The sequence below is a fragment of the Drosophila bipectinata genome, chromosome 3R (assembly GCF_030179905.1).
Source record: "Drosophila bipectinata strain 14024-0381.07 chromosome 3R, DbipHiC1v2, whole genome shotgun sequence".
Classification (NCBI taxonomy): Eukaryota; Metazoa; Arthropoda; class Insecta; order Diptera; family Drosophilidae; genus Drosophila; species Drosophila bipectinata.
In genome coordinates this window covers 25478036-25602570 of record NC_091739.1, presented here as the reverse complement: position 1 = coordinate 25602570, position 124535 = coordinate 25478036, and the positions used below count along the sequence as shown (strand labels likewise).

At 42.2% G+C, this 124535-nt stretch overlaps 18 protein-coding genes and 4 non-coding genes across 28 annotated transcripts; 9 read left to right on the top strand and 13 right to left on the bottom strand.

Moving 5' to 3' along the window:
- The first annotated feature begins 3575 nt into the window (after window positions 1-3575).
- On the top strand, window positions 3576-5432 carry Calr (calreticulin). The gene is made up of 4 exons (XM_017236577.3): window positions 3576-3752; window positions 3821-3925; window positions 4129-4601; window positions 4755-5432. The coding sequence occupies exons 1-4, from the start codon at window positions 3665-3667 to the stop codon at window positions 5304-5306; spliced, it is 1218 nt and encodes a 405-aa protein (XP_017092066.1). The 5' UTR covers window positions 3576-3664; the 3' UTR covers window positions 5307-5432.
- A 308-nt stretch (window positions 5433-5740) lies between these two features.
- LOC108122082 (thiamine transporter 2-like) lies at window positions 5741-7924 on the bottom strand. Its single transcript, XM_017236574.3, has 5 exons — window positions 7225-7924; window positions 6819-7120; window positions 6421-6749; window positions 6126-6367; window positions 5741-6064 (listed from the first exon to the last, which is right to left on the bottom strand). Exons 1-5 carry the CDS (start codon window positions 7431-7433, stop codon window positions 5806-5808), a joined length of 1341 nt encoding a protein of 446 aa, XP_017092063.2. The 5' UTR covers window positions 7434-7924; the 3' UTR covers window positions 5741-5805.
- Window positions 7925-8006: 82 nt separating this feature from the next.
- Window positions 8007-9847, bottom strand: LOC108122081 (thiamine transporter 1-like). The gene is made up of 5 exons (XM_017236573.3): window positions 9613-9847; window positions 9101-9402; window positions 8692-9035; window positions 8388-8629; window positions 8007-8337 (listed from the first exon to the last, which is right to left on the bottom strand). The coding sequence occupies exons 1-5, from the start codon at window positions 9819-9821 to the stop codon at window positions 8076-8078; spliced, it is 1359 nt and encodes a 452-aa protein (XP_017092062.2). The 5' UTR covers window positions 9822-9847; the 3' UTR covers window positions 8007-8075.
- Window positions 9848-9973: 126 nt separating this feature from the next.
- On the bottom strand, window positions 9974-12479 carry LOC108122083 (thiamine transporter 1). The gene is made up of 5 exons (XM_017236576.3): window positions 11719-12479; window positions 11577-11659; window positions 11188-11489; window positions 10563-11124; window positions 9974-10502 (listed from the first exon to the last, which is right to left on the bottom strand). Exons 1-5 carry the CDS (start codon window positions 11842-11844, stop codon window positions 10241-10243), a joined length of 1335 nt encoding a protein of 444 aa, XP_017092065.2. The 5' UTR covers window positions 11845-12479; the 3' UTR covers window positions 9974-10240.
- Window positions 12480-12938: 459 nt separating this feature from the next.
- SelR (methionine sulfoxide reductase SelR) lies at window positions 12939-18532 on the bottom strand. 6 transcript variants are annotated; one of them, XM_017236660.3, is made up of 4 exons: window positions 18347-18532; window positions 16429-16596; window positions 16158-16322; window positions 12939-13562 (listed from the first exon to the last, which is right to left on the bottom strand). In XM_017236660.3, exons 2-4 carry the CDS (start codon window positions 16538-16540, stop codon window positions 13339-13341), a joined length of 501 nt encoding a protein of 166 aa, XP_017092149.2. In that variant the 5' UTR covers window positions 16541-16596; window positions 18347-18532; the 3' UTR covers window positions 12939-13338. The 6 variants fall into 6 exon arrangements, with proteins under 6 accessions (XP_017092149.2, XP_017092145.2, XP_017092147.2 ...); XM_017236656.3 differs by lacking the exon at window positions 18347-18532 and adding an exon at window positions 17738-17902; XM_017236658.3 differs by lacking the exon at window positions 18347-18532 and adding an exon at window positions 17738-17889 and having other exon boundaries at window positions 12939-13529.
- A 155-nt stretch (window positions 18533-18687) lies between these two features.
- Window positions 18688-20621, top strand: Tsp86D (Tetraspanin 86D). Its single transcript, XM_070282244.1, has 3 exons — window positions 18688-18816; window positions 18871-19604; window positions 19710-20621. Exons 2-3 carry the CDS (start codon window positions 19055-19057, stop codon window positions 20030-20032), a joined length of 873 nt encoding a protein of 290 aa, XP_070138345.1. The 5' UTR covers window positions 18688-18816; window positions 18871-19054; the 3' UTR covers window positions 20033-20621.
- LOC108121807 (uncharacterized) lies at window positions 20295-25270 on the top strand. Of its 2 annotated transcripts, none has more exons than XM_070282242.1 (3): window positions 20295-20377; window positions 22925-23392; window positions 23604-25270. In XM_070282242.1, the coding sequence occupies exons 2-3, from the start codon at window positions 23246-23248 to the stop codon at window positions 24723-24725; spliced, it is 1269 nt and encodes a 422-aa protein (XP_070138343.1). In that variant the 5' UTR covers window positions 20295-20377; window positions 22925-23245; the 3' UTR covers window positions 24726-25270. The 2 variants fall into 2 exon arrangements, with proteins under 2 accessions (XP_070138343.1, XP_017091590.2); XM_017236101.3 differs by having other exon boundaries at window positions 20345-20377; window positions 22943-23392.
- Fdh (alcohol dehydrogenase class-3 Fdh) lies at window positions 20882-22597 on the bottom strand. The gene is made up of 4 exons (XM_017236083.3): window positions 22287-22597; window positions 22142-22231; window positions 21614-22075; window positions 20882-21538 (listed from the first exon to the last, which is right to left on the bottom strand). The coding sequence occupies exons 1-4, from the start codon at window positions 22305-22307 to the stop codon at window positions 20972-20974; spliced, it is 1140 nt and encodes a 379-aa protein (XP_017091572.1). The 5' UTR covers window positions 22308-22597; the 3' UTR covers window positions 20882-20971.
- Window positions 25271-26510: 1240 nt separating the features above from the next.
- On the top strand, window positions 26511-28377 carry Sodh2 (Sorbitol dehydrogenase 2). The gene is made up of 6 exons (XM_017236641.3): window positions 26511-26664; window positions 26727-26760; window positions 27174-27643; window positions 27706-27924; window positions 27990-28111; window positions 28168-28377. Exons 1-6 carry the CDS (start codon window positions 26611-26613, stop codon window positions 28349-28351), a joined length of 1083 nt encoding a protein of 360 aa, XP_017092130.1. The 5' UTR covers window positions 26511-26610; the 3' UTR covers window positions 28352-28377.
- Window positions 28378-28514: 137 nt separating this feature from the next.
- Fad2 lies at window positions 28515-29715 on the bottom strand. Its single transcript, XM_017236642.3, has one exon. The coding sequence runs from the start codon at window positions 29708-29710 to the stop codon at window positions 28643-28645; it is 1068 nt and encodes a 355-aa protein (XP_017092131.2). The 5' UTR covers window positions 29711-29715; the 3' UTR covers window positions 28515-28642.
- Window positions 29716-30343: 628 nt separating this feature from the next.
- On the bottom strand, window positions 30344-31252 carry LOC108122191 (uncharacterized). The gene has a single exon (XM_017236742.3). The coding sequence runs from the start codon at window positions 31202-31204 to the stop codon at window positions 30353-30355; it is 852 nt and encodes a 283-aa protein (XP_017092231.2). The 5' UTR covers window positions 31205-31252; the 3' UTR covers window positions 30344-30352.
- A 135-nt stretch (window positions 31253-31387) lies between these two features.
- Window positions 31388-34144, bottom strand: Tpc1 (Thiamine pyrophosphate carrier protein 1). The gene is made up of 3 exons (XM_017236740.3): window positions 33813-34144; window positions 33430-33730; window positions 31388-33012 (listed from the first exon to the last, which is right to left on the bottom strand). Exon 3 carries the CDS (start codon window positions 32909-32911, stop codon window positions 31904-31906), a length of 1008 nt encoding a protein of 335 aa, XP_017092229.1. The 5' UTR covers window positions 32912-33012; window positions 33430-33730; window positions 33813-34144; the 3' UTR covers window positions 31388-31903.
- A 2076-nt stretch (window positions 34145-36220) lies between these two features.
- Window positions 36221-37768, top strand: LOC108121759 (alpha-amylase 2-like). Its single transcript, XM_043211888.2, has one exon. It carries the CDS (start codon window positions 36251-36253, stop codon window positions 37733-37735), a length of 1485 nt encoding a protein of 494 aa, XP_043067823.1. The 5' UTR covers window positions 36221-36250; the 3' UTR covers window positions 37736-37768.
- Window positions 37769-38515: 747 nt separating this feature from the next.
- LOC108122228 (arrestin domain-containing protein 17) lies at window positions 38516-43249 on the bottom strand. The gene is made up of 4 exons (XM_017236791.3): window positions 42974-43249; window positions 41753-42120; window positions 39102-39636; window positions 38516-39042 (listed from the first exon to the last, which is right to left on the bottom strand). Exons 1-4 carry the CDS (start codon window positions 43086-43088, stop codon window positions 38633-38635), a joined length of 1428 nt encoding a protein of 475 aa, XP_017092280.2. The 5' UTR covers window positions 43089-43249; the 3' UTR covers window positions 38516-38632.
- Window positions 40093-41648, top strand: LOC122321658 (alpha-amylase 2). The gene has a single exon (XM_043212500.2). It carries the CDS (start codon window positions 40113-40115, stop codon window positions 41595-41597), a length of 1485 nt encoding a protein of 494 aa, XP_043068435.1. The 5' UTR covers window positions 40093-40112; the 3' UTR covers window positions 41598-41648.
- A 339-nt stretch (window positions 43250-43588) lies between the features above and the next one.
- Window positions 43589-46649, top strand: Arl8 (ADP-ribosylation factor-like protein 8). The gene is made up of 4 exons (XM_017236806.3): window positions 43589-43818; window positions 44966-45120; window positions 45192-45353; window positions 45426-46649. The coding sequence occupies exons 1-4, from the start codon at window positions 43696-43698 to the stop codon at window positions 45544-45546; spliced, it is 561 nt and encodes a 186-aa protein (XP_017092295.1). The 5' UTR covers window positions 43589-43695; the 3' UTR covers window positions 45547-46649.
- Window positions 46650-57266: 10617 nt separating this feature from the next.
- Window positions 57267-57340, bottom strand: TRNAN-GUU (transfer RNA asparagine (anticodon GUU)). Its single transcript has one exon. It is a non-coding gene; the product is annotated as a tRNA-Asn (tRNA).
- A 371-nt stretch (window positions 57341-57711) lies between these two features.
- TRNAR-ACG (transfer RNA arginine (anticodon ACG)) lies at window positions 57712-57784 on the top strand. The gene has a single exon. It is a non-coding gene; the product is annotated as a tRNA-Arg (tRNA).
- Window positions 57785-57960: 176 nt separating this feature from the next.
- TRNAR-ACG (transfer RNA arginine (anticodon ACG)) lies at window positions 57961-58033 on the top strand. Its single transcript has one exon. It is a non-coding gene; the product is annotated as a tRNA-Arg (tRNA).
- Window positions 58034-58203: 170 nt separating this feature from the next.
- Window positions 58204-58276, bottom strand: TRNAR-ACG (transfer RNA arginine (anticodon ACG)). The gene has a single exon. It is a non-coding gene; the product is annotated as a tRNA-Arg (tRNA).
- Window positions 58277-59268: 992 nt separating this feature from the next.
- Window positions 59269-97328, bottom strand: grn (GATA binding protein grain). The gene is made up of 10 exons (XM_017236499.3): window positions 97049-97328; window positions 95205-95710; window positions 85114-85400; window positions 84250-85021; window positions 78434-78579; window positions 71258-71401; window positions 67616-67802; window positions 67341-67528; window positions 65415-67142; window positions 59269-59422 (listed from the first exon to the last, which is right to left on the bottom strand). Exons 2-9 carry the CDS (start codon window positions 95536-95538, stop codon window positions 67116-67118), a joined length of 2085 nt encoding a protein of 694 aa, XP_017091988.2. The 5' UTR covers window positions 95539-95710; window positions 97049-97328; the 3' UTR covers window positions 59269-59422; window positions 65415-67115.
- A 23967-nt stretch (window positions 97329-121295) lies between these two features.
- On the bottom strand, window positions 121296-121971 carry CheA84a (Chemosensory protein A 84a). The gene is made up of 2 exons (XM_017236202.2): window positions 121918-121971; window positions 121296-121863 (listed from the first exon to the last, which is right to left on the bottom strand). Exons 1-2 carry the CDS (start codon window positions 121966-121968, stop codon window positions 121369-121371), a joined length of 546 nt encoding a protein of 181 aa, XP_017091691.2. The 5' UTR covers window positions 121969-121971; the 3' UTR covers window positions 121296-121368.
- Window positions 121972-124535: the final 2564 nt, after the last annotated feature.

The window sequence follows — 124535 nt, the reverse complement described above, 5'->3', positions numbered from 1 at the left end:
CGAACGGGCTAAAAATTAGCTTTCTCGTGGTATACCGTGCATAATGGCGCATCCTCTTTAAAAAAAGGCAAACATAGATAATGGCGGCTGCCGTGTTGTGCAGCGTCAAAACCCGGGAAAATGATAATGGCCAGTATTGGCAAACCAGGTCCCGAAAATTTCGGGACTTGATTTCTAAAAATCTGTGGGAAGGATTTTAATGGCACTGGTACCATTCGAACGGGCTAAAAATTAGCTTTCTCGTGGTATACCGTGCATAATGGCGCATCCTCTTTAAAAAAAGGCAAACATAGATAATGGCGGCTGCCGTGTTGTGCAGCGTGCAAACACGGAAAAATGATAATGGCCAGTATTGGCAAACCAGGTCCCGAAAATTTCGGGACTTGATTTCTAAAAATCTGTGGGAAGGATTTTAATGGCACTGGTACCATTCGAACGGGCTAAAAATTAGCTTTCTCGTGGTATACCGTGCATAATGGCGCATCCTCTTTAAAAAAAGGCAAACATAGATAATGGCGGCTGCCGTGTTGTGCAGCGTGCAAACACGGAAAAATGATAATGGCCAGTATTGGCAAACCAGGTCCCGAAAATTTCGGGACTTGATTTCTAAAAATCTGTGGGAAGGATTTTAATGGCACTGGTACCATTCGAACGGGCTAAAAATTAGCTTTCTCGTGGTATACCGTGCATAATGGCGCATCCTCTTTAAAAAAAGGCAAACATAGATAATGGCGGCTGCCGTGTTGTGCAGCGTCAAAACCCGGGAAAATGATAATGGCCAGTATTGGCAAACCAGGTCCCGAAAATTTCGGGACTTGATTTCTAAAAATCTGTGGGAAGGATTTTAATGGCACTGGTACCATTCGAACGGGCTAAAAATTAGCTTTCTCGTGGTATACCGTGCATAATGGCGCATCCTCTTTAAAAAAAGGCAAACATAGATAATGGCGGCTGCCGTGTTGTGCAGCGTGCAAACACGGAAAAATGATAATGGCCAGTATTGGCAAACCAGGTCCCGAAAATTTCGGGACTTGATTTCTAAAAATCTGTGGGAAGGATTTTAATGGCACTGGTACCATTCGAACGGGCTAAAAATTAGCTTTCTCGTGGTATACCGTGCATAATGGCGCATCCTCTTTAAAAAAAGGCAAACATAGATAATGGCGGCTGCCGTGTTGTGCAGCGTGCAAACACGGAAAAATGATAATGGCCAGTATTGGCAAACCAGGTCCCGAAAATTTCGGGACTTGATTTCTAAAAATCTGTGGGAAGGATTTTAATGGCACTGGTACCATTCGAACGGGCTAAAAATTAGCTTTCTCGTGGTATACCGTGCATAATGGCGCATCCTCTTTAAAAAAAGGCAAACATAGATAATGGCGGCTGCCGTGTTGTGCAGCGTGCAAACACGGAAAAATGATAATGGCCAGTATTGGCAAACCAGGTCCCGAAAATTTCGGGACTTGATTTCTAAAAATCTGTGGGAAGGATTTTAATGGCACTGGTACCATTCGAACGGGCTAAAAATTAGCTTTCTCGTGGTATACCGTGCATAATGGCGCATCCTCTTTAAAAAAAGGCAAACATAGATAATGGCGGCTGCCGTGTTGTGCAGCGTCAAAACCCGGGAAAATGATAATGGCCAGTATTGGCAAACCAGGTCCCGAAAATTTCGGGACTTGATTTCTAAAAATCTGTGGGAAGGATTTTAATGGCACTGGTACCATTCGAACGGGCTAAAAATTAGCTTTCTCGTGGTATACCGTGCATAATGGCGCATCCTCTTTAAAAAAAGGCAAACATAGATAATGGCGGCTGCCGTGTTGTGCAGCGTGCAAACACGGAAAAATGATAATGGCCAGTATTGGCAAACCAGGTCCCGAAAATTTCGGGACTTGATTTCTAAAAATCTGTGGGAAGGATTTTAATGGCACTGGTACCATTCGAACGGGCTAAAAATTAGCTTTCTCGTGGTATACCGTGCATAATGGCGCATCCTCTTTAAAAAAAGGCAAACATAGATAATGGCGGCTGCCGTGTTGTGCAGCGTGCAAACACGGAAAAATGATAATGGCCAGTATTGGCAAACCAGGTCCCGAAAATTTCGGGACTTGATTTCTAAAAATCTGTGGGAAGGATTTTAATGGCACTGGTACCATTCGAACGGGCTAAAAATTAGCTTTCTCGTGGTATACCGTGCATAATGGCGCATCCTCTTTAAAAAAAGCTAGGGGGGCATTCAAATTCCATAACGGCTAGCGCCGTGTTAGGCAGCGCAGAAATATGTGATGCTGTTAATGGCCAGTGTTGGTGAATCAGGGTCTGAAATTTTCGGGACTTGATTTCTTTAAATCTGTGGGAGCGATTTAAATAAAAGTTGTCTTTTAATGTTCTGTATAAAATAAGCTTTTCAACGGTATACCGTGCATAATGGCGCATCCTCTGTGAAGGACTTAATAAGTCTAACAGAGCCATATAGTATTTTTAAACTAGTTCAATGAACTTTTTGCGGACTGGTTCCGGTTCACTGGTTGGCGCTCCTCTTATTAGTTCAAATTATATGGGAAACTGTAATTCGATTTTCTCAAAATCTGTGGGAACGATTTGTATGATTTTTGGTCCATATATACTTGAAAAGGTCCTACATCGACTCCACTACCGTGCATATTGGCGCATCCTCTTGGAGCTTCACAATTTTAAAAACAATTTTTTGGGGTCATTTTTGTATGGGCTGTTAGCCGGGTTGGTCCACTTTTAGTCGATTTGCTGCAAAACGTAGGGAACGATTTTAATGAAATTTTCAGGGCATATTCTCAAAAGAACGGGCTATAAGCTGGTGTATCGCGCTTATTGGCGCATCCTCTTATTTCTGAGATAATGCTCAATACAGTGTAGGGGCAATTTTTCAACCCCATTTTTAAGCTACTTAAAGAGTGAAGAACCCGCTCAAAGTAAGAAAAAACAATAGTTTATTCAATTCTTAACAATTCTATTGTTTATTTGATTAAATTTAGTGGCTAAATACGGAAATAATTGAAAAACAAAATATTCGTTGCTGTGTTCCAATTCCACCGTTCCACTTCGACGCTAACTGAGCGACGCTAATTTGACGTACATCTTTTTCCGTTACAATTTTTAAAATAAGTGTGAATTATTTTTTTTATAAATTAATAAAGAGATTTTTCATTACAAGCTGTATGGGAATATAAATTTGTGGAGTTTAATTCAAGAATCTGCTTCACAAAGCTTTCTTTATGTTTTTGTTGTGGAATGATATTCATTCAAACTTTGGCGGCATTTCCAGTTCCAGTTTACTCCAGCTGTGAAACACTATTTCGTTTCATGCTTTGCAACACTAATCATACAGAAAAAACAACACCGCTCCCTGAAAAAACGTTCGATAATTCCAGGGCTGTAACGATTTTTTGGTAAAATCAACCCTGATCGGAGTCAAAAACCTACGTAGACAAAACTGATTGGTCCACATGTGGCCAATGAAAACGTTCCAGCGAGGCAAATTGTAAGATTTGTCATCCCACTTTAACACAGGCGTTTCAAGTGCAATAAATAAATAGCACCTTTCTTGCCGGCATTTACCCGTTTAACTTTAACCGAAGTGGGAAGCAAGTAGTTTCATTCCGGAAAATAAAGTGGGAGCGTTCACATGATGTGGTGCAAAACGGGAATTCTACTACTGGCAACAGTCGGTTTAATAAGTGCCGATGTCTACCTCAAGGAAAACTTCGATAATGGTAAATAAACTGCGGCTAATTCAGGTTCCCGGACGCCATGTGATTTCCTTGCGTTTTTTTCTACACAGAAAACTGGGAGGATAACTGGGTATACAGCAAACATCCTGGCAAGGAGTTTGGCAAGTTCGTCCTGACTCCAGGCACCTTCTACAACGATGCTGAGGCTGACAAAGGTATGCGTCATTCTATAAATTCGGTTTTTGGTTTTTTTTTTCCTTTTTTTTTATTTTTTTTTTGGCTATTTTCTACATTTCCATACTCTCACTATGTAAAAAGTGGTTATCTACATGGAAATGTAGAAAGAAACCACTACGTGTACACTTTGAGTAGCCATAGTAATGTATACATTTTTTTTTCTTTCGTTCGGGCAACGCAGGTATCCAGACTTCTCAGGACGCCCGCTTCTATGCTGTGAGCAGGAAATTCGACGGATTCTCCAACGAGGATAAGCCCCTCGTGGTACAGTTCTCCGTGAAGCATGAACAGAACATCGACTGCGGTGGCGGCTATGTTAAACTGTTCGACTGCTCTCTGGACCAGACTGACATGCACGGCGAGTCGCCCTACGAGATCATGTTCGGTCCCGATATCTGCGGCCCCGGCACCAAGAAGGTCCACGTCATTTTCAGCTACAAGGGCAAAAACCACTTAATCAGCAAAGATATTCGCTGCAAAGATGACGTGTACACCCACTTCTACACGCTCATTGTCCGTCCGGATAACACCTACGAGGTGCTCATTGACAACGAGAAGGTTGAGTCTGGCAACTTGGAGGACGACTGGGACTTCCTGGCCCCCAAGAAGATCAAGGACCCCAACGCCAAGAAGCCCGAGGACTGGGATGACAAGGTGAGATACACGTTTTAAATGCAATGCAAAGTGAAAAACCCGAAAATTTCCTACGGTGGCTTACCGCTTTGTTTATTTACCAAAAAGCCGGTTTATCAAATACAAATTACTTACCTTATTTGTTTGTATATCTAATCTAATTATCAAAAATAGGCCACCATTCCCGACCCCGATGATAAGAAGCCCGAAGACTGGGACAAGCCAGAGCACATCCCCGACCCCGATGCCACCAAGCCTGAGGACTGGGACGATGAGATGGACGGCGAGTGGGAGCCCCCAATGATCGACAACCCCGAATACAAGGGCGAATGGCAGCCTAAGCAGCTGGACAACCCCAACTACAAGGGCGCCTGGGAGCATCCCGAGATCGCTAATCCCGAGTATGTGGCTGACGACAAACTGTACCTGCGCAAGGAGATCTGCACTCTGGGCTTCGATCTGTGGCAGGTTAAGTCCGGCACCATCTTCGACAATGTCCTGATCACGGACGACATTGAGCTGGCTGCCAAGGTGGTGTCTGATGTCAAGGACACCCAGGCTGGCGAAAAGAAGATGAAGGAGGCTCAGGATGAGGTCCAGCGGAAGAAGGATGAGGAGGAGGCGAAAAAGAACGCCGATAAGGACGATGAGGATGAGGATGACGATGATGAGGAGAAGGATGAATCTAAACAAGACAAAGATCAAAGCGACCACGACGAATTGTAAGGGCGTTTAGGAGAAAATGCGTCAAAAAATATTCGGTATTTTTTGTGTGTTAGTAGCTGCTTCGATATTGTAAGCAAACTGAATCCACAATTACAATTTGTAAGACTTATAATTTATAAACATAAACCAGTGTGTTTTCATTTCAATTTGTGGCGGGAATATATTCATGAAAGGTAATTTAGTCAATCTACAGATTTTGTAGTAAAACTACAATGCAAAAAGGGGAAACTTATGTATGTATGTATGTACTAATGGAAAACTGTTGAATGGGACCATGAATTCCACACTTAAAAATGTAATCGATTAGAGCTTATCTCTGTTGTTAATCCCTGACCCCGAGTCTAATGAGCTTTCGCTGTTAAACGGAATTCTAAACTCTCTAATTCTTAGAAAAACAATCAGGTTTTATTTAGAACCATAGATTGGAAAAACCATATATTTTTAGACTTTATTATAATATTCTAGGAATTTTATAACATAAAGTCTTAATGTTATAATATTAATTTACTTGAATAGGCTTTGGCCTTTTGCAGAATGACCACAAATATTGGAGTGAAACAAAAAGAAAATAAACTAAGCCTATAACTACAAAATAGAAGGCATAGACGGTAAACTGTTCGAACACATTAAGATTGAGGTTGGCATTCTCCGAGACAACCACAAAGGTCAGGATGCATTGCAGGAGTAGGCCCAAAAAGGTGTTGAAGCCAAAGACCAAGGCAAAGCTGTCCTCGAGCAAGCTGCTAGCCAACTCCGAGCTGAAATTACATGAAGAATAATTATTATTGAATAAAACTATAATAAAATAGAGGGCTCTACCTGGCTACAGTTATGGTAAAGGCAAATAGCCCTCCATAAAGGGTATATCCCAGATAGGATAGGTATATGTTATTGGTCCAGCAAGATAGCAACACACATCCGCCTTGAAGGATGGACAGAAACGCCATGGACAATAGACTAAGCTTGGTACTCAGACGTCCTGCATGGAAGTATCCTGCGAGAAGTGCAAAGACAGCACTTAGAAGAGTTAGCGCAGCATCCACGGCTCCATTCCAAACAATCTGTTAAAGAGTCAGACATTTAAATTTATTTAAATGACAATTATTAAGTTTACCGTTGGCTCATTTTCAAAAGATTTCCAAAGTACTTGCATGTACGTAGAGATTTGCAAAAATCCCGCCAAGCTTATGGCATACCATAAGCTCCATTGTATCACCAGGGAGTTGGTGTAGGCAGCGCGGAAATGCGCCCAGAGGAGCTGCAAGGCCTGGGTACTCCCTTTTGGGGTGATAGGTTCAGGTTCGCTTGTCAGATTAGAGCCCTTCTCTAGGCTCCCCACTTCTGTCTTGGACACTCCCTCAATGGCTTCTGTTTTGTTGTGGAAGTACAAGCTCTTCTCCACCTTGGGCAACCACAATGCCCAAAGCAAAGCCACAACTTGTGCTGAGAAAATATAATTTTAGTAAGTCTTAAGAAAAATATATTAATAAAGAATTTTTTTTAATTACGCACAGCTCACGGTAATGTAGTAGAGCTGTCGGAAGTTCATCCACTCCATTCCAATGAGTAGCTGCGCTAGCAGTCCGGCCACAAGCTTTCCCACAAACATGGCAGCTCGGGTGTGTGAGGTTACCCGGGGATAGTACTGCTTGTCCACTTTCGCGTAGATATACGCATAGTAGGCCACCTCGGCCGCTTGATAGAAGCCATAGAGCACCTCCACCGACTGCAATCCACCCAGAGTGGAAGTCCAGAGCAGAGTGCTCCAGATAAATATACCTGTGATAGCATTGGCTATGATTACGGGCTTATATCTGTCGGTTAATAAAATGCAATAACGTTATTAAAGAGTTGTAGAATAAAAAAAAGCTTTTTAATTTGTTGATAAGCTAAAAATGACATTTCTTTTTTAACTCACCTGAGCAAGTCTGTTAGCAGAAAGACAAAGATGAGAAGTGCCAGGTAGGAGTATGTTCCCACAGGGTAAACCAAACGATTGACTTCGTCCTGAGTAACGTGATACCACTCCCCCATAAGGATCTCAGCATGGTAAGGCTCCGAGGGTCGGAGCTCCCGCAGGAATCCGAATATGCAGAGGACACACGAGATCTTCAGCCAAGACTCCATGCCGCCACGGTTGTCAGTTAAATTCTAATCGCGTACTTACTATACGGTACCCGCCAGGGCTTGAACGGGGAGAGCTTCGGCCAACTATTAAAATAATTGCACATTCTTCCAAGGGGTTAGACCAGTGAATAGAGATTTAGCTTCGACGCTTGTAATCAGCTCGGCACTTTTCGAAATTTACGTCGGGGAACGGAACAAAGGGAATGGTGTGTGATCCGGGGAAGTTTCCGCTTACCTGTGCCGAGCATGTTCACGATCTTGATTGAGCTGCTCTATGGTGTCGGCGAGGTTCCCACTCCATGCTGGCCATTCGAATTATCAACTAATTAGACTATTAACGCGCCACTTAAGTGGATCTTGCAGCGAAAAAAGCTCTGCTATTTCAAATCTATAAACGTATCGTATCTCAACTGATTATTAAAATACAGTCGCTGATTGACTAACTATATTTAACCATGGCGGGACTCCACCCATAAAAACAATCGTATTTATTACAAGCCATTTGATTGGACGAGTTAGCCCTTGTGAAATAAACTCATTCAAGTTTGAAAAGATTCATTATTATTTAGATTGAACAATGTATATATTCCACTCTGTGTAACAACCTTAATATTCATTAAAATCTATACTTTCTACGGAGAATTATGCTTCTGATTTCGATTGTTTTTTACCCTTCAAGCATGTTAAGGCACCTCGTAACGAAATCGCTACGAGATATACAAATCCTAGAACTATATAATAGAATGCATACACGGAGTACTGTTGAGAAACACTGAGATTCAAGCCTATGGTTTCCGATATAACCACAAGAGTCAAGATGCACTGCAGGAGGAGGGCCACAAAGGTGTTGAAGCCAAAGATCAATGCAAAACTGTCCTCTTCCAAACTGCTTGCCAACTCGGAGCTGCAATTTTAAATTAATTTAATTATTAAACAAAAAAAGGAATGACCTACCTAGCCATAGTAATAGCAAAAGCAAATATGGCGCCGTAAAGCACAAAACCAATGTAGGACCAATATATGTTCTTTGGCCAGCATGTTAGGAGTACACAACAGCCCTCCAAAATCGACAACAACGCCATTCCAATTAAACTGGTCTTGGGCTTAAAACGTCCAGCATGAAGATATCCGGCCAGAATTGCAAAAACAGCACTTAAGAAAGTTAATGCGGCGTCTACAGCTCCGTTCCAAATGGTCTGTTTTAATATAAGAAGTAATTATTTCTTTCTTTCAATACAAAATTGATGAATGTACTTACAACTGGCTTGTCATCAAAAGAGTTCCATGCCACTTGCATATAGGTGGTGATCTGCTGATAGCCAGCATAGTTAACAGCATACCAGAGACTCCATTGTACCACCAACGGATTTGTGTAGGCACTTCGAAAATGAAGCCAAATTAGTTCCAAGGCCTGGTTGATTTTCTTTGAAAAAGGTATATTTTTACTTTCTGAATTCAGTTCTTTTCTAGGCTCAGAAGCATTTTCCAAGCCATTTGCATCTGACTTGATATTTCCTTGGATAGCCTCGATCTTGTTGTGGAAGTACAAGCTTTTTTCCACTCTGGGCAGGAAGAAAGCCCATATAAATGCTAGAACTTGAGCTGTAAAGGGTACAATAGGTCATTATCACTTTGTGGAGTCGTGGAGTACTTATAGAAATACATACGACTTAGGGTGATATAAAAGAGTTCCTGGAGGTTCATCCATTTCATTCCTATAACAAGTTGCGATAGAAACCCGGCAACTAGTTTTCCCACGAAAGTGGCCGCTCTGGTATGTGAAGTTACCTTCGGATAGTATTGCTTCTCCACCTTGGCGTAGATAAACGAATAGTAGGCCACCTCAGTAGCTGAATAAAAGCCATAGAGCACTTCCGTGCCCTGTAAGACAGGAAGGGTGGTGGTAAAGATCCATGCGGTCCAGATAACGACTCCAGCGGCAGCGTTGGCAATAATTAATGGCTTATATCTGTGGAGCAGAAGCGATGTTAACTTGTTCCATTATTTTCCTGATAACTAGTAATTAATTAACGATTTTTGGAGACACGTAAGCCCAATCGGTTGGAACATCTTATGTATGAAGAACTTTATTGCTTTTATCTTATGTATGAAGAACTTCATATAACAGAAACTTCTTTAAGGAAGTACTTAATAGGTGGCCAAGGGTAAACATCCTCACCTTAGAAAATCCGTTATGAGAAATACAACGATTAGTAGCGCCAACTGGGAGTAGCAGCCGACTGGGTAGACAAAACGGTTCACTTCGTCGGCGGTGAATTGATACCATTCGCTCACCAGGATTTCAGCGTGGTATGGCTCTGACGGTCGCATTTCCCGCAGGAAACCGAATACGCAGAGCACGCAAGATATTTTTAGCCAAGACTTCATTCCGTACAAGACAATTAGATTCTGCCCTTATTCAATGTACCAGCCTAAAATATTAGTATCTTTACATAAAGCCTTATCTTAAATCTGTAGAGTTAAGGGCATAAAGAGACATACACGTTTTAGCTATATAAATTATCAGATAATGAAGAAGATTTTGGTCTATACAAGCTGGGTATCTTTATTCAGCTACATTTCGTACTGATTGTGCGCTCTATAAATGGAACATATCTACAAGATTACTTAAAACTCGTCAACAGATTTCAGATTAATAAAATCGTTAAAACTTTTCCGGGAAACTAATCAATATTTTCGGGAATACTATCTTATAATTTCAGCGATAGGAACACCATTTCATTGAGTCCATTAGAACTTGATCCAGCCAAAAGGCATAGTTAAGTACAGGTTAAATGCATCTGCAATTATTCCAACGAGTTCTCCAGCTTTTCGCTGGTTGTGCCGGGGAACCAGATGTACTCCACCAAAACCGATATCAGGTACAGCACTCCCACAGCAATGAAGTAAAAGGCATATGCCGTGTATTGTCCCACCGGCGAAAGTTCAAAGCCGGTTTCCGTAACAAAGATCATTGTCAAGAGAGATTGGAAAGTGAGGGCCACCAGAGTATTGAAGCCGAAGATCAATCCGAAGCTTTCCTCCTGAAGGTTTCGAGCCACTTCGGCACTGAAATAAGATAAAAGGAACATTAAGATAGGTATAATTTGATTAGACTGTTAAATATACCTTGCTACAGTAATGGTGAAGCCATAGAGAGCACCAAATAAAATGAACCCGACATAAGACCAGTATATGTTTTCTGTCCAGCAGCAGAGTAACACGCAGCCACCCTCCACGGCGGACAAAAAGGCCAGAATTAGTAGAGAAGTGCGTGGATTGAGACGTCCTGTATGAAGGTAACCAGCTGCCAAGGCACACAATGCGGCCAGGGCAGTTAGAACAGCATCTACCGCTCCGTTCCAGGCCATCTCAGGCTCGGGTTCAATGGTTTTCCACAGAACCTGAACGTAGTAGGTAACTTGTAAGTAGCCGGCCAATCCGATGGCATACCACAAGCTCCACTGAATCACGCGTCCATTGGTATAGGCGCTGCGAAAATGCTGCCACAGAAGTGCCAATGCACTGGGCTGCTTGGTGGCACTTTCCCGGGGCTGATCAGACACTTCCAGGTTGCTCTCTCCGGGCAGCTGAGTCTGCTGCTCTGTCACGGGCACCTGCTCGCGATGGAAGTAAAGGCTCTTATCCACTCTTGGTAGACTGAAAGCCCACAGCATAGCTATGATTTGGGCTGTAGAAAAATGAAATCTTATTAATTTCAAGAATCAAATAATTATTGTTTGGGCTAACTAACTTGCCAGAGTAATGTAGTTGAGCTGCTTGTAGTCCATCAGGTCCCAGTAGAGCATGAGCTGGGAGGTGATTCCAGAAATCAATTTCCCTGCAAACATGGCAGCCCGCGTGTGGGAGGTAACCTTGGGATAGTACTTTTTGTCTACTTTGGCGTAGATGTACGTATAGTATGCCACCTCAGCAGCCATGTAGGTGCCATAGAAGAACTCCAGAATCTGCAGGGAGATCAGACTAGTGGTCCAGATGAGCATACTCCATATAATCACACCGGTGGCTCCAATGGTGATGATCAGCGGCTTGTATCTAGTAAATAAAATATGTTATTAAATTGTGCTTTTCAGAAATATTCTCTTAAAAGATCTTCTCTTTAACTGTTACTGATTAAATTACCTTAAAAAATCTGTTATTAAGAAAACAAAAACCAGCTGCACCAGGTACGAATATGTTCCCACAGGATAGACATCGTGGGTGAGCTGAAAAAACAAATTAATTTAAAAAGAAATTCAAGGCCAGATGTAAAACTTTAAGTAACCTGGTTCTCTGTAATATTCCGCCATGGTCCAAGAAGGTACTCCGTGACATAGGGCTCCGATGGCCGGATTTCTCTGACGCATCCGAAGACGCACAGCAAGCAGGAGATCTTCAACCACTCCCTCATGGCGGCGGGATGAACGAAATTGTATAACGGTCAGATGCCGTCAGCTGGAGTTATGCATCTGGGCTAGAGAAACTCAACAAATCACTGGTCACCTGGATTCAGGAACTATCTGGTGTATCAGGCCATGGTCGTCTCTGGCTCAATCTTATCTCTGGATCCAAAAATACGTATCACTTTGAAGTGCCCTCGTTATATTTACACAGAAATCGCTGCCTTAACGATTGTTAGATAATTGCGAATTTATTATGCGGCAATTGCAGACAAACCGGCCGGCTATACGTCCACCTTATGAATGTCGTATATAAACAAAAAGCACTCTAATCGCTTTCAAAGCACACAGGTGTTTCGGATTGGCGGGTCTTCGGACACCCTACCACGTGTATTTTTTGTGGGAGAATGATCGCAACAACCTTTAAATGTGCCCGTTATCGATTTGTCGCAAACTAAACACTTAAGTTCTAATAAAAATTTCAGTTCCAAACACGGCGAGGCAATTATAATCAATTGACATCCGTGACTTGAATAAATTCGATTTCATATTGTGGCCGGCAGTTACGTCACAGCCACGGCAACAACAACGGTGTTGCAGCATCTGTTGGTGCGATTTTTCGATAGGTGGCAACTCGGCTCAGCTGTTCTCACCTGACTGTTATCAACGCTTATTTGAATGAGATATTCTACCTTATTTTATATAACCTGGGAGGTTTATAAATATGGAAATATCTTTTTTACCATAAAACTAAACCGTTTAAATTCCTATTTTTTTAATTTCAAAAATTTCATTCTTCATTTCATTATTGTTTCATCATTGTAAAGAATAAGGTGTATTTAAATTTTTATTTTTCGTAATTAATTATATCATAAAAAATTATATTTCTCTCAAGCAATGGCAAAAAACTTATCGCTACAATAACTCAAAAACTTTCTTATGGCAACACTGCGTATGAGTAATATTAAGCTTAGTATTTATAGCGATTTAAATTTCAATAACTTAAAAATAAAGTTAAAAAATTTATATTTATGTTTTATAACGAATTAATTGAATAACAACTAAAAATCCACCACTTACACCATGTAAGTAACCAAAAAACAGGTTGTTCGTTGTAAAAAATACACGTTTATTTAGCGCGCTCACTTTATAATTAGTAATGTTTCGAATGTGGTACAGAGTATTTGATTGTGTATGTATGTATAACAAAGATTTTGGATGGGAGAACGTTAGCTATTTACACAAACAGAAGACACACGTCGGGCATATCCCGGAAATGAGGCCTACGCTTCCCTAATATATGTAGAAACAGACGGAGACTGACTGACTGACTGACGACTACAAGCTAAAATTGGCCACACTTGCGGAAAGTTAGAAAATACACGTAAAAAAACGTTCTTAACAGCAACATTGAGGTTAGACTCTTCGGTTACGCTTTATCCATTCTCTCTCTGGTGATTGTTCTGTAGCGGCTTCCGGCTTCCAACTTCCGGTGGACCGTGGTCTCATTGCTGGGCAATGGGCGCCGAGGTGGCTACAGGAGGACTGGATGTGGAAGGATCCTTCTCCGCCGTTACAAACTCAATGGAGGCGGAATTGATGCAGTAGCGCTTGCGCGTCGGCTTGGGTCCATCCTCGAAAACGTGTCCCATGTGAGCGGAGCAGCGGGCGCAACGGACCTCCGTGCGTATGCGTTCTGGTTGTGCGATTAGTAGTAAAATATTGCCCCCTTTTTATTTGTATTTTGCCATTTGTGGGATTAATTGTAGCGCAGTTTTGTTTGACATTATTACAATAATTTATCGTTTGTTTCGTTTCGCATTTTCAAGGTTAATTCGAAAGGTTTTTGTTGAAAAAGAAAATAACAGAAAACGGATTGCAAAATGGGTGTGAAATGGGGGACAGAGCGAAGAAATAGCGAATGAATCGGCAAATAATATGAGAGTGCAGCAAGGTGGGTTGGCAGGTGACAGGTGGATCAAAAGAGGGAGAGAAGAGTGAGTACCAGGTGCAGCAGAGTAAACAATAAAGAAACAGTTGACAAGTGAAATGAAATCACATAAATTAACCGAAAACATATGACGAATCAGAAATCGAATAAATACAATAATATTTTTGTTAATTAAGCATTTTATGAGACCGTGTATCGAGTGTTACAATTTCAGCAATGGGTTGGTAAGTGTTGTGGGCGTGATGTGGTTTTTGTATTTTTGTTAGCAAAACAAACCCCCAAAGAACGATTACAGGCGTACATTTAGTTTTTGATTTTGTTTTGGTTGGGAAGCGAGTTAAAAAAAGAGAAATAGAAAATATATGAAAATACACATTATTCAGTTTGCTTGAGACACTCTATAAAGTCTATGTTTAAAATGTAAAAGCATTGCAGTAATGTATGTTATTTAAAAACAATCGGGCATGAGTAAGAAGCAAAAAATAAGTAAAAATAAATAAAGAACACCAACAAATCATACATATGCGGAAATAGATAAAAATAAAAACGCTACACAGAAAAATATGCACACACACTTACAAATAATGGCCCTGGCCCAAAAATATAACCAAACTATGACCTTGGTTCATGAACTTAATGAGATGTGAAATAAGCTAATGATGTCGCAAATTCAAAAGAATCAGAATAGTCGGGTAAAAGAAGTAGAAGACACTCAACCAAGAAAATCAAAAAAAGCCAAAAACCCTTTTCCATAATCCATCGGTAGCCTTTCACAAACGAAGATCCTTCTTATCGTCCTAGAAAACACATTATACAAGTTTTTCAACGAGAGTCCAATTAAATTATAGTTAACCCTATACATTTCAACTACTCAACAACGTTTTTTCTCATAATACTTTGCTTTTGGCAAACATTTTCAATAACCTCTTATAAAATTTCTATGTAGCTTTTCGATAACACGTAATTTTGATCAAGTGGGTTAACATCTGTCCTTATAATAAATGGATTGAAACCGAAAAACAGTGACAGAATACAGATAAAATATATATTCAAATAAATTAAAAGGATCTTGACTGATCTACAACAATAATCTCTCACTCCCTGTTCCAAAATACATATTCGAGCAACTGTCATGTACAAGCTTTGTCATTTTTGATTAACATTTTGAATAATAAACTGCTATAAAATATAGTAATATCCTTTTGCATCTGAAGCTCTTCATAGATCTGACAACAAAACTATATACTTTCAAAATCTTTCATCGTTTTCATCAGGAAAAAGTATTTCTCAGGTCTATATAAGGCTTTTCCTCCACCGCTATGTTACGTCGGGGTGCTCAGGCAGATCGGTCTTATTTTTTAGAAGAGGCTGTTGGGGGGTCCGTTTTCGATGGCGCCGCACTCTTCACAAAGTCGATGGACGCAGAGTTGATGCAGAAGCGGCGGTGCTTGGGCGGGGGTCCGTCGTCGAAGACGTGCCCCATGTGGGCGGAGCACCGGGAGCAGCGCACCTCCGTACGCACCATGCCTAGCGTTTTCGAAATGACTACTGTTGATTTAATCGTGTTTATAGTGATACTCGTGTGGGAGGAGTGTCGAAATTTAATTCAATTTTTGTTTTTTTGTTAAGAAAAAAGAGATATTTTGAGAGTAAGGAGGGGATAGAAGAGGTGGATAAGAGAACACAATACTTGGTTAGGAATTAATTTTAGTCGCTTCATCTCGCTTAGTTGCACATTCAGGTAGGAACACTCACTATTCACAATTAAGGCCACAAGGCTAGGTAATAACAATAACTGAACAGCATCTCCAACGGCACAACTACAGTGAACTCTGGCTAGCAGGCACCATATGTACAATAACTCTATTTCAGCTTCTAGTTTAAAATTATTCTCAAGACAAAAATCAAGCAAAAACAAATAAGAACACAAGACAACATAAAAAGCACAGCACTGGGACACACATTTTGCAATAACTATCTTTTTATGAAGTTTTATTTTTATTAAAATCTAAATCAACTAACCAATTTTTTATTTATTTATCAAGTAAAAATTAATGCCTGTATTTAGTAAACTTTTTAACTCAATGGTTGAACTTTATGGGTAACTAAGTCAACAATTTTAATCAAATCTAATATTTGCTAATCGTATTAATATATGATGGCACATATTTACATCTTTGTTCAGACAGGACTTTAATATCTCTCAATGACAACGCAAATATACATTCTTAACTTTTTTTTGTGTGCGGCAACGAAACAGCAACTCATATAAACAAAATGAAACTCAAAATAATTTGCAAATAACAGCTAATAGTGCCGAACAATGTCTAGACATTTTATCTAGAAGATAACTGGCTTTCAAGATCTACGCACCTGGTATACTGGCGTCGCGGTGCAGAGTGACCTTTCCCTTGTCCAGGACGTCATTGAATGCCGGCCAGCCGCAGCCCGAATCGTACTTGGTGTCCGAGCTGAACAGGTCCTGATGGCACACGATGCACTGATACACGCCCTTCTCGTAGTGCTTGTTGTAGCAACCTAATGGGTAGTAAAAATAATGAATTTTGTACTTTCTGATTTGTTTTAAGCTTGTAACTAAAGGCTCTTAAGTTAAAGCTCATTAATATTAGAGTGTGGGGCAAACCTGTAAAGGGGCGTTCGGTGCCCGCCTCCTGGGTAACCTGATACTGCAGCGGGGTCAGGCGCTTGCGGAGCTCCTCCTTGTTCACTGTAACCTTTTCGCTCTTGTTCTCCATCCTCGTTGCTTTTCCGGAATCCCTGTTGGTTGGGTTTTCGTTGTCTTGACGTGAATCTGCAATTTGAGACTTTAGTATTTGGTTTGCGGTTGAGTTATGTGAATTTTTTTTGTAACCGCCCAGCTCACCGCCAGTTGGGTAATTGAGATATTTTTGTGGAAGATGTGGTTTGTCGTCAAAGACGACTTCGCGCGCAATCTCTTACTTATCAGTGGCAGTTTCACCTAATCCTTGGGTGCTTATAATTTTCTAATATAAAAACAACATTGTTACCTTGATCCGATAAGCCTATAAGCTATGACTAGCTGAAATTATTTTCAAACTCACAAATCATGTTGCTTTGGTAAATAGGTTTGAGCTCATAAAGTCATAAACGAAATGGAAATTGCTTTCGACTATCTGCCCTGGTCCTACCGCTAAAAATGGTTTATTTTTGGTATCAAATCATAGATTATGAAATAATACCTTTGGTCTAGGATTACTCTTCTTTATATGCAGAGAGTAGCGTTTTTTGGAGTTGTGTGTGCCTATAAATTTGTATACAAACATTAAAGCTAATTGGGGAAGGTGTAAACAGATTTGTTAAGTGCAGTCGAAGATGCACACAGCAACAAATGGAGTGGAGAAACGCAAACGCCCTGGCTAAAAATACTTTACTAGGCGGCGGCAATAAAACGAAGTGGCGCCCAAAGTAAACACACACACACACACCCGGTATAGTAATAGGGGGAGGGATAGTCAGTCACCTTTTGTTTTGGCTGCTCTATTCGAGTGCAACAATAGAAAAACCACCGAAGTGTGTCGCGGGCAATTAAAGACAATGAATTAATTTCGAGAAAAGGCGAAAATAAAATCACATTGACTGTCTGAAAATAGACTCTGGGGGGAATTGCGTTCATTAAGAATTCAAACGGCAATTTGAACTAGAAATTGTGTCTAAAATTAGAAGTTTGCCAATCGATTGATGATGATGGGAGCTCAACAAATGGAACTATGGCATAGAACCATTGTGTTTTCGATGAAAGCGGGGCACACCCACAGGTGGAGCTTACTACTTTGAATGTCTTCTATAGGTATGAAAGGATATCGTCACCAAAAGGAAACTATGTTAGCTGCAACTGATGAAATTTCACCTTCATAGTTGAAATAGCATCAATTTTTAGTCCCCCTATTTTTAGTTCACCTGGCTTCACTCACCTGCGAAGTGGCGGGCAGCTGGAAAAGACGCAGCACAATTGGCGGCGGCAAGTGCGAAATTTCGAGTGCGCCGCAGTGCGTGGCGAGAAAGTGAAAACATTTTATATTTTGCTTTATTCGGCCAAATGCAAGGTGACAACTGCACTTGGCACTGGCGGCTGTTTGATTATTTAATCACCCAACGAGGCGGACAGCACAGCACAGGGGCGGAAAACTCGGATGAACACGGGCAGAGCGGATGAAAGTCAATGTTTTGCCTCTGCGCCCACGCAAACTAATATTTATGCAATGCTCTCCACTTCCGCCTTTTGCTTGCATTTATCCGTTCTATTTTAAATTGCTGTGTTTTGCTAACCAAAACGATGGGTTGTCAGTTGGCCACTTTGGGCGTGTGTGTGTCGGTTTGTTGCAGGGAGAAAGCGGAAAAAGCACTAGAGAGAAAGCAAAGCCATGGAAGCTCAATTGCACGCTCATTAAATGAAAATTCCCAGACGCTCAGAATTCTTTGCATCTGGAGAGCTCCAATGTCAGCCAACACACACAGGTATAGTTTTTCTCACACTATCCAATCAGTCGCATGTCCTTGGGCTTGCCTGGAAAACTACTCACCTGCTCGAAAAGCGCCCGAAATGGTGCTACGCCTGTCGTGCTTCTATTTTTGGCCTTTTGTTTATGCGGTCTGTGGCAAAGCGTGCTGCTAGCGAAAAAACACAAACGCGCGTCGCAATGTTACGCAGCGGAGGAAAATGGAAAATTAAAAACCTAGTCTATCCCCATACAAAAAATAACAGCAAATCAGCTGTGAAACAATCGATGGCAATATGCCTATCGATAACTAAATTTATCGATTTTAATTAAAATCGTAAAAAACGTGTTTATAGAACATGACAACTTTTAAATATGTATATATTTAGGTTTTCTAATCAATGAATAATATTTAATTTTGGACCATTAAGTATGTAAACAAACATCGATATAACAATTTTTATGTACTCGATACATTCCATCTATCGTGAGGGGTTGACTCATCTCTACTGGCAACGACGAACGACTTTGTTATTCTTTTGTCCATATAAATTGTTTGTGAACATTAAAAAAATGCAAAGAAAAGTATATAACTGACGTATTTCCAGATAAATAGAACTTGCCACTGCCGGAGAACTTGCCTGGAGTTCCGCCACCAAAGCAGGCTGCTGTGGAAAGACCACCATCGAAGAGGGCGTCAACAAAAAAATAGCAGTGGGGGGTGGATTCCATAAAAAAAAAGAAAACTACTACAACAGGAGATAAAGATTTATCATAAGACTTGAGATTATCATGAGCAACCACAGATATCACAATGGCGGGAGCTACATGCATCCTCGTATGTCCTACCCGCATCACTTCACCTATGTCTCGTCCTGCGTGAAATACATGATCTTTCTACTAAACTTCCTATTTTGGCTGTTTGGAGGACTTCTCTTGGCCACCGGCGTTTACGCTTTTATGGATAAGCTGAAGGATGGAAACGGTTGGGTTCGTGTGGACACAGTGTACGATGTCATTTTTAATATCTCGTTGGTGATGATCATCGCCGGGATTGTGGTCTTTGTGGTTAGTTTTGCTGGATGTTTGGGAGCCCTGCGCGAGAACACCTGCCTGCTAAAGTTTTACTCAATGTGCCTGCTGATGTTCTTCATCATGGAGATGACGCTGGCTATCATATGCTTCGTGTTCCCGCAGTACATGAATTCCTTCTTGGAGTACCAGTTTACGGATAAAATAATCCACTCGTATCGCGACGACTCTGACCTGCAGAACTTTATTGACTTTGCCCAGCAGGAGTTCAAGTGCTGTGGACTTAGTAATGCTGGATACCAAGATTGGAGTAAGTATTTTTGGTAACATTGACATATATTAAGAGTCGAATTTGGGAACTCCCGCAATAGAGTCGTCAGAACAGAAATTAACATAATTTTCTTTATACCACCAGGCAAGAATGAGTACTTTAACTGTTCCTCCCCGTCAGTTGAAAAGTGTGGAGTCCCATATAGCTGCTGCATCAACGCTACCGATATCAGTTCGGGATTAGTAAATATCATGTGCGGCTACGGCGTGCAGGAGCACTCAGTGGCTGCCGCTAGCAAACGCATCTGGACAAGCGGCTGCATTGAGATTGTACGGGTTTGGGTGGAGCGAAACCTTTATGTGATTGCGGGCGTGGCCCTAGGCATCGCTCTACTTCAGCTGTTCGTCATTTATCTGGCCAAGACACTTGAGGGCCAGATCGACCTGCAGAAATCGCGCTGGTCGTGAGTGCCATACCACAATCCGTACTTGTACGGATATCCGCCGTGCGAAGACGACCCATACTATAACACGCGAATGTGAATCTGGTCCTGACCGTGCTCAAATAGCTTCGAATCCAACTCTAATCCAAGCCCTAGTTCAATCCATAGACCTGGCTTTCTATGACTCTCTAAGTTGTGTTCTTCACTTTCCGAAAAGTCTTTAAGAAGTATTTTTTACTCTTTAGCCTAAGGTCCCGTATTTATATCAATATGTAATCACAAAGTAGAAATTATGTGTGTTTTATATGTCAATGTGATTCTAATTCACAAAAACACAACACAATCGAACAAATTTAAACGTTTTAATCACGTATGTATGCAATATTGTACTATTTAAAAAACTTGTATATAAGTTAGCCACTTCCATAAGAATTATGCATTTAAAATGAGAATTATATTTAAAAGACGAAACCAAAACTGCATGTAACTTTGATCAAAAAACAAAAAAAAAGCAGCAAACATACTAGACTTATTAGGAATTTTAAGTGTATGTGCGTCTGTGTGCAAATCCTTGTTGTAGCGTGTATTCAAATACAGATATATTATACTATATTGATGGTCATGGCCTTTTCTTTTTCATTCTCCTCGAGGATGTCCGGTTTTGGGGCTGACCCTGTTTTTTTTTATAGCTCACTCGTAATCTAAAGTTGCGAAATAGTATTAACAAAAACAAAAAATAACTAGATTCTAGAACAATTACAGTTTCTTGAACTTTGAGTTTGATAACCTTAATAGACCACGCAGATAAGAAAATCCAAAGAATGCTGGGATCGACTGCCAGAAAGTGAGCCCCCCAGTTGAGATAACTGTTACGTACCAAAATACACTGAATGTTTATTAAACCATATAATAGCAAGCTTCTTACAAAGATGTGGAAAGAAATCAATAATAAATGCCAACTTCTTTAGTACTTGATAATGGACCGGATGCTTTCGCCCTTGTGCATAAGGTCGAAGGCCTCGTTGATCTGCGACAGCGGCAGTTCGTGGGTAATAAATTCGTCCACCAGCAAGTCCTTTTTCAAATAATCCTCCACCAGCTTGGGTACATCTGAAACGGAGCGCCAGCCTCCGAAAGCAGAGCCCTTCCATACGCGGCCCACAACCAGCTGGAAGGGGCGGGTGCTGATCTCCTGACCAGCTCCAGCTACGCCAATTACCACCGAGGTTCCCCAGCCCTTGTGAGTGGCCTCCAGAGCAGCCCTCATGGTGTTCACATTGCCAATGCATTCAAAGGTGTAGTCGAATCCACCATCTGTTAGGTCGATTAGGTAGTTCTGGATCGCTCCCTTGTCGGCGACGTCTTTAGGATTTACAAAGTCGGTGAAACCAAACTTCTTTGCCAGCTCGAACTTTGAGGGGTTGATGTCAATGCCATAGATCTTGCCGGCTCCGGCCTTTTTGCAGCCGAGTCCGACGGCGAGGCCAACAGCTCCCAATCCCCAAACAGCGCAAGTACTACCAGGTTCCACCTAGAATGCAAAAAAAATCGTTGTTTATTGATAGAGTTATATTTCAGGCATTAAAAACGTCTTTATATTGCTTACCTTGGCGGTGTTAAGGGCAGCGCCGTATCCGGTAGAAATGCCACATCCCAGCAAGCACACCTTTTCCAGGGGCGCCTTCTCGTTAATCTTCGTCAGCGAAATATCGGCCACCACAGTGTACTCTGCGAACGTCGAGGTGCCCATGAAATGGAACAGCTTCTGTCCTTTGCAGGACAGGCGGGAAGTGCCCTCAGGCATGACTCCAGCACCTTGGGTCAAGCGGATCTTCTGGCAGAGATTGGTTTTGCCGCTCTGGCAAAACTTGCACTCGTTGCACTGCGGGATGTATAAAGCGATAACATGATCACCTTCCTTGAAGTTGGTCACGCCCTCGCCGACGCTCTCCACAATGCCGGCGCCCTCGTGGCCCAGGACCACTGGGAAAAGCCCCTCTGGATCGGAGCCACTCAGGGTAAAGGCATCAGTATGGCAGACACCAGTTGCCGTAATCTTGATTCGCACCTAAGATTTTTTTTGTTAATTTAAGTTGCTATATCACACCATCTGGAATGGAATTGGCGAACTTACCTCGTGAGCTTTGGGCGGCTCTACCTCGATGTCCTCGATCACCAGAGGCTTTTTGGCCTCCCATGCCACTGCTGCTTTGCATGTTATAACCTTCGGAGGCATTGATTAACAGGTGTGTTTTTCCTAATTAAAATTCCTGTCTTACCTTGCCTGCTGTAGCGGACATATTTGCAACGGAAAGTTTCTCGACAAGATCCAATCGACTGAAGGTGTGATAACGAAGTAAAGTTCGCTCTGATCGGTCTCTTGGTAATTAATCAGAGAACGCTATATGCAAAGTAAAAACTTTGGTCCCACTGTTTTTTACTCTTTTTTTTTATTCGCCCAAAAGAAAACTTTTTACGCAAATGTTCTCAGGTTTTGTGGTTGGATTCTACTCCTATAATAGTATTAGTACGGTAGGATCGCCGGTTCTCGAAAATGGCAATTGGAGAAAGTAAAGAGAGAGAAAGCAAGAGTTCCCGGAGATACCGGCTTTAATGTGACCAGGTTAAAATCGCCACACTATGCCATTAAGCTCTGAAAAAGCTTTTAATGGTCCAGGTGCGGATTTTGAATTTTCAATGGTGTCAATAATTTCTATATCAATTACAACAATAAAACAAGAAACATAAAAAACAACACACAAAAGATAAATGTTTGAAAGTTATTTTAAATTAATTGGGCCTATTAACCTTAACCTATGAGAATCAAGGATTTGAAACTTATAAACAAAAATGTTCAGATTAATTATGTATATTCCTTAAAACATAAAATAAATATAAAATCCTTGTTTAAAATCAGCTGTTTTTGTTTCTGAAGCTATTGCATTTGCAAGTAAAAAATCCTTGAGGCGCAGGCGCCAAATTTTTTGTAAACATTGCCCGCCCAGCCCAAAATGCAACAACACCAGCCCCAAAATAACGCCAACGAACGCCAAATCAGCACAAGGACGTGCCAGCAGACTCGGAAAAATCAATAACAACACAGCCACAGAGCGACAAAGGCCGGAAGTGCATTTTTCGTCCTTATACGCGTTAAGTAACTCAGAGAAAGGATAAAAGCTAACACTTTTTTTAAAAGATGGAGTAGTTTTTTATGAAGAATTCTTAGAAAACGTCTAAAATGGTGGGAAAGGGTTCTAGTGGATTGGGCGTGGACACAGGCACGGGCAGCAAGGAACGCCCTGTTTTTATTCCCCCACGGAAACGTCAACAAACAAAATCGGAGGCCAAAAAACAGAATTATGTGGATCACATCGTCAGCGTCCAGGTGAGAAAATTAAACCATTTGTTAAAAAAAATATACGAAAACCTTTTCTAATTTTGCGGAACTTTATAAAAAAAACCTACATAAATGGTTAGAATTTTGAACTGTTTAACTTTGAAAGGATAAAAGTAATCCATTCCAATTTTTAAAAAAACTACCATATGTTCCATACCCTATTTTATTAATATATACATATTAATTTAAATGATTCTAGCAAAATCGACCTAAATTGTCACCTTCAAATCCCGGACTCGAGGAGGAGCTCCGCAAGACAAAGCTGATTATCAAGAACAAGCAACCGTTACCGCAACTTCCGGGGGAACTTGGAGTTCCCAATGCCCAGGATACCTTGGCCAGTACCCACTCGGCTAGCTCCACTCAGCACAGCCAGAAATCAGCTCGCTCGACCAGTAACATCAACGAGCTGCAAAACTTCGAGTCCATCTCGCAGGGTACAAAATCCAATTCCCAAAGACATGAGAGCAGCACGGTGACTCCCAGTAGTTGCTGCTACTCGGAGAGCAGCTTGGACGCAAAGCTTAGCAAGTCGCAGGACTGCCTGAGCAACAGATCCTCCTCCAAGAAGCGAGTGAACATTAGGACCTCTGATCTGCCCGGTCAGGCGCGCAATCAGCGCTCATCGCCGGATATCGCCAACTATGAGGACCTGGAATCGGGGGAGACGAGTGTGCTCAACACCTACGACCAGAGCCTGGAGCGAAGCTACCAGGCGCGAAAGGAAGGATACCTGACCATGACGGGCACCATCAAGCGGGGTCGCAAAAAAGGCCAGTCGGTGGATCTCCAGATCAACATCAGTCGCGAGGAGCTGGAGCAGTTGAATGCCAATGCAATGGCCAGTGAGACGCATAAAGGCGGCAGCTTGTGTTGCCGCTGTAGCTGTGGAGTGGGACTCCATATCCTGCTAATATCGCTGCTGTGCCTTCCATTTGTGACGGTCATCTCGGGGGTGTACTCCTTCTACATTGGTACTCTTACCTGGTACAACATGTTCAACTACTACTGCGAGGAGCGTACGTACCTGCACAAGATCCTGGTGACCCCGCTCCTGTTTGCGGTCTATCCGCTGGTCATCGTCCTGTGCACCTTTGGGCTGGGTATTTACTCCGGCATCCGACAGCTGAGCCTGCAGTATAGCAGTTGGGTGAACGACATCACGGACATCGAGAAGGGATTCTACGGCTGGTTGTGCGGCTTCCTGCGAATGCCCGACTGCAGTCCATACGAGGTGGTCATCCTTACCGACATCTGTGTTGCGCCGCAGGACCCACAGAAGTTGCACATCAATAAACCGCGCCAGGAGCTCTCCATGTAGGAAGTTTCATTTGTATTGCGGGCCCGCATTTTCGACCATAAGTGTGATATAAAAACGTAATTACATTTGCAGTGCAGGAGTGCCATCACTCGACACATTAAGTTTCCTTTGGCCAAATTTGTTCCTTTTACATTGACATAAACATATGTCTGCAATTGCAGCTTTAGAAACCGGAAATATACTATATACACGAACAGATAGATATCGAAGTTAAAACATTATCCAAACTTAAAGAGCCTAGAAATTAAGTTACTAGAAATCTCAACACTCGCACAGCGTCTAAAACACTAGGATATCTTTCGGAGAGTTCGGAAAACCGAAGCCAATAATGTAACCTTGCATTTGTTTCAAACTAAAAAAAAAATAATAGTAGCTGATCTAAAAATGTTGTGTAACAATATGATTGCTCAATATTTTCATAGATAATTGCTAGCCAATTCAGATGACAATTTCCTTTTGCTAATTTTTTATGATTTTCAAATTAAACCTAACTATAGTTAGGTACGATTTAATTCTGTTATTTAATTGGGAGTAACATTCTACAAGCATTTTTAATCCGTTCCATAAACTCCATACTCCATCCTTTAAATTTTGAACCAATTTGCAAGGTTATAATGTACTTAATGCAGTAACTGTTGTAGTTTGGCACTAGCCCTAAAACTTTAAACTTTGCTTTCAAACTCAAAGCCAAATTTAAAACCAAATACGAAACATATTAAAAAACACAACTCGCATTTACAGATTATGCATTTATATTCAAAAGTAAACCAAAAAACAAAAAAAACCGCCAACCTAAATGCGCAGTTGTCGTGATGGAAACTTTTTCTTAGTTTTAAGCAAACATTTTTTATTTCTACGTCTACAAAAATCCAGCAGCAAAGCCACACATCTATATACAAAAATAAATATATATATAAGCGAAAGTTTTTAAAATAGAAATTCTATATGTTAAGAAAACTAAGAACCCGAATATCAAACACTTATTGAATTGAATATATTAGCCAGAGAAATAAAGCGAATAAAACCCACATATAGCAAACACAAACAAACCTGATATGCTTATTGCGTTGTTAAATGAGACCTGCCACTTGCTTTTTATTTGCATAAATATTTGTTCCTCCTATAACATAAAAAAGGGTATTCCGATTTTGTTGAGGTTTTTGTTATCAGGGGTTTTCAAGACATTATAGGAATATCTTTCAAGTTTCAGTTCAATCAAAGGAAGGTATGATGATAAAAAGTGTACCATTCAGATTGTGCTGATTATTATTTTTATACTTATTTGGAAGTGTATACAAAGTTTGATTCGGGAAAAAGATTCAGTACATTCCACTTTTTCTTTTTATTAAGCAAAAATTAAGATATATGATGGGGAAAGGGTGCCGTTATAAGGGAAACAAAAAAAGCTTTTGGGGCTTGTGTTTTTGCCGGCATGGCTGCCTCCAAAAAATGTGTAAACAAGCTTTGGGGGGTAAATACAAGTCAGCTGTTGGAGCAATCAAGAGCACAGCAACAAATTACAGGCGAGAGCGAATATAAAGAACGAAAAGGGGCTCGACCGGGTCGATAATAACTATTATTTGCTTGGCACTAGGCTGAGTTAATCGTAGTAGTTAGCATGAGCACCTAGAATAATTTATAGGCTCTCCAATATGTTTCTTATTTTTGGAGCAAAAATTGCATCAACAAAAGTTATCATATCCGATGATAACTGTAGCCCCACTGAGCAAATACACATATAGGCAAGTTTGAATATATATACTACTATAATTATTACCCATTTGCCAGCGCACCGTTCTGAATAGATCGAATAGTGAATTCAGTTCGAAATTGGCTTTTGAAGGAAGCTGACGTGCAAAAAAGTTAGAGTCAAATAACGGTAGTCATGGCAACGGATAATCTCACTGCTGTCCTTTATGGAATCGAGGACCTCCGCCTGGTAAGTCCTAACAGGAAAGCCATTAAGGAACTGTTTTCCAACCATTAGTTTACTTCCTGCAGGAGCAACGCCCCATTCCGGAAATCGCTGATGATGGTAAGCTTTTTTAAAGTAACAGTGTCTATGAAAAAAATACTCCCAAGATATTTAAAAAGGTCCTGATAAAACGGAAACCATTTTGAATAGTGAATATTTTTACTGAATAGTTTACTGTATTTTAAAAGTTTTGGCTTTTATACAACATAATACAACATAATACTTATGGTCCTTGGGCTGTTAAAGGCCTTAATAAAAAAGGCTCGTAAATTTTTTGTGATTTAATAAAAACAACCAAGAGAAGATAAGATAAAAAAAAATTAATAAATATAGTAGTACATCTAATTTAGTTATAAATAAATCTGAATAAATGTGTCAGAAAAAAAAAGTTTCCTATAAACGGAAGTGATATAAGATTATATAAGACATACTGGATGTGCTAAATAATTAAAAATTTGTTTCACTTATTCCAGAGGTTCTTTTGGCTATGGATAGTGTCGGCATATGTGGATCCGATGTTCACTACCTTGCCCATGGACGCATTGGTGATTTCGTGCTAACCAAGCCCATGATCATTGGCCACGAGGCTGCCGGCGTGGTGACCAAGCTGGGCAAAAAGGTGACCAACCTGAAGGTCGGCGATCGAGTTGCCATCGAGCCAGGAGTACCCTGCCGTTACTGTGACCATTGCAAGCAGGGTCAGTATAATTTGTGCGCTGGAATGGTCTTCTGCGCCACTCCCCCCTATGACGGAAATCTCACTCGCTACTACAAACACGCTGCGGATTTCTGCTTCAAGCTACCGGACCATGTCAGCATGGAGGAGGCTGCACTCCTGGAACCCCTCTCCGTAGGAGTGCATGCCTGCCGTCGTGCTGGCGTGACTTTGGGATCCAAGGTGCTGATTCTCGGCGCTGGTCCCATAGGCTTGGTTACTCTGCTGGTAAGTGGAGGGGACTAAAATTTAGTAATTATAATTTTATAGTTGATTCACCTTCCAAACAGGCGGCTCAAGCCATGGGTGCTTCCGAGATTCTTATCACTGACCTGGTGCAGCAGCGCCTGGACGTGGCCAAGGAGCTGGGTGCTACGTACACTCTTCTCCTCCAAAAGGATCAAACCGCCGAGGAGACCGTCAAGGTGGTGCACCAGACCATGAGTTCGGCTCCCGACAAATCCATCGATTGCTGCGGAGCTGAGAGCAGCGCTCGCCTGGCCATCTTTGTAAGATAGTTTTTCTTTTGTTAATAGTTAATAGTTTATAAATCTATATAATTTCTGATATACAGGCTACCAGATCTGGCGGCGTAGTCGTCGTGGTGGGAATGGGTGCTCCGGAGGTGAAGCTGCCACTGATCAACGCCTTGGCCCGTGAAATCGATATCCGTGGCGTCTTCCGTTACTGCAACGAGTAGGTTATCTCCGGATTTGAGGTTTATTAGTTTTTTGATAATTCTGTGTTCGCAGCTACTCCGCCGCTTTGGCTTTGGTGGCCTCTGGCAAGGTGAACGTGAAGCGTCTGGTGACGCACCACTTCGACATCACGGAGACGGCTGACGCTTTTGAGACCTCCCGCCGCGGATTGGGTGGAGCCATCAAGGTCATGATCCATGTCCAGCCAAGAGATACCAATAATCCAATTAAGTTCTAAATATACACCCTTATCTATACCTATAACTATGAAACTTAGCTTTTTTTTAGAGCGTACTTATTCAAATTTCGGTTTTAAATATTAATTTTTGTTTCGGTCGTTTAAATCTTAATCCGTCTTAGATTTTGTTTTTAAAAATATGTTCAAGGAAATACTTATAAGCTTCAGTGATTAAGATTTTTTGTATAGAACTGGGTTTATTTTTAACAGATCCAATCCAATTCAATTCAATTTTTGAATATAAAAAACAGTCTATATCCTCACTTTTGTAATCTAACTTGAAAGGTATCCTCAGTCATCCTTCCGCTGGTGGGTGACAGTGGTTCCAACGATGTCCTCCCTCTGCTGATCCTTGTCGCCCCAGCCCCACACGGGATGGGAACCGTCTCCCGTTCGAAGGACTCTTTTTTTCACCAAATCACAGGACACGCTCTTGAGGTCATAGGCCCAGCCTATCCGGGCAAAGAAGTTGATGAATCCGGTGGTGACATCCTTGGAATATGGGCCCAGCTCGGCACTCTTGTAATCCCAGGGAAAGACGTGGTGGTAGTTGTGATATCCTTCGCCGAATCGCAGCCCTACCAGGAAGCTCTCATCGGTGGGACTAATATTCCGGTCGTAGGGACGCATTCCGTACATGTGAGCTGAGCTATTCACCAGCCAGATGAGATTAAGGGTGGTGCACCACCGAAGCAGAGCCATCACATGCCAGGCGCAGTTCAGGGACTCTCCCCACAGGTACATGGGCAGCACAGTGGGTAAAACAAAGCAGATGGGCGGCATTAGCCACAAGTAATACTTCTTCTGGAACATCACCAGAGGATCTGCCTCGAGGTCGGACAGGTCGATTTGCTTGCCCTTGGCGACCACATCCGGATGCTTCCGGCAACAGAGCCAACCGATGTGCGAGAAGAACCATCCGCGCCTGGAGTTGTAGGGATCAGCGTCCGTCTCCGTGTATTTGTGGTGAACTCGGTGATCTCTGGCCCAGATATAGACCGCATCCTGGAAGGCCAGAGTGTTCAGGAACAGGAAGATCAACCGCAACGGAACGTTGGCCTTGAAGGTTCGATGCGCCCAAAGGCGATGAGCACCCCCAGATATTCCAAGAGCCGTTACTACCAGGGCCACCGGGAAGAGTAGGAACGTTGTCCACGTGGCCGTCGTAAAGAGCAACCAAACGCCGTAAAGCGACGATAAATGCAGGATCACAAACAGCACGATGTTGCGCCACACCAACTGCAGTTTGCTTCCATCGGTGGTCTTTAGCTGGCCCAGATCCTTGGCCAATCCGCCGTCCAGTGTCTCGGCATCGGACTCGTAGAGCACTCCCGTAATGTCGTTGCTTTTCGGCGGCATGGTGGCCGACACCTGGGCGTCTGTGTTGCCCCACGCTCCTACTTATAGCCGTGGCTAGAAGCCAGGTACCCCTCGAATGCGCTCGGAATTTTAATTCAATCCGGAATTGGACTCGGTGCGTCAATAAGGCATGATATCGAAACGTGCGCATATAAGCCATCATAAAATATATCTAGGAAGCTGAATGAATCGATTCAAAGATTCACGTTCAATAAAGCTAATTATACTGTCCTATATATAGTCTACAATTTTTAAAAAAGACCTTCGGAAATGTATTAATTGGAAATGTAGAAAAATTAGGATAATTAGGTCAAAAAGGTTGATAATTTTAAAAAGAAAATAGTACTATATAATTCGTTAGAAGTCTTGGCTTATTAAGGAAAATGTTGTAGTCACTTCCGAACTTTTAAGTACCAATTTTATAAAAAATAAATGTATTGAAGATTCTTAATAAAACTAGAACCTATTTATCTTAATTGAAATTTTACTAAAAACGTGTATGAAATTCTGAAGTCACTAAGAAGACATTTTTTTCTTAGAAAATGATATCTTATCTCGTATTCTTGTCTCGCAAAATGTTATAACGAGAGAAACAATTGTTTGCCAAGAGTCTAATCACTAATTTTTTATTCACAAAACTATTTAGTTTACCATAAAAATATACCTTATGAACTCTAGTGCCTCTTCTGGTCCCCGTGGCTCTCCATTGGCATCAAAGTTTTTTAGCTCGACCCTTCGATTCTGGGCTATGTATTGCAGGTATAAGCGAGTAGTCTCCAGTCTTGACTGAATATTTATATCCCAGCCATCCCCCTCAGGTCGGAATATGATGCTGGTTCCGTGACATTTTACCATATTTAACCAGCGATGGAAGCCAACGCCTATGAAGCTTTTCGTCGTATCCACCACCACAGGCATAAGATCGTCCTTATCCAGCAGGCGGACCAGCTTGCGGAGTATACGTTCCTGGATGGTCCAACACTCAGTACCTGGCTCATAGAACACGACAAAGATGTCTTCGCTCCACTCATCTTGCAAGTCAAAGAAGTTTCTCGGCGGCGAATCCTCTCCGACTGTTCCGCCCAGGACTACAGCTTGAAACAGCTTTTCCCGCAGCAATTGATCACAAAAATCCTTCATATTTTTATAGGTAAAGAGCTTGTGCATTTCGTAGACACGCTTCTCTCGATCTTTGGCAAAGATCAGTGGGGGAAAGTGGAGCCTGAAACTCCGAAAATCTTTGGGGTTCAGGTTGGAGTTAAATTCCTGAATATTGGAAATGTCCCTCAGCCCAAAGAGGATTCTTCCGGCAAACTCCTGGGCTATTCGCTCGTATAGGTTCATCCATCGGCAATGTCTTCCCCCAATGTTGACTAGAAAGTCAAACGCTACTACCTGGGGCATGCATGGGTCGGGAACTTCGTCGGGCGACAGCCACAAGACCCAGGGAATGTTGTTTTTTTTATCAGTGCAGATTTTTTTAACCAGAGCCATTTTCAGTTAAGTGGTAATGGCAAGACAATACCGTGACACACCGCCGGGTGCGCTCTTTTTATACCAATTTGTATTTCACAACAAAAAAAGCTCAGCAGAGCTAGCTTTTTCAAAATGTTGGCATCGATAACTTACCATATTACCAGTTTTCTTAAAAGATTCCATTCCTTACTTAAAATATAATTTTTCTTAAAAAATAATACATCTCATTTATTAACTTATTCATTCGTTAGATAGAACTCTTTCAACCTTTCAATGTAGTCAAGTTTTATGAAAGTCCCTGAATATTTAAAGTTGATAAAGATAATAAAACAAAACGGGCTACCTGGCCTCAGTTGTGTTTGCAAATTCAACAAAAGGTACACATAAAAATGGATTTGAGTGGCTTTGCTTTTGAATAGTCAACTAAAGACTATATTAATATACATATATGTATGTAATATATAATATAGATTACTTAACTGGTGCGCTAATAGCAAGTGGTGTGTGCTTTGCCCAAATTAATTAAACTAAGATAAACTGAAACCCCGTACGCATAACCGAAAACTAATCAACAGCTAGCCTATAGTATGTCTTAATATTATTTACACGCTGTGGTAAATGTATATAAAAATAGAAAATACAGCGTAGATTCTGCCACAATGGGTTTGAGCTCCCATTAACCCCGACTCGCTGTTGCGGCTCCGACACCGATCCGACCTAGAAGCGCACCTGCTTGAGCTTGTCGTAAATGCTAAAGTACAGGGCCGTAGTCATGCTTGACTTGAGGAGTGTGGGGGCCACGCCCTTGTATAAGCCGCGCACGCCCTCCTGCCGCACTGTTTGCTGCAAGCAATCCCAGACTCCACGGCACTGCAATGTCTGTCCGAAGGTTTGGCGATTCGATTCGAAGCCCTGGATCTGAAGCCGCTTCTTGATTAGGTCGAAGGGGTAAACGATCGTTTTGGAGAGCATGCCCGAGGAGGCTCCTAGCATCAAAAGTGTCCAGGTGGGCAGTTGGCTGCGGTCACCAACCTCCAGGAAGGCACACGCCCAGTCGCTGAATAATCGGTATGCCATGAAATTTGTTCCCATCAGCGGAGTGATCTGAAGCAGAGCAGAGGACAGTCCACGGTACATGCCCCTTGGACCCTCCTGTCGTACGATGGCTGACACGGCACGTGTGGCATTCCGGTAACCCTTGCTGGTATCTTGCGCAATCAGTCTGGTACGGATTACGTCCAGAGGTGTGGATATAATCACCGCTGCTCCTCCGGCCGCGGCACCACACAAAAAATTGGATTGGTGCTGATGGTCGGCAAGGTACCTCGTCTGTTTGGCAAGTAGGCTGAGCTGTTCGTATGTCCAAAATTGGCAAATACCATACATGATGCTCAGCACCTGGGCAGGATTGTGGCCCTTCCAGAAAGCCAAAAGCCCTTCTTCCCGATATATGGTTTTTATCGCCTGTCCAATTGACGTGTATTTCGAGGTAAGGGCTCCCACAGCACCAACTTCATTTCCGCGAGCTTTGCCCAGCGGTTCCACCTGAAGTTGGAAGCGGATCTTGAGTACATCCAGAGGCTGGCAGGTGGAACGTGTGATGGCAGCGGATAGACCGCCGGCAAGCATCTGGTGGAGTTGCTCCCGAGTACTATGCTTGCGCCGCTGAACAGGGGGAGGAGCGGTTGTGGTTGCTCCAGTGCTGGAGCCTGTGGTTACCGCCATGACTTTTTCGGAACTGCTTTGGATTCGCTTTTCGTATGCGTGCGGTTGCTCGTACGGATTTCACTTTTATTGCTGCGACTGCCAACTCTTCAATGGCATTTCTGTAAAATAAAGAAAACCGAATATGCCAACAGCGTTATTACAGTTGAAATTCAATAAATCGAATTTTTATCGGAAGTAGGATGTGTACGTGTTTTCAACATTTAAATATTTAAAAATATTTGTAAAATTTGAATTATTATTTATTAAAATTCTTGTAATATAAATTCGATTTGATGCCCAAAATAGGGACGCGGAGACTTAATAAATATTTCAGTTTCCGACTTAAAGAAGTTGGACTGTAGCTTTCATTCAAAGAGTTTAAAAGGTGCGGCCGGGCGCAAACTCCGAATTGTTTACACATTCATCATCTTGATGGCCAAATTGATGTGTAAAAATGCGTAGACAAAGATGAAGAAATAACAGGAGTAAGTGGGGGATTGCGCGGAATGTAGTTGATGGAATGGGATGGAACTTACAAGTGTCATGCTCAGTGGAGCGTGGGGATGTCGCTTGTCTAATTTCCCTGTCTGGGCGATTACTTCACTATTATCTCGGTTATACCCAAGTGCGCGCCAATTCCGCCATGCTCTCAAAATAGATTCCAGGTTCAGATGGTTCAGTCCATTCATTGATTTACTCTCTCAACAGACGACTGGGGGTATTTGAGTTTATCAGCGATTTCACTTTTCCCGCAGTCTGAGGCTTTTGTTGTTCGGATGTCAGATGTCGTTGCTTGTTGTCCGTTGTTCGATCCCAATTTCAGTCCCAATTCCGATGCTGTTGGCAAGATAAAGAAACAAAGGTGAAGTCTTACGAGGGAATATGATTAAGATAAAGAGCGGAACGGGGCCCAACTAACCCAGAGATCTACAGGTAAGCCGAAGCTGCGTCCGTCCACGGGTATGGTGCAGCAACTACTGCGGCGTCGACGCTTCTTCATTACAGGCAGCGGCCCGTGGATTGCGTCAAAACTTTCTTTTTGGCAGGCATCCACCGCTGTCGCTTTTCCCCCTCTCTTGATGGTGGCTTGTAATAGTTGGTCAGTTGCCGTTGCAGTTATGCTCACGTTGGCCACTTCCACTTCCACAAACTGGTTTTCCCAAACGGATCCGAAATCCTCTCTTGTCCAACAACAACAATCAAAGTTACGTCGCCAAGTGCACGTCGTCAGCTGTTCGAGCCGCTGGAGATGAGCTACCCGAAAAACAGCTGTTCCAGTCTTAGGGATGAAGGTTTCGATAAAAAGCGAATGCCGCCGATTGCAACTATCGATACACAGAACGATTTCACGATCATAAAATCATAATATCCCGCGCATTCAGCTTTATTTAAATTTTCAAAACTTTATTTAAGCTTTAAATTTTATGGAACTATAAACCTACAGTAAAATGCTTTATTTAAATTATTGGAAATGAAGGACATAATTCCAGCAAATTAGACAAATTAGACAAGGGATCCCATCACGAAAAATGGACAAAATATCTAAAAAATATTTTGTCTCAGGATTTTGATGCAGAATGGTGGCGAATCGATCCAGAAATCGTTTAAGGTACTCAGCTTGAGAATCGGATTGGGATTGGGGAAGATATATCCATCACAGTGGACCCTATAGGGGAAAACCCCATTTTCAAGGGATCCCACCACGAAAAATGGACAAAATATCTCAAAAATATTTTGTCTCAGGATTTTGATGCAGAATGGTGGCGAATCGATCCAGAAATCGTTTAAGGTACTCAGCTTGAGAATCGGATTAGGATTGGGGAAGATATAGCCATCACAGTGGACCCTATAGGGGAAAACCCCATTTTCAAGGGATCCCACCACGAAAAATGGACAAAATATCTCAAAAATATTTTGTCTCAGGATTTTGATGCAGAATGGTGGCGAATCGATCCAGAAATCGTTTAAGGTACTCAGCTTGAGAATCGGATTAGGATTGGGGAAGATATAGCCATCACAGTGGACACCATAGGGGAAAACCCCATTTTCAAGGAATCCCACCACGAAAAATGGACAAAATATCTAAAAAATATTTTGTCTCAGGATTTTGATGCAGAATGGTGGCGAATCGATCCAGAAATCGTTTAAGGTACTCAGCTTGAGAATCGGATTAGGATTGGGGAAGATATAGCCATCACAGTGGACCCTATAGGGGAAAACCACATTTTCAAGGGATCCCACCACGAAAAATGGACAAAATATCTAAAAAATATTTTGTCTCAGGATTTTGATGCAGAATGGTGGCGAATCGATCGAGAAATCGTTTAAGGTACTCAGCTTGAGAATCGGATAAGGATTAGGGAAGATATAGCCATCACAGTGGACCCTATAGGGGAAAACCACATTTTCAAGGGATGCCACCACGAAAAATGGACAAAATATCTAAAAAATATTTTGTCTCAGGATTTTGATGCAGAATGGTGGCGAATCGATCCAGAAATCGTTTAAGGTACTCAGCTTGAGAATCGGATTAGGATTGGGGGAGATATAGCCATCACAGTGGACCCTATAGGGGAAAACCACATTTTCAAGGGATCCCACCACGAAAAATGGACAAAATATCTAAAAAATATTTTGTCTCGGGATTTTGATGCAGAATGGTGGCAAATCGATCGAGAAATCGTTTAAGGTACTCAGCTTGAGAATCGGATAAGGATTAGGGAAGATATAGCCATCACAGTGGACCCTATAGGGGAAAACCACATTTTCAAGGGATCCCACCACGAAAAATGGACAAAATATCTAAAAAATATTTTGTCTCAGGATATTGATGCAGAATGGTGGCGAATCGATCGAGAAATCGTTAAAGGTACTCCGCTTGAGAATCGAAGCAGGATTGGGGAAGATAAGGCCATCACCGAGGACACAGTGGTAATTGGTAATTTATTAAAAAAAAAACAAAATATGTTCTTTAATTTTTTTTGATTGTTTATTTCTTAAGTAAATACTAATACACAGGTTATAGTCTAAGCCGATCACGCTGCAGTTCGCGTGATACTGAAGTGGCGCATAAATTACGCATTCCGTGCGATATAAAAGGAATGCAGTGTCTAAGAATCACCATTAATAAATTCCTCAAATAATCGTCATAGACATCAGCCCATACCAGCCTATTTGTCTACATGAAGTTTGATAAGCTATATTTGATTATCGTACCCCACCAAGTGCAAAGAAATTCCTCCGGAGTTGATTAGATCCCGAGATTTCGGAAATCACTCCCAACGAATCAGTAGACCCCCTATATAAGCGGGGGCAGTGCATTTACTGCTTCAGAGCCAAATTCAGCTTTGAATTAAAATGTTTCTGGCCAAGAGTATTGTATGCCTCGCCCTCCTGGCGGTGGCCAACGCCCAGTTCAACACCAACTACGCCTCAGGACGCAGTGGCATGGTCCACCTTTTCGAATGGAAGTGGGACGACATTGCCGCTGAGTGCGAGAACTTCCTAGGACCTTATGGGTACGCTGGTGTGCAGGTATCTCCCGTAAACGAAAACGCTGTGAAGGACAGCCGTCCGTGGTGGGAGCGTTACCAACCCATTTCCTACAAACTGGTTACCCGTTCCGGCAATGAGGAGCAATTCGCCAGCATGGTCAGGCGTTGCAACAACGTTGGAGTGCGCATCTACGTGGACGTCGTCTTCAACCACATGGCCGCTGACGGAGGCACTTACGGCACTGCTGGCAGCACCGCCAGTCCCAGCAGCAAGAGCTATCCAGGAGTGCCCTACTCCTCGCTGGACTTCAACCCCACCTGCGCCATCTCCAACTACAACGATGCCAACCAGGTGCGCAACTGCGAGCTGGTTGGACTGCGTGACCTCAACCAGGGTAACTCCTACGTTCAGGAGAAGATCGTTGAGTTCCTGAACCACCTGATCGATCTGGGTGTGGCCGGATTCCGTGTGGACGCTGCCAAGCACATGTGGCCCGCTGATCTGGGAGTGATTTACGGAAGCCTGAAGAATCTGAACACCGACCACGGCTTCGAGTCCGGTGCCAGGGCCTACATTGCCCAGGAGGTGATTGACATGGGTGGCGAGGCCATCAGCAAGTCCGAGTACACTGGCCTGGGAGCCATTACCGAGTTCCGTCACTCTGACTCCATTGGAAAGGCCTTCCGTGGCAAGGACCAGCTCCAGTATCTGGTCAACTGGGGTGTCGGTTGGGGCTTCGCTGCCTCCGATCGCTCCCTGGTCTTCGTCGACAACCACGACAACCAGCGTGGACATGGAGCCGGTGGTGCCGATGTTCTCACATACAAGGTGCCCAAACAGTACAAGATGGCTTCTGCCTTCATGTTGGCACATCCCTTCGGAACTCCACGTGTCATGTCATCGTTCTCCTTCACCGACACCGACCAGGGCCCTCCCACTACCGATGGCCAGAACATTGCCTCTCCCACCTTCAACAGCGATAACTCCTGCAGCGGCGGATGGGTGTGCGAGCACCGCTGGAGGCAGATCTACAACATGGTTGACTTCCGGAACGCCGTCGGATCCGATGCGATCCAAAACTGGTGGGATAATGGAAGCAACCAGATTGCCTTCAGCCGCGGCAGCAAGGGCTTTGTTGCATTCAACAACGACAACTACGACCTCAACAGCTCTGTTCAGACCGGTCTTCCCGCTGGAACCTACTGCGATGTCATCTCCGGCTCCAAGAGCGGATCTTCCTGTACTGGCAAGACCGTTACTGTCGGATCTGATGGAAGGGCCAACATCTCCATCGGCAGCTCAGAGGACGATGGTGTTCTTGCCATCCATGTCAACTCTAAGTTGTGAATAACTTTTATTATCCTGAACTTTTAAAGTTTTTTAATTGAAATAAATAATGCGAGTATAAAAAGGAATGTATTATTCTTTTGGGTAAATTATGCCAGTCAAGAATTCCAGAAATAATGACTAGTAAATAAATAAGCCATTCACTTTCAAAAAGCAGCTAGAGAAGTTTGAAGCTATACTTTTCCAGAGTTCGAAAGTAACATCGTGTTTCCATGTCCAGTTATATGGCAAAAGCTACTACTTCCGGGATTATTACTTAAGATATGGTCTTCGCAGGGGGCCTTTTTTAGCTTCAATGCATTTCTCAACATATTTTAAGGGGTTTCATCACAAAATGTGGCAAAAAATTAACAACAAATTTTTTGTAGATTTTGATGGAGATTTATAACAAAAATACAAATCGTTCAAGGTATTCCGCTTGCGAATCGGAGGATTTTTGGCTACTGGCGATCTACAAATCGATTAAGGTATTCCGTTTATGAATCGTAGACATAACGACCGCTTCCTTGGCGGCCATATTAAGCTTCCATACAATTTGCATAATTTTTCATTTAAAAATTTCACTTTTTCTGGACCTACCTCAGAAATCAGGAGATTCCCTAGAAATGATACCGCCTTCCGGGCTCTTATGCACAAGGGTAAGATCAAATCCTGCAACGAAACCTGTGTTTTTTCGCCATGAAATAGTAAAGGTCTAAGTTAGTTACCCAAAGAATATATGAATCCGATATATTATATTTGAATTGGTGGATAACTATTATAAATATAAGTATTAGAAAATTATTTGTAGAATCCTATCTTTAATGAATATGCAGTCCCTGTGTTACAAACACAGGACTGAAATGCTGCTCATAGGTTTTTTTTATATATCTTATATTTAGTGGGCAGTATTGGGCATTATTTCCAACCGATTCCGGCTGTGGGAGCACCAGCTGGGGCACTGGGGGTGGGTTGATAGCCCGGTGGAATACTGAAGCCTAGCACCTCGAAGTTTCCGCCTGTGGCAGGACCTGGTCCAGCAGGTGGATTGGTCGGGTACGGTGGAGATTTATGGGTACCAGGTGGATGAATCGGATACGGCGCTGTTTTCGGACCAATCGGCGACACGGGATTGTGCGTGAAGGGGGCTGGAGCGGTAGGATGAGATTCTTCCGCTCTGGGATAAAGACTGGGAGTGTTAGCCGCTCCATTAGTTCCATTGGAAGCGACGCCCGGTTTGCCATCGAAAGGATAAACAGGATAACGTGCCTTGAAAGTATTCGATTCGAATTGCTCCTCACTAACATCTTCTTGAAAGTTGGGTGAGCCTTAAGAAAATATAAAATGTAATTAAATTAATTCACAATTATCCACTTAAAGTCATTACCCGCGTAGGTATTGCCATTGGCTTGGGATTTGTCCGTGTGTCCTGGTCCCTTGTCAGCAGCGCTACCAGATATCGGTACGGTTCCAATAGTCAGTGGAAAGTCGACAATCAAGTCCCCACCTCCATGCAGACGGAATGTCTTTGCAATGAAACGGAGTGTGTAGCTGACCCGAATGGGATCCCTTTCTCCTTGGCTAGTCGGGGTGGTGGGCGGAACCACAAGGAATTCGTCGAAGCGGGCTTTGTTGTGCTTCAGCACTTCTCCGCAGTGTTTGTCCGCCACCCGGGATTCTGTCACCTTGAGCTGTTCCTTGGTCCCTGAAGAGTTAGCCCGATAGGAGACGTTCTTGAGAAGGCGCACCTTGACGTCCTGACACTGAACATCAGACTGGTTGTCCAGGACAAGGTGAAAGTTAATCTTCTGGCCAGGCACGTAGGCAGAGTAGGACGTGCTCACGTCCATAACCATAGGTTTATTGCCTCCGAAGATAGAACCCCACCAAAAGCTTTTTTCCTCGATGCGTTTCAAAGGTTCCTGTTCAAAACATTGCAAGTTTATTATTTAGGGATCTTTAATGGTAATTTATAGCAAAAAAATAAACACTAAATATCTGCCTTAAACTAGTCATGATTATTATTCGTTTATTCACAAAAAACTGATACATAGGTCATAGTCTGAACCGATCACGCTGCAGTTCGCGTGCTACTGAAGTGGCACATAAATTAAAATAAAATTCCGTCCGATATTAAAGGAATTCAGTGTCTATGGAATACCATCAATTAATTCCCCCGACTAATCGTCATAGACATCAGCTCATACCAGCCTATTGGTCTACACGAAGTTTGATAAGCTATATTTGATTATCGTACCCCACCAAGTGCAAAGAAATTCCGCCGGAGTTGATTAGATCCCGAGATTTCTGAAATCACTCCTCACGAATCAGTAGACCCCCTATATAAGCGGGGGCAGTGCATTCACTGCTTCAGAGCCAAAATCAGCTTTGAATTAAAATGTTCCTGGCCAAGAGTATTATATGCCTCGCCGTCCTGGCGGTGGCCAACGCCCAGTTCAACACCAACTACGCCTCAGGACGCAGTGGCATGGTCCACCTTTTCGAATGGAAGTGGGACGACATTGCCGCTGAGTGCGAGAACTTCCTAGGACCTTATGGGTACGCTGGTGTGCAGGTATCTCCCGTAAACGAAAACGCTGTGAAGGACAGCCGTCCGTGGTGGGAGCGTTACCAACCCATTTCCTACAAACTGGTTACCCGTTCCGGCAATGAGGAGCAATTCGCCAGCATGGTCAGGCGTTGCAACAACGTTGGAGTGCGCATCTACGTGGACGTCGTCTTCAACCACATGGCCGCTGATGGAGGCACTTACGGCACTGGTGGCAGCACCGCCAGTCCCAGCAGCAAGAGCTACCCAGGAGTGCCCTACTCCTCGCTGGACTTCAACCCCACCTGCGCCATCTCCAACTACAACGATGCCAACCAGGTGCGCAACTGCGAGCTGGTTGGACTGCGTGACCTCAACCAGGGCAACTCCTACGTTCAGGAGAAGATCGTCGAGTTCCTGAACCACCTGATCGATCTGGGTGTGGCCGGGTTCCGTGTGGACGCTGCCAAGCACATGTGGCCCGCTGATCTGGGAGTGATTTACGGAAGCCTGAAGAATCTGAACACCGACCACGGCTTCGAGTCCGGTGCCAGGGCCTACATTGCCCAGGAGGTGATTGACATGGGTGGCGAGGCCATCAGCAAGTCCGAGTACACCGGCCTGGGAGCCATCACCGAGTTCCGTCACTCCGACTCCATTGGAAAGGCCTTCCGTGGCAAGGACCAGCTCCAGTATCTGGTCAACTGGGGTGTCGGCTGGGGCTTCGCTGCCTCCGATCGCTCCCTGGTCTTCGTCGACAACCATGACAACCAGCGTGGACATGGAGCCGGTGGTGCCGATGTTCTCACCTACAAGGTGCCCAAGCAGTACAAGATGGCCTCTGCCTTCATGTTGGCACATCCCTTCGGAACTCCACGTGTCATGTCCTCGTTCTCCTTCACCGACACCGACCAGGGCCCACCTACTACCGATGGCCAGAACATTGCCTCTCCCACCTTCAACAGCGATAACTCCTGCAGCGGCGGATGGGTGTGCGAGCACCGCTGGAGGCAGATCTACAACATGGTTGACTTCCGGAACGCCGTCGGATCCGATGCGATCCAAAACTGGTGGGATAATGGAAGCAACCAGATTGCCTTCAGCCGCGGCAGCAAGGGCTTTGTTGCATTCAACAACGACAACTACGACCTCAACAGCTCTGTTCAGACCGGTCTTCCCGCTGGAACCTACTGCGATGTCATCTCCGGCTCCAAGAGCGGATCTTCCTGTACTGGCAAGACCGTCACTGTCGGATCCGATGGAAGGGCCAACATCTCCATCGGCAGCTCTGAGGACGACGGTGTTCTGGCTATTCATGTCAACGCCAAGTTGTAAAGAACCCCCTTTAATCAGAACTTTTTAACAAATATATAATGTGAGCATTAATGTATGTCTTCCTCTCTTGGGGTAATCGGACAATGGGTTCAAAATATAGAAAATTCTTCATAATTTGGCTAAAGTAAAAAACTAAAGAATGATATTTTACTTACTGCGTACTCTTGCCGTTTATTCAAGTCGTGGGGCAGGATCACAGTGAAGCATTGCTTGAAGGTGTTATTGTAGCGCACAGCACGGTCGATAGTCAGGGTGACCTCGTGCTTGACCTGTCCATGGGTGCCGTTGAACGAAGTCGGAGCATTGGGCGGAATGGTGGTCCGGAACGGGAAGACGTACTTTCCCTTCGGCAGCTCCAATTGGGAGCCGGCACTCTGGCCATAGACATATTGGTCCAAGCTGTAGTAGACCTCGGTGGTGGTGTGGGTCACCAGAGACTTGGTTGTTTTTCCGTCCTCGCCCACCCGCTCCTCAGTCTCCTGCCAGCGCGTCTCAGCGTAGCCATTTAAGGTTATGAAGATAGCTGCAATTGGGTTAATTTACGGTATGTAATTCAATTATGCATTTACTTTAATTGTATTTAACCTTCGGCCTATTGTGTTTTTTTTAAGTTTATTGGAAATCATACAAACGTTTAAGTTTGTAAATGGTTATTAGACTATAGAATATAATATTTATGTTCCAGGTTTATATAAAAGTATTTATTGATCATTTCTTTCTTTAAAGAAATTCTGAAGAAAGTTTTCAGAATTAGAAGTAAAGTACAAATTAAATAAATCACACAAGGAACTACCTGCTACTACCGATGAAAAGATGACATATTAATCTATTTTATTTTTTATACAAAGCTCTGAAGTCTTATGTACTTTAATTTAAAAATACAAAAAAATTTTCCCAACAAAATTACTTTTAATGGAAGTTGAATTAATTACTAGGAATTTCCTCAAAAATATAGAAGGGAGTTAGAACCATTATATGGCCATGAATTCATAGGCTTCTGGCCAAATGAGCCGGCCACCAGAGTGAGTCAAATATGTTATAATATAAACAGCGGCCGCAATTTCAAAACAAAACTAGTTTTTCTGTCGCTATCAGATATCCGAGCCCAGTCAAGCGGCCACATGTGTGCAGTATATAATGCTTATATATAAACTCACAATTAAATCAAACATATCTGCCGGTAACAATAACAAAAGCAACAACAATAAAGACATCAGACAACAATACACCAACAATATTAATGACGGCGCGACTACGCAACGAAAGTGGATGGGAACGCGGATGGGATTTTGAATGGGGATGGAGAACTATGTATGCCATGCCATGACGTCATGGCTAAGACATTAGAATATTGCGTCTTCGCGAGGGCTACTTACATCGAATGGTTTTCGGACGGTCTGTAATGAGCTCGGCAGTACCGGAGATTACCTGACCCGATTGATAGACACCCAATGGGTTGTTGTCGAAGGCGAAGGTCACTTTGCTGCTCATCTTCTCCTTGGCGACGGTGTCGTTCGGTGTCAGGATATATTCTTTGTTTGTTTAGTAAAGTGATAGTGTCAGGCAGATAAAAAGGGGAGCGAGGAAACAGTAGCGGGAGCTCCACCAAAAGCGCACCCGAACGCGACCACCTTCGACTTAATAATAATTCGAGAGCCAGCTGCGAGCTTCGGTCGACGTTTGCGTGAGGGTAACTATTTTTGGGTGGGGGACGCAACAAAAACCGGGGAATCACCTCTCAAACTAAAACATAATCAAGCTCTTGAATTCAGTGAACTGTAAAAGAATATAAATCTTTTATATATTTTACATGAACATTTATTAAGTTTATATAATTTTACGTCTTAAAAACTATAAAAATTAATAATCTTTCAGTAAAATTCTGCAAAGCTTGTAACGGATATTCAAATTATTAGCTTTTCAGTATTTTTTGTGGCCTGCGAATGTTGCGGAAGAAGAAGAAGAAATGTTTGGTATCTGCGTAGCCGTCGCCTCTGGTCACACTATCCTGACCAGTTGTTTTTTCAGCCAACGCCATTTACGCTCTTTGGAAAAACCTATTTTTTGTAAAAACACAGCCCAGACCCACAGCCCCAGGATGTTGGCCCTCATCAACAGGATTCTCGACTGGTTCAAGAGCATCTTCTGGAAAGAGGAGATGGAACTGACGCTGGTGGGACTGCAGTTCTCCGGGAAAACGACGTTCGTCAATGTTATTGCAGTGAGTATTTTCATTTTGTTTGGTTGTGTGTGTGTGCGAAATTTTTTGCTAGTATGCAGGGGGCGAGGTGCTGTAACAGGGGGGTGGTCGCGCAGTGAAAGCCGGGGGGATCGGGTATGACTACTAAATGTTAGTAACTAATAAATGGCAGAAACCCGCAAAACACAAAGGGATTGGATAGCCAAAGATGTATTTCGGTTTAGTCCACGGGTGCGCCTTTGTTCATATTCTATGCCCCATCAATAATTAACACTGTGCTAACACGTTTTCTTTTAGTGTCAAAGTTTATTGTTCCAGCGGTGGTCGTCTGTAATCAATAAACTTATACGCATGTTCCGCACAATGACGCCATTATCAGCCAAACGACCCCCTGTGAACCCCACTCCGCCGCCTCCCCTGTTTTTGTCGCACATTTCTGCAAGCTGATAAAGTCGCGATCTAAATTTTCAAGAGTGGAAATCGAAGCTGAACGAACTTGTTAGTCGTTTTCCCCGTAGACAATGAGGCGGAGAAGGAGGAGGAGCCGTTGCCTTTGTGACCGCCTGACTACATGAGTCATGTGAGCCCGCCAACCAGCGAATTTGATTCAAATGTGCCCGCATGCACTGGAACTGCAGTTTGACTTCTACAATTGAAGCGGAGTAGATGTTGATTACTCCAGAATCCTGTACCTCCATTAACAATGCACACTTTAAGACGAATTGTTTTTCTAAAGGCGTATAAATCTGATATGCTCTTTTCTGAGGAACCTTTTCTGACGTTGAAGTTCGACTGTAGCTCAGATTTGTTTGCTTAAGTTCTCCAAAACGGAAAATATTCCCAGCTTATCGTTGTTGATAATACGGTCTGAACAAATAATTTGTAATCCCATGTTTATTTAGATTTATACAGTACTGGATGATTTGTTGTTAGTGGGCAAGCGATAGACTTTCATTTTCAATTAGTTTTCTCAAGACTTATGTAGCTTTATTTTGTTTAGAAATTCTTTGTTTCAGATGAAATTTTTTGAATCACTTTGAGAATTAATATCAGAACCAATTTTACCTTATTTATACCTTTCAAATATTTTATTGCATACTTTTGGGCCTGTAGTTATATGAGAACACTTATATGGGAACACTTATAATATTCCACATCTCTTCCACAGTCCGGCCAATTTGCTGAGGACATGATACCCACAGTTGGTTTCAATATGCGAAAAATCACCAGGGGCAATGTAACAATCAAGGTGTGGGACATTGGCGGTCAGCCCCGGTTCCGTTCCATGTGGGAGCGATATTGTCGCGGCGTTAATGCGATTGTGTAAGTATTTTAAACTTAATTTGAAGTAAAAGTACAAATAATGGAAACTTAAATATATTCAAAACTACCAGCTATATGGTGGATGCAGCGGATTTGGACAAATTGGAGGCGTCGAGAAACGAGCTGCACTCGCTGTTGGACAAGCCACAACTGGCTGGCATTCCAGTGCTCGTTTTGGGCAACAAACGTGATCTTCCAGGCGCCCTCGATGAAACCGGGCTCATCGAGCGCATGTAAGTTTTTTTAGTTAAAAGTCAAAAGGTTTGATTTTTCATAAATTAAATAAAAATTTATTGAATTTACAGGAATTTATCAAGCATACAGGATCGTGAAATTTGCTGTTATAGTATTTCGTGTAAGGAAAAGGACAACATTGATATAACACTGCAGTGGTTAATTCAACATTCGAAAAGCCAAAGTCGTTAGATAACGAAGACACAAACAACAACCTCCCTACCAACAAACACACACACACACACTTAGGCACTATATCTCTCACACAGAACTATATATACATATATACTAATAATAATTTGCAGAGTGATGAACAATGAGGAATGCCAGCAGTAAGCCAACTATTTCGGGTAGAAGATAGATCAAAAATGTTTCTAAGCAAAAAGAAAAAAAAACAAATGAAAGCTAAATCTAAACAAAACTACACACAGCGAGTAATAACTAAGCCTTAATGATCTGTTTGAACGTATGTCTGTCTGTATGTATGCTTGTGTGATTTTGCAAAGCAGGGTTCGGGTGCTCGATTGTCTCGAATTTGTAGATTCACAAATGGAAGATGCTTAAAGAATTCTGTATACATTGTAAGTTTTGTTTGTCAATCTGTGCCCCACAACTCACACACAACTATACACAAGCACACAGCTTTAGCTTTTCATACTGGCTTTATCGACCAACTCTATCTCCGATGGATTATAACGCCCTGCTTCTGATCTACATCGTCGCTAAAAATATCTTCTTTGATCGTGTCCATGTTTAGTTAGTTTTATGTTTAGTGCTGATTGGTGTGATTATATAAATACTATTATTATTTTTATAATTTTTGTATACAATATATACTTTACATTTCGCAGAATATTTATTTTTAAAATGGATTTTTTTGCCTAGCGAAGAGAACAAACTATAAAAACGTTTTAAACTATATAATATGAAAAAAGTAAAAAAAAAACTATACGAATGTAAAATCTATTAAGCAAGCGAAAGCCATAGTTAAAGGAATTCCAATATTGATTGTAAAATATGCAAAAAAAAAAATTGTTGAGTTTTTCTAGCTGCAGCCAAAACCAATTAAAAGAAAATTCCCTTAAGCCTTGTCACGCTTTTTTCGTATACTCATTAAGCATTCACCTAGTTAATTAATATAATTTATATGAAACGTAAATGCAAATTATAAACAAATGCAATAACCAAAAACAAATGAAAAACTGAAAACGAGCAAGGCATACAAACAACAGCGAGAAAACAAAACATGAAATGACAAAAACCAATAAAGACAAATTATAAAAACATTACAAAAACCTGGAGTGAATCTCATAAATTACAAATAATTGAAAATCCAGTGACAAACACTCGAGTTTGAATGTAATTTATAGAGGCAGGCCCGGTAGTTGGCCACCCAGCAGACTTAGCAGGAGCAGGTTAACAATTGATAGATGCGGACGGCCCAGCGAACGCATAAATATCGGGGAAACACACCAGGAGCAAGTGCAGCCCTTGGCTAATTAGGAATTCTGTGTGCAGAATCAAGGCATTGCTACCGGAGGAGCATAGTTGAAAAACTGCAGGCGGACGGTGGAGGTGGAGGGGATTGGGGTTGGTCCCTTCAGAATACGTGTCAAGCACGAGCCGTGTGACTGAGTCATGTTCAAATATTCTCATGTCCCGCGTCTGGATGAGCTTCCTGCTTTCCTGCTTCCTTTTTGAATCTTCCTGCTGACCCCGAGCGTGGCAAGTTTGCTGCCTAAGTCTTTCGTTTCTTCGCGCTCGCTTCATATTTCAAATTGCGTTAATTACACTTTTAAATGCGGGGTATTAACAGTGCCAGCGATAAGCATCTCTCTTTTCGGCCATTTGCCACAAGCCAAACATTTGGCCATAACTCGAGGCGATCTTCAAAGAAAAAAACTAACAAAAATGCGGCTAACGACGTGCTCGTAAATTTTCATAAAAAAGTATATACGAAAAAAAAACTAATAAACAAACATAAACAAGCTGAAAACATTTACGAACATTACGCATATAACTTTTGTCTCAGATGTCGTATAGAGCCGTAAAGTGTGATTCATAGGTGAGAATAAGGTAAATGTAGTTTTTGGTAAACTATAATTCAATGTATTAAATCCAATTCAATACCAGTGCTTTGTTATTTAATTATTATTTAAAAAAAATAATTATTCTTACCTTTCTCCAAGTTAATTTATCTTTTAAAAACTCTCTGTATTTAACTTGATTATAATCTTTTTAAAATCATGATCCGCACTGTCTTTTTTTTTTAAATAAAACTTATATTCTTTTCGCCGCCTCAAAGGCCGATTCTGCTTAGTTCTTTCTGTTTAATTTTCAGCGATTTGTACGACTTGTGCTGATTATATAATGACATTATAAAACATGCCCAAACAACATTTAAATTTGTTGTGCCTGTTTTGATGTACACATATATTTTTGCAGACCTCATCGAGCCAGATCCATTAATTTGTATGCGCCGCAGTTGCCATCATCGTGACTCCTTTGATGAAAAGCCGTCACTTAACGCAAAAAACAAAGAATCTAAAAAAAGGGGGGAAAAAATAATTACAATGAAAAAGAATAAACAAATCTTAATCAACATAACTAGGCGGGGTGTTACTCATAAATTTAAACAGAAATATATCTAAGATCCTTCAGGAACTCTGTCGATTTCTAGGAGCTTAAAATTATCTTTCAATCTTTTCTTTATTTATTTTTCAACAGAATAGGTTTCATCGAATAATAAATAAACTAAAACAGAACCCATATTAAAGAACAAAAGTTCTTTACAATTAATAATATGGTCTTTTTCTGGACCTTTTTTTAGGTTTTGGCTTTTTTAATCTTTCCCCTACCCCAGTTTTCTAACCAAATTGTTCTTAAATATATTTTAATTGAAAGCCCCACAATGGGATCTGCACGAGGCCACCAAAAGTGTGTCTGGCCTGAGCATGCTGTGCCACCTGAAAAGTTCTTGGAATTGTCAAAGTCCCAGTACAGACCCCCGTACAGAAACAATGACCCGGAAAGGGGGCCTGAACTGAAGGAGGGCGCTGGTACGAGCTGCTCCGAAGCTGGATCTCTGGAGTTGGCATAAAGTTCAGGTCTTAACAAGATGGAACAAAGACTGTCGTCTGGCCCAGTACTCGCCAGACTCGTGGGCAACAGTTTTCATGTTTGGCTCGTATTCTGCTTTATTTTTGTTTTATTTTTCCTGCAGACTGTCAGTAGCAGGATGCCCAGGATGGAGGACCCAAAGCCGGAGTAGTCGGAGGCGGAGGCTGACAACAGGGCGAATGCAAATAAGTCTCGCCTGCTTATTTCTGCTGAATTTGCAAAACTCCAGCTCCGCTGATTTCCACCTCTTTGCTTTGGCCCTTGCCTTGATTTATCTGGCATTTTATTGGCCAGCGCCATTTCTGTTTTCTGCTTGGGCCTAGACCATAATTTACGCATCCTAATAAAGTCCTCTCAGGTGCGAACAGCCCTGTGGCTTAATTGATGACAACATCTTGGAATTTTCGTTGGTATTCCAACTGCAGTCCACGCTGGTCCTTTATTTATTTTGTTTTAGCCAGCTGGCCAGCTTAACTGGCCAACTGAAATCAGTTAAATAATGAAACATTTGCACGATACTGAGGAATCGAAATCGGAATCGAATCGCGCGAGGTCTGCTGCCTGGAGTTTAAACACTTAGTAGTTTAAAAGGTATATTGGGTAAAATGTTAATACATTTTATTAATTTTAACATATATATATCTTTTAAAAAATGTTTGAGTCCTTGATTAGATTCAATTCTTGGATTTAACATTGTAAACCGCATAAAGGGCAGAAAATTAGGATAATGGTACTTGTAAATAATTAAAAAACGTTTAAGTGGCTTTAAGTGTTTAGAAGTCTTAAATATGGACTACACTGATTTTGAATGATTATTATGATTGTGATTATTTATCTATTAACTACAGAGCATCGACAAGTCGGATCTCCAATGCATATGTCCTTACTAGTTTTATTTTTTGGTTCCTCTTAACTTAGCTAAGGACAATCAGCACACCACAATCCGCAGTTGTATGGTGCTACATATCGTACAAGATTTCCGGGAATTGAAAACTGCTAAAAATCGTGTTTGATTCGCTGCTCCTTTTGCATGCAACCCGAAGCCAGGAGATATTGGAAGCAGAAGAAAAGCGGGGAACAGCATCTACGATACGCGTCGTGGTTCAACATGCAATCGCAACAAACGAAAGCAGCTTGTTAACTAATTAAAACCAAAATATATGCAAATCAAAGGCCCCAAAAAGAAGCCCAGCATCGAGAACCCAAAACGGACCAAGTCCAGGAGTCCTCCGTATTTTTTTTTTTCTACTCTTTTTAATTTTATTTAGCTACTGTTTGTCTTTGGGCCTTGGCTTTGGGGTTCTGGGGCTCTGGAGCTCTTTGCAATCTTTTTTCGGGGGCAATTAAGCGAGAGGTAGCCGAGTCGCTGCCATAATGCTGCAAATTCGAGAACTAAATAGCACAAAGAGTATTGTGAAAAAATTAATTGCAACATTTTGAGCAGGGATCGTCGGCAGGCATGCAGCCGCCCCCTCGTTTTATCCTGCTCCAAATGCAATCAATTCAGTATGGTTTCTGGATTTCTGGTGAAGCAATCGTTGCGGATTTACGAGTCGCCTGCATTTTGCCTTTTCAAGCCAGCCATTTGGCCCATTGTCGAGTTGCTCCCAGAGGGCCACAAGATGATGGACCACAGTTAAAAAAATAAAGTTTTTAAGATTTTTTTAAAAAGAATTTTAAATTTCTAGTAAATCAAATCCTTAACCCATGTCAAACTATTATTAACATTTATGCTAAATCGTTTTAGTCTTAAGGTACTCAAGACTTTTGTTTTAAAAGTGGTAAAACAGAAAAAGCATTCCAAATTTTATTCCTTTTAGACATTTGTTTATTGGAATGGGTAATGGTTGTTTTATTTTTTTATTAAACTTTTATCTTAGTGTATTTGAGTGGTGGGTGAGCTGCACCATCCTCCGACGAGGTCTTGCATCTTTTGCTTAGGTGCGGACATATGTAAAACAAGCCATGAAACAACCGGCTGGGTGCAGGACTCCACTGCTCGCTCCTCCTCATTCCGATTCAGATTCGGAAGTGAAATTTATTTTGCATACGAGCATTCGCCCCACAGAGCCGCAGAGCCATTGTCTTTTGTTTGTGGCTGGAATGGAATGGAGCACTCTGTGGGGTCACCGGCAAGTGCTCCTGGGAAACTTTTCGCTCGGCGCATATATCAGGGGCTAGGGATAAGGCAAGGCAAGGAGCACTGATCTGGGAGGACCCTCTCGATTGTCACTGGGAAATTATCCAATTTTGTGGTTTGCATTCAAATTGAGTATCGGCGGCTGTCAATTTACCAAAGGCCCGGACAAAAACACGGCACAAAAAACGGGCAAAATCCCAAGGAAAAAAAAGAGGAGCAGGAGGGATTCGGACGAGTAGCTGTCATGTTGATGAATGCAATTGGCAATTGCCCCCGGAGTGCTGTGTGGTCCCAGTAATTCGTTTTATTTCGTTTCGGTTTAGTTCGGTTCAAGTCCGCCCGGGGGGAGGTTGAGCTGCGAGAAATCATAATCGCGATCTGGCTGCGATCCCGATTTCGAACCCTTTTTATTGCCTGCTTCCGGATATCCATGACCATTAAATGCATGGCCCGGCCAACGCCGTTTATTAATTGCATCAAGATCAACTCGCCAACGCCGCCAGCTTAAAATCGACAAAAACAAAAACAGTATAAATATAAAATATAAAAGGAACCAAATTGTGATAAGAAATTTCACTAATGAGTATTTACCTTTTGGGAAAGGCTGTGCGGCTTTGGCCACGGCTTATTTGGGGTAGGGTTATAACTTAGAGGCGCACGTTAACGTTCACGGGGCGTATGCTTAATGCTAGATTAGTATCGCGAATTTCATGTGCGCTGAACTTAACGGCTGATCGCTCATAAAATTAATCAAGCTGCTTTAGGCTACTTTAATGTTTTCAGCATTTTGAAATTCTTTAATACTCTAATGTTTCGAGGGAAGTTATGGTTATAGAAGAAGTACGTTAAGAAGAAAAAGGATATTGAAGAAAAGGATTTAAAAAAATTGACAAAAACTTGGGTACTTAAAAAGGTCCTGAAAGTATTCCAACATATTCTACAAAATTTATTCAAGTTGTGATCACAAATAAGAGTAATAGCCTTTGATCCCTGGCAGAGCAACCAGTTTTCGTTCTCCTCCCGGACATCTTTGGCTTGTTTCGAAAATGTTGTTAATATTTTCACATACTTTGGTGGGATTTCCTTTCCCTTTGCTGGCTGGCGGTTAACAAATTGCTTTTGTTATCGCCGATTTCGATACAAGAGCGAGTTGAATGAACTCTGCCAAACGCTATGGCTCTTCGACTTGGACCCGCTGGGAGTCCGACTCCTGGGAGTCCGGCGCTCACGTTCGGTCCGGCGAGGGCCTCTGCCATTTGTTACATTATAAAATATAATAAATTTCGCTAGCCAGGCGATCGGAGGAGCAGCTAGATAAATAATGCATTTGGCCCATAAATATCCTGCCGCTGCCGTCTGATTGACGCCTGACGTTTGTCATGGCTAGCCGGCAATTTGCATTGGTTTCATTGGAAAATGTCAACTTTAATTGAATTTGCACTGACGAAAGTCTCCTGGCCACTCCACTCCACCTCCGATTTATGTCTCCTTGGGCTTTCGTAATAAACATGTCAGCCGCAGTTTCGATCTTCGGAAAGCACTTGGCCTCAGCTCCGGCATTTGACTTTGGGCCAACTAATTTGAACGCTAGCTGGGAACAGTTTTCTGGCCCGAGCCAAGAGCCAAAAACAGGATGAAGAAAAACCTGCTTGGATGCTGCGGAGCTGGCTCGCATCGAGGCTGCCTCGACTTGCACCAATCCAATCCCAGTTGGCTAGCTTAATGCCATAATTTATGCGCACAACCCGCTTTTGGTGCCTTGACTCTGGCTCCGCCTTTCGGCCAATCAGCGATGCTTTTCTGGCCATGTCTAGGGCTGGCTCCTAACTTTCGTTGGACAAACTTAACACGCACATCATGGTTGGAAGATATTATATTAATTTATACATATAAACCAAAAGCTTTATAAAACTTCTTTAAAAAGGTACAACTATGACTGATTTTCTAAACTATAATTTTTGTACAAGGATCTTATCTTATCTTATCTTTATGTTAAAAAGTACTACTTACCTACTAAATATTTGTAGGATATAAACACTCAATTAACATCTTCCAGAAGGCACCCCTCTCGCATAGCGGAAACATGAATTACACATTTCTTTGATCCTGATCCTGAAAATCGACTCGACTCGCAGGGAGTTGCACCTGCTGAGGTAACCTGCAGCCTGCAGGATGAAGCAGTAAAAATGCAGCGCGTGCCGAGTATGCCCCAAACCAAAAAAAAAAAAACAGGACCTTAAACCGCCAAAAATGAGAAACGCAGGAAACATTAAACCCAGAAACCGAAAGTGCAAGGTGCAGAGGTGCCTCAAATGCGAGAACATCCATGGGAATGGGAATGAGAATGGGAGCGGCATCAGAGTCCTCATTGAGAAAATTGAATTAAACTCAAATACGGGACTAAGCCGAAAGGCAAACCTTAAATGCAAACCCTCGAAAACCACAATTTGTTAAAGACAAAACCACCAAACCACAATGCTAGGCGGATTATAGAGTTTCTTGTTTTGCGCCTGAGTGGCTGAAACTGCAACACCCAGGATTTTGAATGCAGAGAGGAGATTTAATGCCTCAATGGATAGGTACACACACTTCTTTATCCATATGGTCCAATTCGGAACCAAAGTGGGATGAATTGATCTGATTTGATCTCGGCCGAGCGATCGTATTGTCAATTGCCAATTGATCTTTTGAGCAATTGATCCGCTTTCGTTTTCGCTTCAAGAGGATTTCCCTTTTTTATTTAATTTTTAATTTAGGGGTGCGTGCTATGGGAGATGGCAGTTAAATAACAACAAACCATATATTTGCGAATGCATTTTCAATAAAAATATTGCACAATTATTCATATCGATTGGCATCTAAATGTGATTTTAATTGTTGGCATTAATTAGCCGGCGATCGGCATAGAGATGAGTGTTCGCCATGCGATAACCACTTGGCTTACATAGCACACACACACCCACTTAATTGTGGCTTAAACCGGGCTTTAGTCATAAAAGGCGGGCAAAAAAATGCTGACCATGCTGAAAATTAATTTTTTGCGTTGTCAAACTTTATGGACAGCTATAAAGAATCGCATCAAATCAAAGCAAATACGGGAAGCTAAGCCGCAGGAATCCTCAGAGCCGGGGCACGTGTAAATAAATTGCTTTCCAATGGGTTAGCGCTCCGAAGTCGAACCCTTCCACTTGACCTGTCCTGACCGACCGACCGTCCACCCTGTCTTCTGTCTTTATCAGTTGGAAGTGACCAGGCCAGTGGCGGAAGGGTTGCGTCTAATCCTTGGCAATAAAATACAATTTTGTCCAGGCGCAAAATGCATAGCCAATACAGTGGGTCTTCAGTAGACAAAACTATTTTTATAAGCTTTAGATATTTTAGTTTAGTTTTTGAATATGATTTTAGAGATAGAAGTTACAATATATGGTTTATTCATCGTTTATCTTTTCTGATAAAAACTAAGAGCTTCCTTAAATAAAAAAAAGTAATACGCCTTATATTCTTTGCAGAATTTGTAAAATATGCCTTTACTTTGATATTCTGGTGGAAGTATATATATATCTTTATATTGTGTTTTTGCAATTTTTGCGTAGAATAACGTTAAATTAACTTTAAAAAAAAACGTTGATCTCTTTTATATCATCTCTATAATATTTCCAAAAACAGTATTTATGGAAAGTCTACTGTATCGTATTTTAAGACGTCAGAGTGGGTGTTTGGCTATATCTTTCTGGCGCTATTGCTCCGCTTTTTGTCGTTGTGTAAATAAGAATTGAACTGTGAAGAAGCGATGCGAATGACGTTTACTTTTTATGTTTGCTTATCGGAAAAACCGAAAGCTGGACACTCGCCTCATCCAAAGGATTTTGTTGTATTTTTGGGATTTATGTTGCTGGTCTTTTGGCAATTGGAGGAAGCTTCTATTTTTTGTCCCCATATATACCATGAAACCATTCATTGAGCTGTGTAATTGAGTTGGCCAGGAGATCAGGCAAGAACTATAAACTTGAAAATGATATAAAGTTGGGCGGGAGCTCTGGTTTCAATGTAATAATGACGGCCATCGCGTGAGGCCAAAAAGGGGGTTACTCTTCGCTTTTATGGCTTATTACTGGCCTAATTGGGGCCATTGTCATTCTGGCTCTTTTTGCAGATCTCGCTGCCGTTCGCATGTCACTTGTGACGCAGGTTTTGGGTTCGGGTTCACTCGCCCACTTAATTGACATGTTCTGTGTTCTGAGCCCTCAGCTCTGGGTTCTTTATTCTGAGTGTGTGTGCATTTCTTTTTGGGTGCTGAAATGCTGAAAGGCTGTTTGCTGAAATGCTCAGGTTGCACGTGAGGCGACAATTATGCAGTTCCATTTGGCCGCAACATGTTGCCAAGTGTGCGGACGATGTTGCTGGATCTGGGATCTGGCCGACACCGAGATGTCTCGCACGGGAATTACATGTTCCAAAGATGTGCAGGTGTGATTAAGTAACATGCTAATACTTGTTATTAATGCCTGATGGGGTATGGTAAGGGTTATGGGGAAGAAGCTAACTAACGAGCCCAGTAGAGCCTTGTCTTCGATATTAATCGCCTAAATGTAGAAAATAATGGTCTTAAAAATAAAACTAGTTTACATAAGTGGGGTATTTTTAGGAATAAATAATATTTAAAGTCCTTGGAGGTTCTGAAATCAGGAGAAGCACTGAGCTATTCCGAATATTAAAAAGGTGAACAATTTAATCCATTTTACTCATTTAAATCATTTATAAATGTACCTACCTAAAATACATATTTTTCCTTACAAAATTTGTATAAATAATATTGTATTTGTAAACTTTCAAAACCAAACCTTCCAGCCCCATTTTAAGGAATTTTTGAATTAGCAAGTCCTTCATTAAGAACTTTGGCTGTTGTAGTCTTTTTTTTCCCGCGTCCCTAGTTAGATGAACGAATGTAAATGGTTCTCCTCGTAACCTGACGCAAAGTGGCATAATTACATGTTTCGATGACAAATGCCAAGTCCACTGTCCGAATCCAAAAAGGGACCCTTCTTCATTAGGGATTGCCACTGGAGTGTGCGGGAGGGGACCGCTTCCCTAACCAAAGGAATGCTGCACCAATGCGCGCGATGTATGGTATAGCCAAAGGAATAACCCAAAACCCAAAACCCTAAACTGAGAAGGAAACGTTGCAGTCCCGGGTTCCTACCACAATTGCATTTTTGGTTACAATTCGCTCACGTTTCGGCTGCAATTAAAAACGAAACGAAAGGGAGCCCAAAAGTCGAGGGTGTAAGCCGGGGAGGGCTGGAAAGGGAAAGGCCGCGCTTAGCCAACTATGAAGATTTAGATAAGCGTCTCATTTTCCTAGCAGCTTGCCCAGGGTCCAGTTCTCTGGTCAGTTCTCGTTGTGGCCTCCCCGCGTTTTCCATTTCATTTCATTTTCGTGTGCCACAGGGGCGTGTTGCCTTGCACACATGAACACTCCACAAAAAAATTGTCGCCTGCCAGAGGATGTACAGGTAAACAGAGGTACTAACAGAATATTAAGCTGGACAAAATTTATCCCAAAAAGATTGAAAGACTTTAATAACCAATTACTAACTATTTCCCTTTTATGAAGCAAAAGGAAAATGCATTGAATTACCATCATTTTTCTTTCAGTGCTATTTAAACCTTGAGTGACCTACACTTGCATTTAAATTAATGAAAAAAACATACTTTTTTGTTCTTTACGAGGGTGTAAACTTACACTCCATCTACAACCGCTTTTTATCCAAAATTCATTCGTTATAATGTCATTTTAAATGTTTTGTCAGAATGCCATAATGGTAGTTTTAGAGTTTTTTAATTAAATAGTGGAATTTTTGGTAAATAATGCTGAAAAACAAATTGCTTGCTAGACCTGGCTGCCTAAACCAATCAAAACTGATCCGCTTTCTTGGTCGTGGTCGTTTATAATGATTGCAAACACAATCTGGCCATGTTGATCTTCTCGAGGCCAGCCAGCCTGCCTGCGGTTCACTCCCTTTGGCGATGGAAAGAAAAGAAAATGCTTTTCCAGAGAATTTCCCTCAGCTACCCTCAGATCATGACTTCTGCCGCATAGAATTTCAACCGTAATCGCGGCGGGCGAGTAACAAACCAGCAAACAAGGCGAAAACAACACAAGTAACAACAAACGGCACAAACAAACAAAGAGCGGCAAAGGTATCATCATAATCATAATGCGCATAAGCCGACTTCAGATGGGTGGGGAGTGCAAAATGGGAGGGAGGGGGCCTGGGACGAGAGGAGTCCGGGAATTCATTCCAACGAATTCGCAATTCTGCGAAATCAAATTGCACAAATATTTCTCTTATGCAATGCACCAGGGGGATACACACAGCTGGGCCAAGGAGAGGGGTCTTCTCGTTTTTTTAGGCAGAGATCCCCCAGTTGGGGCACTAACTAAGTAACTTAGGCCCCAGACTCTGGCTCAAAGCAGGTCTTGAGCTTAGGCTTAGTCTTAGCCACCAATGGTGGTGGCCATTGTTAGACGCAGACTCTCAGACACCAAAGCCTCATCCATATCTTTGGGGTTTACACTGGGACAAGTTTGTAATCACAAAATAAGGAAAAATTGTATAGATTTATAATTAATAAAAATAAAAAAGTTATCCGCCCCCGGGTGGACTCGAACCACCAACCTTTCGGTTAACAGCCGAACGCGCTAACCGATTGCGCCACGGAGGCTCATGATCGACTCGCGCCAAAGTCGCTACTTAAGATAATGCTAGGGGAGAAGTGCTTGGGGTTAATCTATAAATAGAAACTTTACAGCGTAACATGCGGTTGTGTTTATCAAAGGCAAAAGGTTATTTGTTTAAATAGAAAACAAAAAAACCTGTTTATCAGATCATTCAACTACGAGATATAGCCGGAAAAATATAAATAGAACGAAGAAACTTTAAATAATACATAAAATATAGGCTGAGATATTGTTGCTTGGAAGCTCTTATCAGAAAGAAACGTAGATTATTTTTTAATTTATAAATTAATATGTATGTGTGAAATTAGATAAGGTTTTAATCTAAAAGCACTTTTTTGGACTAGAGAATATTACCGGTCCTGTGGCGCAATGGATAACGCGTCTGACTACGGATCAGAAGATTCCAGGTTCGACTCCTGGCAGGATCGAATTTTTTTGCTCATTTTTTACTTTAAAATGTTATAAATAATTCAGAAAACGTTAAAGAACTCTTAGAGTTGAAACAAAGTTCTTTTACAATTTTGTCAAAACAAATTTTAAATATTTAAATTATATAATTCACAAGTTAATTTCGATAAAATATTATTTTAAATTATATATCAGCGGTCCTGTGGCGCAATGGATAACGCGTCTGACTACGGATCAGAAGATTCCAGGTTCGACTCCTGGCAGGATCGGATGAAGACAATATTTTGTATTTTGTTATAAAAAATATTAATAAATTAATAGTAATAAATACACTTAGCCATACTTAATATTTTCACATTTCAGAAGTAATAAAATATGAAAAAAAATTTTATTAATTTAACTATAAAAAAAAACTATTTTACAAAAAAAAGATTAACTTCGATCCTGCCAGGAGTCGAACCTGGAATCTTCTGATCCGTAGTCAGACGCGTTATCCATTGCGCCACAGGACCGGACGAAATTCGTTGCCCCCAAAGCCCAACATCTGCCCCAAAGCTTGAGTCTATAAATAGACCTCATAAATTCATGTGGCTCTTAATAGTCTCTAGCGGGCTGTTTGCATATCATTATGTTAATTAACATAAATAAAGTTTTGACTGGCAGGTGAGAGATTGAATTTCGGTAATCTTATAAAACCATTATTGAAATAAGTTTTGGGGGATATACCGAACTTGGTGACTTATTGGATCGATCTAGTTTCGGATTTAAATAATTTAATCTGATTATTGATTTTGAGTTGACATCTCGGATTACAGAGATAAATATTAAAGTGTATAAAATATACCCAACTAGGAAGCTTTACCTTTTTTCCCCATTTTTGGTTGTCTATCCTAGAATTCGCAATCTTACAGACTCGTATAAACCTGTGGAGCGTCTTGGAGTCTCCCGTGAACGTGATAAGCCAAAATCAACCGCATCATCGCGGTCGTCGTGGTGGCTGGCTGGTGTTGCCTTTGGAGATGTTGAAGCTGCTGCAGATGCCTTTGCTGCTGCAGATGCCCCCACCCCTCCACAGAAACGAGTAAGCCAGGCCAATCGGCATCGCAGGCCATGGAATTACAGCATCTCTAATCTCTCGACAATTGTGGGCGCGCACTCGGAGCGCAGCGAGAAATCATGCGAAGAGGAAATGGAATCGCGAAATGCAACTGCATCGGAGGTGGAACAGGAGGTGCTAGTGGTGCGGATGGGGCAGGCAGTAGGATGGCGAATGTGGGGGAGCAGGCGAAGGCGGTGGTAGACCCCAAGCAGTCTGCTAAGGTCTGTTAATGCCCCAATGCTGTGTGACTCGCTCGGTTGTACCTTCTTTTTTGTTTTTGGCCATGACCATGTCCCTGATTCCTGATTCCTGTCCCCTGATCGTGTCTCTTGTATCTTCTAACTCGAGAGAATTCCTTTAAATGGTTTTCGTAACAATTTTTCCCTGCCATCCTCGCCTCTCCAGTTGGCTCCTTATTATTTCTGTTTTTTTTTTTTTGGTTAAAGAATTTTTTTTTGCGTCGGCAAATGAATCATCCCAGCTGTGGCATGGTGGAGCTCCTCCCTGCTGTGGCGTCGAGTGGCAGGAACTGTAGTCCAAAACCAAGTCTAAACTGAAACTAAAATAGGAGGTTTTTAAGTGTTTTAATATTAAATATTAAAAATGCTATAAACACGAATTCAAAGTCAAAATAAGATAATAGTCTAAGACTTGAAATTTAGAAAATATATAAAACTAATCTATTCTATTAGAACTAAATCTAGTCTAATCTCTCTTAGAAAACCTCTTAGTTTCCGAATTTTGTTCAGTGCATTTAGATCCAAACTGTTTGAGGAAGTTAAAGGGAGGTGGACTTGCACAAGATGTGTGAATTTTTGCTGGATCCTGGGCCTGGGACTAAGACTGCGACTCCGACTGGACTCTGGCTTTGGGGCTGTGGCGAAAAGAGTGAAAATTTATTGAGCTGTGGGCGCGCATTATTCATGCACTGCATCCAGCCAGCCGTCGAGATCCAGCCAGTCGGCGATGGCGATTCGAGAGGCCTGGTCTGGTCCCAAAAGTAGGCGACACCAAGCCGAGCTCAGGACTTTGCTTGGGGACTTGGCCGACCGCGGACCGCCGACCGCCGTTTGCCGTCAGTTTGGGTTAACAGGTTAATGTTGTCCACGGTCCAGAAAAAAAATGCCCAAAAAGTAAAAAACTATGCAAGCACTACCATTGTTCCACCAGCTTCCAGCCTCCCGGGGATGGGGCTCTCATTGGAGACCGTGACCAGATCGGACCACTTATCGCCTGTCGAAGGCAATCGATGATGTTGTTGCCCCTAATGATGATGAAAGTTTAGACACTAAACAGCAATGGCAAATGCAAGACTTTCCCCACCAAAACATGGCGAAGTGTTGGCAGCTTATCACCTCGGCCCTGGTAATTACACAAGAAATTATGTTGGTAACAATAATTCGTTGTGGCATAATTCTGGGAAATTGAAATTTATGCCTCCGTGTTCGGAGGCGATCTTGGCCAGCTTCTTGGCCATGCTCAGGGCGCATTTATCGTGCAGCATCAATAAATTCTCGCAACGCAATGCAGAAGATTCTACAGATAAAAAAAAAAAATCTTGCAACTATTTATTTTTTAATAAGAAAATAAAAATATTACAAAATGTTATGCCCTATATTTCGCACTGTAGACAGAGTAATACTATTTCATATTTATTCTTTTTATAATTTTTTTTAAAGCATTTTCTTTCTGTGAAAAAAAAACAAGCAAAGAAATCAGAAACAGCAGAGTAGCAAGCAGCAATCGCAGGTATCAACATTTCATAATATTTACAATAAACATGCAACTGTGTGGAACTGGAAGCAGGAGGGTTTTTGGAGCCGAAGGATGCTGCAACACGGAGTGGCAGGAGTCTCTGGCCGGGCGCAGTTAGCGCTTCATGTTGCGTGAAATTTGACACTTTCAGCCGGGATGACGACACAAATTTTCTTTGCATCTTGGCCAGACAGACGGGCAACATGTTGCATGCTCTTTCTTGGCTGTTTTTTTTTTAGTAGTTTCTTTTCTTAACTTGTTTATAGAAGCCCTGCCACTTGGGGGCTACCGAATTTATGTGCCTTTGTCATATTTGCCAGGTTCTTTTATAAACTTTTTGTTCTCCTCTTTTTTTTGGGGTTTTGTGCGTTTGTTTAACAATAATACACAAATATGGCCACTGCCTGGTTGTCAACAACTAACCCGAAGGCCAGTTAACCTCTCCACAGCCTCCAGAGCCAGTCATCTCCCACTCCTGGAGGAGTCGAGGAGCAGCATCTCGAAGACGTGGTCGAGACCTCAGGTTGTGGCTTAAAAGGCAAGGCTTATTCTCATTGCATGTGCCATGCAAAACGCACACAATCAAGCGACAAATTGATCGCACTCCCAGATAGCACCGTTTTGGGTACTATGGGAGTAAAAAGGTTCTAGAACTTGGAGTATTATCTTAGGGTAATTATACATGCAACTAATCAGACATAGTTTTTGAGAAAGACGCCAGATAATGCCGAATATATTAATTTTTATTCTTCATTCTTTAGATTTATTCACCCACTGTGCCATCGTAGTACTCAGTTTTATATTCCAAGTCTTTTTCCAGCCATAGGCCTACCTACACAGTCCTCAATACGAGTCTACGAGTATCTAGACCTCGCCTCTCTCCGATGAAGAAACTAATATCTGCTGCAATTGCCAATGCCAATTTTCCTTTTTAATATGCCACGAATTGACATGGGCCGTTGCCATTAAGCATTTGATATGACCAGGCCCAGAACCAGGCCCCGAACCCGAACCATTCCTTGTTTGGAGTTGGGAGCTGGACATGTGATGACATTGCATTGGGGATCGCCATATGCAAAGGCTAAAGCAGATGCAGCTGCTGCTGCAGTGGCATCACGGTGCCTAATTTAATCAAATTAGCTGAGAAATGCAATGGAATGGAATTGCCTGGAGCAGAAACTCATTACGTTAATCAGTTGATTGTGCGAATCTAAAACAAATTACGATTATGACAGTGTTGCAATATGGTCCGGGCATATGGCAATTTCAGTAATTAATTCGCCCCACCACACACCACCCAGCTCCCAACTCCCGGCCAAATGCAATTTGTGCAATTTAATTTCATTAGAATAATTCTAATTAGAGCAATGAGTTGTACAGACTATCACAGCCGAACAATCATGGCCCAACGTTTGACTAAGCACCGAGCTTTGGATGCAGCACTATACGGGTGTGTGTGTGTTTGTGTGATAACGGAAATTTAATTGAAATTGTGGCAGCTTTTGTGAAATTATTGGAATTGCCAGAGCTGGGAGTCAGGCAGCCAGCAAACCATCCAACCATCGCGAGAACCAATTACATTTAGAAGCCGACTTGACCTTCCCCCTACCATTCCACCAATCCCACACCCCAACACCACAAAACCCCAAAAGCCCTATACCAGATACCCAGTCAGAGAGACTCCTAACAGAATTGATGAGCCGACTACATCCAATGATATAGCCTTTATAAATACGGCTAATGGAAGTTGCCCTCACAGATTATAATGTTTGTGGCCATCTAAATTGAATTGCAATCGAAGCTCTCCTCGCTCTTGTATTAAAATTCATTTAAATCGACTCCCTGGAAGCCATAACCGGTGCCTATCGCAGCTAATCATCTAAAGAAGTGTGTGTTCTGTGTGGGAGTGTGGGCGTTTGTATCTGTGTGTCGCCATTGTTGGGTGCACATTCCCAATCAGATAATCACGCATTCGAAACGCACGAACCAAAACCGAAACAGGATCGAAATTACAAAAGCCCCAAAGAGGCGGAGGATGAGGTCAGGACAATGCTGAAATGGACATGGTCGAAGGAGCTTTGTTCCCTACAATCCACCGCTCCCACTCTTCACCATTTAGTTGTTGCCACTAATTAGTTAATGCATGTCCCAATATATTCGATATCTTGGCCACAACTGGAACCTCGAAGGACCCACCACTCGGGTAAATTCGGTTTATATTAAATGAATAAGCTTAACGTTTGATGATAAATTTTCTTTTTTCTAAGGAGTTTTATTATAGGGGTTTTTTCATACCTTTGCAGAGGGTATTATAAGAGGACAAAAAATATAAAAAATATTTTGTCTCAGGATTTTGATGCAAAATGGGTGAGAATCGATCCATAAATCGTTTAAGGTACTCCGCTTGAGAATCGGGTGAGAATTGGAGAAGATATAGCCATCCCTGTGGGCCATATAGGGGAAAACCCCATTTTCAAGGGATCTCATCACAAAAAATGGACAAAAAATCGAAAAAATATTTTGTCTCGGGATTTTAATGCAGAATGGTGGAGAATCTATCCAGAAATCGTTTAAGGTACTCCGCTTGAGAATCGGATGAGAATTGAGGAAGATATAGCCATCCCTGTGGGCCATATAGGGGAAAACCCCATTTTCAAGGGATCTCATCACAAAAAATGGACAAAAAATCGAAAAAATATTTTGTCTCGGGATTTTAATGCAGAATGGTGGAGAATCTATCCAGAAATCGTTTAAGGTACTCCGCTTGAGAATCGGATGAGAATTGAGGAAGATATAGCCATCCCTGTGGGCCATATAGGTGAAAACCCCATTTTCAAGAATCCCATCACGAAAAATGGACAAAAAATCTAAAAAATATTTTGTCTCAGGATTTTGATGCAGAATGGTGGAGAATCGATTCAGAAATCGTTTAAGGTACTCCGCTTGAGAATCGGATGAGAATTAAGGAAGATATACCCATCACTGCGATAAGTATATAATTTTTACCGAAATTGTATATCACCTCGGGTCCGCCCGAAGTAAGCTTTCCTTTCTTGTTTGTCTTCAAAATACACATTTAAAATTGGTATTTAGATGTAGTTTTAATATTTAGTTATCCTAAATATACATATATTTGGGTTGTAGGGTTTACTGATTTTTTGTTTAATTTTGAAACTAAAATATTGGATTATGTAGAACCTTGATGTTTAACCATCATTCATAAGACTAATAGAGAAACTTAATAACCTTACAATCATTCAACATAAATAAGCATTTGTATTCTGAATATATTCGGACCACCTTTAACATATTCCTAATATATCACCTAGTATTTCATTTATGACTAGAGCTAATTAGTTAATGTAGATTTCCAAAAGTTCTCCAAACAGACCAACCCGAGGCAGAGCTCATGCCCCAAAACAAAACCCATTGATTTATGCTCATATTTAGAGCTGTTTATTTATGTCGTTTGTTGCATGTCCTCCAATCTCCAATTCCAACTGGTTTCAGGTGGCGTGCCCCATTATCGTGCCCCGGGTGTGAGTGAGTGTCTCGGTGTGTGAATTGGTTTCCCATTGGCTGAACATACGTATACCCACCATATGCTTATCTGCGATGCTGATTAACTGATTTATATGCCTGGCCATTGCTTATGCATTGATCACCGTATTTTTTCGCCTGATGGACTGCGTAGACGTAGGAATTGGAATTGGAATTAGAATGACAGTTTCGGTTACTATTACAATTGACCCGTGACATATGCCTCACTTTTTGGTTTTTGTTTTTGGGTAATTTCAAAGGCATTGCCTAGAATGACTTATTTTGTTTCAATTATATAGTAATTATATAGCAATTAGGTGTGTGCCTTTTCGAAACTAATGGCAGAGAACAGTTTCGAGGGCTGTAAGCTCATGTGATGCTGGTTCATATACTATTAGGCTACAGTGGGTTTCAAAAATGATATTAAACGATGCTTATATTAAAAGAAATGGAAGTATGATGGGCTTTTCTCAAAAGAATGAAAGTTAAATAAAGTATAATAGATATAAAATAATTAGGATCCATTAGACTTTACAATACCGCCACGCACTGTCTAACCAAAGATATATATTTCACATATGCCTGAAAATCAGACCTGGTTGAGTGCCGTCGTTTTGCGTGCCGTGCACTTAATTGCTGTCCCAATTATTGCATCGCCCAGAGAGATATACCCAGCCGATAGGTTAGTATTTATTTTATTGTTTGGGAATTCGGGAAAAATTGATAACGAAATGAGCAGAAACAAAGACCTTGGCAAGGTGCAACGGAAACGGATGCCGCGGCGAGTGACAAAAGCCTAATGGGGTCATCATTGCAGTTTACTCAACTGGATATATTGAATTAATGACCGGCTAACACGCGTTGGCTTTATATAAAAACGTAGAATATTTAATTGATGGGATTGGGCACTGAGAAGAGCTTAACTGTTCAGAATAGACTCATTGCCTGGTCATTGCGAGAAAGGAAAAACAAAAGACTTAGACAACAAACTGTGTTCTTAAAGCACAGAAAACACCAACACCCAGTTAAATATGAACATGCCATTTCACGCCTCCAAACAACTCATAATTCAAGCGTTCAATGGCCAGATACCAATGCTGCATAACAAATGACCAAGTTAGAGCCGGAGAATCGAAAATTGAGACGAACCCCGGGCACGTTTCTTGTCCGGCAGCGAAGACGCATCGAAATTTAAAGAGCAATTCATAAGCGTAAATGGCCATTATAGAGACATCATTGCTTATTGGATTTATTACCAAACCAATTTCCAATTTCGATTTCTGGCCACTCATCTGGCAGCAATTAATCATCCGAGGGGAGCCTTCAGTTACCGTTCCACAATTAGAATCATTTTCAATGTTTTTTTTTTCTGTATTTTTATGTATATTTTTTTTCGTCATAAATTATTTTTATTTATTTTTGTGATTTTTTTTTTTGTATGGATTTTCTGGTGATTGCCATTAAATTTAATACAATTTTCCATTTTTTTGCTTTTTGTTTCGGTTTCGATTTTAAATAAACATTACGCTTGCTTTGATTTATATATATTCAACTATCAATATGGCCAAATTACAATACATTTATCGTTTACACTTAGCACATAATACATCATATTTATATATATATATAGTTATATCGTATTCTGTTTATACCTCAGACATAAATTAGGTTAGGACTAAACTGGCTTTATACACACAACTTAGGGGGATATACTTTAAAGTGTAGTTGGATTTTTTTTGGGCTTTCTTTCTTGTTTTTACTAAGTTTATACAAAAATTGCTAACAAATGTATTTTACAAATTGCCTTTAACATTTAATTTAATTAAATTTATTACAATAAGTTTAGGTCTAGGTACTATATATGTTCGTTTAAATGTGTACGTGTGTATATTTTTAAGACTTAGGCATTAACATTGAACATTTAAGTGTTGTTAGTTTTTAAAAAGTTGACGGCGGCCTTCGATTTTAACTTTAAACATTTTCGCTTGCATTTAGTTTAGTGGATTATATTATTTTACAACTGCTAGTGGCGCACCTTAGTGAAAGTTTATTTTAATATTTATATATTTTACTTTTTGTTTATCACGTCTGTTTTGTTTAGAGTCTAAGAATTTAACTAGTTTACAGTAGGCGTACGCTCTAAATAAATTTTGCAATTTTCAATTGCTTTCTGCGAATTAGGACAAACATTTCAAGCAATTACTTTATTAATTATTTATTTTTACAAAAATCTTTTTTTTTTTTTTACTTTTGGACGTGCATTGTAACTGTTTTTTTTTTTTTTAATTTACTTGTATATTAATATTTGTAGTTCTCTGTGTGCTTGATTCAGTTTTGTTTTTATATATACACAATAAATATTTATGAAATTTTGCTCCTTTTTGCGGGTTCTGTTTTTATGGCAGTTCATAAAGCACAATTAAATACGTTGAATTTGCGGGGAGAAATTAAATTAATTAAGCGAAATATGAAACATAAGAAAAAACTATACAAACACTCACAGAAAAGCCATAAAGGAAAAATAAAATAAAAATAATGTGCAGCCCTTTAATTAATTTTAATGGGGCTTTTGTTATTGCTGCCGGCTCTCGGCTCTTGGCTCGCGGTTCATACAGCCATAGCAGCAGCAACAACATCAGCTACAGCGACAAAGCTTAAATAATTAAAAATTGCACGCAATGTTTACAATTAGCAATAACCAGCGCCTGTACAGCACACCCCCACATCCCATTCCAAACACCATACGACGCACACTCGCCCCCCCTTTTGGGGGTCTCAAATGTATCGCTTTTGGCATGTGGATGTCAAGGGCTTAGGGCCACTGTCAATTGCTGGCCAAGGAGTCCTCAGTTTGGCATTGTGTTTTGTTTTGTTGGGTTTTCGATTTATTGGCGGATCACTCCACTCGGAAATCGGCTCTAACTGAACAGATTGTTGTTCAAGTTGTTCCCGCTCCATCACGTGTAGTCAGTGCGCCAGGTGCCCTGAGGAATGGAAAGAAAATAAAATATAAATCATTAGTAGGGTTTTTTATTTTATTTTTACATTAATATCCCTTCTAACTCCCTCAAACATTTACATATTTCTACCATCCCAACCCGGAAAAATAAAATAAAACTCTATTTCCCTTTCTGACTAAAAAGCTTTCCCAAAAAGCTACTTTTTTTTATAAAAATACTCACCATCGAGCTGAGTCCCAAGTGGTAGGGCTGCGAGTGGGGAACCACCGCTCCGCCGAGAGAGCCGGCGGTGGAGAAGCCGCCCTGCAGGCCACTGGAGGCGCCCAGGGCGCCCATGCCGCCGGTATACCAGCTGCTGTGCATGTGCGCATGTGCCGGATGCAGTCCACTCGAGAGGTGTCCATGTTGGGCTACAATGAGATTTCAAAAACGGAGAGAGAGAGTGCTTGTTAGTTGGAGGGCAGGACTTGGAAGGTGCGCCAAATGAAGATGCTTACCCATGGAGGCCGAAAAGCCGCCGCCAAAGCCTTTCGAGGGATCCAGCGGCTTGAAGTCGCCCATGCCGAGATGTCCTCCAATTGGCAGACAGCCGCCGCCCAGGCCCTTCTTCTTCTTGGACTTGGAGCTCAGCTTGCGATTGCGGGTCTGGATGCCCTCCTTTTTCATCGTTAAAGGACGATTGACCTGCAAAAAATATAAAAAATAAAGGAAACTTTAGTTGGAGAGTCGAGGGAAAATCAATAAAGTAAAAGCGACCCGAATGGAGGGCTAAAACCGTCAGCGTCTGACCACTAAAATGGGTCAAATTTATGCAAATTCATGGACCGGAAATGCCGCTAGCTGCACACGCTGTCTGGAGAGACAGGGGTGGTGGTGTCGGCGGTGGCGGCGGTTGTATCTACTGCATTTATATATAGGAGGGGTTTCTTTTTTTTTTTTTTGTGTGCCGGCGAGTGCAACCGGGAAGTGAAAATGAAGTATTACAAGCATTTCTACACGATCAGATAAGCGACATTTGCGAATGCGATTAGTTGGCGCTGATAGCGCTCCCAACGGCACCCAGGCCATTTTTTCTTCTCATTTTTTTCAGCTTTTTGCTAAAGCGTTTGCTGTTAATGTGGCTTCACTTGAAAAAAATATACATAAGATAGGGAGTGTCTAATTTTGAAAAATTTCAACACCTTAGAGGAAGATATATGTAGATTTCTGCTATAAATAGAGTTTGTAGAGATAGTTTTAAAAAATAAATTCTAAAAGAATCACCATTTAGTACTTTTAGTACTTTTAGAAAGAAAAAATTTTAAATTTTAAGAAAATATATTTTTCAAAAACCTAAAACCTCTTTAAACACATTTTTTGAGTGTGTGTTGCTGCTGTACTGTCTCATGTTGCTGCTTCTTCTCTTAATAGAGTTTGTGAGAATGTTTTAAGATATAGATTGTTATAGAATCACCCTTAGAATAGTACTTTTAGAAAGTTAAAATATTAAATGTAAAGAAAATATATTTTATAAAAATCTAAAACCTCTTTAAACACATTTTTCGAGTGTATGTTGCTGCTGTACTGCCTCATGTTGCTGCTTCTCCCTTTGGAAGTGGCCATTGTTGCTGCTGGGCTCTCTTCATATGCAATTCCTTATCACTTGCGAACATCTAAGCGGCAGCATGCGCTTCATTGCGCTACAATTACAATATTGAGTTACCCATTCCCAGCAGCCGAGGCAGCCTCGGCAACAAAAGGGAGTCTAGGGAATAAATGTTACAGAGGACTTAGGGCTACCTGGGCGTGAATTACGACATTGTTGGTACCTTTTTTTTTTTTGGGTTTATACAATGTACATACAAGTATATATATATAATGGCAAGTATATAGCAAAAGCAAACAGAGAAATTGTTAAATTGCCGGGCAATTGTTTGCCGCTTTTGAAGAGCCGGGATTTTGTCAAGCCAGAGGGTTGATTTTGTCAACGAAACAAACGTATCACTTACAAAAAAAAAACATAACAAAAACTATATCGAGATCACTTTGCCAGATCGGTAGATCCGGATAGAGCCAGAGAGATGGGAGGATCAGTCGGGGCAGCCCACGTAATTGATAGTCTTTCTAGCGTTTAGCGCAAATTGCGGCAATTAGCAACTCGGCTCAGCTTGACGGGGCAGCTGCTGTTGCTGTTGCAGTCACTACCATCTTAAGCTTTAATTGATATGCAGCAACAAAGCATAAAGTTGTTAATGCCCAGGCCTAGCTCATTAAGAAATTCAGAGGAAAAGTCGAAGGGGGAGAAACAGCAGCAGCATCAGCAGATTAACTTTTTTATGCATAAAATCTAAATCGAGCGTAGAGAGAACACGCGCCGCTGCAGTTGACTGGCAACTTGACAGCCCTCAAGGAAAATGCAAAGAAAATAAAGAGGAAAATCTTATAAACAGCCCACCCACAGATCACAACCAAGAGGGCTATGCATCCAGAGATCGACTGGCGACGGGAGGACGGCGCCAGGCTAACCGTTAGGTAACCTATAACCTTTATGATTTTTATGTTTCATATATTGTCACACCCCAGGACATCATTGTCCTTACAGATAGGACACAGCAGGTTGTCTCAGGAGATTACAAAGAACAGGTGACAGATAAAAGATCTCAGATTCAGCAAGTGTATGGAGCAAACCTCTTAGAAACTAGATCATGTCATGCTTTTAGATCCGGAACCTTTCTCTGATCCCCATTAGCCATGCTCCACTGTGTGGCAAGTTGCAACATTTCCATAAAAAGTGCCAATCACTACGGCTGGAGGCCCACACAGGCCGAGCCAGGCGGCAGCTCCAAATGACAAACGAATTGAATTGAAATGAACTGCAAGAGCCAAAGTAACCAAAGCACAGATAGATAGATACATAGATAGAGACAGAGCTCCAAGAAGCAAGAGAGATGGCTATAGAGAAGGCAGACAGGGACGGCAATGGCAAAAATGTGCGCTGATTGGCATCTTATCGAGATGGGCCACTGTCCAATTGAAGGAAAATTTTTGCAAAAATAAATTTCGCCTGAAAAGCGCCTCGCCACCCAAAGTGCATTCGCTGCTCATGTGTGTGTGTGTGTGTGTATCTGAGAGATACGTCGGAAAAGTTTGCTGGTTTTTCTTTGTGAAAATCAGATTAGAGAAAAATAGAGCAAGAGCTGGTTGGTTGACTGGTTGGCTGGCTGCCTGGCTCTTTGATATTTGCCTTTTATGGACGGGCTCAATTAAAAATATTTCGCCTTTGCCGATAGTCATCGAAATGCAGCCGCTTAAGTGGCGGCCGCAACTTAATTAGTTTGCCACACAACACAGGGCACGGGGGCAGGCGCAGGCTGCCAACCAGACAGGTGGCCCATCACTTAAGGGCCACTGACATGTAAATGTGCCAAAAGTTCAACCGCAAAACTCATTAAAACTTGACTGCAGGCCACAAAAAAACACAAAAACGCACAAACCAGAAGCCAAAAAAAAAGGAAAGAAAAGTATCTGAAGGGGGGGGAGCAGTTAAAAAAGAAACCTTGAGCTTATCCCCTGAAAAGCGTGGCTAATGAATATTTAATAAACAAGGGGAGATTCAATTCAGTGCAGTTGCCTCGTCCTCAACGGACGATTACATAAATTACCGCCCAACATCTAACATCTCGCATCTAGCCATCCTGCCACGCGTTGCACATAACCGGGGAAATCAGGGAAAAGCTTATCGCATTTTCACAGCCAAACACCAGAGACCCTTATCTGCCTTGCCCGGGTGGATGGTGCTTTGTGGGTGGTGGCTGGCTAACTGGCATCTTTAAATAATCATCAGGCATTCATCATCAGGGGGGTAACTGAGCTAAGTAACCTGCTGCGGCAACAAATCGACAAGCTAAACGGCAGTCCACCCCCTGGGGTGGCCCGGAAGAGGCCGCACTGGGCTTTGGGTGGGCGGGGCAGACACTTCATTTTTGTCACATTTAATCCCCGGGTGCGTGCGCTTCCTGTCCAGCACTCGCCGGACCAACTTGGGATGTTAAATGTGGCGTTAAATCGTGGGGATCGTAAATCGATACAAGTGGGTGGGGGGGAGGCTTTTCCAAGCTAATAGTTCCGATGACCAATGGCTAGTTTTTTGAGATACTTACATTGTGCAGCTTGTAGTATAATCCGCAGGCATTGCAGACTGGCTCACCGCTGGCATTGCGTCGCCAAAGGGTTGTGGTTGTGGTCTTGCAGTTGGCGCAGGAAGTGCCCGCCCTCTTGGCCGCACTCTGGAGCGATTGCAGGGTCTGTGGAGGAAGGGAATAATACATTAATAAATATCGGATTTATGGCAAGTGTGTGTATTATGCTAATGCCGCTGATCGGCTAATTGAACAGTGCCAAAACTAACGCAGAAACCCAAGAATCTGGTGTGCCCCTCTCGTCCCTGACAACCTATCCTCTACATACTATACTCTCCAGCCCGAAACAAAGTTGCTTAACACACCAGGCAACAACATTTTTTAAATGGCATACCAAAAAGAAACTCCAACACAGCCATGTGGAGACCCAGATCAGCTGCCTGGCTGGCTGACTGGCTTGTGTTCGTTCGTTCGTTCGACTTGGGTTAACAGCAGCATCAATTCATTAAAATGACAATTTTTACAAAACTGCCCAAAAACAACAGCAGCAACAACACAACTGCTGGCAAGAGGCAACAACAAGCAGGGATCATGTCTGTGCCACGCTTAAATTTCCACGAATTGGCTACAAGAACCAAGAATCGAGAACCCCAGAACGGAGAACAGAGAATTGGAGATTGGGGATCGGGGATCCAGCATCGAGAGCCGAAAAGTTCCCCCTCCCCCCAACCAAACCATTTTGATCCCCTCCTTCCCTGTGGCAGAGACTTTGTCTGCGTTTTGGGCTTCGTTATGGCATGCCCCACTCCCTGGAAGACACTGAGGCTTAAGATTCTTTAAAAAAAAATATATTATATTATATAAGAGTTTAAGTAAGAGTACTAAGCCTTTTTAAGATTAACCTTTAAGCTTTAATTCTTTTTTTAAACCTGCCCCTTTTTTCTCTCAGTGCCCATCTTCCAGTTTTGGCTTGTTCATGCTGCTGGTACAACACATGGCTACGAGGCCTTAAACTGGCGTTGATCATGTTTGACTTTGATTTTTAATTGTTGCCTCTGCCTCGGCTGCTTGCCACAAGGGAATCGCCTTCGACTTCCACTACGACTTGGACGTCTTCGATCCATGCTCCGATCTCGATCTCGATCTCGATCTGGATCTGGATCGGCTCTGGACGAGAGCTCCATGTGTCTCACCTGTTACCGATGTGGCGATTAACATAAATCAGAGGTCATATGGCAAGGGAGGCTGGCTGTTTGTTGGCATTTTTTTTTGGTGGCACTGTCTTGTGTTAACGAGCTTGTAACAATTTCTGCAGACAGAGAGCCAGTTAGCCAGAAAGACAGTTGGCCAGAAAGCCAAATGCGAAAAGTGAGAAATTCAAAATTAATTTCAACGCCTACGAGCCGGAGGGAGAGGGAGATCTGAACTGGAAGTTTTGTGGTAATTATGCTGCGATTTTTGTTTGCTTTTGGCCTTCTTTTTGTTGGCCCAAGATGCTTAAGCGTATATAAATTAAGTTGTTAACATGACAATGCAACAAAACAGTCTTCTCGAACATCCAGATGCAGATCCAGATTCTTGAAAGTTTTGCATTCCGTTCCCAATCCGAATTGTTGGCTCGAACTTCACTCCTGTTGGCCAAATGCCTGTCGACCTTTGCCAGCTGACATAACATAGAGTGGGTGTGTGTGAGTGAGTGTGTTTTCCACAACAATCACGGGCGCAACAATCAAACAGCAAATCACATAAATCAATGTCAGTGAGCAACAGGGCGGGTGGGGCATACAGTAGGGGGTGGTGGCAGTATGGTGGAATAGAGGGGGTGATGGGAAAATTGACAAACTGTCAGACATTGACAGGCGTTTGGGGTTTAATTGAAATGCAAAAAGCGCAAGCGCCAAAAACAACAAAAGCACAAAGTGACAACAAACATACAAAACAAGATGGCGCTACCGATTAATAAACAAAAGCAACAAAAAACGCATACAAGTGAGGTTTTATATGGTTTTGTGATGGGATTTAATAGATTTAAATGGTTTAGTTTAAAATATTTAAGTTTTCTAACCTGAGGTGTCTTGAAAACTCTCTTAGAAAAATGTAATAACTTGAATAAAACACTTTAAAGACTTCTTAAACTGAAGAATCTTTAATGTTTTATTTAAAAAATTACTTTAAAACCATGTTAATGAAATTTCCACTTTAAAATTTTCCTTTTCCGACATCTAGTGCTTTTTTAAGTTTCTATTTTTTTCAGTTTCTAGCTGCCCTGACTGCCACACTGTCAGTCAGTGTGACCATAAATTGTGATTTATCAATGCATGACAAAACGCGCTTGCATTGCTGCCGTCTCTGTCGCTGCCCTTGTTGCCCTCTCGCTCGCTTGACACCTCTGCTTGATTTATATTTTGCTTTTTTTTATGACAAAGCTTACAAAATGGTCGACACTCGTCTTCGTTTGTTTATTTTTTCGTTTTCTTTTTTTTTAGGATTTTTGTTTTGTTTCTGTTGTGCTTCTCATATTTCTGTTTCGCCTTTTGTTGTGTTATGCAAATTTCGTTTTCATTTCACACACAACCACACACACACAGTCTCGGGCATTTAAATATTTAATTGTAAGTGAAACACACAGAGGAAGACTTTACAAAAGCCCCCAGTTTAGGGGGGGTGGCAGGTTAGGTGACTAAGTAAATATGTACTGAGTAAATACTCCTGCTTCTCCCCCTGCTACACTGCTATTTATTGCGCAGCTTTTGTGCGCTCTCTTCTCTAGTGGCAATGCCCTTTGCCATCTCCGATAAACGGGACACAGTCAAGATGCTGTGGGGCTGGGCTGGGCTAGGTGGATGGGTGGGGGTGGTATCCGCATCTCTATCTCAGTGTAACATCTCTGGGCCATCTCTTTTGCTCAACTCGCTTTTTTTATTTTTTGTTCTTCCTTCTGTATCTTTTTCCCCTTCTATCTGTATCTGTTAGTGTGTCTGTGTATCTGTGTGTGTGTGTGTCTGTGTTATCTAACAAAACATTCATTAAATTTTTCTTCTTCTTCTTGTTGGCCTCAACTTGGCTCAGAGCGCATGGCCACCCCCTAGCTTTTGGGGTTGTTTTGGCCCACAAAACCCAGGGAAGATGGCTAAAGATAGCGGGCAGAAAATTTCTATATCTGATGCTGTATATCAGGGGGCTGGCTGGGGACACAAAATGGGGTTTGTTGAGCTTGTGTCTGGCAACTGTAAATAACAGTTACATTCAGAGGACGGCAACTGTGAAATTTAATTTAAAAATTCAAATTTTATTGGCCAGGCTCTTTCAGGGTTTCTTTTCAGAGTTGGCTTTCAAGAGTAACATCCTGATTCGGTTTGAGGTCTCTTTGGCCAGGTCTACTGGTCTCTCTTTTTGCCTTTCTGGCTTTCCCTGCAACTAATTTGACTAATTAAAACATCAGCTTAACTCATTTCCATGCTCAAGCTGCGACCTGGCACGAAACTGTTGCTAAAAATCACACCTGCCCCTGCTGAGCGCACTACGACCCAAAGCTACCCAGAGTTGGTTATAAAAAATCAATAAAATGTTATATGGCCAGCAAACAGAACAAGCCATTAATGTCGCTCATTAATGCGGCTCAATGAATTTTACGAGCCATGAGTCGAGGGGTTCACTCAAATATGTCGCTTCAAAAGGGCTATAATGCCAATTGGCTTAAAAGTGGCCTCAACCGGGAGAAATTGGTGGAAGGTTTCTTAACAATATTTTTTACATTTTTAATCAAAGTTGTTGCGTGCCTGGGGAGTTGGATTTAAAAATAAAAACTTGCAATAGACTGACAACTCTGTAGAACGCCCCCTTTTTGTATGGTAACTCTAGCTCCCCATTGGAAGGCATGAAAATCGTCATTAATATTTGTCACTGGCCATTGAATGGGGCCGGCAAGGCCTAAATAAATTATGGAACTGGCCAAGAGGCCGAATGGCAAGGTGGAGCCTTTGGTCCGAGAGCTCGGCTCGGAATGAATGTGGTCTAAACACGCTCACCTCACCCCCTCCTGACTGCGTGTTCGTTGTCTGTAAATAGTACGAGAAAATATATAAAAAAAAGGGTTAGAAAATGCACAAGCCACCCCCTTTTAGGGGTGTCGGGGGTGGTCGGCTCGAACCTGTGCAAAATTATGCATTTGCATATTAAACAGTCACCATAAATTTTTTCGGCCCATGAACGCGAAAAGCGAAAGCAGCTCAACGCCTGGGCTTGAATTCCCACTTAACAAGCTAAACAAAAAAAAAATGTTATTTTATACAAAAAAATAAAGAGAGAAAAAAAAGAGATATAAGGAAAGGCTGGCTTGGCCTTAATCATCGACGGGCAACCCTTTGGTTGAAGCCCTGGCTCAGAGCCTCTTTCATTATTATTATTGGCACGCCCCGTTTTTGCTGCGTTGCGTTGCGCTTCGTATCGTTAATTTTTAATTGATCTGCGAAAGGCAGCCTGTTGCATTCTCATTCCCGGTCAGGTTCATCAGGCTCCCCTTGGGCATCAGCATCAGCATCAGCTCCCTTCAAGTGCATTTTAATAACATTAGGCCCCCACTTAACAAGATCCTAGCGCCCCAATAAAAATAACCGAAAAAACAAGCTTAATGCTCTCGATTGCGTATACGCCCCATCGGCCGTTTGCCACAAACGAGGAGGCAACGAGAGGCATTGAACCTTCCACAGATCCTTTCTTCTTTATTTTTTTTCTCTTATGCCTTAGTTTTGATTTGGCTGTCGTTTCGTTTATCGATTTAATTTTGAACGTCACAGCCTACGATCAGAAATCGGTTCGATTTTCCCACGCCGCTGAAGGATGGGGCAGCCACAGAAATAAAAAGAAAGAAAAGATGCCACAGCTGGCTTCAACAAAAAAAAAAAAAAATGTGTTAATTAGTTTTCCCCAAACTCTTTCGCTGCGTTGCCCGCTGCGATCGTTCAAGCTTTTAGCTTTATGGCTATTGTTGAGCTGTTGGCGTTGAAATACGCCCGCGGATTAATAATTAATTAAGGCTTTATTCACAAAATGCATTTGTAAACGATTGTGTCAAGTGTTGATGGGTTTATTGCTCACTATTTTCAAATGGCAATAGCCAGCTTGGATTTTCTTAGTAGCATGCAAATGTGACATAAGCCAAATGTAATAAGCGTAAGAATAAATGATTTTTATTTAGGTTTTTATTTTTTTTTATTTTAGCCATGACGTGGCCGTCGTTTTGTTCAATTTACTGTGTGAAAATTCGCATAAATTAAGCGCAGAGTACAGAGCACAGCAACTGAGGCATAAATATTATGCAAAATGCAAGCGCCGACGAAGACGGAGACTCGCCCCTTCCCTCACATGCTGATTATATAAGTCACGATCTCAGCCGGCGAGATGAGCAGCTGTTGACCCCGGCTAGCTTTTGTGTTCTTAGCGGATCGTTTGTGGCATTTAACATGGATTGGCAATTAGCTATAGGAAAGTATATTTATGTTAGTTACTGTACTGCCAATGTGACAAATGCCATTCAAGGCCGGAACCAAAAAGACTTGCCTATATTTTTGAAGGGAGGGCAGCCTGGCGGCTAAAAGCGAAAACAAAACGAAACTTTAACGCTTTTTAAAAGCGTTTTCGGGCCTTATAATTAAATGCAATTATTGCGACGCCAGCGCCAGCGGGCTGCTTAGCTCAGTATTCAGTTTAAAAGTATTTTCAGTTTTTCAGCTTCAGAAACCGAAAACAACAAAGGAGCTGAGGAGAACAACTGGAAAACATATGTAAGCGAACGGGGCCAGAAAACTGAAACTCAGAGAGTTCCAGGCTAAAATACATAAATTAAAAATTTGCATTGTTCTGTTTCAGGTGGAGATCACTATAGAGGGGTAGTGGCAGTGTGAGGAGAGTAACGACTTGTTGACTGTTTTCATACAATTCGGAAATTTAATTAAAGGCGGCCCCAAACAGCAGACAATGAGATCCGCCAGCCAGCCCCCTCTACTGCCCTCCTGTCTCTTTGCAGGTGCAGCATCTTAGCTTGGACTTCAAGTCTGGGGGTATGCAAAACTCAGAAAACTCTGAAAACTTGACCCTCGCGTCTGCAAAATCAATACAATTGCCACCCAGGGAGACTTTCAGACTTCAATGGTCTTGTGGTCTTGCGGCCTTGGGGCAGTAGTGCCCAGTGAACAATTGAATTGCATTTCAAGCAGCTAAGGACATTTGATGTTGATGGGTCGCATCCTGTGAGAAGAGCAGGGCAGAGAGAGTGAGTGAGCTGGCGACAGGACAGGCAACCCATAAGTCAGCTGAGTGCCACATAAATTTTAATTTGTTGCATATTTTGTCAACGAAAAATCCACACACAACACACACCGTACTCCTTCTCTGTGAAGACAAACTCCTGCTGTGATTTTCTTGGGAATTCCCTGGTTGGGAGCGGGGTCAATAATGGTTTCTTTATGTTAATGTTATGCAATCAAAATGCATACGATTTAAATGCCAATAAAAAATCAACGCCGATCCAAGAGCCACACGAAGTCAACGCTTAACAGTTTGTTTGTTTTTGTTGCCGTTGTTATGGTTGTTGCCTGCCTTTTTACGCATCTTTAATAGACCAATTTTTCGTGCGGTTAAGCTGGTTAATATAACCCTTCTCGCTTTTTCACGTTCGTTGCCTAAGTCTTTCGTTTGGTGGCGCCAGGGAAATAAAAGAAGAAGACAGACACACAGAACGAACCTGACCGCGCGACAAGGTTACATATATTTTCATAGTTTGTGTTGATGATCCAGCTCGATAAACCCACTCGGCTGCTGTCTGATTATGTTTTTAGTGCGCTAAGTGATAATGATGATGCACCTCGATCGTTATCATCAGCCAGCAACCAGCATCCAAATCGAAAGCATTCCCATACCCACCATACCCCAATCAAGAGGTGGACAGCAGAAAATGTAAAGAGTTCGGGGTCTGGTTCCCGGAATCGTATTATGACATTTGAGAACTTTCACGCTGGCTTTTATGGTCTTTGGCGACAGAAACGTGGCCCGAGATTGATGCTCATATTCGTCGATTTCCCAGGAAATCCAAACACTAACCCCCCCCAGCCCCAATACAGTTGCTGAATTTATTAGTTAATTTGATCGAATGTGTGGATGGTTAGCCCAGCGGGCCATGGCTTGGGACTATCTACTTACCAGTCTTCGCTTTGGCTTGATCAGGGGTCGGTTTTGGCCATTCATTTTGTAGTACAGGCCACAGGCGTTGCATAGATAGTGTCCCGTTCCGTCGCGTCGCCACAGGGGCGTCGAGGTGGCGCCACAGTTTACGCACTCGCGTCCTTCTGCAAAATTTCAAAAATAAAAATGTAAAACTTAAAAAAGGGTCTCCAAAACAGTTGAAAGTTGGGGTAAGTAAGTATTATAATGTTGTGAGTTATGCTATGAAATATAAAGGTTAAAGGTTAATTAGAATTAAAGTTATGGATATAAATTAGATGATATATTAGGGTATTTTTTTAAGATCTTCATCCTGCAAATTTTGACCATTTTTTGGAATATATTTTGTATGTTTTAGGCCAAGTTAAGACCAAAACACCAGCAGCAATGATGCACAGCAGCAACAACAAAGGGCAACATTTTTCAGCTGTTTCTCAGTCATTTGGATGTTTTTTTTTTTGAGTTGCTAGTCGGTTCGGATGTATTTTTTTTCGTATTTCTCGTTTTTTTTTGGGTTTCTGGGCAAACGCATGGAAGCGGAAATGATGGATTCGCTGGGGTCGGCTGTCGCTCGCCCTCTCTCTTTCTGCCCGCCTAGTTCCGTCCCTGTCTCTGACATTGCCTTTTGCTGACTTTACACATTTTAATTAAGCAGCCACAGGGACGGCTTCGTTCTAGTGACTGCAGTTTGTGGCTGCTCCTTCTCTTTCTAATGCGCTACCCCCGTCTCTCTCGTCTCTTGCTAACTGTAAGTCAGCCTCATTTGAATAAGTTTAGTCATAATTTGTAAGCCGAGTTGATTTGACCCGACTTCTCGGGGGAGGGGAAGAAATGAAGTTGCAAATGTAACGCGTTATTAACGTTCCATATTACAGTTGTCTTTCGGAGGCCGCTTCTTCGGGGGTTTAGGTTTAGGTTAGACCCCCATTACCCAACCCCACCCCCACTCTGCCCCTCTGTTCACTTTTTTCTCAACTCATTTAATGACGCCACTAAATGGGCTTCATTATTTCGGTTTTTGTGTTTAATGCCTCGCTCTCTTTGTTTTTTTGGCCGGGCCGAGAGCTTGTTTTGAAATTGAAATTTAGTCATAAAGTCACTCCCCCACTCCGGGCCATGGGCCATGGCTATTAGCCGGGCTAAAAAGAAAACCGAAAGATTTAACGCTACTTTTTGGAGGTTCGGTGTAATTAATTAAGCCAACCTTTTTACATGGCCACATGAGCATAACTTTTTATTGAATTTTAGCCACTCTGGCCAAAAACCAACCACTCCCGAAAAAAAAAACGGTTAAAAGGCCGGTGGGTGGGGGTGTTGGTATGTATCTCATTAAGTGCGTCGCCTGCCTTTAAGCCATTAGGGGAATTCCAGTTGCGTTTCTGATGACAGAACCTCGGGGCTTACCTCACGTGATTTGATTCACGCAGCCATTGTCACACGTGTCCTGCGGTGTCCTGTCTGTCTCTCTTTTATGCCCCAGGCATTCCAGGTATTTTGTTCTTGAGCTTTCAAAGAAATTAAATAAAACGCTCTGCGTGTTCCCGCCCTTACTCCCATACCACCCGGCGTGTGGTCAAGTAATCTCAATGAATTCTTTTTATTTTTGTCGCCAAAGTTGCCCCCCAGGCGAGTTAAATAAACAGTTCATTTGTTTTCATTTAATCGCAAGTTTGGTCTGCTTTGGTTTCTTTTCTGTTTGGCTGTTTGGCTATTTTGGCTTAATCGCACTTGTTGGGACGCTTTTTTAATTGCCGCTGGGCGTTGTCTTTTTTTTCATTTCGGGCCAAACTGCGTGGAAGTGCCGCCAATCAAAGAGACAACACCCACTGAATTAAAATTGCATAAATTAGCCAGCTTTCTTCGCGGAAAATTGGTGTGTTTTCAATGGCAGATATGACTGCGAACTGCGGGATGGCCATAAATTTTCACCTGCCTCCAGGAGTCATGCATATTTATGCCCACATCTGTCTGCGGTTTGCACTTCCAACCGGGAGCCGGGTTGAAAATTGAAAACTTTATGCATTTATTAGTTTGTCATAAAGCAGAACAACGGAAGGCCATCGTTGTCGAGTGTTTAGCATTTTGGCATAAAAGGAGAGCCTTCCTTGTTAGCCACCTTGGTTGCATATTAAGCCATAAAGTGTGGCTGCTATTGTTGGAGTACCACTTCGCCAGTTAATAAATCAAACCTGTTAATGATGTTTTCGCCCTACGAGCCCACTTTTGACAACACAAAAAGGTGGCCAAGACACAATCTGGCCAACTACTGCCTCTAAGAGAGTCTCTTTTTGTGGCCTTTTGGGGTTTACTACTTTTTGATTTGACTTCTATTTATAGGGATACGATCCTGAATCTTTTGTTTTTACGATCGTCAGGCTTTTGTTTTATACACATTGGTGTCTCCCCCTCGGCTTTGTTTTTGTGCCCCACCTCTCTATTTTATTTATTTTTATTCCCATCCCAGAGACACACGTAGCACGTAGCGCAGGTTGGTATGTCCGTCTATGATTTAGTAGCCTGCTTATAACTGTTTCTGGCCCCAGACTCTCAGACCCGGAGCCCCTAAATTACGAACATCTTCTGTGGTCCAGGCCCGGCACACACTCATCTGGTTGTAATTTCCTGGAAATTTGTGCACACTTTGGTATTTCGTTTGTGACATTGTCTGGAGAGTCCACAAACAACACAAAACCCAAACTGAAGTCCGAACTGAAACCCAAAAACCTAAAACCCAAAACTGAAACTGAAACCGAAACTGAACCTGTTTTTAGGGCCTGATTTGGCAGCCTCTTCGTTTTTGGCCGTCCGTCTCTTCCCAGTTAGGGTAGAGGTCTAAAGGTCCAACTAACTGTTGCTGCTTGATTTGACATTTGGCGTCAGTGGGCCATAATTGTCTAGAATTTATGTGTTGTACCTTTTTTCTTGTTAATTCTTATGCATGTGGGCAGGCAGACCATCGAGTGAGAGATCCTGAGAATCAACCTCAGAGTTTAATTAGTTGTTTGGATTAATATACAGATTAATGGGCTGATCAAGATAGTTGTAAGATCGTTGTAAGAGACAATTACTTGGTGAGCAAGACAAAAGACACATGGATGTGTGTGAGTAAATAGTTGTTGTTTTTATTTTGTTGTTATTGTTTTCGCGGTTATATCTTGAAATTAAAAAAATGAAAATGCTTCAAATATTTACAAAACACAAGAAATGAATTAAAAAATTGAACTGAAAAAGGGTGAAAAGCATGCGCCTAGTATGAATAATTGGCACGCTCTCGGCTGCCACAATGGGGAAGGGTTCTCCTGGGGATAGGAAAGAGGTGGTTGGACTTAAGGGATCTTAAGGATGCATGCCTTAAATAAATGGCAAGCGCCTCATTTTGAGGCCACAGCTGTCAAAGCGCGGACAAAGGAACAATGCCTATATATGCCCGCTGCTCTTTGGGCTTCGGGCTTAATCCACCCGATTTTTGATTCTGATTCCAATACCGATCCGTTTCACTTGGGGATCGCCTCTGCGCAGTGCCCAGTGCCCAGTGTCCGTACCCATATCAATTACTTAAAGCTCATTCACAACATTTTTTATTTTCACCTGACAAAAGCCCAAATGACATCCAATCAATTCAATGGCCAGGGCCAGACTCCTCACTCGGTACGGTATCTGCGGTTGCTTCGGTTTCTTCGGTGGCAACGAGCCACAAAAGCCACAACACATGTTCTTGCGCCCGAAAAACTTATCGCCAGCGATGCGATAAACGATAAATAAATACAGATACACAGATACCCAGATATACAGATACAGATACACTCGAAAGATTCTTCTCGAGGAGACGAAGGACGCGGACTAACGAAGTCAGACAATGTGTTGGTTGTTTTGTTTTCTTTTTTTTTGGCCAACAAAGATGCAGAAACTGTCGCCGGGCCAAGAAAATAAAATAAAATCTGCAAGCATTTTGTCAGGCGACTTCTCCCTCTTCACGTAATTTTTTGTTGTCTCTTTTTTTGTTGTTGTTTCTCTGCCAAGATGCTTCCTCATTTGTTGCTGGGGCTGTTATACAGTCATGATTATATGGCTCATACGTGTGTACAAACTATACGAATCTATTTGCATTTGTGGGTGCAGCTGGAAAGCAAGGTGCGCTCTTTGTATTGTAATCAAAAATCTAAAAACAATTGCATTTCGTTGAAGAGGTGCTGTTGCAAAAGGTGCTTCGAGAGGGCTTAGCTTTTGGTCCTTCGAGACACGGGACTTTCAACGAGATTCTCCTCAAGAGGTCCAAAAGGTGCATGACATTGAGTACTTTAATCCAGAGGATTTCTATCTAAATCTCTATAAGCTGTTCGGTATTTTGTTGACCAAGTTCCCTCTTGAAAAAGGCCCATCATTTGGTCCTTCGAGACATAGGATTTCTAACTATCTATCAATTATAAGCTATATCTTTATATAAGCTATTGACCAATCTAAGCCCACTTACTACGAATTCCATTTGTCAATTTTCTGGTTTCCTTAACTGAATTCAACAATGTTGCTGCTGCCTGTGACTAATATTGCAGCAGCAACTAATTTTGTTGCTTTTGGGCCTTTGCCAGCGGGTTTTCTCGGTTCTGGCCAGTTCGGGCTTCTGTGTATTTTTTTGGGGTTGTGGCTATATCAGACCGACCGACCGGCAGACCGACCGACCGACCGACCCTCACGCATATAGCCCAAGTGGCAGCTATAAAGATGTCGTTGTTGTTGCTGCTGCTGCTGCTGCCGGGCCATGCAAAAACGCAATGTTAAAGCAGGTGCAGCAGCCTGCAACTTCCGCAGCAAATGCGAATGAGTGTGTGTTGATATTGTGGTGTGGTGGGTCTTTTTCAAACAGCGGCAGCAGCAGAAGCAGCAACAACATGAAGTAATTAACAACCACAAACAGGAGAAAAAAGCAACAACATCATGAGGCAGTGGAGCAAAGCTCGCAAAGCGTTGACAATAGCATTGAAGTTGCTGCCGCAGTTGCAGTTGCTGCCGCAGTTGCAGTGGCAGCTTATTGTTGTTGCCGTTGTTGTCATTGTAATGTGGTGATTTCATGGCAAGCGAATACCCGGCGTATACGCAATGGAGTGAGGAGTCTAAATAAGAGGGGCCACAGTGGCAAGGGCTTTCTGCATATTTTTACACGGCCAGTGGTAGTGGCAGTGCCAGTGGCAGCAAAAGTAGGCAGGAAACATGCTCAAGTGGCGGGAATGTGGCCAGCATACTGCTCCCGAGCACATGTCAAGTGCTGGAGAATAAAAGTTTCCAACTTGGAGTAGCTGGTTGCAGTCGTTTCCCCCTCCTCCCCCCCCCCGGAGCCAGGGCAGGAGTTAAGTGATGATGAGACTCGGACTCGGATTCGGATTCGGAATCAGGGCTTCCCACGTGAGCGTGTGAATAAAAAAAAAAGAGGTAAGCGGGGGTGGCTGGAAGTTGGAGGTTGTAGGTTGTAGGTTGGGGTTTGGTTTCTTTTTCAAAATTATAACTACAAACTAAAGTGAAAACTAAACAATAAATGCTTCAACTTGAGACTGTTTACTGAGGGGTTTCGTCATCGATTTGTTATCGATTATTTCGATAACTAAGTAAATACTATACAACTTTAAGAGATATATTCAAGCTCTCGATAAACAGTCTCATTTCAACACAACACTGACATAAACATAAACGATTTGGGCCATCGATCAACAACCATTCATCGAATGATCGCCTATCGATAACCGATAACAATGATTATTCACCCACACCGAGATCGCATAATGTCTAGGATTTGTCTTGCTTACCAGCACTCGTCCTTGGTTTCGTCCTCACGGGCTTGACGTCCAAGCCGCTACCGCTGGTGTTGTTGCTGCTCGCACCACTGTGGCCGCCCAGCGAGGAGGCACCACCGCCCACACCCCCGCTGCCGCCGCTCATGCCGCCCATGCCGGAGCCACCGCCCACCGAACCGCCCAGGCCGTGCATCGAGGCCGAGGACGAGCCGCTATGGTGGTGATGGTGGTGGTGCGCCTGGGCGGCCGCCATGCTGTGGCGCACCGAGCTTTGGAACATGTTGGCCGCCGCCACTGCCGCCGCCTGGTGGTGCGCCGCCGCATGGTGGTACGAGGCATAGCTGGAGCTGTCATAGCCGCCGGAGCCACCGCCCCCGCCACTCGCCCCGCTGCCGTTGTTGGAGGCATAGTGGGCCTGCGCCGTCCCATCGAACAGTCCGTTGGAGGGCGTATTCGCGGACGCGGCGGCAACGGCTGCTGCGGCGGAGGAGGCGGAGTTGTTGCTGCTGGTGGTGTTGCTGTTGCTGCTGCTCCCGCTACTCTGTTGCTGCTGCTGTTGCTGCTGCTGCTGTTGCTGTTGGCTGCTGGTGGAGTTGGAGCTGGAGCTGGGATTAGAGCTAGTACCTTCGCGTTGTTTCGGCGCCGAGGACTGGGTGGGCCCGCTGCCGGAGGAGCCGCTGGCACTGCCGTTCTGGATCGAGGGCTTGATGTCCAGCGCACAACTGGCGTCCGTCAGTGAGGTAGATCCCGTGGCCTGTTGGTGCATGAAGGCGTTCATCACGGCCTTGAAGAAAAGATATCAAATGATGTTGATTATGAGAGCTTCTACTAACATTTTCCTACTAACTTGGCTAAAATCTAAAAAGAGATTCTTACCTGATATTCGGATGGACCGGTTTGTACGGAATCCGGCGTGGAGTCCTTGGGCGGCGTCGGCGGGAAGGGGAACGAGTGCTGGCCGGCCGCCGTCGTCTGGTGGCCCTGGCCCATCTGGCCCAGCTTGTGCTCCACCTGGGGCTCCTGGGGGCAGGCGAACTGGCCCATGCTCCAGGCGCTGGCGGGCGGGAAGGACTTGTGCTCGCTGGTCAGCCAGGGACTCAGCGGGGTGTGGAAGTGCGGCCGGCATACCTGGGGCGTGGCATGGGTGGAGGGCATGCGGGATGCTGAAAACACAAAATAAAAGATTAAGAATTTAATAAACTCTCCGCTGCGCGTCAACTTAAATGCTGCATTAAATCAATTATGGCCCGAATTTATAACGAAGATTAACCGACTGAGCTGCGATCCAGAAGCGATCAAAATTCGTAATAAATGACGTGCTTTCTGCTTGAAAGTGTTTGGGTTTTTTTATTCCAAAGTCGAAGCTGCCGCGCAAATTTGCGGAAAAGCTGCGTTATAATTTATGAAACACCAACCGAGATAGAGCGAGAGTATAAGCCGCCTCAGAACAACAGCAACTGACCACCGCCGCCATTCAACGCTCGCGGCCTTCGGGCCAACTTTGCATATGGCCAAGACCATAGAGTATAAAAGGAGGCAAGGCAACTGCGGCAAGGCAACTGGGACTTCTGCATTGTCATAAATTGTTTAATTTGTATCATAAACAATCGCGTTAAACTTTTGTCCCAAAGCTAAAAAGATCGATCAACGGCTCGAGTCGGCTGGGGTCGGCTTTTGGCCGGGCCTAAAAGTGTAGCCTAAATGTCTGGCAGTGTATAATTTAGCAGACACCAAGTGAGATTTATGTGCGCCAATGCTGCCGGTTACTCTCCATCCCAGATCCACAGATGCCCAGATCTCAGCCGGCAATCCAGAAAGATCTCTGGATCTCGGACTGATCGGTTCCCCCATATCCTCCCAGCGGGTGGCGGATGGTGGCGGGACGTTGCAATTGTTTGGGGCGCACTTATTCTTATTATTATCATTAATATTGGCTGCAGCTCCCCAAAGAGCTTGCAACTCGCTGGCCCTCGGGGCTTGTTTGTATGTGAAATTATTTTTGATTATGCAGCAGCAGCAGCAGCAACAGAGGCAGGCAGCAACATCTCGGATCAGCAGGAACAGCAGTTCAAGCTGGTTTGGCCAACAGTAGGTCAGTTCATTGCTCGCCAAGATGGATTAGGCCAAATCCAAGTAGAGTTTATACGACTAGCAATGCTCTATCAAATAAATCTTAAGGTCTTTAGTTTTATTTCCAAAATCATGCTTTTTATATCCCTACTTTGAATATTAAACTTCCATAAAACAGAAACCCTTAAAATAAGAGTATCCAGATGGCTGGGAAACCCAACAAGTTAGAGAACAAGATCGATGGTTGGATCGCTGGCTGCGATAATATCCATTTGATTATCCTAATAACAGTGCTTTAGTGGCGATATTATATGTACGTGTCTCTGATTATAGAAATTAGTGGCTGCCGGAGCATCAGAGGTAGCACAGGGAGTAGGATGCCTGCCCTCCACCTCGGGAAGACACTGCCAGCCAGTGCTGGCCAGCAATGCCTCAATCAAATGTGGTTATTGCATTTCCACCGCCGACTTCACACTTTTGCGCCAAACGACAACAAGATACTTTTGTATCTTGTATCTGGCCAGTGTATGAAGTCGTCATCGGGGAGATGATGTTGTGTAATTTCGGGGAGATCGGGACAAATAATAGCATTGGTCATGCCAAATTATATAGCTGGATGGTTGCATCTTTCAGCCAGTTGCCAAATCAATGTCCGATGCGTTCTTTAATTGGCATCGCGAATGCCGGCCGATGGTGTGGCAGATAGCAGATGCTGTTAATGTTAACCGGTACTCTCTCCCGCCCCACCTGCCGCAGGTATGTATGACTCACTGGAGAGTATCTTACTGGTTTTTTAAAACAATTCGCTAATAAATCAAGCTGAGTACTCAGTACAGCAATTAAAGCTGCAAACTTGAAACAAAAAAGAACGACATTTTTTTTCGTGTGTTGTTGTTGTTGTATGCAAAGCTCGTGCTGGTGGCCAGGCACGGCTATGTGGCTTTGTGTTTCTGCCCTTGGTAGTATAGCTCGTCTCCAAGCCTCCAAAAAACACGAGCCTGTCTCTGACACGTTCTATACAACAGCAACAAACAAATAAAAAAAACCGAAAAGTTGAAGTTTTTGGCCTGCGCTCGGCTTGGCTTGGCTTGATTTCTTCAAACTGACAGATCAAAGCCCCCAAAAGCCGCCTCTCTCTCTCTGTTTGGCGTTTTAAAAGCGTTTGACAGCGCTCAACGCTCGCTCTCTCTTAGCCCGGCTTAAAGCGCCTTTTAATTGCAATCGAAGCTGACGCTTGACGACGTGAATGACATAATTAATGTGGTGGGCCAATAACAACTTGGCCAAGTCTTCTCTTTGGCTCTTCAATTAGCCAAATGCATCAGCTGCCATTCCAGAGATCAGTTATCTACTCGTCAGCATCATTTGAATGCGAAAGGACAACAAAGGCACAGTACAGGATAATAGAAAAAGGATACACTCATCGAGATAAGAAAAAAGGATTCTGTAGCTCTTTGGTAAATTAAATTCACACTAGAACTGGGATTAGGGGTGCGAAATCAAGGGGAGGCGTTATCAATCGAGAGAAATCAAATCCGCAAATGAGTGGAAATCCAAAAAGGATACAACCCAGCTTCTAACCCACACCCCTCCCCGAATACTTTTCCGAGGAACTCATTCGCGTTGTCAGTTCAGCTCTGGAGTTCAGCTGCTTCCTGCCAGACAGCCAGCCAGCCAGCCAGCCATCCTGCCAGCAACAATCAATCATCGGAATCCTGCAGCTTGACCCCTTGAAGGTACAATGTCTCCAGGCGGTGGCTTAATTTATAGCCAGAGCTACCCTCAAGAAACAAGGACCTGCTTTTCACCTGCCCAGCGATGCCGATGCCGATGATGTTGGTGTTGTAGGCGCGCGTGGCTCCAAAATGCGGTCAAGTGTCTCTCCACGACGCTGTTACACCTGCTCCAAAATTGGAAATTGTTTAAGCCATGCACCAGTGGCAGTGGCGGTGGCAGCCAGCAACGGGCCATAAACTATAACGGATTCCAGTTTTAAAAGCCACCACCACCGATGGAGAGCTCAGCAGGTAGGTCAGTTTCGAGCTGTTCGAAGACACCTTGATAGTTGTAGTTAGTTGCAGAGAAAACAAAAATAGTTAGGAGGGGTTATTAGTAGAAAGAAGTGATAAGACAGAGAGACACCCCTAAGGGCTAACTATCTCCGAACATTTCTAATTAATTTCTAAGAAAGCTGAGGTGTTTTAAGCTTTCTAGCTTAGGGATTTCTTAAGTATTATTCAATAAAAAGTATCTTTACTTCTCTGGCCTGTATCTTAACCCGATATGGAAGCCAAAATTGAAGCTGGCAGTGAGGTCCCGCGACTGCTTAGCATTTTGCGCGCTTGTTTGTTTTAATTATTTCTTTGCTTTCTGCGGTTGCGTGACTTCGACTGACTGACTGACTGACTGACTGGAAGACTGCCCCAAGGACTGACTGACTGACTGACAGATTGGCGGACTGCTGGACTGACAGCCAGAGGCAGGCTGCATTATTAAGCGCAAACTGCGCTGCCACTGCCATCTATATTATTAACACTTTATTTGCAAGCTTGCCGTTGCCGCTGCCACCGCCACTGCCACTGCCTCTCCACGTTGCATGCCAGCTTATCATTAGTCATAAGTTGTCAATTGTATTTATGATAATGCGTTTAATAACTCAAGTAGCTGGAGCAGCAGAAACAGCAACAGCAGCTTGTAAGTTATGCCACTTCAAGTTGCAAGTTGCACAACGCACTCTACAAAATATATACAATAATTTTTCGTGGAATGGAATTCTCTCTGGGTTATTAATTGCTTTATAATTGATGTATTACCAGAGCTGGAGATGAGAGTGGAATTTCCTGGCAAAAATACATATGTGGAGCTTGTTTTGGGGGGGCAACGTGTGAACTACGTGGCCTGGGTGTCTTTTGCATACGTGCCACAATGCGGCAGAAACAAAAACTGAGGAAAACATGTTGACAACAAGACCCAGGCTGAGAAATGGGAGTCGGGCCGGGTCAGGTCGTAATGTTCGCCATTTTTGTGGCCATTTGCCGGTTGTGGTTGTGGCAGTGCCAGCAGTGGCAGTGGTGGGTGAAACATGCTAATAATGCGGCTGCAAGTTGGCATTTTGGTGGCACAAAAAGGCGCGTGCATTGAACTGGAATCCTGGCCACGCAATGCTGCAACTTTATGCAAATGCCGCCTGTCAGTCACTCACCCAAGTCCCTCAAAAGGGTCGGTCTCTCAGGCTGACAGCTTTTCTTCGCTCTAGACTTGTGGTGTAATGAGCTCTGAATCCTGGTATGATCCCGATCCTGGCCAGAAATACCTGCGGGCGCACTTATGACAGTTCGAAGCGTCAGCGAAATCATTAAAATTGACAAGTTTTTATATGACAGAACCAAATTTGGTCACTCAAAGATCGCGCGAAGTGAGTTCCTGTCCGATGTACCATGTTCCCTGGGCGGGATCGCAAGTGGACCAAGAGACCATAGTCTCGGACCACCAGCAGGCGCTGCTTCACATGTCATAAATAAGAACGCGTTGACATTTATCACAACAAAGGGCTTAAAAACAAACAATGCCTCCTCAGAAAAGCAACACAAAAAAAAAAACGCAACTGAGAAAACGTTGCATAAATTCATAAGCCCCACCAGGCCGAACTTGAGAAATTCAATTGATGCGACCTCGACTGCGGACTGTGAGTCTGTTTGGGTTTTTGGACCTCCGACTCCGACTCGGACTTGGACTCGGAATCGGTCTTGGGATGGCATATTCGCATATTAATAAAATATTTTATTAAACACACGCGCCGCCAACAAAAGATGATGCCCCGATGCTAAAAATTATGCTAAACAGTTTCGCGGCTGCTTTCCCAAAAAAGGCTCCAAACGAATCGAAAATCGTGATGTTGCTTTCGAAGCTCCTTTAGGATGTCCTTTCTTTTTTAGGATTCTGCACGCGCATTTCCAACAAATTTTTGGCGGCGTCTCTTGCGACACATATCTCTGAGATGGTTTTCAACAAAGTCCAGCAAATTCTACAAAAAAGTATCTTTTAGTTTTTATTTTTTATTTTGAAACTAAACTGGTTTGTGGCTCATCGAAGAGGGTTAACATTGACAAATGTTAATTAGAGGGGCGTCATTTGTTTCAAAGCCATTACAGGTGGTCTGCTCTACCGATTCTCGGTAAGATTGTTCTAGTTTGATAGTTCGGGATCTTGAGATTTCGGCTTTCTAGGAAGCCCTCTTCGAGCCGGGGAGTACAATGACTCTTTGGCTGATTAATAACCTCCACTGGCCTATGGGTTTGATTTAGTTTGCCGACCGAAGATCTGGCTTGAAGATCTTTGAAAATGTCGCAAAAGTCATTTGTAAACTTGACACTGCAATGGAAGCCCAAACACGGCTGCACAAATGTATTTGCAACAATTTATCAGCAACAGTAACAGGCACTCGGTTGCCGCTGTTGCACTGACAGCGGGGGCAGCTGGCAGCAGTTGGCAGCAGTTGGCAACAATGCGCTAATATTCAATATTGTAATTGCATTCACAAATCGTGAAGCCAGGGAGAGAGACTGCCTGGCAGCGTTCCTCCTGCTTGGAGGTTGCTGCAAAATTAATGAATGCAGCTTTGTATGGTTATACCCCCTATCCCCCTTAAAGGGGGGGGTTTATATTGACCACTCGCTGTGTTAGACAAATCACAACAACAGAAGCAACAGCAACATGTTGCTGCCGTCCCAGATGCGTAAGCTTTTGTCTGCTGCTGTTGATATAAATCGGCATGGAGCTGTTTTTTGATTTAACATATTAATAACGAGGCCCAGTAGCTGGGCTTATTGATGATGCCACACCACCACCATATACCAGCCGATTCGCATACCTGGATATTGTTGTATGAACAAGTTCCTGGAAAAGAGCGACTGACAAATGACAGGCAGAGACTGTGGCGATGACTTCCGGCCAAGTTCGCCAGAAGCAGTGGCAGGCAGCAGGCGGCAGGCCTTCAAAGGCGAGTCCTCTCGCTAGCCAGTCGCCATCTTGGCCAGATTGATGCAACACGGCAACGGAGCAACAGAGCAACATTGCAACATCGGGCGACATTGATAGTGATTGAAGGACAGCTGTTCACACTAGGCGAACCAGGTAACTAGCCAGGTAACTGGCAAGCCACTGCCAACTATCTGGGCGAACGTCAAATTAGAATGCGAAACGTGTTGCCAATGGGAATGTTGCTTCTCTCTGGCACTCGTTCCTGCCCTGGACAATGGACAATGTGGCGGCACCTTTGCCACAGCGAAAGCATGCAAAGCAGCAACATCAAACCAGCAACGAGCAAACCAGCAACCAGCAACTGCAATGTTGCTGTGTTTCTGTGGTGGAGTGCAAATTAATTGAAGCATCTCTCCCGGGCGAAGCAATGTCAACGACATCACGTGTTGCATGTTGCACATTTTGGCGTAGGCTGGTGGCTCTCGGCCATGCCCCAGCACATTCTTATAATTATGTCATTTAATTAAGCAAAGACAGCTCGCATTGCCACGACTAATTAAAACATCTCGCCAGCAGTAGCAGTAGCAGGAGCAGCATCATACAACATGTGGCAGTGCAACGCGGGCGGTTGAATGAATGACCGGCCACTGTCAATGCAACAAAGCTAAAGGGAAAACGGCGCTTCAACTTTGCCGCTCAATGGATCGTACGATGTAAGGAATGCTTCCCGGAATTTGGGTCATAATTAATGTGGCATCAGACACTTTAATCAAAGCAAATTGAAAGCTACTTACCAAGACTATCGCCCACTTGAAGGATAAAAGGTTTAAAAGTCTGATTGTGTGATTGTCAAGGATATCAATCATACGCAGCGGTGGCCCAGCTGTTCAATTGCAATACCATAACTCATTTTTATAGGCCATCCACTCGCACACAATTCGCTGAAAAGTTGCGCACCGGGATTAAGATTTGCCGCCGAGATTCAGACCCAAGCACGCTATATCTACATATATATATATATATATATATATATATATCGTATGGTTGCAGTCAGTAAATTACAACAACTATTACGGCCCAGCCCCAACTAGCCGCCTGGCTATTCCTTGTTGCTGGTGTTGTAATTTTCTTGGAAATTTCAGTTTATGCGCTTTCGGGCCTGGGCCGCATGAAAATTTATGAGTGGCCAGCGCTTCAAGTGCAACACCTGGTAGCTGGAAAGCTTTTCAAGTCAAAGTCAAAGGGAACAAAAGCCTAGATGGCTAGTCAGGAGTTGGTTATACTGTATGTAGGCTTGCTGGCCTTTCAATGGACCCGCATCATACCCATTTGATATCCTTTGTGGCACGGCGGTTGCGATGCCACTGTGCGTGACATTTGCGTTAAGTGGCCTAGCCTGTGGGAACTTTTACATTTTTGTCCGAATTATGAACTGAAAGAGGCAGGGCTGCAAAAAGTTTTCATTCGCCCGATTTTGGCCAACAGATAAGCCCCAAAAAGTTGCAAACAACAAATGAAAATGCACGACACACACAAATATTCGGAAACTTGGGGACTCGGCCCACCAGATATCGCTCTATCTCTATCTGGGAATCTATATCTCATTCGCTCTTAGCTGCGTGCGAGTGCAATGGCAGATATTGCAGATATATACCATACCATACTATAGTCTATACATGTGCCTGAAATATTCAAACGCTCGACTCGGGTCGGATCGGGTAATTAAAAATAAATTTTATGCTCAAGCTTTAACAGCCGACGGAGCTACAAAAATAAAAAAATAATTAACAAGATTTATTTTAAAACGAACTATAGATGCTCTTTAAATCTTAAACTACTTGACTTTTATAAAAATAAAGTGTCTTAATGGCTATACCCTACTGATGATAAAGGGTATCATTGTCTAAACAAATAGTCAAGCTTGTATTTTTCATCGAAAATGTTTGAGAAAAACAACAAGCCAGTTAAGATGAAAAAATAAATACTCGAAAACACACACATACTTGGCTATAAAGTCACGGGGCTGGCTGACAAAAGTTATTGCCAAAATTTGCGGCATGTTTGCTTTTGAAATTTAAATTTCACATTTGTTGTTGTTGGTTGTTGGCTGCTTTTTATGGCTTTGGCTATCATAAAAATCAGTCAGAGTGTGTGCGAGTGTGTGTTTTGGCCATTAAACTGCATTGGCTCTCTAAGCAGGGGCTTGGAGGGGCTTGGTGTACCGCCCTAGTTGCTTAATTTGCCTCTAATGACAGCCACTAAACTAAACTCGGGCCCCAGCCACTCATAATTGACAACTAAATTGGGACTTTTGACAATATAAGCCAGCTCTAAGCCCTCCCGAGATCTGACATATGCAGACTAATGAATTTTAAAATCAACGCTCGCCACAGGTGCCGCTTCGGTCCAGTCGTTATGGATGCGAATGCCACTCTTGCTGCCACATCCACTCTCCCCAGACAAACTGTCTGTCAAACGTTGATCGGGATTTGAATTCCCGGGGACTGGGACTGGGACTCGGAGAGTGCATGAATGAATTACAGATGGAATCAAATCAAGCATCAATAAAGTCGGCATATGAATAACATGAATTAAACATAAATGCAAAGGGTATATATGTATGGATGGAGGCCAGAACTTGGCCAGACTTGGAGCTGATTGATCACTTGGCAGTGTGGCACAGCCTCACTTAGCCCAGACATTCCAGAGGATAAGGAGCTGGGAGCTTTGGAGGGGAGCTATCCCCTTTGAAAAATTTTAAATTAAAATTTTGCACACTCGAAGAGCAGGAAATAAATTCAGCGACCACGCCAAGCATTGATGCATGTCACGTTTGGGTGTTCGTTGCGTTTACGTGGAACTGTCAAAAATGCAAACCAAAAAATAAAATAAAAAAAAATACCAAAACCAAAACCAAATCCCAAAACCAAAAGCTGCAACAACAATGGGCCAAGTGCCAAGTGAAAATGGTTTGGGGCATCAACTGTCAAAACTGACAGCAGAGTCACAGCCGTAGTGGCAGAGTAGCTCTGAAAAAGCCCAAAAACAGAGCCCGGCCAACAACGGTGGCTCAAATTGAAAATTAACTTAGCGGAACTGGAAATTTTTTTCAGCTTTTTGGAGGCGTGTGAACCTCACACAGACACCTGGACTTTAGCAAAAAAAAAAAAAGAAAAATAAAGAAATAATAATGTCGTCTGGTATGCTTTGTTTTTGGAGATTTTCCTCTAATGAGCCGAGATCATTTTCTTTTCTTTCAGGCCATTAGTAGGAAAGTGAAACGGTAGCTTGAAGTACATAGATAGTTCTCAGGTGGAAAATTACTAACAGGGCAGGGTAATAAAGTTATAAAAAATATTTAAACTTTGTAGAAACTACCTAGTTCTGGTAGACAATTATTAACCTTATCTGCCACCTTAATTCCATGTTTTGGGGATACAATCTAGCTGCAGGACAACGACTACCCAGATTTCTATCAAAACTACCATTCCCCCTCCATGCTATTGGATTTCTGATGGCGACCAACAGGAAACGCTCACTCAGCAACACAAAAAAGGCGCGAAGCAATCGATTTGTGGGTGTTACCACAGACCACCATACTCTACTACCCCAACCCACCCACTCTAGCAACAATCCGGCCACTGGCAACCCCCCCGCCAAAATACCATTCATTAAAAACGCATTAGAAATGACATTAGAACAAATGTCCAGGAGGGAATAAAATGGGAAAAAGATGGAAGAAATTACTGGAATAAAGCTTGAATCGAAAAAGACCTTTCACTAACAGTACTTGGTGGTTCTGATCAAAAATATATATAGTCATTCCATAACTTAAAAGTTAGTTAAACCAGTTTAATGATAAAATATTGACTAGCCAATTAAAGACTCAAATTTTGATTAAAAATTATAATACTTACTGTGCTGATGATAGCTGGGATAGTAACGCCGGTGGTGTCCGTTGCTCTCGAGGGCGTAGAAGGCGCTCATGTCGCTGGTGTCCAGGCCGGAGCCGCCGCCTCCGCCTCCGAGGGCCGCCCCCACACTGCTGCCCGCCGAACTGGCGCCGCTGGAGAGGCTGTGATGGCTGTGGGCCAGGCTACTGCCGGCCGAGCCGAGGCCGTTGGACTGGCCGATCGGTGAGACGCCACCCCCATTGCCGCCGGAGGTGGCACCACCGCCGCCGCCGCCTCCGAGACGCGGACTGTCATACCAGCTGCGAGCGGCAGCCTCCGCGGTTGAGGTCATATCCATTTCGAGTATAATTTTGAATGCTTTTCTGTGCTACCGGGGGGGCGAGGGAATCAATCAATCTGTATCTCTCTCTTCGCTAAGGGGGGTTCTCTTTCCAGTGGCGTGCGCTTTTTAGTGGCAACGCATTTTAGCCACAAAACAACTGGCTTTCTTTCTCTCTTTATCTTTCCCTCTGCAAGTTAAGAAATTTCGGTTTTTTAAAGTTGGTTGGAGGTTTGGTGTCTGCTTCTGTTGTTGATAAGATTCTAACGGTAGCCGGGCCGTTATCACTCGCTCTCCCTTATCGCGAGCTTTACATTTTTTTGTTGAATGCTTTTTATGGCTTTATGGGGGTACAGTTATACAGGATAACCGTGAGTTGATTTACGATCGTCAGTGCTTTTCGACTTTTGACCAATTGTGAGTAAGTATATATGTAGTCTAAGAGTGTGTGGGAAATGCCAAAATATAAAAAAAAATCAAAATATATTTTGGCATTCATGCGGTGATTGATGGCCAAGGTGAGGTTTAAGGTTTAAGGCCTAAGGCCCGGGGGATCTAATAAACATGTCCCCGAACAAAAACAGCAGCAATTGCATTGTGAGATTGTCAAAACAAACAACTACAACAACAAGAGTCATAAACAAAGGATATCTGCGGGATGTCGGCGCCTGAGTATCTGTGCATCCCTGAGATACTCAGTTGTGTGGGTGGTCCCAATTAGAAACAGTATTAGAGGTTTATCGAAGATCCCCGGCATCCGTCTACCAAGTCGTATCTAGTCTCTTGATTTAGACAGGTAGCCACATTTTTGGGGAATTTTTTTAATATTTTTTTTTTTCGGGGGTTTATCAGCAATAGATAGCGTATACCGTGCGTGTGTGCATTGCACTCGTTGATTTCTTTTCGAGATTACTATCGAGGAACGGGGAGAGTTCACTTTCGACTTTCGACTACCACTTCTATTTGCCTACTTTGTTTGCTTTGGCTTCAACCAAAAATACAAAAAATTAATAATAAAAGTCGGACGGACCGAGGGGACTACAGTATCTTAAAGGTATATAGTACACCCCAGATGTCTATCGTTCAATTGACAATTGCGCTACAGAAATGCGATAAGGCAACATAATTTGTTACCTCCGGAAAGAAAAAGTAAACAATATCGGGAGTCTATATTTTTTTTCGGGTTCTGCGTGGCAGAGAGTTGGAAACTCAATCAATTTATCTGTATCTATCAGAAGCAGTGCGGCAGTGCGATAACTGCAATCGGACTACTTTTCATTAAATGTCTTTGTTATTTTTTTTTTTTTCCTAATATTTCGGTGGTTCTTGTTCTTAGTTGATAGCAATAAATTGATAAGCGCAAGTGCCAGATTTTTCAATGCTTGTGTCAGTATTTTTAATAAAATTCCCATAGCTGATTGCTCCGATAAGGATGTCGATGTTGGCCAGGCTAGCGTTGAGAATCTTTTTCCATTTTCTTGCAATTTGTTTCTTGAATTTTTTTATTGAATTTCGCACTTGATCTTACATTTCTTTTTTCTTGTAGCACACTTATTAGTCACACTTTTTTGTTTGTGGTTTTTTTTTAATTATGGTAGTTGGGGTTTCAATCACACTGGGTTTCAAGCTGCGAGATTTTGCCGACGCGATTCGAGCTTTCTTCTTGTAGTAAGTAGCTTCCAACCGCCGCGATACGAAAATCGAAAGACGAACGAACGCAACGCTTGCAAACACGTTAAAACGACGAGCGACGAGCGCGGCACGTTGAAACACGTTGGAAGTTGAAATCGGTTTGTAAACCCGGTTGCTACATGCCCCGCAATTCGCTCACGAGAGCACGTTCGGCTGCCTCTCGGTGAGCACACGACGGCCGAAAAACAGGAAAGTGGCAGTGCGGAGAGTCTGAGCCAAGAGCGAGAGGGGGTAGAACCCGTTTTTGCCGAGGGCCGGCCTTTCGTGTGTGAGTGGCACATACAAGATGGTCGCACCGTCAAGCTTGCGCCAAAGCGAGATAGCCGTCTTCCGGTACAATATGCTTGTCACTGTTTCGCCTAGAGAGCGGGGCGTGTTTTTTTGCAGGTAACCGGTTGTTGTTCGTGTGCGTTGCAGTTGCATGTTTGTTGTGTGTGAGTGTTGTTGTTCTTGTTGCCCCGTCGGCGCTCGTCATGCTCGAGTGCATCGTTCAATAATCTCTCTGCGGCACGCCTCTCTGCACTTGGCATGGTGCCTACACTAACACACACACACACACACACATACGGATACAGATATAGTGGGTTATCCTGCGTTTTGGTTGTCTGTTCGCTCCGCTCTTGGCCGCTTTTCCTTTCCCTCCTCCCATCGTCCTGCCGCTCTGCCACACTCTCTTTTTGTCCCCCGCCCCCTTGTCAAGCAGTGACAACAATCATCGATCGTTCCGTTTGTGATTATGTGGTTTATTTATGGGCTTTAACATGTGTGCAGATTTGTCTGACGATTTTTGAGTTATATGCCCCATGCGTGCGGGTGGGAAAGAGAGACGCACCCCGAGAGGGAGATAGCTGGCCGAATTTGCATAAATTAGCAGCTGGAAATTAAGAGACGCAGCTTCTTTTGCGAACTGCGAACGCAGAAGAGCAAAAGATAGTTTGCCGCCCGTATCTAGATACAAATTATTAATATGGCGCTCGTATATTTTCGCGGCTGAACAACTTGGCAACTTGGCTCCTCCGGGGTCGCGCACATGTACATCTGCTGCGCATAAACAGCTAACACAGACACAAGCAAAAAATTCGCACACGCACATGTGGCCGAGAAGGAAGTCAAAGATACTACGTGAGCGGGAAGTTTCAGATACAGTTTGACTTTTAATATTTGAACTTTTATTTTAAAAATGAATTATAGTAATTTTTGGATATCTTATTGTTTAAAATTTTAATATCTTTTAAAAGTTGAACTTTCTTATTAATATAGCGAGTGGTTCTTTAGTAACCAAGTCCTCCTGTATCTTTTCGCATTGATTTTAACCTTTTTATTTGGCGCTCAAGGGTTAAGTGGAGCTGCTGCACCTGTGAACTGGCAAAAAGGATGCTCCAAGACAGCTGCAAAACTTGAAAGTTTCCCAGACTTCCCCACCGACTTAATTCCACATGAATATTTTTGAATATATTTGTGGTGATCGTTTTTCCAAAGGCATTTCATTTCATAAGTTCATATCGCAGAGATACGCATCTAACCAGATCTGGCTTATGGCTAAAATAAACCGTTTGTCAAAGCCCCTCGGCCGACTGACTACCTAAGCAGCAGTTTATGTATGTAAATACCTCGGCTCGCAGATAGCGCTCTTGATAGTTACAGATACATAATTTGAGATAAAGATACAAGCCCAGGCCCAAAGAGACAGTAAGCGGCTGCCAAAAAAAAAAACTGAAAACTAAAAACTAAAAACCTGTAACCAAAATCAGATCAACAAACGGTGCAAACACCAAACACGAGCGACGAACCGCAGAGGGCGATGGAAAAACAAACAGAAAACAACGAACAACCAACACGGTTGTTGGTGTCACTGACAGAACAACCCAAACAATCTGACAGACAATCTCTTAGGAGACCAAAGGATACTTCGAAATAAAAATAAGACATAGCTGGTGGAAGATCTCCGATTAGATGACAATCTGTTTCCTCAAGCCAAATAAAAAGCAGTTGATCAATTGGTATTTATGGGTATTATTATCATACATTTCATATTTATTCTTCTGATAACTCCGCCCCTATTAATCAGCGCTCCAACAATACCGAGTGCATAAACTACGATTTAAATTTTTGACTGTTATAAATCACCTGAGATCCCCCAGCAATTCGACGGCTTCCAGACGAGGAATGCCACGAAATACGAAAATCTCGATGGGCCTCCGAGGTTTAGGCGATAAGATTCGAATTTCGGAGCAGTCATGTCTGGCTGAAGGGTCTTGGAAATGGATGAATTGTCACGTCAGGCTGTCGGCTCTGGGAACTCAACTGGTAATCGCCAGATGATAAGTTCGTGTCAGCCTCAATTGGTTGAGGAAGTTGTAGCTGATACAGGTGGCACCTATCGATAAGGATATGGCTTTTTTCATATTGATGAGATTTTTTTCAATATCTTTCATCAGAGATATAGTATATTTTGGTTCATATTTTTAATACAATTCTCAGAAATAGATAGAAGTTAATTCATAAATAAGTTAGAATCTCTTGAAATTAATTGAAGAACCACAAATTAGGTCATTTTATGATAAGCCACTGACCAATTTAAATTTTTTATCATTAAGTGACGAAACCCTAAAAATCAAATTGAATTTTACTTATCTTTATGAGGCCTATGAGGATAGTCGGCTATCGCTATGGGGGGCAATCGAGATCTCTTCCAAAAAAAACTTTAATTTGCAATCTATGATTGGTATGGAGAATTCTATGGTAAGAAAATTGATTATATTTTTTGAAATACTCGAGGATTAGATAAGAAAAATTGATCAATTGGTATTTCTTGTTGGAAGTTACTAGATTTCTTTTTATTAAAATTAAAGAGGTTCTATAGTTTATTTGAAAATGGAAAATTACCTTAACTTTTACTTCTGATGAGGTTCTGATGCATAGTTTTTCCAGCACGTGCGCTGCTTTTCCGGCGGTGGAGTTGCCAGTGGATCGGAATGAGTGGCAGGAGGAGAACACCAGACATGGCTAACGTCATGCCCGAGCCATAGACCATGTCTGCCCCTCCCGCCCACACACTCATGTATCTGTGTATCTGTATGAGCCACGTATCTGTATCTTTCCTCCAGACACCCCCTCCTCCGTCTAAAGAGCCGACGCACGTTGCGTGTAATTCCGATTTTAATCGCATAAAAATGTTTTGTTTATATGTATAATTTAGTTTTAACAATTTACGTTAACCTTTTGTTACCATTTTTAATTTGCCGCTGCCGCTGTGCGACGAGGTTGTTAAGCTTGTGTGTACATCTATTGCTGTAGTTCATAAGCAGCAACAATTAAATGCTCCATAAAATCGGTTTAAATACGCGGTCCATGAGTGCCTTGGTTTCCATACGACTATATATACTACATATACTATATATGTTTGTATATAGACAGTTATTATTACTGAGCTCAGTTTATTGCCACTTGCTGGTGTTGGTTTTTGTTTTTGTTATAATTATTGCCTTGTGATAAAAATCAGCGACATTTTTACAGCATTTAAACAAAGCATAAATTGTGATTTAGTTCCAAAACTGTCGCCGGCTTCTATTTGGGTATGTTTTTGGGGCTTGAACGTGTACTAGAATGCATATTGCATAAATAGAGTTAAATGGAACACTCTATGCCAGTATCAGTATCGCCAGACATACTTTTTAATGCAATAAAAATTCTATTTAAATTGCCACTTGTAATTACACAGTCGGACCCCCCTTTTCCCTCTTGGTGTATTATTATTTTACGCTATTGTAAAAATTATTAAGGCCATAAATGCAATTTTGAGCACGGGTTTCCACCATTAACTGGCTAATGATTGTTTGATCAGATTAATTGAAATTCCGAGATTGATTCGGTTTTATGTTTATATTATCATGATTGGATTGAGATAATATATAGTTAGTGAGATTTTCAGTTTGATTTGATAAGGTTTTCGATTAATTTAATACCTACAGGTAGGAGGGTTTCAAAAGTTGTACTACAAGATTGTTAATCTATTGACTTGTTAAAGACTGGTTATAAAGATATATCCATACCCCCCAGCTATGCGTCTGCCATTTTGGACCCCCAACCACCCTTTATGGGCATCTCCCTTGGCAATAATCGGACCTCCATTGCTGTTGATTTTGTTATAGGCCCGGTACTATATATAATTTAATAACTACGTATAACTATAACAACAAAGCGGCAACAAAACCGCGCCGGGTCTCAGTTCATATGTCATGTGCCAGTTTTTTGACTGCATTGCACCAGCAAGGGGGGGGAACAGGGGGAGTGGGCGACTGCAAGCCACGTTTTTCCACCCTTTTCGGCCAATCCCGGCCATGCGTTCTAATTTCATAATAAACTTGGCTGGCAGCTAAAATTGGCCGGGACCAAAACCGCAACGGGTGTAAATTTCAACTCACTGGTCCCCTCCCCTCCCTTGGCGACCAACTGCAGTGCACCGCCAATGGCGGCACATCCTGTGCAGCTCGTAAGCACCTCATGCGCCAGGCTATAAATGTAAATTGCCTAAATGGGTAAAAGCTCGAGCATACGTTGCCCAGGACATGGATACATTACGATGGCAGGGGCGCCGGGCAGGCAGTAGGCAGTGGCAGGACTGGCAGGACCTCATTGATGGTTGTAGGGGGGGAGGGGGACTGGAGTGGTGGTGTGGTCAGTCCTGCATCGTAAATGAAATCAGTTGGTGCGCGAATCCTGCATGGGTCAATTATGCAAATGTCCTGCACTCCGCTGCTCGATGTCTGTGAGGACTGCCGCTGTGTTAGTGTGTGTGTATGTGCGAGGGGTGTATATCCTGGGCCAGGACACTCGAGCATACGAAAGTGATTTGTGGCCCGGCAGTGTAAATCTGTTTTCATATTAAGTATTTTAGCGGCAAATTAAGTTGAACATGTAGATGTGGAACTTTTGGGTTCTTCCGTATATGAAAAATAGAGTGAAGAACTCTGAATACTTGTCGGGTTTGTGGAAATTTAATTTCCAGAAACGCAACTTTCACTCGGCTTTCAATTTCGGCCAAAACAACCCTCGAAAAGTTGCACTTTAACAAGCCGACAAATGCCCGGGCACGTATGCATCTTGAGGGTGGGGGGGATTTTTACAGGGAAGTGGGAGAAAAGAGTGCTTCCCTGCCACAAACAAAAGATCTGTCTAGGCTTGGACTAAGGTCCTTTTAACTGCTGAGTCTTGCCATCTCATATATTTTTAGCACGTTCGCCACAGGACTGGATTCTTTGGGAGTTATCTTTGGGACATATTTTGGGAGTTACTTTCATAAACTCTTATAATTTTAATATAAATAAATTATATATAGATATACCACAAATTATTCAAAATATTTAGGCAGTCGTATAAGCTTTACATAAAAATTTGTATATATTACTGAAGCAGTCATCGAAGTTCATCGAAGTAATTGTTTATTAAGAAAATGGATTTATTTATCAGAAAAATAAAAGAAACCTAAAATTTTAATTAAATATTTATTAAAATTTTATACCAAAAATGAATATAAAGTCTTTCCAACTTATTTAAAAGTCAGATATACCAACTAGTTCAACTACCATAATCGAAAGTAGAGTTCAAAATCTCTATTTTCGAAAGCTTTTAAAATGCCCCAAATACCAAAACTTAAACAAACTACCAGTGTTAGTCTATCACTCACGAAAATTCAACACATTTTTTGGACACACATTATCCTGCATGTCCTGCAAGTCGCTCCTGTATAGCCTCTATTGTTTGCCCATCGTCTGGGCAGGGGAACTTCATTCTTTCGTTCATTTTTTGCCAATTCATGGAGCTTTGTCTGTCCTCCCCCCAGTTGCTCCTTCGTCCGTCCTTCGTTCGTCGTCCTCCGTCCGGTCTGTGTCCTTTGTCCTGGCCAATACGCTTGGCAAATAGCTGGGCAGGGCCGAGCGCTCGTCGACTGCTCAGCTTCATACATATGCATGCGAGTTTTCCGCTTTTCCACGGCAAGGACGAAGGACGAGGTGGCCTGTCTGGCCGTCAGGATGTCGGCTTCCGCTGCACGTTCGTTCGTCTTGTTGTGTGCTCGCCCTGCTCCTGAAAGCTTGGCTAAGCACCTGAGCAAACTTATTGTTAGCCTGCGCATTGTGTTCGATCGAAGCGGACCGGAGCGGAGCGTCAAGGTTAACATGGCCGATTCCAGTTCCAGTCCCAGGTGAAAATTACGACGTGTCTGCCAGGATAATTTTACGATTTCCTAGCTCTGAGACACACAGGGCCCATGGGGGAATCCTTTAGGCCATTAAGCAATCAGCCAGTTCGGCGCTACACAAAGCGGCGATATCTTTTCAACACCTACGACTGCAAGCCTTCCAGATGAGATGCGATGAGACACCATCTTTATGATGAACACTGCGATGCTGCAGATACCAGACACTCCACAAACAGATTCAGATCCGGATTCAGATCCAGATCCGGGGCTTGCAAATTACTTAAAAAAATACAGGCACACACAATGGCGGTGGACAAAAAAAAAACCCAACTGATGGCCGTCCACTCGAGCCGATGAAACCCTGCCGATAAGGACGATAAGCGCTTACGCATTTCGCCATGCAGATCCTTTGGGCCGAGAGGAAAGTGAGAGGCGAGCCAGAGGGCCAGGCAAGGGGTGGCGGTCCAAAACAAGGTTGGGCTGTGACAACAATAGCAAAAAGGATACACTGAGAGGAGGAAATAAGAGTTCGTTGCAGGGAATTCATCTTAAAATCCTGCTTTTCTTAAGTTCTTATTTAAGAATAATATTATTTTGCTCTACATTATAGTAAATTTTATCTTATTCTCTTAAGAATTAAAAATATTAAGTTAATATAAGTCAAATTTTGTCTATGAGGAGCTCAGAACCCATTACACTATGTTCTGACTCAGTAGCCCCAATAAGTAGGCAACAAAAAATGTAGCCCGGATACAAGGCTTAGAACAACCTACAAGTACCGGGTATTTTTAGTCTTTTCATGACCTTTTAAGTAAAAATTATATGTTTTATTTAGTTTTGCACTATTTCACTACCCATTTCTTATCCAAATTTTCTCCCAGTGCCCTAGAACAAGAGAGATTTGCGTTTTTTCTCTCTCTGTCCCCTTTTTTTTGCGATTGCTGCGATCAGATAGGCGATCGTGTGCGACGGGGCGTGCGGGAAAAGAACGGTGAAGGCAAAGGTAAAGGGGATGGATGGATGGATGGATGGTCGGGCCAGGGGCGGGGTGGGATTCCGGCAGGAGGGCAGGCGGGGTACAGGCCGGGATCTGAGATCTGCGAGCGGCAAGTAATTTGATGTCATATTGTGTCACACACTCGACCCAAAAGAGCCAGAGCCAGAGAGATAAATGCCCGCTGATAGCATCGAGCCAAGTGGAAAGAGACGGCACTAACGCATTACCGAGATTGCTCCTCCTCACTCTTTATATTGTCCTCTGAATCCTCGACTTATCAGTGATTTCCTTTGGAAAAATATCTCAAGATCGGCAAGCATCCTTGCATCTTTTTCAGGTCCGCCATCTGTGGGTATTTTTATTTTTTTGGCTTCTGTTTGTTTATATCATAATTGTAGGCGTTGATTTGGTCTGCTTTTCGGCAGATCCAAGTATCCTTTATAAGGCATTCCGATGATATGCTTGTTGAAACTGCAGATATTTGAGATGCCTAATGAGTGAGATTTAAGAAAAAGGTAAAAAAACACAGAACTGGTCATAAAATAAAGGAGTCGTAGAGAAGAAAGTATTTTTAAAAAAATGTTATAATAGTAATAATATATATTAGTATATTACAGTTTGTATTACAGTATACAAGTATATCAAGTTACAATTATTATCTATTAATTTTTAAAATATATTTAATATAATTAATTAATATAAATAATATAATTTAAATTAAATTTTGAAATTAAATGTAGATATACATATTTGTGTATTTTTCTTATTTTTTTAACTTTTTTCATCAAAAATTCTTTTCTAACCACTAATTGCTTTAACTGCCTAACACTCAATCTTTCTGTAACTCTCCAAGACCAATTATTGTTTTAATTTAAATGATTTTTGGGGACCAGCATTATTTGGGATTACGTTAACGCATGATTTTATGGAATTTTTTCCTTCGCACGCGTTTGGTTTCTGTTTTATTTTTGTTTTTGTTGATTTCGGAGGGTATGCGGCGCTTCTTTAATGGTTAATGGTCAGTCTTGAAGCCTCGTCTCCAGTCTTCGGCTTGAAGTCTCCTGCTGCTGCTCTCAACATTTACGAGCTCGTCACTTTACGATTATTTGCTGGCTGGCTGCCTTGTGATGTTTTGTTTTTTTGGGTTTGCGTGGCGCATACAAATGATTTGATTTTTGAGCCACACTCTGCTCTGGTTTTAAGCATGATTTTGGAGTTACTTCATTTGTCACTCTCGTATTTTTTTTTTTTCGTTTTTTAATTTTATGGCTTTTCCTGAGAATTTGCCACAGCAGCCCGGAGAGCTGAGGAGGAGCTGTTGAGGAGGAAAAAGTTGACGCGTCGCCGCTCGTCGGCTATTGACTTTGATTTTAATGGCCCTGACTCGGTTGTCTTTTGACTAATTTCACTTGGCCAACGGCGGCCACTGACCAACCAACAGTTTATGGCCAAAAAAGCCGCCCCCGTTAAAGACTTTCTTTAACCGTGTTTTATTTGCCCTGCCCTGCCCTGCCCTGTGTATCTGTATCTGACGGATGGCTGTACTTGCTAATGAGTTCATTTTAAGTAGTTCGCCGCATTCCAATTGCGGTTCGATCTGTATCTGAAAGTGCCTTTTAGACTGTGATTAGTTTTAATGGCTGGTTTTTAGTTTTACAGCCTGCACTAAATCGAATCGAATCAACACTCCATCGACGAAATTAAATTGCTATTTTAATGAGGGCCCCCACCCCCAAAAACCCCAAATAGAGATAGATGGTTAGATTCCAGTCCTGGCATAGACCAAAAAAACAAAATTAATGGAAAACCATTGTCACCCCATAAGCGAATCGAAATAGTTTTCTCAACTTTTTCGCAAATGAAGCAATTAATACGGTTTCCGTGCAAAGGATAAAAAAATAACCCAAAATCCTCTGCAAAATGAATATTGATACAAACGTTTTTGAACAAGGCCATCAGAAAGTAAACATTGTAAATGGTTTTTATGCGAGAGTGTGTGTGTGAGCCAAAAAAAAGAGTCAGCCATGGGAAATGGTTCGCCCGCATACAAAAACCCTCACAAAAACTTATCAAAGATGCAAATATGTTCCGGGTTGGAAGGTTTAAAGGGTCGGGCTTAAAGGTTAAGATTAGACATTTAATATTTTATTTGAAATATTTAATATTCTCAAATAATAATAATCCAAAATCCCTTACCTAGATTTTCCTAAAAGAGTTGCTAAAAGACAAATATTTCCAAAAAGGGTGTCACACACACACACATACAAACAAGCTGTGCAAATATTTTTGACGTTCAGTGAACTTTTGCGAAAAAGAGAAAATTATGCAAGCTTCCCGCAGTCTTCTGCGTGTGTGTGTGTAAGTGTGTTGGTGCATGTGTGCGTGTGACAGCTGTGTGACAAAAATTATGGCAAACAACAAAAGCCAGGCCAGACGTCAGCGGGACCAACTTTTCTCGAAAAATGCAAAAAAAAAAAATGGAGAGCAAAAACAAAAAACTATTTTTCGCAGCCGCCGAGGCGACAACAACGAACATCTGCAACAACAGTGGCCAAGAGTGTGAGCGAGAGGGTGGCCGGGTGACTCTGGCCGGGGCGAAAGGGAAATTTGGCAAGAGAGAGAGTAAAGCGGCTGAGAGAGCAATCGTGAGTGCGCATATTCCATGGCCAATGAGAGAGTCAATGAAGTGTCAAACGAAACGCCGCCCAAATCAAAAATGGCGAGCTCTAGAGCGAGAGGGCATGCTAGTTAACACCATGTTTGTCTCGCTCTGGCTAACGATTCAAAGGCGAGCCCCTCATCAAGCAGTGCAAGCAGTTCACAAATGGTCATCGAACAGTATTATCCTACGGGAGGACATACTTACACTCAGAAAAAAGGTTAAAACCAGTCTATGGACTTTCTAAAAATAGGTGTATAATTATTTCTTCAGTGGAGTGATGGAACTGCTGGCACTGCAATCCTTTCTCCTGGTATTTGATTTCAATTTCAATTGCGGCGCATCCTTTTGACGTTTCTTATCAATCTGGGCTGGGCGAACCTGTCGCTTTTGTTTGCCATGATAATTGCATTTGTGTGAGATCTCCTTTGAGCCAAGTCCCCCACCTCCCAATCCCCAACACACTCCTTTGTCATTTATCAAGGCATTTTTTGTCGAACTTTGCCCGACAAAGCGTGCAGCGCATGCAGATTAACATTTCACCTGTTCGATCTGTTTGAAGGGAAAAGGTGTACAAAAAAAAATGGATGGTGGGAGTGGGCCACAAAATGAGGGACTGGGTGGCAATCAGCCAGAGTTGTCATTGAGTTGCCGCTGATTGAAATGCCGTTTGTTTCATAAGCTGACTTTCATTATTATTGCTCGCTCATTCACACAAGCCACAAAAACGAGACAATGCGAAAATTTTAATGAAAATTGTCGCTTGACTTCATTTTAACTGCTTCTGTGTGGGTCCCATTTGATAACAAAGGGGGGAAAAGCAACACCAACAATATGTCCCTGTCCCCAGTTGCAATCATTCCATTTTGTGACAAAATGTGATATTTAAATAAAATTTAAATTAATATAAGGGAGATTCTTTAAAAGTTATTAATCTAGGGCTATATTTAAAAATTTATTTAGATTCTCAATCCAAAAATATATCTACTTTAATCAACCTGCCATTAAATATTAAATAATTCATCAGCTTTAAATAGCTACTGGTGGTAAACAAAAAGCGCAAATAATAATTTAATAATTGTGTTAAAATATTAAACTGACAACAATTGGCAGGCCCAAAGGCAGCAGCCGCAAAAAGTGGCCGAAGCGGAGATTTTAATCCAACGATAAGAACACAAATCTCAGAGCAATACGCCGCCCGATTCCCAGACCCAAACCCGAAAATCCCACTAGCAACCCTCCTGCCAGCCTGCCAGCCAGCAACCCCCCAAAAGTGGAAGGATACACACACATACAGAAACACTCTTACAAGGAGTGGGTATTAAGGCCTGACAAATCCTGCCAAGGCTCAGGCTCAGGCTCTGGGACTGGCACTGGCTCTGGCTTTCGTACTGAATCAGATTCCCCCGGCAATCTCAAATTCTCATTCTCATATCGACGATTGCATCGTTCTATTAAATTACCAAAAGGCAAACGGCAAACGTGTGCTCAGTTTTTCCTCTTTTTTTCTCTAGTAAGGGTGGGGTGGGGAGCTGGATGAGGGGGTGGAGGCTTAAACGACAGTGTTGGGGGAATTGCCTGGTCCACAATTGAGATAAGATTGCCAGGGACGAGATACAAGATATGTCATGTATCTCGCACACGAGAGAAGCCAACGAATCAAAACCAAATTACATCAAATTCTCATCCTTGCCAGGTCCTGGCTGGCTGGTTGGATGGATGGTTGGATGGTTGGTTGGATGGTTGGTTGGCTGAATGGCTGGCAAATAATTATAAAAGTCACAGCAGACAGGCGGGCGATCGAAGATAGAACATGCATTGAACGAGTGACAGGAGGTTTACATATGCACTTGAAGAAAGACAGGATATAGCTATACCAAACTCACTAAATTAAATGTCCTTTTAAAGAGTATTTCTCTGGGTGTATAATCCCCATATAGCTGCAGTTTCCATACAAAAAACCTAACCCACGTGTGACTAATAGAAATTTGCATGCACAATTATTTGAACAAACCGCAGCAATTACACGGCAGCAACACGCAGCAGTGGCAGCAACATCCGCATCAGCAACAACAATCCATAGACAAGCTAATTAGAAAAGAAGTACCCACGGAAAGGACCAAAATCGAAAAGGATATAGCCAGCCAGCTACTGTTTATGCGAGACCGCATCGAATCGATTTGGGCATTTTATTGCCCATACAGCTAGCTGGTGTTGCAAGCAATTTGTGCATCATTTAAGGGTTACTACCATAGATGGCCTTAGATGGCCTTATAGACCAGATACCCTACAACCCCCACCATTTTAGACTTGTTGTGATTTGTTGTGACAGTGTGGGTTGGAAAATGTTGTTATGCAAAAATTAGGCGGATAATTTTATTGCAATTTTTATGATCGAGCAGCGGCCAGGGAGCCACCAGGAAGCTGTGGGAAAACTTTTCCCACAACCTGCAATGCCATTTTAATTGTGAGAAACTTGCATTCACAAATTGGATTATGAGCCATTACGGAGGAATTCCTGGGAGCGGAGTTCCTTTTATGAAAATTATGATAATTTCATTTATTGGGAATCCTTTTTTTTCCAAACAATGGCCTGCACCTGACAAAGGCGGGCAGTGAAATCGTGAAAAGTGCCTTTCATGTTTGACAAAATGCAGCCACAAACAAAAACCTTGAATCCTTGCACTGATTTCGGGCACTTAGATCGGGGAATCCACGACAGCCACGAAAACAAACAAAAACAATTGGTTTGTGAGGTTTTTTGTTACTGGGACTGGGACTGGGATGAAAAACTGTCACATCATCGCGTTTTCTTGTGTTGCATTTGGTCGGCTTTGATGTTGCGTATTCCATTGTCCCTGGGTCCTTGTCAGCATTGGGTTTCAGGGTCCTTTTGGCCCCCTCACTCCCCTCACTGCTTACCTGTTTGTGTTGATTGTTGTGCCAAAACACTCGACATGCTTTTCATAACTCTACCAGCCAGCAGTGCAGAGAGAAAAATATCAATAGTTTTTGCCAAATTTCTATAAAAAGTATTATCCTTCCATGGATGACCCATTTAGCTTATATTTCTTACTGTGTAGAATATCTTTATAGGATGACAGTCAACACCTGAAATAGGAGAGTTGCTCCTTCGAGTACAGTTTATTTTGTTGAAGAAAATCCCCAGCCTCATGCCACATTTTCTTGGCCTTTATTCCCTTGCCACACACATACATAGATACATCTCTGAAAGCCATAAATTCTTCAAACACCAGAGCACTAGATCCTAAACCCCCCCCCCCCCCCCCCTGGCCACCCACCATCCCCGCCCCGGCCAAGGCAATACAACAAAAACAATAAAATGTGGCAGGCGCATCCTGCCCATCCCGCCTCCTTTATCCTTGCAACCCCAAAAGAGAAAAAAAAAAGAAAAGCACGTTGCCTTTTAACCTGGCCCACAAGTCACGGCCCAAAAAGTTACATAGCTGTTGTTGTTGCTGCTGCTTCGGTTGCGGCTGTTTCTTTTGGCTTTTTCCTTTCTGGCAGGACGAGAAAGGAGAGAGGGGAATGGGGGCTGGGGGCAGAAGGAAAAAGTAGCAGGAGCACACTGTACGCGCCATTTTCCGTGCGATTGGCAATGTTAAACGCAGCTCCCGAGAGCCGGCAAAACCACCCGCAACCACCAGGATACCCATCCTGTCTCCGTACTCCCCACTCCTTTTTTTTTCGTGGGTGTCCTTGCTGTTGTTTTTGTTGTTGTTTCTGCCGCTGCTGTTTCTGCTGTTCCCTCTGGACCAGAAAAAGAAATGTTTCGCATAAAATGTTATCGCAAAGATTTACGACCCGACTTTTGCGCATCACACGCCACCCCCGCACCCCCACCCCTCCACAACCACCCACTCGACCCCACCTCCTGCAGTGTCCACCGCCCCCCCTTGACAACATCCAGCAACTTGTTTTATGATAATATACGAGCTTTCTCCGCTGAAATATAAATGTTGTGTGTATGAGAGCACTGTGCCTGGGCCTCTGCCTCTGACTCGGTGTATCCCCTTTTCCTCGTCCTTGCCACGTCCTCGTGCCTCCTTTTGCGCCATTTTGGCTGTCATCCTTTGCAGGAGCCACATCACTTGGCTGGCGTATCTATTTATCTAAGCATTTGTACATATTTATTTTAATGTTGAAGCAGCCTCAGCGACTACAATTGTGGAGCCCACCTCAGGAGCCTCACCCAAGGATGCTGAAGCTGGAGCCCTCCTTCCTCCCCTGGCTTGCCTCTCCAGAAGTGAATCCACAATAAAAATGGCTGCTGTATCCATAAGATACATGCCACTGATATCTATGCCAACGTTTTATCTCAGCAGGCTTTGGCTTTCGCTTTGGATTTGGCTTTCTTCCTTGATATGTGTGTTTGGCTTTGTGCTTCTGCTTCCTTCGCCAAAAATCGTAAAATGAAGATTTTTCATGTGGATTGTAGTGGCTGGTGCGTGTAGCAAGGATCCTTGGGCGCATCCTTGCCATCCTTGCCACTTGCGGAAGTAATTTATGACTTTTCGCTTTGCAAATGTTTAAATCTAAGCATAAATATTCCCGAACATATGAGCATGGCTCGTATTTATTTCACTCCCCTTTATATGCCCCTGATAAATTGTGAAATATATATGGCGATGGCCATAAAAGTCACAATTCGGCCTGAAATGTCTTTAACCGGCAACAGCCGATGGCTTAAAGACTCCAATCGCAATCAATGACAAAATAATTATACACCGAGATCCAGAGTCAGACACACACTGTGCCATGGATTTTATTAATCAAATTATAAGATATGGCGTCAAAACAAACACGTCTATAAGCCGGCCCAAAAAAAAACTGGATCAAGTCGCGTGAGTCAGATACAAGTGAATGGTGATGTTAATATGATTAAAGGCAAATATGGAGTGCCACTACAGTGAAGTCTGCAGCTTACGAAAGAGTCAAAAATAGCAAAGAAACTGCCCCTCTTAGCCGAGTCCTACTGTGGTAGCCACACGCGTTGCCTTGGAAATTAATGAATTGGCCGCGATTATCCTGACCGCATCATCATCGACATCATCAGTGCCAGCATACATAAATACAAATTCAATTACTTATGCCAAATAAGTAGAAATGATTCAATCATGAAACCGAGATATTCGAACAAAACGAAACTAGGCCCATAACACACACAGGCATCTCAGATAAGGACCCGGCACTGGAAGGACTGAACTGAAGGAACTGCTACCATTTACCATTTACCATTACCAGAGTGCCCAGATAAGCGGATACAGATACATCTACAGCCACGAACCATGGCGAACAAACTGATCAAATATGCTTAATTATAATTTGATTTGATTTATGATGCCTTCTGATTTCATGTGACATCTGTAATTATTCTTGTCGCGCCCCGAACTCCAGACGCGATCAAAAAATCATCGCAAACGGAACTGGTAAGGAGATATGGCACTGAAACTAAAAACCCTATGTAGTACTTCCATACCCATATAAAGTATTATTAATGGGATTTCTTTGCAAGCTTATAATAAAATATAACAAAGTTGTTATTATTTTCTGAGTGTATCAACTGACTGTCCTAAGGTACAACATCATCATCATCATCCTGTTGCATTTATTTTATTTTATTTTCTGATTTTTTTTTTGTTCCTGTTGCGGGGTTTACCTTTTGCCTTGGTCATTGAAAATGATCAACGATGTCGACAGTGACAACGACGAGGAGCAGGCGACAATCCTGAGCTGCATACGAAACTAGCAGGAGCCTGATGAATACGTACAAGAAGTATCCTATACGTGTACGTGTTAAAGAGGGTGTTGGAATAATGTAATGCCGGAGATGCCATAATATTTACTTATCGAGGCGCTACACTGTCAGAAAACCCATTCAAAGTGATTCATGGTGAATTGGTAATGTACTATTCCTATAAAGGCCTCATTAGATACCAAGTTAATGTCTTGAGAAGCGCATAGAAAGGCGCTTAAACTAATAGATCGTGTTTTAAAGCTTTAATAGTATAAGAGCATTTTCTATTCGCTTCCAAGTCATTCCAATTTATAGTCATCATCGTCGTGTGTTTTATTATTTGTACCACGACAGTCAGATCCCATCCATATAAAAGTCTATATACACCCATATATGTATTCAGCTCAGCTCAGTTACCGGGTCTATGGGGAATAAATCAACACGCTGTGTGGCTTCGTCAGCGATCCATCTTGGCCCGGCTTTTTGGTTTTTTCATTTCAGTCCTAAGAGGGGTGAGTGAGTGAGTTTCTGGTTAAGCGGTTTCTAGTTTGGCCTGCTGCCGTCGATCAAAATCAGAGGCCGCGCAGCCTGTTGATCGGAAATTCTCGCCTACGATCGAGTGACAATCGAGCAGCGCAAACAAAAACAAAGCCGGATCAAATTTAAGGTAGGTTGGCTGCTTGGCCAGCCCCTCTCAATGGAGATCAATAGGCTTGGGGCTCGCGCGGCTGATTATCGCGGCTCGATCACGAAATCGATCAGTTAAGCAAAAGGCGCGCGCCCTCTCCTTCTTGGCTAATAAGCTGAATAGGCGTATGACAATAAGCTATGTAATTATATGGCATATCATCTGGTCGGCAATGGGAGACTGGAGCAACTGGAGCGGATTACCAAGAAGTGGAAGTGCTGTGGTGCGTGGGCCGGTATCTCCGCCCTAGAGATGCCCGGACGGAGTGAACATTTGTCTTCTAGATCCCCGAGGGAAAATTAATTCAAAACTTAAGGTGGGTTCGGGGGGAAAAGATTTCTTTAAGCCAATCTTAGGGATTGAAATTAATTGTCTTATTCCAATTAGGTTAATTTTATGAGAAGTGTGTAGAAAGGCGCTCTTTTAATTCCAGTTGACGAACTGGAGTCTGCATGATGCAGATTAGCCTAGAAGTATCTCAGAAATACCTGCCATGATAGGTAGAACCCTTCGCCCCCCCAAAGAAACCCTTTCTGTTATGCTGTCTTTTAATTAGCATGTCATGTGGGCACCGCTCTGGCACTTGAGCTGTCGCTCTGGCTGTCTCCTGCCACGCCTCCGTGGCGAGCTGGGGAGGGGAGCGAGAAGTGCATTTCGCTGGATGACTGGCACTAAATTCAATTTACTTTTAAAATTTATTTTGTGGGTTTACGCAGCTCATTTGTGTTTACGGCAGCGGCTGCCACTCAGGGCCGCTCCTGCGATGATTGGCGCTTTTTTTTCTCTTCAGACTTTTTATGTGGAATCGGGCTAATATCGATGACTTGACTTGGCCATTGAGTGGCCTCCTTTCAGGGCCAGTTCCGATGCTGGAATCTCTTGACTGCCTCCCTGACTGACTGCCTGACTGACTGACTGACAGGCTCTGACCTGGGATATTTATTAGCCAACTAACCAAACAGCGCCACTTGAGTTTCTGTCTTTTTCTTGTTTTTTTGGGCTTGCGTTTTTAATAAGCGGTTATGAGCCTTCTGTTTTCCATCTCCTGGCGCGGTTTTCAATTAGCCCAAGGGTTTCGCCAGAGTTCTGAAACCCTGTCCCTGGCCCTGGCCCTCGCCCGGCACTTTAATTAATCGCCGTGTCTAACAAAATATGACAAGCGCCATAAATTAAAGAGCTCGCTGCTCCGATCTGGGGACACAGATCCAGTAATGAAATCTCCTCCGGGCCGCAGCAACCGCAGGTGTGCGCTTCGAAATTTGCGTGTGCGGACAGCTAAACTGCTACTGTAGCTGAAAGTTGAGGCTGAAAGTTAAAGCCATGGCTAAAACCTGCACTGGGCGCATATAAATGAGAGATGTTTAACTAAGAGACACACACAGGCTCTGCATAAAACCACTAACCATACAGCATATAGACAACCCATTTCATACAACGAAAATGGACGCGAAAATTTCTTGCGACAGGCCCCAGCAGGCCCCAGAGCGGATTTCTTACGCTCTCTTACGCTCATCGTTCGTTCATCTTACGCTCATTCTCGCAATAAATGTTTTCTGTTTCTCAGTCTCTAAACGGAGCGCGATGAAGAAGGTTGGCCTGCGCTTCGGTTGATCTTTGTATGTATGCGTGTCACACATTCACATACATGGGTGTATGTGTGCGTGCGATTTCGTTTCGAAGCCAGCGCACAAAATTTTGATTTTTCTTACTTTTAAGGCTTGCTACCCTAACAAAATTCGGGTATTCGTTATTTGATGAAATGACGAAAGAAATTATATTATTTTTTATTTTATTTTTTTTTATTATTTCAGCATACATTTTTAATTTATTTAGGAATAAGATTAAGTGTTAGTAGTAAAATGTTTTCTGTATATATATTTTTACGAATCATTAAAAATCAATATACTGAGAAAGTGTCAGAGTATATTTCGGTCGGAGTCACTTAAAGCGCCGATTGCTTTTAAGTTTTTGTTGTTCTGCAAGAGGCTTGTGCATGCCTACTCTAACGATGGAATGATTTTTAGGGGAGGGTGAAGACACGAAAACAGCTGATGGACTTGTTTACCTTTTTTGTTTACAATTTTTCAGGCACTTGTTATTATATTTTGGGTTATTGTGAGATTTAATTAAATTATTGTCGTTAATTTAATAATTTCCTTATATATATTTCCTTATATATAATAACTTTAAAAAGTAATTTAATTCTTCACCCGTCTTCACCCTCCCCTAAAAATCATTCCATCGTTAGAGTAGGCATGCACAAGCCTCTTGCAGAACAACAAAAACTTAAAAGCAAACGGCGCTTTAAGTGACTCCGACCGAAATATACTCTGACACTTTCTCAGTATATTGATTTTTAATGATTCGTAAAAATATATATACAGAAAACATTTTACTACTAACACTTAATCTTATTCCTAAATAAATTAAAAATGTATGCTGAAATAATAAAAAAATATAATATACAAAATAATATAATTTCTTTCGTCATTTCATCAAATAACGAATACCCGAATTTTGTTAGGGTAGCAAGCCTTAAAAGTAAGAAAAATCAAAATTTTGTGCGCTGGCTTCGAAACGAAATCGCACGCACACATACACCCATGTATGTGAATGTGTGACACGCATACATACAAAGATCAACCGAAGCGCAGGCCAACCTTCTTCATCGCGCTCCGTTTAGAGACTGAGAAACAGAAAACATTTAATGCGAGAATGAGCGTAAGATGAACGAACGATGAGCGTAAGAGAGCGTAAGAAATCCGCTCTGGGGCCTGCTGGGGCCTGTAGCAAGAAATTTTCGCGTCCATTTTCGTTGTATGAAATGGGTTGTCTATATGCTGTATGGTTAGTGATAAAACGAACACAAATGATGGGAAAACAGCGCGAAGAGCCAGGAGCGAGCATGCAATGGCTGAAACGAGAGCGTGGGCCAAGATGAATCGCTGATTTGGGCCCAGTTAGGTGTTGGGCTAACAAATCTAGGAGGGCGCACAATATCTTTCACATTAGTGGGGCTTAATTGAATTAACGAAACAGATTACAAGCTGGCATGGAAGAATAAAAACAAGAGCTATTTTAAAATGTAAAGACTAGGCCAATAAAGTTCATAAAACTCATTAATAGTAATAGGGTTATATTCAAATAGAAATTCTAGTTAAAATATAAAGCCTTAAGGTCTAGTTTATAATGGAAATTGAAATTATATTTAATTATTTTATTTATTCCTAAAATACCTATGTAAAGCCAAGAAGGTAAAGTGTTTGGAATAAAAACTATTATGGAATTCAAGGATCCTTGAATATCTTTAGGAAGCTTGAAATAGTAACTTTTATTATACTTTCTATAAAAAATAAACTAATCAACAGAGGCAATTAAAACTAAAAACTTTCCTAAACAGAAAAAAATATGTCCTTTCTAAAAATAAGATAACGCATCGAGTAATTTCCCTTTGTCTAATCAAATAATCTTAACTACCATGGCTGGAAGGACCTTACATAATACAATTTATATGATAAAGCAATAAATTTCTGTGCATTCTTATATAAATTAAAACCGTGCAAAACAAAAGGGTTAAGCTGCGGCCTTTTGTGACCCAAGAATAAGTGGTAATGGCAATGGAAATGGAAATGGGAAAAGGTCCTTGGAATGGGATTTTACGGCGGGCGCCACATAAGCCACAGCCAGGCTGCATAACTCAAGGCGTCTGTGACATTTTTATGGCATCAAATATATATTTTATTCGCTGGCTAACCAAAAATCAGGGGCTTCTGTCAAGGGGGGTGTTACTTAATAAAAAATCAAGTTTTAAACTATAGGAATTACGTCATTAAACTAACACACATCATTTTTTAAGAGAGGAAATCTATTAAGTAGTGACTATCGGGAGACCCCTTCCGGTTGATAAAGTCCTACGTCCTGGGTAGTAATACATACATTTATTTTCCGACGCTTTTGGGCATTTTACATTTCGTTTGGGCCCATTCCTCTTGGCCAAAATGTTCTGCTCCCCTTAACCTCAATGCAATTAAAACAAAGAGAGAAAACGGGGCACATTAATCCTTTTTACACAATATCCTGTACGTATGACCGCCAAACAGGATGACGGGGGGGATATTTGTGGAGAGTCAGAGAGGGGAGTGGGTGTGCAAGGGGTGCCACTGGGCGGCCATTTTCTTTTGCCAGCTGCCATTTTTATGCTCGTTTTGTGTGCTTTTTTTTATTGTCTGTTATTCCGCTTTTTTCCCCTCTTGTTTTTGTTGTTGTTTGGCATTAAAAATGTTTTATGTTGTGTGCGATTTGAGCAACCTACTTTGCACATGCTCTGCAGGGGGAGTGGGGCGATGTGGAGTGGGTGGAGCTCACAGATCTCCTCTGCGGGTTTTATTTTGTTATATATTGTATATATATGTATTTACTTAACAAGGATATGCGCGCTCGTTTGTTTGCCTAGAAAGGCTTAATTTGTACAGGACTTGGCAGCACACACACACACAGGCAGGAGAGAACTCATCACCCATACTCAGGCACACTTTTAACGACTCCCAAATCGCATTTGAGTGCCGTGTGTAGGTGTGTGAGTGAGTGTCTCTATGGGGTATGCCACTGGGCGACTTTTGTCTTGGCTTTAACTGTTTTTATGGCGCATTGCGACTTTTTATGGCCTTGTCTTTGGATGTCCTTACAAAACAGGGGTACATTAGTTAAGCTGTGAAGAATGGTGTTTGGAATAGGGCCTACTACATAAGAAAGAAGAATAATGAAGAATGATTTTTATAAATATACATAGAAGAATGGAGTAATTTTATAAAAAAAGGCAGGGGCATTCTATATGCATTGTAAAAGATCTTTAAGCCTTTAATATACAAATTATTGGATAATGCATTAATTTATCTAAGTACTACATACAATTTCCTATTCTTCTCCAAAACTAAAAAGGTTTTTAAATATTTTGAGCTTATGGTTTGGTTTATCAAAATTAGTTTGAAATATAATATAAATTATAAAAATTTTTATAAAACAAACAGTTAGTCAATTTTGAAAAAATACTTATAGTTTATCAACAAAGGCATATAAGAAATTCAAAACCATTTTTTCTTGAATATTCAAAGTTAGAAAAAACCCCCAAACTTTTAAAGAGCATTCCCATTTCCATATGTGTCTATTAATTTCTGTTGTCTTGTTTTAGCCCGGCCTATTCTAATGTGTGGCACCCATGCCCGGGCCACGCCCCACAACCAAAGGCCCCCCGTTGGAGGGCTGGAAAAAAAGCACACGAAAAGCATAAAGGATAATAATAAAACGGAGCCTTATCGCTGATGCCGATGCTGCTTTGCTTTCGTCCTGCTTTGCTTTTGCTTCGCTACTGATGATGGCGCTTCAGTAGCTCGCTCGCTGTTATAATAAAACAAATGGCAGCCCCATTTAATTGCTGGCCATAAATGTGTGTTGGCCTTTTGCACACGGCGAACTGGTTGGCTGGTGTATCCTTTTTCGAGGATGCCACCCGAAGGGACCCCCTATGGGAGTGCGTGTATTACTTTTTATTATTATTAGTATTTAAATTTATTTGTTACTTTATGGCGTGCACGCTGATAAATCTGAGCAAGCTCGTTCGCCTTTTTAATGGCCGGCCATAAAAGGTAAGCCCCGAAGAACGAGCCAAATTATACAATCAAAGCAAGTTAAAAGTCCATTTAGCATGGCCGATATGACATAATTGAGTGGACCGGACGGGGTCGGTATCTAAACCACCAAACTCTTCTGGTAATACAAAGAATCTTTAAATCCCAGCATATGCAATACCCATTTGAGGCAATGTCCTGTGGCTTTTGCCTTCCCCTCGAAATGCAATTAATGCACAATTGCACAATTGTTTTCGGGCACTTGCAACGAAAGTGGCATCGCCGAGGGAAAACTTTCAACAGCATTAGCAATTGGCACATTTGGTTTTATTACCCAATTGAGCAACTAATTTGCGGGGAGTTGCAACCCGACAAAACAAGTCAATTTGTGGTTGTATCTCTGCAGGGCCCAACCCTCCTTGAAAACGTCCTCTAATGGGGAGGACAATCCCTGGAAGTCGTGCCTTCCCTTATTAAATCCTGGCACAGCATTTGTTATGATATTTTTATTGTTTTTTATACTGTTGTGATTTCAATTTGATTTGTGCGATGATTAATTCATGCTGGGCATAAGCCACACCTCCGCCACCAGTGAGCACATTCCCCATCCAATTCCAATGATAAATGAACCTTCCTGACGGCCAGATCTTTGGATGTATATGTATATGTGTTTGTGGTGATGCTTATCCGCGACATTCCTGCCGCCCAAAGTGTCATTGTTGTCGATCATTTTTATGTTGTGTGCCTCTGCAATTTGATTGACAAGCTGGAGAGTCCCGAGTTCGAGTCTCGAGTCTCAAGTCCCGTGTCTCGAATTCATTTTACATGCACCGATCATCTCGCCCGGCTCCCTTGTTTTTACTTGTCTTCCTTTTATGATCGCTCGTTTTATGGGGATCGTCTGGCCCGGGAGTTTACCATAAAATGCACATTAATCATTTAATAGAGATCCGTAATGAACTCCGTTTTTGGGTGCTTCTTATGTCAGGTTATAAAATATCACCAGAGTTGTAAATATATTAATAAGTAAGGAATACTATATTTTTATATCCTTACTATTATTACTTTTAAATGTTATCTGTAATAATGGCCATGTTTAACTAGTTACTCCTATGTTCTTTGTTTGGAAACTTGGATTGGATGGCTGCCAAAAAAGACTTTTAAAACTTTGACAAAACTCTTGGCCCGGGGTTGCCTCACTTTTCTGCCGTCCGTCCACCGACGCGTCGTCTGGCTTTGGCACCTAATCCTGGCGCACAACTATGCCGTTTGCATTGTTCCACGCACAATGGACACAAAGGACATGTTTGCACTGATTATCAGATTAGGCCATTGTACGTAAAAATTGATATTGTCATGTTTCAAGTGCCAGTTGCCAGTGCAAGTCCCATGCACCGCATCCCACAGTCCACTATGTCCTTCGTCCCATGTCCACTTTCCACAGCCAGAGGCAGTGCAAAACTCATTGAATGCTGTCGCCAGTGCCGATTAAGAGATTTTTATTTTCGCACTCGCTGCCAGGCCGAAACAATGGCCCGGCCCAGTCGCCGGCCAGATTTGCAATATTTAGGCGCACTCTGTTTGTTGGTTTCCTCTTTTTTTTTTTTTACCCAAACTCAGTCACCGCACAATGAGCCATGGTCGGTGGTTTTGCAGTTTTTGGCCTAGTTTCTGGACCAAAACCGATCATTAGCATAAAGCCACAGCGGCGACGTCTGTTTGGTGTGTCTGTGCTGGGCGTTAGCCGAAGGATTAGCAGAAAATGTGCACATCATCATCGTCGGAGGACGAGATCCTTTGCCGTTGATCTCCGTATCGGACAAGTGATCGTATCGCCATCTAGCCCCGGAAAATCGATCCTCGCTGTATCAGATTTCCTCGGAAATCATTTCATGCATGATCGCAGGATTTTCCTATCAAGGCAGCTGAATCGAGGGCAGGACTGTTGGAGGTGTTGGCGGCTATTTTGTCTGATCTCTGATCTGAACGATTTTCTGGACGATATGCTAATCTTTTGGCACTCTTGGTTATGGGGTTTCCAGAAATCGTTCCAAAGATCCATTGTCCTAAACGTTTTAGCACTTGGCTATCATGATAAGCGAGAATCCTTAGAAAGTGGGATTCCAAAAAAATTTGATAGCAATCTAGATCATACATATATGGACCAAATAGTTCACCAAAAATTCTTTATTTCTTTTACAAGATTTTAAGAATATTTTATGTAGAAATCACTATTTTGGACGATCTTTAATTTCACAAACGATTTCCACTGTCCCGGCGAGAGTTAATCCATTTTTGTATATATACCCGATACCTCTGAAATATCCTCTGGGAGTTATAGTCGGCCAATTGTCCGTGTTCAGTTCGATGTCCTTGATCCAGTACTGTCCCTTTGGAACAGGACATGGAATATCATTGATGGGAAAATCCGTATTAACCCCAACAACCACACTGGGCTCGAGGTATTCCAGCATGGTCTTCATCACCTTGCAAATGGGCTCCTTTGTGACGAAGAACGGCATCCGTTTATAATTTCCACTGCCATCCGCGTCGTGATAGCATTCGGCTGAGAATGTATAGAATTCATTGCTCATATCGTCCAGGAGAGCCGCAGATCCATTCATTCGGTGTTCTCGGCCCAAAAGTCGAACATTGTCCAGATTCCAAACCGAGTTGGCTGATGAATTGATGGACAGCAGCCGGGCTTCATAGGAATTTTGAGCCATCTATGAAGGAAATTTAAATCAATAAGGACTCTCATTTTAATATCTATTTCTTACGTAAGCCCCGTTTATCATCAGTAGAAAAATAAGGTATTTTAATCCATCCATTTTCGTCTTGAGGCTACCGTGTACTTAATTTAAAAACTTGGATTACGGGATTTTATAGTAGCTTTGAGTTCGTGTTTAAAAAAATATTAATTGCTTTGACTTGTTCATAAAATATTTAAGATAACACACGGAAATAGCTTGTTTTTATTCAATCCAAACTTGGGTTGTCTAGTTTGGGTATTAATTAATTACAAATATAATACAAAGTTTTACAAAATAATTTGTTTTCTATTACACAACAAATGTTGATGTATTATATAATTTTCATTATATAAAAAAAGGTATGTCGTAATAACAATGTTTGTATAATATACAATTACAATTATATAATTATAATATACAATCTATATATACAATATAGATTACAATTATAATATTTTGTAATCTGTATTTTATTTAATTTGACAACAACTGATCAAGTCAACGGTTGAAGTGTACATTTCTTGTTACATTTGTCGCTTAAAATATTTTCCATAAAAGTTCACAGCACAAAATAAATATATTCAACTTGATTTATTGAAATATTAATACAAATTTTTATTTTTTAACATCTTATGAATGTTTATCCGTAATAAGTAAAAGCATAGTAAGAGTTCCCACAATTTCTTCCTTTTCATATAGAGAAGCTACGCCCTTCACAAAGCCTCTAGGCACTACAAGTGGCAACCCATCTGTCTTAGGTTCCACATCCTTAACATAGTAAGTTCCCTTTGGAATGGGACAAGGAAGAATGTGAACGGGATAATCGGTGTTCACATCGTACTTCACAGATGTATTTGCGTAAGACCAATAGGAACGGAGGAGACTACAGATGGGCTGCCTCGGAATAAAAAAGGGCAACTGCTTGTACTCTCCATTTCCTTCGGCATCGTGGAAGGACTCTGCGGACCCTGTAATGCTTTCATTATCCATGTCCTTTAAAATCGTAATTGTTCCATTAAGCCGGTGATCGCGAGCAGTAAGACGTAATTTATTAAAATCAACGTATTTTTCACCAGTCGAAGTTAGACTCACAATGCGAACTTCATAATTTTTGGGAAGAAACATCTGAAAATTATATTTCATCAGCTATTTTTTCATTATTTTTAAGTTATACTTACATAAGCCCCTCCAATAAGCATAAAACCAATGAAAAATTTAATTTTTAACATTGTAATTGTAGCTGAATGAAAATAATAACAAGTTGGCTAAAATGTAATGCCTTTTATACGGATTTATAGGGTGAACCAATTTAGCTCCCCAATTAATTATTTAGCATGTTGTAACTTCCGTTTTTAATTAACAATTAACTACAATGTAATCCTCTAGTCAGACACTAATCTAATAAATATATTTTTTTATTTGGTACATATTACAGAATACATTTTCTAAAATATAAGGATCGGTTTACGATCTCTACGTGATATCACAACAACCCACTCCTATACATTTCGGAACAAAACTGGCTTTCACAGCCCTTTGTTTGGGAGATGAGCTCCTAGGCGCCGGGTCATAACTCTTAGCGGCTGTTGCAGCTATTTGTTAGTAGTAGCATGCTACAAGCTACATACAACATGGGCAATAAAAATATTGGCCTGCCTTCGCCGGCAGGACAAAGGAATTGCACCATAAAGTGCATGCACAATTTCCACACAGCAGCCTGAACCAGAAACATAAACGGGGAACCGAAAACAAAGCCCTGCCGATCCCCGGGCTCTTTGTCTGGCCGGGCCAAATCCTTCGAAACTAGTGCAACACTTTTGGCTTATGCACAAAGCCAAAGTAAACTGCAAAACCGAATCCGAAATATCGGTCTAGCTAGGCAAACTAACCAGCCGAGGTAGAGGTAGGGTAGGGTAGAGGGAAAGGGCCGGTTCGGGCCGGCCGGGCCATTGTCTTCGCAGAAGTCGTTAGTGTGACAGGTTGGATTTGTTTTGTGTACGGTGCCTAAGTCTGTCATCATCATCAGCATAAGACTTGTCTGGCGCCAGCATTAGGGACAATATTTTCGACTAAATATTTCGTCACAGGCCCAGGTAAATACCAATATGCAGGATGTCCCAGGAAGACGAAGGAAAACGAGGGCGTAGGCCAACCCGAAATCGAACGTCGCTCTGCGGGCGCCTCTTTCGACCGATTTCTGGTGCAGGTCTGGTGCAGTTGCATTGATGATTTATGCACTGGCCAGGGTTCTGAATTACAGGTGTACGGACTCAGGTAGGATAACAGCGGTATAAAATATATTTTATTAACTCCCTCACTCCAATAGGAAACTCTAGCGATTGTCAATACATATAATATTTGTAATAACTTCTGATACTTTATTGTATAAGTTTTTGATTTCTTCAGAAGGAATTATTTTATACTACTTATCTACTATAAGCCTTCTCAGATATTAGCCAAGTTAAAGAAGAATGTTGCAATACTCTTGTATAATTACTAACTAATCTCTTAAGTATACAAAATTTTCAACTTTTAAATAGTATTTTAATATTAAAATAATAGGTACGATTTTTATTAACTCTGTGAAATTCAGCATACCACTTTCTCTTGCAAGGTGCATCTGCTGCAATTTGCTTACCATGTGT

What these genes read in the sequence shown, in the direction of transcription:
- Calr (XM_017236577.3), top strand. Translation starts at nt 3,665, where the DNA reads ATGATGTGGTGCAAAACGGGAATTCTACTACTGGCAACAGTCGGTTTA. An exon ending in CAAGGAAAACTTCGATAATG is followed by an intron (nt 3,753 to 3,820) that starts GTAAATAAACTG and finishes TTTTCTACACAG; the next exon opens with AAAACTGGGAGGATAACTGG. An exon ending in CCGAGGACTGGGATGACAAG is followed by an intron (nt 4,602 to 4,754) that starts GTGAGATACACG and finishes TATCAAAAATAG; the next exon opens with GCCACCATTCCCGACCCCGA.
- LOC108122082 (XM_017236574.3), bottom strand. Translation starts at nt 7,433, where the DNA reads ATGGAGTCTTGGCTGAAGATCTCGTGTGTCCTCTGCATATTCGGATTC. An exon ending in CTACTACATTACCGTGAGCT is followed by an intron (nt 6,750 to 6,818) that starts GTGCGTAATTAA and finishes ATATTTTCTCAG; the next exon opens with CACAAGTTGTGGCTTTGCTT. An exon ending in CTTTTGAAAATGAGCCAACG is followed by an intron (nt 6,368 to 6,420) that starts GTAAACTTAATA and finishes ACTCTTTAACAG; the next exon opens with ATTGTTTGGAATGGAGCCGT.
- LOC108122081 (XM_017236573.3), bottom strand. Translation starts at nt 9,821, where the DNA reads ATGAAGTCTTGGCTAAAAATATCTTGCGTGCTCTGCGTATTCGGTTTC. An exon ending in CTCATAACGGATTTTCTAAG is followed by an intron (nt 9,403 to 9,612) that starts GTGAGGATGTTT and finishes TCTGCTCCACAG; the next exon opens with ATATAAGCCATTAATTATTG. An exon ending in CTTTTGATGACAAGCCAGTT is followed by an intron (nt 8,630 to 8,691) that starts GTAAGTACATTC and finishes ATATTAAAACAG; the next exon opens with ACCATTTGGAACGGAGCTGT.
- LOC108122083 (XM_017236576.3), bottom strand. Translation starts at nt 11,844, where the DNA reads ATGAGGGAGTGGTTGAAGATCTCCTGCTTGCTGTGCGTCTTCGGATGC. An exon ending in TTAATAACAGATTTTTTAAG is followed by an intron (nt 11,490 to 11,576) that starts GTAATTTAATCA and finishes TTTATTTACTAG; the next exon opens with ATACAAGCCGCTGATCATCA. An exon ending in CAACTACATTACTCTGGCAA is followed by an intron (nt 11,125 to 11,187) that starts GTTAGTTAGCCC and finishes ATTTTTCTACAG; the next exon opens with CCCAAATCATAGCTATGCTG.
- SelR (XM_017236656.3), bottom strand. Translation starts at nt 17,837, where the DNA reads ATGTTTTCACTTTCTCGCCACGCACTGCGGCGCACTCGAAATTTCGCA. An exon ending in CACCGAACGCCCCTTTACAG is followed by an intron (nt 16,323 to 16,428) that starts GTTTGCCCCACA and finishes ACTACCCATTAG; the next exon opens with GTTGCTACAACAAGCACTAC. An exon ending in CCGCGACGCCAGTATACCAG is followed by an intron (nt 13,563 to 16,157) that starts GTGCGTAGATCT and finishes ACAAATAAAAAG; the next exon opens with GGGGCAATATTTTACTACTA.
- Tsp86D (XM_070282244.1), top strand. Translation starts at nt 19,055, where the DNA reads ATGAGCAACCACAGATATCACAATGGCGGGAGCTACATGCATCCTCGT. An exon ending in TGCTGGATACCAAGATTGGA is followed by an intron (nt 19,605 to 19,709) that starts GTAAGTATTTTT and finishes TTATACCACCAG; the next exon opens with GCAAGAATGAGTACTTTAAC.
- Fdh (XM_017236083.3), bottom strand. Translation starts at nt 22,307, where the DNA reads ATGTCCGCTACAGCAGGCAAG. An exon ending in TGTCCGCTACAGCAGGCAAG is followed by an intron (nt 22,232 to 22,286) that starts GTAAGACAGGAA and finishes ATGCCTCCGAAG; the next exon opens with GTTATAACATGCAAAGCAGC. An exon ending in AGCCGCCCAAAGCTCACGAG is followed by an intron (nt 22,076 to 22,141) that starts GTAAGTTCGCCA and finishes AAAAAATCTTAG; the next exon opens with GTGCGAATCAAGATTACGGC.
- LOC108121807 (XM_070282242.1), top strand. Translation starts at nt 23,246, where the DNA reads ATGGTGGGAAAGGGTTCTAGTGGATTGGGCGTGGACACAGGCACGGGC. An exon ending in ATCACATCGTCAGCGTCCAG is followed by an intron (nt 23,393 to 23,603) that starts GTGAGAAAATTA and finishes AAATGATTCTAG; the next exon opens with CAAAATCGACCTAAATTGTC.
- Sodh2 (XM_017236641.3), top strand. Translation starts at nt 26,611, where the DNA reads ATGGCAACGGATAATCTCACTGCTGTCCTTTATGGAATCGAGGACCTC. An exon ending in GAATCGAGGACCTCCGCCTG is followed by an intron (nt 26,665 to 26,726) that starts GTAAGTCCTAAC and finishes TACTTCCTGCAG; the next exon opens with GAGCAACGCCCCATTCCGGA. An exon ending in GTCTTCCGTTACTGCAACGA is followed by an intron (nt 28,112 to 28,167) that starts GTAGGTTATCTC and finishes CTGTGTTCGCAG; the next exon opens with CTACTCCGCCGCTTTGGCTT.
- Fad2 (XM_017236642.3), bottom strand. Translation starts at nt 29,710, where the DNA reads ATGCCGCCGAAAAGCAACGACATTACGGGAGTGCTCTACGAGTCCGAT.
- LOC108122191 (XM_017236742.3), bottom strand. Translation starts at nt 31,204, where the DNA reads ATGGCTCTGGTTAAAAAAATCTGCACTGATAAAAAAAACAACATTCCC.
- Tpc1 (XM_017236740.3), bottom strand. Translation starts at nt 32,911, where the DNA reads ATGGCGGTAACCACAGGCTCCAGCACTGGAGCAACCACAACCGCTCCT.
- LOC108121759 (XM_043211888.2), top strand. Translation starts at nt 36,251, where the DNA reads ATGTTTCTGGCCAAGAGTATTGTATGCCTCGCCCTCCTGGCGGTGGCC.
- LOC122321658 (XM_043212500.2), top strand. Translation starts at nt 40,113, where the DNA reads ATGTTCCTGGCCAAGAGTATTATATGCCTCGCCGTCCTGGCGGTGGCC.
- LOC108122228 (XM_017236791.3), bottom strand. Translation starts at nt 43,088, where the DNA reads ATGAGCAGCAAAGTGACCTTCGCCTTCGACAACAACCCATTGGGTGTC. An exon ending in CCGTCCGAAAACCATTCGAT is followed by an intron (nt 42,121 to 42,973) that starts GTAAGTAGCCCT and finishes ACCCAATTGCAG; the next exon opens with CTATCTTCATAACCTTAAAT. An exon ending in CAATGGCAATACCTACGCGG is followed by an intron (nt 39,043 to 39,101) that starts GTAATGACTTTA and finishes TATTTTCTTAAG; the next exon opens with GCTCACCCAACTTTCAAGAA.
- Arl8 (XM_017236806.3), top strand. Translation starts at nt 43,696, where the DNA reads ATGTTGGCCCTCATCAACAGGATTCTCGACTGGTTCAAGAGCATCTTC. An exon ending in CGTTCGTCAATGTTATTGCA is followed by an intron (nt 43,819 to 44,965) that starts GTGAGTATTTTC and finishes TCTCTTCCACAG; the next exon opens with TCCGGCCAATTTGCTGAGGA. An exon ending in ACCGGGCTCATCGAGCGCAT is followed by an intron (nt 45,354 to 45,425) that starts GTAAGTTTTTTT and finishes TTGAATTTACAG; the next exon opens with GAATTTATCAAGCATACAGG.
- grn (XM_017236499.3), bottom strand. Translation starts at nt 95,538, where the DNA reads ATGGATATGACCTCAACCGCGGAGGCTGCCGCTCGCAGCTGGTATGAC. An exon ending in TCCCAGCTATCATCAGCACA is followed by an intron (nt 85,401 to 95,204) that starts GTAAGTATTATA and finishes TTGTGTTTTCAG; the next exon opens with CATCCCGCATGCCCTCCACC. An exon ending in CGGCTTTTCGGCCTCCATGG is followed by an intron (nt 67,529 to 67,615) that starts GTAAGCATCTTC and finishes ATCTCATTGTAG; the next exon opens with CCCAACATGGACACCTCTCG.
- CheA84a (XM_017236202.2), bottom strand. Translation starts at nt 121,968, where the DNA reads ATGGATGGATTAAAATACCTTATTTTTCTACTGATGATAAACGGGGCT. An exon ending in TGATGATAAACGGGGCTTAC is followed by an intron (nt 121,864 to 121,917) that starts GTAAGAAATAGA and finishes TTTCCTTCATAG; the next exon opens with ATGGCTCAAAATTCCTATGA.